At 48.6% G+C, this 136000-nt stretch overlaps 10 protein-coding genes and 1 non-coding gene across 27 annotated transcripts; 6 read left to right on the top strand and 5 right to left on the bottom strand.

The window, feature by feature from the left end:
• Positions 1–8128: 8128 nt before the first annotated feature.
• TRNAL-CAG (transfer RNA leucine (anticodon CAG)) lies at positions 8129–8202 on the top strand. The gene has a single exon. It is a non-coding gene; the product is annotated as a tRNA-Leu (tRNA).
• Positions 8203–24337: 16135 nt separating this feature from the next.
• GNL1 (G protein nucleolar 1) lies at positions 24338–33635 on the bottom strand. Of its 2 annotated transcripts, XM_019717369.3 has the most exons (13): positions 33497–33635; positions 33018–33255; positions 32436–32601; positions 31932–32068; positions 31627–31778; positions 31438–31509; positions 30516–30723; positions 30267–30362; positions 29668–29862; positions 25664–25842; positions 25428–25590; positions 25077–25217; positions 24338–24693 (listed from the first exon to the last, which is right to left on the bottom strand). In XM_019717369.3, exons 2-13 carry the CDS (start codon positions 33088–33090, stop codon positions 24446–24448), a joined length of 1830 nt encoding a protein of 609 aa, XP_019572928.2. In that variant the 5' UTR covers positions 33091–33255; positions 33497–33635; the 3' UTR covers positions 24338–24445. The 2 variants fall into 2 exon arrangements, with proteins under 2 accessions (XP_019572928.2, XP_074188715.2); XM_074332614.2 differs by lacking the exon at positions 33497–33635 and having other exon boundaries at positions 33018–33416.
• Positions 33636–33996: 361 nt separating this feature from the next.
• Positions 33997–39290, top strand: PRR3 (proline rich 3). Of its 4 annotated transcripts, none has more exons than XM_019717371.3 (5): positions 33997–34349; positions 35002–35064; positions 36937–37119; positions 37461–37748; positions 38007–39290. In XM_019717371.3, exons 1-5 carry the CDS (start codon positions 34130–34132, stop codon positions 38111–38113), a joined length of 861 nt encoding a protein of 286 aa, XP_019572930.2. In that variant the 5' UTR covers positions 33997–34129; the 3' UTR covers positions 38114–39290. The 4 variants fall into 4 exon arrangements, with proteins under 4 accessions (XP_019572930.2, XP_019572929.2, XP_074188716.2 ...); XM_074332616.2 differs by having other exon boundaries at positions 34282–34418; positions 38007–38252; XM_019717370.3 differs by lacking the exon at positions 36937–37119 and having other exon boundaries at positions 34130–34349.
• A 10141-nt stretch (positions 39291–49431) lies between these two features.
• ABCF1 (ATP binding cassette subfamily F member 1) lies at positions 49432–61852 on the top strand. The gene is made up of 25 exons (XM_019717403.3): positions 49432–49586; positions 53132–53178; positions 53379–53465; positions 53621–53750; positions 53898–53935; positions 54020–54127; positions 54800–54874; positions 54955–55068; positions 55890–55994; positions 56202–56324; positions 56740–56840; positions 56937–57022; positions 57267–57406; positions 57492–57640; positions 57943–58026; positions 58194–58318; positions 58510–58622; positions 58750–58921; positions 59040–59114; positions 59191–59261; positions 60320–60352; positions 60434–60602; positions 60786–60850; positions 60937–61009; positions 61148–61852. The coding sequence occupies exons 1-25, from the start codon at positions 49514–49516 to the stop codon at positions 61312–61314; spliced, it is 2523 nt and encodes an 840-aa protein (XP_019572962.1). The 5' UTR covers positions 49432–49513; the 3' UTR covers positions 61315–61852.
• A 4704-nt stretch (positions 61853–66556) lies between these two features.
• PPP1R10 (protein phosphatase 1 regulatory subunit 10) lies at positions 66557–83198 on the bottom strand. Of its 3 annotated transcripts, XM_019717389.3 has the most exons (20): positions 83099–83198; positions 82354–82874; positions 76204–76321; positions 75430–75516; positions 75135–75270; positions 74667–74718; positions 72612–72689; positions 72292–72465; positions 72032–72137; positions 71838–71950; positions 70924–71024; positions 70542–70686; positions 70306–70464; positions 69954–70200; positions 69730–69793; positions 69424–69618; positions 69186–69261; positions 68839–68952; positions 68039–68707; positions 66557–67770 (listed from the first exon to the last, which is right to left on the bottom strand). In XM_019717389.3, the coding sequence occupies exons 3-20, from the start codon at positions 76308–76310 to the stop codon at positions 67661–67663; spliced, it is 2733 nt and encodes a 910-aa protein (XP_019572948.2). In that variant the 5' UTR covers positions 76311–76321; positions 82354–82874; positions 83099–83198; the 3' UTR covers positions 66557–67660. The 3 variants fall into 3 exon arrangements, with proteins under 3 accessions (XP_019572948.2, XP_088652032.1, XP_074188714.2); XM_088795906.1 differs by lacking the exons at positions 82354–82874; positions 83099–83198 and adding an exon at positions 80430–80476; XM_074332613.2 differs by lacking the exons at positions 82354–82874; positions 83099–83198 and adding an exon at positions 80231–80374.
• A 490-nt stretch (positions 83199–83688) lies between these two features.
• MRPS18B (mitochondrial ribosomal protein S18B) lies at positions 83689–89908 on the top strand. Of its 2 annotated transcripts, XM_019717364.3 has the most exons (7): positions 83689–83842; positions 85043–85151; positions 85249–85346; positions 85474–85542; positions 87028–87094; positions 88659–88718; positions 89327–89908. In XM_019717364.3, the coding sequence occupies exons 1-7, from the start codon at positions 83765–83767 to the stop codon at positions 89617–89619; spliced, it is 774 nt and encodes a 257-aa protein (XP_019572923.2). In that variant the 5' UTR covers positions 83689–83764; the 3' UTR covers positions 89620–89908. The 2 variants fall into 2 exon arrangements, with proteins under 2 accessions (XP_019572923.2, XP_019572924.2); XM_019717365.3 differs by lacking the exon at positions 85474–85542.
• A 393-nt stretch (positions 89909–90301) lies between these two features.
• Positions 90302–102018, top strand: ATAT1 (alpha tubulin acetyltransferase 1). Of its 8 annotated transcripts, XM_019717360.2 has the most exons (13): positions 90303–90453; positions 90921–90981; positions 91094–91185; positions 91311–91371; positions 91493–91606; positions 91791–91892; positions 96076–96121; positions 96240–96308; positions 98043–98114; positions 98283–98526; positions 101105–101184; positions 101269–101311; positions 101665–102018. In XM_019717360.2, the coding sequence occupies exons 1-13, from the start codon at positions 90347–90349 to the stop codon at positions 101837–101839; spliced, it is 1266 nt and encodes a 421-aa protein (XP_019572919.1). In that variant the 5' UTR covers positions 90303–90346; the 3' UTR covers positions 101840–102018. The 8 variants fall into 8 exon arrangements, with proteins under 8 accessions (XP_019572920.1, XP_019572919.1, XP_074188721.1 ...); XM_074332620.1 differs by lacking the exon at positions 96240–96308; XM_074332621.1 differs by lacking the exon at positions 101269–101311.
• A 239-nt stretch (positions 102019–102257) lies between these two features.
• Positions 102258–105980, top strand: C2H6orf136 (chromosome 2 C6orf136 homolog). Its single transcript, XM_088795905.1, has 6 exons — positions 102258–102464; positions 103812–104213; positions 104500–104588; positions 104769–104969; positions 105543–105612; positions 105689–105980. The coding sequence occupies exons 1-6, from the start codon at positions 102393–102395 to the stop codon at positions 105800–105802; spliced, it is 948 nt and encodes a 315-aa protein (XP_088652031.1). The 5' UTR covers positions 102258–102392; the 3' UTR covers positions 105803–105980.
• Positions 105981–106024: 44 nt separating this feature from the next.
• On the bottom strand, positions 106025–119875 carry DHX16 (DEAH-box helicase 16). Its single transcript, XM_019717358.3, has 20 exons — positions 119451–119875; positions 118023–118270; positions 117764–117926; positions 117403–117459; positions 114444–114698; positions 114082–114285; positions 113813–114004; positions 113063–113173; positions 112780–112895; positions 110981–111191; positions 110764–110862; positions 110502–110654; positions 108980–109120; positions 108632–108794; positions 108415–108533; positions 108232–108299; positions 107406–107568; positions 107153–107314; positions 106743–106916; positions 106025–106244 (listed from the first exon to the last, which is right to left on the bottom strand). The coding sequence occupies exons 1-20, from the start codon at positions 119655–119657 to the stop codon at positions 106116–106118; spliced, it is 3135 nt and encodes a 1044-aa protein (XP_019572917.1). The 5' UTR covers positions 119658–119875; the 3' UTR covers positions 106025–106115.
• A 3023-nt stretch (positions 119876–122898) lies between these two features.
• PPP1R18 (protein phosphatase 1 regulatory subunit 18) lies at positions 122899–132033 on the bottom strand. Of its 2 annotated transcripts, none has more exons than XM_074332631.2 (4): positions 131312–132033; positions 128661–130302; positions 124420–124627; positions 122899–123759 (listed from the first exon to the last, which is right to left on the bottom strand). In XM_074332631.2, the coding sequence occupies exons 2-4, from the start codon at positions 130272–130274 to the stop codon at positions 123740–123742; spliced, it is 1842 nt and encodes a 613-aa protein (XP_074188732.2). In that variant the 5' UTR covers positions 130275–130302; positions 131312–132033; the 3' UTR covers positions 122899–123739. The 2 variants fall into 2 exon arrangements, with proteins under 2 accessions (XP_074188732.2, XP_074188733.2); XM_074332632.2 differs by having other exon boundaries at positions 131340–132033.
• Positions 132034–132228: 195 nt separating this feature from the next.
• Positions 132229–135532, bottom strand: NRM (nurim). Of its 2 annotated transcripts, XM_019717408.3 has the most exons (4): positions 134981–135527; positions 134224–134420; positions 133454–133630; positions 132229–133094 (listed from the first exon to the last, which is right to left on the bottom strand). In XM_019717408.3, the coding sequence occupies exons 1-4, from the start codon at positions 135111–135113 to the stop codon at positions 132813–132815; spliced, it is 789 nt and encodes a 262-aa protein (XP_019572967.1). In that variant the 5' UTR covers positions 135114–135527; the 3' UTR covers positions 132229–132812. The 2 variants fall into 2 exon arrangements, with proteins under 2 accessions (XP_019572967.1, XP_074188734.1); XM_074332633.2 differs by lacking the exon at positions 133454–133630 and having other exon boundaries at positions 134981–135532.
• Between the last annotated feature and the right edge of the window lie 468 nt (positions 135533–136000).

Below are 136000 nucleotides of genomic sequence, written 5' to 3'. Positions count from 1 at the left end.
AGAGAACGATGGGTTCCAGGGCTAACAACAACAACAGTTCAGAGAGGCCAAACACCGTGGAAAAGCAGAGGAAACGAGGCTTTCTTGAGTTTTCTCCGCTATGGATCACACATGCAGCTGTGGCTCGCTCCGAGTCCGCTCTGGCGCCGCCCTGTGGCCGCTGGGGCCGACTGAGTGGCGGTCCCAGCTCCCGCCCAGAGCTCCCCATCTGACCTTGCTCATTCCAAGTCCGGCAATACTGTCACTGAACCCGGCTAACCGGACTTGGGCCAGTGCCCAACGAAGAAGATCCCCCTCCCTTCCCCTCTGGACCTCTGACTGGATTCTCCAGTGGGCCTCTCTGGTGCAGCCTTCCGCCCACCCAGGCCTTTGTGGGTGCTCCATCTCAGGCGTCTGCCCTTGTCTGGGATGACTTTGAGTTTGCTGATGAGTTTTTGGACATGACAGGCAACAATAACAACAACAAATAGGTAAGTTGGATTTCATCAAAATTAAAAATTGCTGTGCAATTTTTTACAATTTTTTGTAAACAGCAAAAAAGCAACCCATGAAATGGGACAAAATATTTGCAAATCATATCTAATAAGGGATTACTATCTGAATATGTAAAAAACGCCAACAATTGAAAAACCGAAAAATCCAATTAAAAAGTGATCAAAGGATTTGAATAGACATTTCTCCAAAAAAGATATACAGATGGCCAATAAGCACATGAAAAAATGTTCAACATTATGCTCATTTGGGAAATGCACATCAAAACCATAATGATATATATATACATATATATATATATATATATATATATATATATATATATATGTATAAACTGTTGGCAAGGATGTGAGGAAATTGGAACATTTGTGCATTGCTTGTGGGAATGTAAAATGGTGCAGCCACTATGGAAAACAGTATGGAGATTCTTCAAAAGATTAAACATAAAATGATCATATGATCTGGCAATTTCATCTCTGGGTATATACTCAAAATATGTGAAAACAGAGACTCAAGTAGATATTTGCACATCCATGTTCACAGCAGCATTATTTACATTAGCCAAAAGGTGGAAGCAGCCCAAGTACCCATCCATGGATGAACAGGAAACAAAATATGGTCTATATACACAATGGACTGTTTTTTCAGCCTTTTAAAAGGAAAGAAATTCTGGCACATGCTGCAACATGGATGAAACTTGAAGACATTTTTCTAAGTGAAATAAACCAGTCACAAAAGGACAAATATTGTATGATACCATTTACATGATGTATCTAAATTAGTCAAATTCATAGTGACAAAAAGTTGAACAGTGGTTGCCAGGGGCTGGTAGGTAGGGAAAAATGGAAAGTTAGTGTTTAATTGCTACAGAGTTCCAACTGGGGAATATGAAAAAGTTCAGAAGATGGGTGATGGTGATGGTTACACAGCAACATGAATGTACTTAATGCCGTAGAGCTCTACACTTAAAAATGGTTCAAATGGTAAATTTTATATTGTGTATATATTACCACAATAAAAGAGACACGTTCCCAAAAACATTAAGGGCAGAAGTAGTCTGAATATTTTAAAATGTTCTTAAATAACATTGTTTCCATGTTAAGTGTCATAAGATACTTACCACTCACCTTGTCTCCACACTCCTTCGTAAACCACAAGAAAAAGTATAACTAACTGCAATGCTTGTGCATGACAACACCTCGGCAAAGGGGTCCCTATTGCTTGCAGCAGTGTAGCAATCTATTCCAACTCCTAGCCTGAAACTTCATTTTCCAGAACCATTTACAGTGCCAGTTGTCTTAGCCTGTATCCTTCAGAGCGCAGAGACTGAGTCAGGATTTAAGATGCTAATAATCATTTGTGAAGCACAAGCCCAGGCCTGAGAAGGTTCATAGGGGAATTCAGTCAAGGGAAAGTGTGACACAATGCAAAGCAATACAGTAATGTGCTGGCCTCTGCATCAAAACAAGCCTTGAGAAGACCAGTGTTTTCTCAGCAGGTCTGTTCATTCTGTATACAGGATTTGGTTGGGAAGGCTGCAGGAAGGACGAGCAGGTTCTGGCAGTCCACACGAGAGAAAGGAGGATTTATCTGCATCGCTCCCTTCTCAATTCTATTTGTATTGTGCCCCTCACCTTTTAGTGGCTGCTCGGGAAGCTTGATTCCTCTCCCAAACCCTCAGCAGGCCATGCAGGAAACCCAACATTGTGACTTGCAACGTGGTGTTTCTTCCATTCTTAAAAGGGAGGTCGATCCGGTGCAGGTCGAGAGAAAGATGGAAGTAACTGAAAGAATCTCAGGATACCAATTTGTGAGCCACCCATAAATAGTAATGTGTGTTAGATTAAGGAAATGCACTTTCCCATAATAACACAGTACTCCTTCACGCAGCCTAAGGATTAAGGTACTTTCAGCCATTTTGTGAATATTTTGAGAAAGTTATAATGTATACTTTCTTTCTTTATAATTTAATGAATCCTGTAAGAGAGACCCAAAATTAAATTTTCTATTGTATTTTCAAGGGACATTCTTCACCCTCATTTTGGACTTTGAATGAGTTATGTGTGTAAAAGATGCTGTAAGAACCTAGAAAATTAATTAGTTCTTAGCTTTGGTTTCATCTCTTTATTTTCTTTATCACTTTATTTACATGAGTTCTGCTCAGATACTTGATTACTATGTATGTTTCTAGAAAACATACCCCAAATTGTACATGGTCTTGAACACAAATAAAGCAAAGCTATCGATGTCATATACATCTTTAAATTTTAATTGTAGAAAATCCATGCCAAAGTCGAAGAACACTGTATTGCAAACTATAGGATGTAAACAATTTGCTTTTCTTTAATAATTTTGCTTGCAAATTACAAGCAGTATTAGACTGGATAATGGCCTCTAATCACATCCTAATCCCCAGAAACGGTGAATTTCCCTTATATGGCAAAAGGGATTTTGCAGATGTGATGAAGTTAAAGATCTTGAGATGGGAGATGAGCCTGGATTTGCTGGGTGGGCCTCATCAGAGAAGGCAGAAGAAGAAAGAGTCAGAAGAGAAGGTAGTGTCGTTGGTGATGGAAGCAGAGATTGAAGTGATGCGCTTTGCAGGTGGAGGAAGGCCTTACAAGCCAAGGAACATAGGCAGACTTTTGGAAGCTGAAAAGGGTTCTCCCTTGGAGTCTCTGGGAGGAGCCAGCCCAGCTGACACCTAGATTTTAGTCCACTAAAATTAATTTTGGACTTCTGGCCTCAGGACTTATAAGAGAGTCAATTTATTTTGTTTTAAACCACCAAATTTGTGGTAATTTGTTACAGCAGCCATAGAAAACTAATACACTCCCTTGGTAAGCTGAAAGATGACCCCCTTCCCCCAAAAAGACAACCACGTCAAATCCCCAGAACCATAACTGTTACTCTATATGACGAAAGAGTGTGTATGACCTTGCATGGCAAAATATGTCATTAAGTCAGGGATCTCGAGAAGAGGAGCCATCCTAGATTATCCGGGTGTGCCCTGAACGCCATCACATGTGTCCTCATAAGAGGGGCAGAGGGAGTTTTGAAGCACAGACACACAGAGGAGAAGGTGATGTTGACACAGAGGCAGAGACTGGATTGATGCAGCCACAAGCCAAGGAATGCTGGCACCACCAGAAGCTAGAAGAGACAAGAATGGATTGTCCCCTAGAGCCTTTCGAGAGAAGGTGCCCCTGCCAACATCTTGATTTTGGACTTCTGACCTCCAGAATTGTGATAGAATAGATTTCTGCTGTTTTAAGTCTTCAAGTTTGTGATATTTTGTTACAGCAACAAAGGAAATTTGTGTAACTACCATAACCTAGTGCTTAAAAGCAATTAATTGGACTGTTCCAGGGCAAAATCAATTCACTCAAATTCGAAAGTTGATATCTGTTTGTGAGAATATCAGTAAATGCAGAAAGAAGTATTTGATTCAAACAACTTACTTGAGTGCAAGAGTATTTTAAAAATATAAATTATTCTCTGTCTTTAGATCACTGTGTAGGATATAACAGGACAGAACACAAAGCCCAGAGTAATAATACATTACTTCAGATATTTGTAAAACATTATAAAAATGAAAAAACTTTGTTTTTTAAAAACAGAAACTTTGCTGTGGTGCCAGGCATTCAATAACTTCCAAAGATTTCACTGACCCACCTACATTGTTATTAGATAGTGTAAGTTTGCTTTATGGTTCAAAAATGCCATTGTAGTAAACAGATCCATTTGTTGCTGAAAACTAGCTTCTAGAATTTGTAGCTGCAGAGAATTTTTTCCAGGAGCCTGCAGTATGTGTTGAAGAAATCAGTTCTCTGATGCCTGATCTGGGACTTCTGTTTCCACTAGAGGGACAGATGACCACACCACTCTCTGCAGAGCTCCAATGCTTCCTGGTCGCCAGTCCCTCCAGGCCACAAGGGAACCCTGACATAAGTCTGAGTTTTTGCGGCTAATATCTGTAAACACTGCTAAATCTGTAACAAAGCCTCCGTTTCCTTCCAGGGTTTGACATGGCTGAATATATGTCAGGATTGTGGATTAGTAACTAGATTATATTTCTCATGAAAAGGCAGACTGCATGCTGGGCCAGGTTGTGAGTTCTGTTAGGAAGCACTATGTTCCTTCTATGCAGGTCCATACTTTGTGCAACTGTACTTGTCCTGTGGGGCTGCTGCCACCAATCGTGGCACAGATGTCAGTGTCACCCACAGTACGGGTGGTGCTCGATGGCTGTTGTGGGTTAGGGATTAGGTGATGCTCTCTAGTTTCTACACAGGAAGACTCATCATCTTCAACTGAGGGGAACAGATGGATCACCACTGGGCCTCCCTTGAACTGCCCTTGACATTGGTTCCTGAATGTCAGCCTACCTGGTACATCAAAGCAGTATCTTCCTGGGATTCTCTCAAGATTGCTCAGAGGTCTGCCTTAATGTGCCATCGATTGTATATCATTGCTGCATTTGTGGCAAGTCTTAGCAGTGAGCATATTACATCCAGCTTATAAAGTCAAATGTAATATTGAGATTTCTATGTACAACTGCTGACGTTTGGGAACTGATCATAATTAAGAGCCTCATCGGGCCAGACTTTTAAGCGTGCTTTGAAATAGATTTTCCATAATCCAAACCATTATCTCAGGGTTGGCCGTGAACTGCCACATCATCTGGCTTTGTGTACTAGCGGGCTCACAAAGGTCCCTGCACAGCCACCCAATCCATAAGGATTCCTCTGAGCAGAGCCAGGTGTGAAGTGTCTGCAGAGGTGATGCTATATGTGACATTCCCCAGGGGTGTGTTTGCTGAGTTATCTGACCCTGAAGTCTGTTTTCTCTTTTAGTGATAAGGAGATTCCGTTTCGACCCCACTGTGGATCCGTGCTTATTTAAGACCCAGCAGATCAGCAGCCCAGTCTGGTCAGCATGGTCCTTCTGCCTGGCACTGCTGGATGAAGCCCATCCAGGAGCAACGGACCCCCTCTCATCTCCACATGTTTTTGATACTGAGCTCTGCAAAGTAGCACGTACAGGGCACAGTTGTCAGTGACTCCAGCCAGCTGGAAAACAGAGGCAAGGTAGGGGAGCCCAGAAGTAGCCAGTGGTTGTTCAGTGAAGGGGCAAATGGGGTGAGGGCATGCCCTTCACCTCTGAGGACACACTGGCAACTCCAGTGGGAGCCGTGAGGGTCTGTGTGCTCCAGTGCAGGCTGCTTCCGGCCTCTCTGTAGCCGCGGTCCCAATTTCTGCTAAAGGATGGGTTTCCTTGACTGGGCCAAAGTCTCTTTGAGCACTATGTTGTCATAGTCTATTACTGTGTCTAGAGACAATTAAAAAATGTTTTTGTATTTAATTTATGGTTGATGCATTATCAATGACTTTTGAAGAATAAATTATAGAAACTTTAAAAATGTCCCCAAACTATTTCTACCCTCCATGCCAGCGGCTAGCATTTGTCTCTTTGCATTTTCCTGTTCTTGTCAGGATGTTTCTGGACCCTTCTTTGGGAATTCTCAACTCTAAGCTTTCAGCTTCTTCTCCACAGGGAATGTAGTCCTGCCCAAGTTTTGTATCTCATATACACTATACACATGCACACACTATCCGGAGACCTCCTTTCTCCAAATTTCTGGGATCACATAGCACACCCCAACAGTTGTTCTTCCAAGTTTTTGAAGTGTGTTATCCCCTCTTGGTTCCCTAAGGAGAGGGATGTAGCAAATGAGCTTGTCCCCTTCAGGCTTCTTTCAGATTCAGGCCCTTTCAGCTTGGCAATGAAAGGACATTACAGGTTAGTGATTAATCGTGGAAGAGCCAAGAGACATTCTCCAAGAACTGGTGGCGAGTGTTTAACAGTAGGACTAACAGGTCAAGTTGAAGAAAGGATCATAAGAAAGGAGGGAGGCCCTGGAGGGTTCCCATGGGAGGATCATTACAAAGTGGCCCAAATGCCTTCAGCTACGCAGAGGTTCTGAGACGGGGGTTATCGCTTGTAATTCAGCTGGTTACAGTAGTCCCCCCCACACCCCTTATCCGTGGTGTCACTTTCCATGGTTTCAGTTACCTGCAGTCAACTCAATCTGAAAATGTTAAATGGAAAGTTCCAGAAATAAAGCAATTTATAAATTTTAAATTGAATGTCGTTCTGAGTAATGTGATGAAATCTCAGGCCACCTCACTCCTTCCTGCCCTGGATGTGACTCATCCCTTTGTCCAGCGTCTCCGCAGTGTAGACACTACCTGCCCTTAGTAGCCGTCTGAGTTATCAGATCAATTGTCATAGTATCGCTGTGCTTGTGTTCAAGACACCCTTATTTTACTTAATCATGGCCTCAAAGCACAAGAATGGAGATGCTGGCAATTCAGATATCCCAAAGAGAAGCCATAAAGCTTCTCAACTAATAGGGTTCGGTACTATCCACCATTACCACGGTCACCTCTAGAACACTTCATACCCATTACAGTCACTCTCCATTTCCCCCAAGATCCTCAGTCCCAAGCAGCCACCAACCTATGTTCCATCTCTACAGACTTTCCTATTCTGGATATTTTATGTAAATTAAATCATACGATATAGAGGCCTTATGTACTGGCTTTTTTCACTTATTATAATCAAGGTTCATCCATGTTGTAGCATATGAGCTTAATTTCTTTCCTTTTTTGCTGACTAATATCCCATTGTATAATAGACCACACTTTGTGTATTCATTTATTATTTGATGAACGTTTGGGTTGTTTCCATTTGGGGCTATTATGAATAGTGCTGCTATAAACATTTGTGTACAAGTTTTTGTGTGGACTTATGTTTTCATTTCCCTTAGTTATACACTTAGAAGTGGAATTGCTGGGTCATATGGTAACTCAATATTTAACCGTTTGAACAACTGCCAGCCTGTTTTCCAAAGGGGCTGCACTATTTTACATTCCCACCAACAGTGTATAAGGGTTCCAATTTCTCCACATTCCACCAACACTGATCTTTTTTATTAGAAATTCTAGTGAGTGGGGAGTAGTGTCTTATTGTAGGGTTGATTTGCATTTCCCTGGTGGATAATGATATTGAACATCTTTTTTATATGATTATTGGACTTTCGTATGTTTTTTTTAGAGAACTTTAAATTAAGATCCTTTGACCATTTTTAATTGGGTTGTCTTCTTATTATTGAGTTACAACCATTCTTTATACTCGTATATTCTAGCTACTAGTCCCTCCCTTACCAGATGCATGATTTGCAAAAAAATTTTTCCATTCTGTAGGTTGCCTTTTTTGCTTTCTTGATGGTGTCCTTAGAAGCACAAAGGTTTTTAATTTTGATAAAATCCAATTTCATTTTTTAATTTTTTTGCTTGTACTTTTACTGTCAGATTTAAGAAACCAATACCTAATCCAAAGTCATAAAGATTTGTACCTATGCATTCTTCTAGGATTTTTATAGTGTTAGCTCTTACATTTAGGTCTTTTGATCCATTTTGAATTGATTTTTATGTGTAGTGTGAAGTAAGGGTCTGACTTCATTTCTTTGCACATGGATATCCAGTTGTCCTAGCAGCATTTAATGAAAAGACTATTATTTCCCCCATTGAATTGTCTTAGCACCCTCTTCAAAAATCAATTGATCAGGAGTGGCCAGTTAGCTCAGTTGATTAGAGCGTGGTGCTCAGAACACCAAGGTTGCGGGTTCAATCCCCACATGGGTCAGTGTGAGCTGCACCCTCCACAACTAGATTGAAACAACTACATGACTTGGAACTGATGGGTCCTGGAAAACACACTTAAAAACAAAATCTAGTCTGGCAGTCTTTACCTTTAAAAAAAAAAATCAATTGATCATAAACGTGAGGGTTATTTTTGGACTCTCAATAATGTTCCTATTTAATTCTTTTAAATACAAAACAATAAATTGAATTGTTTTCTTAATATCATTTCTGGTTTATTTATTGGTACTATATAGAAATACAATAGATTTTTGGAGGTTTGTCTTGTATCCTGCCAATTTTCTGAATTCATTTATTCCAGTCATTTTTTTAGTGTGTTCCTTTGAATTTCTATGCATAAGATCATATCACCTGCACATGAGATAGTATTACTTCTTCTTTTCAAATATAGATGACCTTTATTTTATTTTTGTGCTCATTGTATCTTTTAAAAATGAAAACATATTTCATTTCTATTAAAAGTACCCTGTTATGTGCTGTTTTATGTATGTAATATCATGGCTATCTTGCCAGTTTCACAAAATAAGCTTAAACTCATCATTTTTAATACTACTTCATAGTATTATGTATGCAATTACTCCCCTAGTGATATTTGGGTGGTCTCCTTTATTTATAACTACAGTGAATGTCCTACACATATATTTTTACAAATATATTTTTACACAGTTATCCGAAAGTCTTCTGATTTCACATAACACTAGACTGTGGTGGTTGAACTGATGGTCTGACTAACTAGCTGGATGGACTGACTGACTGACTGACTGACTGACTTAAATCCCATTTCTGTGGTGTGTAATTTAAAAACAATAACTACATTTGGAACTCTGATTTTCCAGGCCCAGCCACACTTAATCTTTCCCAGTCTCAGAGGTTCCCTCTCTGCCTCTAAACTTCTCTGTCCCTGAAACCAACCTTGTACTCTAGTCCAATATGTGATCCAGTTAGTCCTCTAGTCCTAGTTCTACCACTTGCTAGCTATGTAACCTGGAGAAGGTAAGTAAGGGATTTATCTCCATTAGCTTCACATCCAGTTATCAACTCTTCACATTGCTCATGCAGGTTGGATTGAAAACATGTTTGTGTTTCATTTTTCTAGCCACTGTACACACCATCATAGTGGGTTTTTTAATACCTTATCCCTACTTATAGATTTAAGTGAGTGCTTCCCAGGTAGGATAGATTCCTGGGCTCCTCATAGCCTGCAGATCCAGACTGCCTCCCATCTTAGCAATATGCTCCTACCCTTCCAGTCTCCTCATCCTCTCCTACTCATGCCATAATTCTGCCTCTGCACCTCTGCTCATTCTGACCCTCAGACAATTCTCAAGGGTCAGCAATGACCTCTAGTTTCAAATGTAATGGACTTTCCCAACTTCATTTTCCCTCAACCTCTCTAAGGCCTTCTCTAGAGTACAGTCCTCCTTCTTGAACTCTTGCTTTGGCCTGGATGCTATTACACTGTAGGTGGGCTGCCTGGGGGGAGAGAGGCTCAGTTGACTCATTGCCTCTATGATTCACTTCCTCTCCTGCCTGAACAGGCTCTTCTCTTACAGTGATATCATGGCTAATGGAGCACGGGAAGTAGGGGAGAAATGCAGCATTTCGGATTGTGGTTAAAGTCACAATTTCATGACCATTTGGGTTTATCTTAAACATTCGTCTCCAGTATCCCATTGTATCCGGTTGAGAGAAAATTCCAGCTCCCGGCCCGCAAGGACGTGTAGATCTGTCCATGGTTCTGAAAGACTCACACTGGCAGGTTCTACTAATTCCATGAATGGCATTCTTACCGGCAAAAACTGCTCACTAATAAAAACTCTACAGTTGAATTTTTACATTTATTATTTATAAGCTTAGCACGTCTGAGTTATAGAACAACCCAGCAATAAATCAGAAATATAACATATAGAAAGACCCACAAAATATTGTTTTTATATGTCCTATACTGAAATGTACAGAACAAAACTAAAACAGACCACACGATAAAAGAGAAGTTTACTTTCAAATTTTTATCAGAATATAAAGAAAAAAATCCAGTATTATTGTGGAGGAAAGAAAAAACTCTAGATTTCAACTCTATCCCATCCTAACTTGTACACTATAGTTTTTAACCTCTGTAGACATTTTGGTTTTTTCCGTAATTAAGCTTCATTCAGTCTTACACATTTAACCTTCATTTTTAAATATTTTATGTAAGTATAGTTGGTGTACAATATTATTTCGGTTATATTAGTTTCAGGTTATATTAGTTACAATACAGTGACTCGACATTTTTTTACCTTACATTGTGATCACCCCACTAAGTCTAGTCATCATCTGTCACCATGCAAACTTATCACAGTTTATTGACTATATTCCCCTTCCCCTTTTTACCCATCCCCTATTCCCTCCCTTTTGGTAAACATTCCTTTGGTCTCTGTTTCTATGAGTCTGTTTTTATTTTGTTTGGTTTGGTCATTTGTTTTGGTTTTTTAAGGTACCAAATATAAGTGAAACCATACAGAATTTTTCGTTCTCTGTCTGACTTATTTCACTTAGCATAATACCCTCTAGATCCATCCATGTTGTTGCAAATGGCAAGATTTCTTTTATGACTGACTAATATTCCATTGTATAAATGTACCACATCCTCTTTATCCAGTCATCTATCAATGGACACCTAGGTTGCTTCCATATCTTGGCTATTGTAAATAATGCTGCAATGAACATAGGGGTGCATATATCTTTTCGAATTAGTGTTTTCATTTTCTTCGGATAAATACCCAGAAGTGGAATTGCTGAGTTGTATGTTATATCTATTTTTAGTTTTTTGAGGAATCTCCATGTTGTTTTCCATAGGGGTCGCACCAGTTTGCAATCCCACCAACAGTGCACAAGGGTTTCCTTTACTCCACATCCTCCATCAACACATTATTGGTTGACTTTTTGATAATACCCATTCTGAATAGTGTGAAGTGGTATGTCACTGTGGTTTCAATTTTGCATGGCCCCGATGATTAGTGATGTTGAGCATCTTGTCATATGTCTGTTGGTCATCTGTCTGACATCTTTGGAGAAATGTCTTTTCATATCCTCCGCCCATTTTTCAATTGGATTTGTTGTTGTTGTTGTTGCTGTTGTTATTGAGTTGTATGAGTTTCTTATATATTTTGGATATCAACCCCTTATTAGATATACCATTTGCAAATATATTCTCCCATTCAATAGGTTGTCTTTTCTTTTGATTGAAGGTTTCTTTCACTGTGCTGAAGCTCTTTAGTTTCGTGAAGTCTCATTTGTGTTATTTTTGCTTTTGTTTCCCTTGCTCGAGGGGGTGTGTCCAAAAAGATGCTATTTAGACTGATGTCAAATAGTTTACTTCCTATGTTTTTGTCTAGGAGTTTTGTAGTTTCTAGCCTTACATTTGAGCTTTTAACCCATTTTGAGTTTATTTTTGCATATGGTATAAGAGAGTCGTCCAGTTTCTTTTTTTTTTTTTTTTTCCTTTTTTCCCCTTCTTCCGCCTTCCCCTCCCCCCACTCCAGGTCAAGCTGTTGTTTCTCAGTCTAGTTGTGTAGGACACAGCTCCGTGGCCCATGCTGGTATTATGAGGCTTGCGCTCCCCTGGGCTGAGGCAGTCTTTCACCAGTCATCGGTCGGCTACTCACACCAACCTCCGGCTGCTCATGGCAGCCCATCTCCAGGGAGAGATGTTGTTCACAATCTTCACTATAGAGGACTCAGCTCACTGGCCCATGTGGGAATCGAACTGGCGACCGTCTCATTGGGTGCTCCAACCACCTGAGTCACCAAGCCAGTCGAGTGGTCCACTTTCTTTTTCTTTCTTCCTTCCTTCCTTCCTTCCTTCCTTCCTTCCTTCCTTCCTTCCTTCCTTCCTTTCCTTCCTTTCTCTCTCTCTCTCTCTCTCTCTCTCTCTCTCTCTCTCTCTCTCTCTCTCTCTCTGTTTGTTTTTTTCATGTATCTGCCCAGTTTTCCCAACACCACTTGTGACTGTCGTTACTCAATTATGTTTTTACCTCCTTTGTCATAGATTAGTTCACTATTTAAGCAAGGGTTTGTTTCTGGGCTCTCTATTCTGTTCCAGTTATCTATGTCTGTTTTTGTGCCAGTACCATACTGTTTTGATTTCTATAGCTTTGTAGCATAGTTTGAGTTCAGGCAGCGTGTTCCTTTTTTTCTCCAGATTCCTGTGGTTATTCAGGATCTTTTGTGGTTCCATATAAATTTTAGAATTATTTGTTGTAGTTCTGAGAAGAATGACATGGGTATTTTGATAGGAACTGCATTGGATCTATAGATTGCTTTGGGTAGTATGGTCATTTGAACAATATTAATTCTTCCAATCCATGAGCATGGTATATCCTTCCATTTATTTGTGTTCTTTTCAATTTTTTTCTTTGATGTTTTATAGTTTTCAGAATATAGTTCTTTTACCACCTTGGATAAATTTATTCCTAGGTATTTTATTCTTCTGATGCAATTGTAATGGGATTGTTTTCTTAATTACTCCTTCTGATTGTTTGTTATTAGTGTATGGGGGTGTGATGGATCTCTATCTATTAATTTTGTATTCTGCTACTTTTCTGAATTATTTTATTAATTTCCTGGTGGATACCTTAGGGTTTTCTTTTTTATTTGTTTGGAAGATAAGTATATATTAAACTAAATTAAAATTCTCTTACACTGACCAAAAATTGATCACATACACAATGCACACACTCCATAAACATACTTGCAGCTAGAGGGTACCCATGGGCTGGTGGCCAGAGTAATATTTGTTACACTGTCCAATTAATAATACTCAACTTCTTAGTGTTTTTTAATAATTTATTTTTTAATTACAGTTGACATACAATATTATATTAGTTTCAGGGTACAATATAATGATGATTAGATGTTTATATAACTTATGAAGTGATCACCTCGATAAATCTAATACCCAGCTGACACTATAATTATTACAATATTATTGATGATATTCTTTATGCTATATTTTACATCCCCATGACTATTTTGTAACTATCAATTTGTACTTCTATTTTTTTTTAATAGGACTTTATTGGGGAACAGTGTGTACTTCCAGGCCTTTTTTTGTTTTTCATAGTCAAGTTGTTGTCCTTTCAATCTTAGTTGTGGAGGGCGCAGCTCAGCTCCAGGTCCAGTTGCCATTTTCTAGTTGCAGGGGGCACAGCCCACCATCCCTTGCGGGAGTCGAACCGGCAACCTTGTGGTTGAGAGGACGCATTCCAATCAACTGAGCCATCTGGGAGCTCAGCAGCAGCTCAGCTCAAGGTGCCATGTTCAATCTTAGTTGCAGGGTGCGCTGCCCACCATCCCTTGCAGGAGTTGAGGAATCGAACTGGCAACCTTGTGGTTGAGAGGATGCACTCCAGCCAACTGAGCCATCCGGGAGCTCAGCAGCAGCTCAGCGCAAGGTGCCATGTTCAATCTTAGTTGCAGGAGGCAGAGCCCACCATCCTTTGCAGGACTCGAGGGATTGAACTGGCAACCTTGTGGTTGAGAGCCCACTGGTCCATGTGGGAATCGAACCGGCAGCCTTCGGAGTTAGGAGCATGGAACGCTAACGACCTGAGCCACCGGGCCACCCCTCAATTTGTACTTCTTAATCCCTTCCCCTTTTTCACTCAACCCCAACCCTCTCCCGTCTGATAACCATCAAAATGTTATCTGTATCTATGAGTTTCTTTCTATTTTATTTGTTTATTTTGTTCTTTAGATTCTACATACAAGTGAAATCACATTGCATCTGTCTTTCTCTGTCTTACATACTACTCCACTAGGCACAATACCCTCCAGGTCCATCCATACTGCCACAGATTGCAAAAACCCATTCCATGGCCGAGCAATATTCCATCGTATATTCATCCATCGATGGAAACCCCGGCTGCCTCCACATTTTGGCTATTGTAAACAATGCTGCAATGAACATATGGATGCACACATTCCCTTGAAGTAGCATTTTGGGTTTCTTCAGATACATACCCAGAAGTGGGATTACTGTGTCGTTTTTTTCTGTTTTGTTTTTTTTCATTTGTTTGTTTGTTTGTTTGTTTTTCTTTCTCCTTTGTTTTAAAGTCTATTTTGTCTGGTATAAATATTGCTACTCCAGCTTGTTTTGTTGTTTCCATTTTCATGAAATATCTTTTTCCATCCTTTTACTTTCAGTGTGTGTGTGTTTTTTGATCTGAAGTGAGCAGCATATATAAGGCTCTTGTTCTCTTCTCCATTCAGCCACCCTATCTTTTATTTGGAGCATTTAATCCATTTACATTTAAAGTAATTGTTGATAGATATGTAGTTATTGCTACATATCTACATATTGTCTTATTATTCATTTTTTGGATTTTTTTCTTCTTCTTCTTAAAGAAGTCCCTATAAAATTTTTTGTAATACTGGTTTGGTGGTGATGAACTCCTTTAACTTTTTCTTGTCTGGGAAGCTCTTCATCCATCCTTCGATTCTAAATGATAGCTTTGCTGGGTAGAGTAACCTTGGTTGTAGGTCCTAACTTTTCATCATTTTGAATATTTTGTGCCAATGCCTTCTGGCCTGCAAAGTCTCTGTTGAGAAATCAGTTTACAGTCTTATGGGGCTCCCTTGTAGTTAACTAGCTGTTTTTCTCTTGCTGCTTTTAAGATTCTCTCTTTGCCTTTAACCTTTCGCATTTTAATTATGATGTATTTTGGTGTAGGCCTCTTTGGGTTCATCTTGTTTGGGACTCTCTTCACTTCCTGGACTTCTTTTTTATTTTTATTTTTTTAAGATTTTATTGGGGAAGGGGAACAGAACTTCACTGGGGGAACAGTGAGCACTTCCAGGCCCCCTTTCCAAGTCAAGTTTTTGTCCTTTCAATCCTAGCTGTGGAGGATGCCCATTGAGCTTCAAGTTGTTGTCCTTTCAGTCTTAGCTGTGGAGGGCGCAGCCCAGCTCCAGGTCCAGTCGCCGTTTTCTAGTTGCAGGGAGTGCATCCCACCATCCCCTGCGGGAGTCGAACCAGCAACCTTGTGGTTGAGAGGATGCACTCCAACCAACTGGGCCATCCGGGAGCTCAGCGGCAGCTCAACTCAAGGTGTGGTGTTCAATCTTAGTTGCAGGGGGCGCTGCCCACCATTCCTTGAGGGACACGAGGAATTGAACTTGCAACCTGTGGTTGAGAGCCTGTGCTCCAACCAACTGAGCCATCCGGGAGGCAGCTCAGCTCAAGATGCCCTGTTCAATCTTAGTTGCAGGAGGCGGAGCCCACCATCCCTTGCGGGACTCGAGGAGTTGAACCGTCAACCTTGTGGTTGAGAGCCCACCGGCCCACATGGGAATTGAGCCGGCAGCCCCCAGAGCCAGGAGCACGGAGCTCCAACTGCCTGAGCCACCGGGCCAGCCCTGACTTCCTGGACTTTTATGTCTATTTCCTTCACCAGGTTAAGGAAGTTTTGTCATTATTTCTTTAAGTAGGTTTTCAATCCCTTGCTCTCTCTTCTCCTTTTGGTACTCCTATGATGTAAATGTTAGTCCCCTTTATGTTGTCCCAGAGTCCTCTTAACCTATCCTCATTTTATCTCTCTCTCTGTCTCTCTGTCTCTCTGTCTCTCTCTCTCTCTCTCTCTCTCTCTCTCTCTCTCTCTCTCTCTCTCTCTCTTTCTCCTGTTCTGATTGGGTGTTTCATGCTACCTTAACATCTAAATTGCTGGTTCAGGCCTCTGCATTATCTAATTTACTGTTGATTCCCTCTAATGTAGTCTTCATTTCAGTTATTGTATTCTTTGTTTCTCACTGGTTCTTTTCTCCTATGTTATATTTCTATTTTTATGTTTCCTATCCCTTTGTTGAAATTCTCACTTAGACACTGAGCATCCTTATAACCAGTTTTTTTAACTCTGTATCTGACAGACTGTCTGTCTCCATATTTTTTAGCACTTTTTCTGGAGATTTGTTCTGTTCTTTTTTTGGGACATGTTTCTTTGTCTCCCCATTTTGGCTGCCTCCCTGTGTTTTATTCTATGTATTAGTAGAGTTGCAATGTCTCCCAGTCTTAGCAGAGTGGCTTATGTAATAGATGTCCAGTAGGGCCCAGTGGCACAGTCTCCCTGGTCACCTGAGCCACACACTCCAGGTGTGCCCATTGTGTGTGTTGTGTGTGCCCTTCTGTTGCAGTTGAGCATTGGTTGCTGTTTGCACATCAGTAGAAGGGACTGACTCTCGGGCTTTTTGGTTGTGAGGACTAGTTGTGACTACAGTGGAAGAGCTTTTATGCAGGGTCTGACCCTATGGAGCAGGATTTTCTTTAGCAGGGCTCTGGTGCCTGCCCAGTCAGCTCTTTGGGTGTGTTATCCATAGAGGCAGCCGTGTGGTGTTGTAGCTGGAGCCGAAGCTGGCCACCATTCATGCCAGCTCCTGGAAGGGGCCCTGCCTCAGGCCAAGTTCAGTGGCAGCCTGTATCCTACTTGGGGCCACCTGGCATGAGCTGCAAAGCAATCTGAAGATGCCCATCACCTGAGCTGGGCTTGGAAGTGGTTTGAGAGGCCAAGCCATGAACCAAGGCCAGCTGCCATGAGTGCTGGGCTTGGGGCTGCTCAGCAAGAAATATGGGACATGCTGAAGTCAGATGCTGCTTGTTTGGGTTTTGTGAACCTTTGAGAAATGTTAGGAAAGTCCACAACATGAGTCAAGACTGGCTGTTTGTGTGGAAAAGTCACTGGAAACAGCGTGGGTAGGCCCACAAGTTGGATGGGGCAGGGTCTCAGGGAATCACCAGGGTGAGGCAATGAAGACTCAGACAGGAGGCCACCTGCATCTGCATGCGAGGAAGTGGGAGGGCTCAACAAAGAAGCAATAAATTCTTCCAACACTTCTGTCTGGGAGAAAGCTGTCCCTCCATCTCTCACCCTGGAGCCAGACAATTCAGTTTCTCCCCATATGTGTCTGGCACCTTTTGAGCTGCTGCCCCAGTGAGTGACTCTGTCAGTAAGTCCATGCACAGGCCCTTTAAGAGGAACACCCGGGAACCCAGAAGCCCTCCATCTCACTCAACCACATCTCTGCTGTTTTTCACAGCCTGAAGTTGTGGGGACTTCTCTTCCCAGGACTGGAACCCTGGGCTGGGGAGTCTGGTGTTTGGCTGGGATCCCTCACTGCTCCAGAGGGCCTCTGCAGCTGAGCTATCCCTCCTGATTTTTAACCACCACACATGGTTGTGGGACCAACCCGTTCTGTGACTCCACCTCTCCTACCAGTCTCAAGGTGGTTTATTCTGTCTGTCCTTAGTTGTAGGATTTCTGTTCAGCTGGACTTCAGGTGATTCTCTATGATGGTTGTTCTGTAGTTTAGTTGTAATTTTGATGTGGTTGTGAGAGGAGGCAAGTCAGCACTTACCTACTCCTCCATCTTGACTGGAAATCAGGGTGTTCTATATATAGTATCATGTCATCTGCAAACAGTGCTAGTTTTATTTATTTCTTTCCAATTTGGATGCCTTTTATTTCTTTTTCTTGTCTGATTGCTGTGGCTAGGACTTCCAGTACTATATTGAGTAATAGTGGTGAGTGGACATCCTTGCCTTATTCCTGATCTTAGAGAAAAAGCTTTCAGCTTTTCACCATTGAGTATATTAGCTGTGGCCTTGTCATACACAGCTTTTATCAAGTTGAGGTAAGTTCCTTCAATACCCCCTTTGTTGAGAGTTTTTATCATAAATGGACATTGAATTTTGTCAAATGCTTTTTCTGCATCTATTGGGATATCATGATTTTTATCCTTGGTTTTGTTGATGTGATGAATCACATTAATTGTTTTGTGGATGTTTAATCACCCCTTGCATCCCTAGTATAAATCCCAGTTGATTGTGGTGTATAATCCTTTCAATGTACAGTTGAATTATGTTTGCTAGTATTTTGTTGAGAATTTTGGCAATCTATGTTCATCAGGGATATTGGCCTGTAATTCTTTTTATATAATGTCATTTTCTGCTTTTGGTATCAGGATAATGCTGGCCTCATAGAATGAATTCAGAAGCATTCTTTCCTCTTTAATTTTTTGGAATAGTTTGAGAAGGATAGGTACTAATTCTTCTTCAAATGTTTGGTAGAACTCACCATCTTGTGAAGCCACGTGGTCCTGGGCTTTTGTTGGGAATTGTTAAAACACTCAAAGGTTTAAAAAAAAAAATGAAAGTCTCCTCAATTCTATATACTCTGCCCCCTCTATTTATCTTTGCAAACACAGCCAAACTTTTTGAAGATTATAACATTTCCTCCACTGCCTCCACTTTCTTCCTCCAAAATATTCCTCAGTCTTCTGACATCTGGGGTTTCCGACCTGGGCTGTCCAATGAAACTGCTCCCACCAAGATTATGAAAGCTCACTGCTGCCAAACCCAGGTGATACTCTTCATTCTTTATGCCATCATTCCTCAGCAGCATTCCACACTGAACCTTTCCTTCCTTCTTCCCTTAGCTGTCATTGCACCACACTTCACGAGGTCTTATCCTGTCCGCTGGTTCTTCTCTCCCTGCCCTCCTTTTATGTTCTCCACTTTCTTCCTCACTTCTTTTCTCTTCTCATGCTACCCACTTTCTGTGGATAATCTGTTACTCTCCTCCCACCTATAAGTTAATGCCACCTAAATCTATCTGCAGCCACCACCTCTCTTTCCCCAAGCTCCATTTTTATGAAACTTGTTTAAGGAAATGGCCCCACCATTCACCCAGTTGTCAACTAAGAAATATGGACTCTTGACTTGTCCCTCTCCCTCCCACACTCAGCAAAACAACCCCCAAGACCTGTCAACTCTACCTCCTTAGTACCCCCATAAAACTATTTCTCTTCTTTCCATTCACCACTACCTTCATTCTGGTTTCTATTCTTTCCCTGGGATTGCTGCAAAAGCTTCTGACCTCTCCCCTTTCTAAACCTTCTGCATGCTACAAGAGTAATCTAATGCACAAATCTCTTCTTCTTGTCTTAGGTTTAAGGTTCTTCAGTGTTCCTCTGGATAAAGCCTGCATCTTCTGTGTGGCTGACAAGCCTACCCCTCAGCTTCGCCTTTCCCCATGTCTCCCTTGTACCTTCTGCCCCAGCCGCGCCAAAAAGTCAGTCTGCCAAATCTGTCATGTGCTTTTTTTAGTTTTGGGGAAAGACAGGCTCCAGGACACTCCTCTTGGATTCCTTGCAGTCAGAAGTGCTGAGACGAGCTAACGAGAGGGGGAAATCAGAGCCCATGGAGGACAGCTGCTGGAGGAGCTGGTGTCTTAGGATGCCGTCCGGTGTGCGTGGGCTTTGAGCCTTTGTCGAGTCAGACTAGGCCGGGGCAAGGAACACGATGGCAGCACTCACAACCCACTGTCTTTCCGTTCTGCCAGTCTTTTCCTCATACCCTAGATCCTGCATTTTCATAGGGTCAAGAGACCTGGGTTCTATCTTGGCTCAGACTCTGGCCTGCTGGATGTCCTTGGACCAGTCTTAGCCCTAATTTATTTCTTAGGGATGAAGCTTAGGGAATTGCTGTGAACCTCAACCTTCATCTGTAAGCTGGGCAGGATGGTCTCTACTGGTTTCTTGTGAAGGTGGGTAAGCTCACTGCCCGGATGGAAACTTGTAAAGTGTGGCTTGGTTTTTATCCCCGGCTGCCTGGGGTAAGAGGCTGTGTGAGCAGAATCAGAATCTGCCCACTCCCCCAGCCAGTTCTTGCTAAGCAATGTCAGGAGTGACCACGCCCATTACCCTGTTGTTCTGGGCTGGGACATGTTTTTGATTGGAAGAATCTGGCAGGGTCCCAACTGTCCCAGGTTCCCACCTGAGGTGGCACCAGGGTCATCTTGTCCATTGGCTGCCTTGGTGAAAGTTGGTGCCAGCTAGACAGTTCATAGTGCTGACCACCATCCAGAAAGCTCTCCCACGTGGGATGTGATCACTGTTCTGAGCTGTCAAGCGCCTACCTATTCTCTCTAAATTCTGCCCCTCCAGGTGTTTGTACCTCCTCTATTCTTCCTGTGCTCCCAAGAGCCTCGCATAGAGGAGCCGAGGGGTAGGAGGGTGCTGCTGCCTTCGGCAGTGGAGAAAGAAGCAGCCTCACTTCTTTAATCAAAGGTGTATCTCAGTCTTGGAGAAGGGAAGGAGGAATGGAAGGTGAAATTTATCTCTTAGGGATGAAGCTTTCCTTGCATTCTCCACCCACCCCCCAACCTCCTAGGCCTATAGGTGAAGGTGGGGGTCCACGCAGTGCATTAGTAGAATATTCAAATGAGGGCTGGCCAATTACTCTTGAAATTTACTCGCGTTTTTAGCAGAATGGCAGACTCTGAGCTGGTTAATGCCCACAATCCGGTTATGCAGAACATGCTCTCTGAAAATCAGTAAATCATTAGCGGGATTAATCACCCTGAAAGGCTGGGGCTGGGTTTGAGTTTGTTTTTTTTAACACATTTTTTTATCTGGATAGCTGCAAAAATCACTACCACAGGGTGGGGTCAGAGCAGTGAGTGATAATTTTAGTTTTTGTCACCATTGTTAAAAAAGACTGAGCTGCCTTCCTGGGCTGGTGTTTACTTTGTGGCCCAATTGAGAGTGGGGGTGGGCAGCTTGGGTGGATAGGGTGAGAGAAGAGTTCTCAAAAATAAATAAATAAATAAATAAATAAATAAATAAATAAATAAATAAGGGCTGGCCAGGTGGCTCAGGCGGTTAGAGCTCCATGCTCCTAACTCCGAAGGCTGCCAGTTCGATTCCCACATGGGCCAGTGGGCTCTCAACCACAAGGCTGCCAGTTCAATTCCTCGAGTCCCGCAAGGGATAGTGGGCTCTGCCCCCTGCAACTAAGATTGAACACAGCACCTTGAGCTGAGCTGCCGCTGAGCTCCCGGATGGCTCAGTTGGTTGGAGCGCATCCTCTCAACCACAAGGTTGCCGGTTCAACTCCCACAAAGGATGCTGGGCTGTGCCCCCTGCAACTAGAAAACGGCAACTGGACCTGGAGCTGAGCTGCGCCCTCCACAACTAAGATTGAAAGGACAACTTGACTTGGAAAAAAAAAGTCCTGGAAGTACACACTGTTCCCCAATAAAGTCCTGTTCCCATTCCCCAATAAAAATCTTTAGGGAAAAAAAAAGATATCGAAACCGAGGGTCCTTATGACTTTGATTAAATTTAGTTTAATAAATAAATAAATGGAAAAGAAAAAAGAAAGTTGTCATGCGCTTGCTCCTCAAGCTTTGCTGTCCCCTCTGGAATGCTCTTGCCCTCTCAATGCCTGGCTAACTCCTGCTCAGTCTTCAGGCCTCAGCACGGACCTGTTCCTCTAGGCCTCCTCTACTCACCCATACAGGCTTAGCTGTCCCTGTTGGGTGCCCCCATAGCAATTCTTCAGCAGACGACTGATTTTTTTCAGTCATATGTAACTAGCTGCACAAACACAGCGTCCAGCCCCATCCTCCACTCCTTCCTGATCAGCATCCCAAGACCCCTCCCATATAGAGCCAGTGCTATCCCGAGACCCTGTCCCACCCGTCTCATAGCATTTATCATACTTTTGTACTTTTCCATTCTCCAATAAATTGTTAGCTCCACAAAGAACCATTTCTGTATCACTTACCACTTAGCCACTGGCAGATAGTAACTGCTCGACAAATACTCAGTGGGTGAATTAATCCTTGGGGTGATTATAAGTTCTGGCCACCTTAGTTATGACAGTTCAAAGGACATACGTAAATTCTTTTCTAATTTATGTAGAGCTATAGAATTATTGCATTATTGTATTATTAGTGTCTGGCTGTTTCACTCCTTGAGGTCTATGCCTTATTCAATCTTTTTTTTTTTTTTTTTTTTTTTTTTTTTTGTCCCAGAACTCAGCGTGTCTGGCACATATTGTTTCCAACCAATTTTTGTTGTGTATCAATGATAAGAAATAAAGAAACAGAGGTCCAGATACTTGAACTACCCTAGACCACACACAGCTACTTTGTCCCAGGAGCAGGACTAGAACTGTCTGGAAAAAGAGAAGCCTGGAAGGAATCTGCTCAATGTCTAAGAGTAATTCCAGCATAAATAAGATGCACTGGTTTCTCTCCATGAAGAGACTGGCCAAGAGCTGTGGGAACCACCAGAGCCCCAGACCTCCCTGGTCAAGCATCCCCATAGTGGGCGTGACCCAGGCAAGAGTGTGAGGACAGGGGTGCCGGGTAGTTCAGCATGGAGGGGAGTAGGCCCCTGGTTTCCTTTGTCCCTTTTAGTCAGCTTCAACCTCAGCCTCCGGCACTGATGTTGGGGTATTATTTGTGCTCCTCCCAGGTCTGTCTGTTGCCAAAATAGTTCTTTTCCTAGGTTACTTTCCTACGGAGTCAGAGAGGCATTGGCAGGGGACTCATTTAGTCTAGTCCTTCAGAGATGGAGTTGCCTCCTTCCAGGTTTTCAGCATAAAAATGTCCCCTCAGCTTCCCCTCCAGCTCCAGGTCTCCAATCTTCATCCCCACCTGACTCCCCCCATGGCCTCCAATGACACTCGAGATTGCATAAGACAAAATGAGGAGAAATTGTCATTTTTCTCCTTTTCCCACTTTTTAAGATGACTCCAATATCCCCACCCCACCTCCTGCAGCGAAGTCCCCTGAGCGTCCCTGAATGCACGAACCCTTAGAGGAAACTGAGCTGGGACCCCCTTTCTTTCATCAGAAGATCCAGCCCTGAGGCTGAAGAGTCCAAGACAGGAGGCAGGTTTCTCTCTCAACCTGGACTTTTGCTTTTACAGCTCACTTTGGTCAGCCGTGAAGCACACTGACATGCTGGTAGCATTTACACTTTGCACTGGAGTGCAATTCCAGGGCTCATGCCCTCACTGGGACCAATGGAGGGGGGAGCTTGATGGAATGTGTGGCTCCCAACACCTCAGCTTCTTTTGCTCCTGGGTTGACAGGGTCTCTGCTGGCTTTACTGAGCAGTGACCCAGGACCTGAACGTGATGTCTGAGTGAAGAGAAAAAGTCTGGTGCTGCCCCTCCTCCTCACCTTTACACCTAATGGTCAACCAGTCAAGCAACACGTTTTGCTACCACCCAACCCAGACAGCACTGTGGCGGCCAATACAACAAAACCCAATCCTCCCTTTTCTCCAGTAATTAAACCTAGGAGTCTAGCTGCCTGCTTGACAAGGGAGACACACAGCAAAGCCTGAGGTACCCTCACAGGAGAGCTAACCACTGCTGAAACACATGACGTGACAGGGCAGCTCAAGACCCTGCATGGGTCACCGTGGCTCCATCCCCACACCAGGGAAAGCGGGATTCGGGAGGCCGGTTCTGTGCCCTCCCCTCTGAATCCCATATACCCTTAGTGCATATGGCTTTTAAGGAAAGAAACTTAACACTATATTTAAAGGGCTAGTCTGCTCAAATCATAAATGTGCACGTTATTTGTTTGCCAGTAATTAAGACTGTACTTGTTAACATTTAATCAACATTTTCACAAGCATTTAGTCTTAATTATAATATTTTCATCAACAGGAAGTTCTAGAATTATGCTGTATGAGCCCCAAGAATTTGGAAAGCATAAACCCTTCTTAATCCAAAATCTTGGGTGCCTAATAATGGGGTCTTAATCGTGGCCAGGCTGCAAATTTAAGTCAGGCCACATCTGTGGACCTCTATATGCCCAGTGCTTAGCATAGGTCCATACACACAGTCGGCTCTCAATAAATATTTGCTGAATTTTGGGGAAGGAATGAACCTTGTAAAAATCTCATTTGGAGACATCAGCTTGACAACCCATACTGCTTTTTCTCCCAGAAGCTCCTGGTACAGCCCAGGTCTAGCAGCAGGCGGTGCCAGGGCTGCTGCTCCAATCTGAGAGGGAATGGCACAAAGTCCAAAGGGGGCTGGCTGCAGACCAGGCCTCAAGCCTGATGGGCCCTGCCCTCCCCATGCTGATAACAGCATTCCCAAGGTGCAAGTGGCGGAGAAGGCAGAGGAAGCGGTTTCAGGGCCTTAGAACCCACTGAATTAGTTCCTCAGAGAACTTTTCCTTCACAAAGGGAATGCTTGAAAAAAGGGAGAAGAGAAGCCTCCCACAGCTGTCAGTTTGAAGCAGCTGCTCTCACCTCAGTCCATCTGGGGAAGGGGCTACAAAGCAGACAATCTTTATTCACAATCGGGGTGGCAGAGGAGAGATACCCCCAGGTCAGTCCAAAAGCAAAGATACTGGGTGAGGGAGATGGCGCAGGGCAGGGCCTCAGCACTCGTCCTCCCCCAGCAGGGAGTATGGGTTCCTCGAGGCCAGGCTGGACCCTGGAGCTGAGGTTGGGGTGTCCTCATCCCCTTCCCCCTCCTCATCTGCATCCCGGTCCTCCTCTCCCTCCTCCTCACAGGAGCTGCTCAGCTCTTCCTCCTCCTCTTCCTCGTCCTCCTCATCACCTGCTGGCCCCACCCGACCCTGCAAAACCACCAGCTCCGTAGTCTCCGGATGGGACTCCCACGTGCCTAGGGAACCAAAGCAAGAAAAAGAACAGAGGAGGGTTTTGAACAAGGAACTAAAGCCAGAGAAAGATGGGTAAGAGCAAAGACTAAGACTAACAATTTTTACAGCGGTTGGCATTCCTTCATTCGTTTGTCCATTCGTTCATTCAACCTCCCGTGTGCTGGGCACTGAACAGCTCTGCACACATCAACTCCTATCTTTATCACCACCTTGCCAAGGGGCACCTATAAGCTGGTTTTGCAGATCAGGGACCACCTGGGAGACGCTTAGCAACGCAGAGCTGACAGACAGGCACAGAATCCAGGCTTCCCTATCTGTGGCCACATGCTCGCACCCTACGGCCTACACGACAGCAGGGGCTGGGGAAGCATACTGGCTGGCCGACCTTTCTGTTCACTGTAGCCCGGGGGACGAAAGCACAGGGTAAGGCGGCCATCCAGCGCCAGCCGCAGGAGGCTGTTGGCCGCTCTGTACACATCGTTCCGCGCAGCCTTGGCTGTCTTGTAACCACGTTTCTCTGCCCAGGCTGGAGGGAGAAAAGAATAATGGTGAGGAGGCCATTAAGCCCACTCCCCTAATACAGTCCTTCCAGTTTGCCCCAGAACATTCAAGGCCAGAGAGCTTGCTGGTCCTGTGACAGAAATCTAGGGGAGTGGCCAGCTGTTGGGCCAAGGGCAGAACCTCTGAGAAGAGAGGAGAGTAAAGGGCAAAGGGAGGAGCCAGGCACGGAACCCACCTTCGCAGATGTCCCAGGCACACCAGGGGTGTTCTGCCGAGGGGTCCTCAGCCTCAGGGTGGCGCAGGTGGAGCAAGGCCTGCACGGGGATTCGGGATGCCAGGTAGCCCACCGCAGTGTACGGCTCCTGGATCTGGGCGATGGGGTAAATCCCTGCCAGAACCTAAGGGGAGAGAGCGCTCAGTAGCTCCCTCCATGCCCTGCCTTCTCCCTCCCAGGCACCTATGCCCTCATACCTGTAACTGCTTGGGCAGAAGGGAAGGGAATATGAGGCCTGGGCAGTCACAGAGCTTCACGGAGGGCGTGAGAAAGTAAGTCTGAAAGTATCGCGTGTGGCCCGGGGTTCTGGAGACACTTACGACCTTCCGCCCTACCAGCCCATTGATCAGCGAGGACTTCCCCACATTGGGGAAACCTGAGGAAGGCAAGGAAAATTAACATTTGACACATCTTTACTCTGATGGGCAGGACATGCTGCTGTATCTGTAGGTGAAAGGGGAACTAAGGCTCAGAAATTAAGGAAGTGGTTTAACATTGCAAGTTAAAATCAGACTCTGGACTGCCAGGGTTGAATCCTGGCCTCTCCACCTACCAACTTTGTGACGTCAAAGGCAATTGACTTAACTTTCTGAGACTGTTTACTCATTTTACAGTGCAGACACCTCCAAGCTCACGGTCAAGATTAAATGAGAAACGAACAACTGTGTATGTCCGTGCAGCAGAGGACTAAGTACCCAATCCCAGGGAGACACGCATCTCATGACTATCATTTCACAATTATCCTACGTTCTCCAAGGAGAAGACTGGAGCCCTCAGGTCTCCCTGCCACTCTCGTCACGACGCCACCTTCACTCCAGCTGACTTCAGTATCTACACAACCCTGTTCAGCACTCTGGCCTCTCAGTGCCAGGATGTCCCTTCCAAAGGTGGTTTCCTCCACCCCACCTCAGCTACCCTCTCCCGTGGTCATGACCTGGACCGTCACTTCACACATCCAAAATCTCACCTGCAAGCACCCCACTCTCCACCCTGACATCCCATCTTTCCAGATCACTTATTCTGATTCCTCCTTTTCAGGAATTCTTTGACCTTGACTCTAGCACAGAAACACTACTCAATACCCGACTCACGTCCTCACTTCCCTTCTCAGCCAACTTAGATTCCGTGCTCCCACTCTACAGCCAGTCTCTTTCACAGAACTTCAGCACCCCAGTCCCACCTCTCCTGTCCACCTCACGCACCCGGCAAAACCCCAGCCCTGTAAAATGCAGCTGCGCCCATTCAGCACCTGCTCCCGGGCAGCTCACTGTGGCTGGGGAGGGGCAGCCCCACGCTCACTCCATTGCCAACCCACCAAGATATCTCCCTTCCAAAGGGGGGGAGGGGTGGGAGGGAAGGAAGGAGAGGAAGAAAGGGGGAGAGGGAGGAAGGGCGCGAATAACCCTCCTCCGACAACCCCCACCAGCCCCATTTCTCTGCCCCTTTGCAGTGAAACTCCTTCAAAGACTTGCCTGTTTTCAGTCACCACTTATTCATACTGTCTTTTTCATGACTATGAACTGTAACATACACAAAAACGCGTAAAACATAAATGTGCCAGATGAATCCCGTATCACCCACCCATGGGTGCAGTGTGACACATGTCCTCAGAGGCCCCGTTTGTTCCTTCTTGAGCATAACCCTCTTCCTCTGCACATGGGAGCCTTATCCTGAGTTGTAAGGGATTCTGTTGCTTATGTTTCTCTTTAGTTTTATGAGCTGTGTATCCCTGTGAGGACAGAGTCCCAGAGAGCAGTTTCCAGGCTCTGGGCCTCGCATGGGGGAGGAGGGCTGCTGGCTCCGATGTTGGTTGGCCATGGGCTGTAAATGGTTGGCCAATTGGCTGCTGATGTAACTGCCATGATGGCACTGGTTGGTTGGTTGGTTGGCAGGCAGAAAAGCGGATGGAGGATTGCGGATTGGGTGGATCCTACTTCGTGTGTCTCGCCCGGCCGCCAGCAAGAATAGAGTGGTGTGAACCCCCTATCTATGGATCCGTGGGTGTTCCTTTTTGGCCTCACCATAGCCTGCGTTCTTATGTTGGGAGCGGGAGCTGAGACCCCACGTGAGTCCCTGCATGACAATCCCTCAATGGTGCCATTCAATTTTGCAGGTTTTGAACTTTACACAAACGGAACTGTCTGTCTCGTGTCTCATACCACATTATATGAGGTTCGGCCAAATTGTTGTCCGTTCTCTCACTGGCCTACCCTAATTTGGCTTTCTTTCCGCCACTCCACTGAAACCACTCATGTTCACACTGTCAAGTCCACGGAGCGTCTCTGTTCTCTTCTCACTGGACTTGTCATCAACATTTGATACAGCTGAGCCCTCCTTTCCTCTCCAAACACCTTTTCCATTTGATGTCTGGGACACCCTCCGTCTCCTCCTCCTCTTCCCACCTACATCCCACATCGCATGCTTCAGTCCATGACTTCAAATACCATTTATATCCACCAGTGGCTCCCAAATTCAAATCTCCAGTCTTCCTCCCTAAGCTCCAGGCTCCTATACCCACTGCCTATTCAACATCTCCACTGGGGTTTTTTTAATCTCAAGTTTAGTTTCTGAATTCCCTTCCCCTCCCAGCCCCTCCAAATCTGCTCCTCTCCCAATCTTCCTACCTCGGTAATCCCAGCTGCTCATACAAAAACCTAGAAGTCCACTGCAGAGCCTTACTAAGCTCTCTCTGCTTCCTTTCTTGCCCACCCCCCCCCCACCCCCCACATTTATTCTCCACTCAGCAAATAAACTTCTAAATGTGGAAATCAGATCTTCATTCCTCTGCTCAAAACCGACCTCTGGCTTCTCATCGGACTTGGAGTAAATCCCAAACACTTCCCATGACATGGTCCCTGACGACCTTTCTGACCTCCTCCCATGCGCTCTTCAATCCCCCCGTCAGTCTGGCTAGGCCCACAGTCAACAAGCTCCTTCCTACCCCAAGACCTCTCACTGACTGGCCCCTTGGCCTAGAAGGCCCTTTCCCCACATCTCCAAACAGCCACTTCTCCCCATCACCCCAGGCTCCTCTAAGTCTTTCTTGGAGGACGCCTCCTCGTCTACTTGTTCTCTATCCCCTTTCATTGCCCCTAAATAACATGATTTCAAATGATGAATCAATTTACTCACAAGAAGACAAGCTCCGTGAGGGCAGGGACTTCCTGCCACCCTCACAGCAGCACATCCATGCTGTCCCTGGAACAGCACCTGGCACCTGCTGCTCAGTGTTTGGGGGATAAATGACCAAGGGCTGGAGGGGGATCCGAACTCAGGTTGCCGGTGCCACAGACTCTCCCTGTCACACCACCTGAGCACAGTCAAGTTAGTGCACAGGCTGCTGGGAGAGGGCACACAGCCTCCTGGGAGGAGCAGCAGGGTCCGAAGTCAGAGGAAGAAAGCCAGAGGGGAGTGGCTGGAGAGGGAGCAATCGGTCAGTGGTCAGGCAGGTTTTGCCCAAGACAAAAAGGAAACTGAAAGGTAAGTCAGGAGCATTTCCAAGGTACCAACTACTCTGCTCTGCTCTCCCTAATTTCTTCCAGGCTGGGCCTTTTCTGGTTCGGTGACACCTCAGTGCCACAACTTTGCCAAAGTCACTTCTTACCTCCCCCACCCAAATTAAAAGGGGCTCTGGGCCCTAATGAGACCTTCCTTTATCCCACCAAGAGCAGAGACAAATGTCTGCATTAAGGCAAGAGTCGCCTTGACAACAGATTTAAAGGATTCAGACCAAGAAAGAAACTAATACTTGCTAAGCTCCCGCTATGATTTCATGGCCCCTCTGCTATGCACTAATTACTCCAACTTCCAGAGTTAACACATACAAGTCACTTAGACCAGTGCCTGGCACATAGTTAAGTACCACACAAATGTTTAGTTTTAATAGTTACTATTACCATTATCACTACTTGTCAGGCTTTGCTAGGCTCTCTCTTTCCTCTTCCCTTCACTCCTCACATCTGTTCTTTCACTTACGTATCAGTATTCCCAATTTAAAATCCAAAGTACTTAAAACTCAGTGGGTAAATACATGCTCAAAATCAGTATCAACCAAGGAGAGGTGGGATTTAACTCAGGCAGACCATGGTCCTTCCACTACGGTACACGGCCTCCAGAGACCTGGGGCCTAATGACGCCTGATCAGCTCCCTGCTTTTCCAAACACTGGGGCCGCCATGCCACGCATGGCACTGCTCTCTTACCCACACAGCCGATGGTCACCACCCCATCCTTATAGCGCTCCCGGGCTGGGCCGGCTGGCTCCATCGCCGAGTCGGTCTGCTGCTCCACCAGCACTGCGGGCCCATCATCCTCTTCTTCCTCCTCACCAGAGCCATTCCCCCAGGTGGCCCCAGCCATATCCCGGGCAATCTTCTCCCGCCAGCTGCTCAAGTCCACTGCTCAAGGAAGAAGATGAAGAAGGTTCTCCCCAGAGCCACTGTACGTGACGGCACAGACTGTACTGCACAGCTGATGTAACTGGTGCCCTATGGAGTTGGGTAGTGCCAACGTGCACCACAGCTGACTCTCCCCAGCCTTCACTTGACACCACCTTGGAAACACGTGCATTTCTCTGAGTTTTCTGAAAAGTCCTGGAAAGCCTGAAGGCAGCGACCCTGGGGCTCCTGCCGACCTGCTACCTCTCCTGTCCCACCAAGTCGGTCTGCTCCCTCTTCCACCCCTCCCCCAGCCTCTTGCCTGTGCCAGAATAGAGGGGTTGACTTCGGAAAAGGTGAGTAAAACGACTCTGGGCCTTGGGTCTCCCAATGACCTGTCACATCTCCCTCTAAGAGGCACAAACCTTTCCCTGCAGTGATGGCTTCACAGGCTCTCAACAACTGCTCGGGCCCCAAGGCCCGAGTCCATCCTCTCCCCCGCCTCCGACTCTTCTTCAAGACTGCCATCAGAGAGGACAAAAGGGTTAGCACACCCCACCTCTCCCGCCACCCTTAGGTCCAAGATCGGTGCCCCCTTGTCAACAAGCATCTCTGCTCTCCCTTTGTCCCCTGCCACCCCTCTCTCCCATGCTGCCCTCCGCACTGCCACTCACCACTGCTAGAGTCCTGTGGGGTGCGGGGGTCCCGAGGGAAAGAGGTGAAAAGGACGACGTGGAGCTGGGGAAAGTGTTGGTGAAAATAATGCTTCCAGGCGACTGCGAGAGCCGGCGGGGCCAGATCCACCTTGTTCAGGACCAGCACCAGGCCCAGCCCAAGTTCTCCAGTCACGTACTCATAAAGCGCTGGCGGGAAATTCACAACCTGGGACAGGGTTGGCAAGGGAATGAGCAATGGGAGGTCACCTCAGAGTCCTCTGCCTCTAGCTCAGCAGGCACAGCTTGAAGACAAAACCCTGGAGGTAGCAGATTCTGGGGCAAAACAGGTAAATTAGCCGAACTGAGCTAGGAAGACAAAGCAGAGGTAAGTAACACCTGTGCATTTACATAGGCATGTACGTGTGTGGATGCTGTTAAGAATCTCCAACCTACATGTCCCCACAGACCTCCCTTTCTCCCACTGGAGGACAACTGTGAAGTGGCAGAGCAGGGTCACACAACAGCCATCCAGCAGCAGAGTCTGGAGCCTTTACTGCTACCCCAGCGTTCCAGGTCAGTCTTGTGCTGACTAATGGGCAGGGCACGGGAAAGCCCCCAGCTGCTTTCATGGAATGCCCTGGAGCTCCACTCTAGGACCTTCTGTTGGTTTAGCTCTGCTGGGCTGGGAAACAGGATGTGTAGTTTTTCATCAAAAGAATAAAAAAGAGGAGAGTCAGTTGGCCAGGGAAGGAATGACAGTCTGGGACACTGGTGAGTCAAGGACTGAAACCCTGACTGCAGACATCAGCATGGGGTACGAGAGAATGGGAAGGAAGAAGGGTACCTCTTTGTCTCCCAACTGCTGCCTCTGCCCTTGACCCCACAGGAATCTTCCCCCCACTCCCACCTCCGGCTTTCCCAGCCTTATCCCAGTACTCACTGGATGTCGGATATCAGTGATAAGCAGGACAATGTCAGACATCTCTAACACTCGCCACAGCTGCCTCCACGTCTGAAAAGACAAGGTCAGCGGAAGAGAACCTGAGCTCAGAGTCCCTTTCCTGCCTGACCCCAGACCAATCTGACCCTGGGTCACTACGCCCTATTCTTGTCCCCACTCCATTCTCACCTCCAGATTGTGCTCAAAGTAGCTGAGTTTCTCCAAGGTGTAAGCCCCGTGAATCTTCCCAAGATACTCCTGGAAGCTCCGTTCCTCCTGGCTCATTAGTTGCTCCTTGGACATCTCATAGCTCCAAGGAGGACGTCGGGGAAAGTCCAAGACTGGGAAATCAATGAAAAGTCCAAGGAAGTCTGAGGATTGTGTCAGGACTGCAGGGTGCATCCCAGACCCCTCCGTCCTCACAGTCAGCTTTTACTCCTCCACACCCCTTCCCCCAGCCCAGTGCCTATCACCAACAGCTAGCTCTCACCCACCTGAGCCAGGCTGGTAGACCTCCCGGATGTCCAGCTCCAACACTTCAGCACTGACAGGCTGCAGCACTTGCTCCCGGGCTGCTCTCTTTCTCCTCTCCACCTCCTCCCGGCTGTCCCTCTCAAAATGCAGCCGGTATCTAACGGGACAAGGACCACAGCATCCATTACAATCCTGTGGCCACAAAAAGACTCCCCTCTTGGGCAGACAACTTCCCAAAGCTTTCTCTCCAAGGTTGTTTGCCCCTTGAGTAGGCCCTCCCCCAAGCCCCTCTTTCCCGCAATATTCGGCCTTCCCCTAAGTCTTGTCCTTCTAAAAGCGAAGCTCTCTCCAGCCCCTCGGGAAGGGAAGATTGTGGCCGCTCCCTGGAACCCAGCGCCCGCGGAGAACTGTGGCATCCCAGCCACACCACCTCCAGTTTCAAGCCAGCGGCTGCTGGCTAGCCCCCAATGCTCTGACTTTCTGGTAGGCGGGGAAGGCCAGGCCAGTGTCCCCCGCCCACTCACCGATTTGGGTCATAGCCTCGCGGACCCAGCCCCTGGGAAGGCTGCTGGTTGAGCCTACGGATGTGATGGGTCACAGACTCCCCGTCCGAGGTGTCGGTCTGCTCCTCCCGCCGCTCCCGACTCCCGCTGCGGCTGTTGGAACTGGATCGCAGCCCATCTTGAAGCCCTGAGGGGAGGAGCCGGTGACGCCAGTGTTGCCCGGCTCTCAGGGGCCAAAAGACCCCCTCCCCGTTGGATCTGGCTTCCCCTCACCCCACCCCACTTCTTCTGAGGCCCGATTCTCTCAGCCACCCTGCTGAGGACCCTCCTAGATGTGCGTGGGGGCAGTCACTCCTCCTCCAGGGATCTGCAGGGATGTTGCCCGCTCGAGCTGGAGGGATTCCCCTCCCCCAACTCCCCATCCTTCCCCACCCCTTCCATGTAGGGGGGCTGGAGTGAGGGAATCCCCTCTGCGGTCACCCGCGCGCGACGGCTCACGGCCACCACCCCCTCCCACGCCCTCCAGAGGCGCGGCGGGCACACCCCTCCTTTTAGATGTGCGGGAGCCCGAGCCCCGCCCCCTCCTCTCTCTCCCGCACTGACCTCGCTTCCGCTCCCGCTTGTCCTGCAACTGCTTCTTCTTCTGCTTCACGCTGAAGGGCTTCTTCCTCGGCATGGCCCGGACCAGTCACCTGGCCCTCCCTCCGCCGAGCTCCCGCCGCCTCAACTGACTACACCCTCCCCGGGCAGCCCCCGCCGCAAGGGCCCGGGACCCTCGAGGGGGCGGAGCTAGAAGGTGACGTCAACGGGCGGGCCTGGCCGATTTGCCCCAGTAGCTGGGCTGGAAGGAGGAAGGGGGGCGGAAATACAGTCACTTCCCTCCCGGAGCTAGGCGAGATGATGAGGGGTGGGCTCCCCGCATGTGAGAGCCGGGGGCACGGAAAGGGCGCAGCAGCCGTGAGGAAGGAGGCGCGCGTGGGAGGATCGGGCTCGCTTCGTCACGGACGCTACCAACTCACGGTCGATAGAGGGGGGACGCGTGTCACCACCACCTTGCGCGTCTGGCAGAAACTACCACTCACCTGGAGGGGGCGGTGGAGTGGGGGGCGGGTCCTACCACCTGCGGGAAAGAGAGGCGTGGACGCGCCGAAGCTGCTTTGCCAGCCCCGGGGCTTGACCTGGAGTGGAAGCCGAGGCTGCGCGCGGGGGAATGGAGCCCAGTCGCTGTGTTACACTGGGGGCAGGGTCAGAGGTCCTGAGGAGTGGTGGCGGTCTGAAGCGTCCAGGGCACCGCCCTGCTGGGACCCAGATTCCTGGTGGAGGATAAGAAGGAGCAGGTTTACAGATCACAGGGCAAGCGTGGGTGAGGAAGGAAGCCCTGGTGGGACAAGGACTTTGGGGGGAGGTCAGAGGTCACGAAGTTGTGCCTGCTACTGTTACCATAGTAACCGGGAACCGGATGTGGCGATCTTAGCGTGCGACAGCCCTGCTCTCAGACCTTCCCGCCCGAGAGCCTGACAACTCTGTTGCACACTGTGGAGAGCCTGTTGTGGAGTTTTTTTCAGCGAGGGGAGAAGAGAGGAATTTTTGAAAAACATTTATAGAAGCGCAACGAAGGGGAGGTTTGAGATTTACGCCCTCTGGCAGAAACAGAGGGTGGCAGCTTACGTGAAAATGAGCTGCACAAAGGCTCCCTGCAGCCTTCCGGGAGTTAAATGGCGGGAGCTTCAGCCTGGGGTCCACAGCCCCCGCGGAAGCGGAAACAGAATCTCAGCGTGCCCCTTCCTCACTGCCTTCCAAATCCCGCTGCAGCCATTGCCGCAACGACGATGCCGAAACGAAAGAAGCAGAATCAGCAGCAGCAGCCGCCGCCGCAGCAGCTCCCACTGCTAAAGCGGGAAGAGACTGAAGACGAAGAAGATGGGATTTCCATCGGTGAGGAGCCCTGGAGGAGTGTGCACATTTCTGCCAGCTGGTCGGGGCGAGGGGTTAGGGGCTGAAAAGGTGCGAGGAAGTGGGCTCCAACGGAAGGAGGAAGGGCGCGCGCGCTGGGGCAGGGGGTGGAGGGCCTATCCCGGATGGAGCCCTGAAAGAGTTGAACCCTCAACTTCAATCTGGCCCCTAAACCTTTCTAAAGAAGGCAGGGGAGGACAGGATAAAGAGCTCGGCCCTAGAGAGGTTGCAGGTTGCGTGACTAGGATAATTTGTGTCCAGACTTTCACAGGGAAGGTGGAAGTGTATCTTTCTCTAAACTACAGGGGCGGAGGGGAGCTATTTGGCCAGCAATTAGAGAAGGGTTGGATTACCTCTAGATATTTTGGACAGCAACAGTGTCAGGGAAAGAGAAAATCGTAGGTATTCCTCCCGCATTATCCCCCTTGACCGAGTCTCCACTTTTTGCCAATCAATCCTGAACACTTTCGCAGAGGAAAGAGCAGATAGATGGGGTGAAAACCTGTAACACAACTGAGAATATACCTGGCTTTACTGGTTGATTTAAGAAATGAGTAATAGAATAAAAACTTAAGAATAGGATCATCAGTCCTCTAGTCCATTATGATGACCATATTTTCATGTCTACTCTTAGGACCACCCAGCCTTCTGGGCCCTCCCCCCATGGCCAATGGAAAGCCTGGTGACCCCAAGTCAGGTGAGGAGGAAGGGGCCCTGATCTTTTTATTAGGTCCTGGAGAAGGGAGCAAGAGAGGGACTAAAACCCAGGAAGGACTCAAAATCAAAAGATCAGAATTCAGTACCTAAATGAATGAAGAGATGTATATTCACAGATTGGAAAACTCAGTGTTGTAAAAAATGTCAGTTCTTTCCAAATTGATCTGTTGATTCAATGCATTCCCAATTATAATCCCTATTTTGTGTGTGTGTGTGTCTGTGTGGAAATAAACATTCTACATTATTATATGGACATGAAAGGATCAGGGTAAGAGATTGCAAAGGCAGGCTTGAAGTGGGAGGGGTTGCTCTGAATATTAAGACTTTATTGTAAAGCTATAGTGGTTGTGACGGTGTAGTGTTGGCGCAGTGATAGACACATGAGTCAATAGAATAGCATAAAGAGTCCAGTAACAGGCCCACACATATGTGGACACTTCATTTATGATGAAGATGGAACTGAAATAGTGGTCTTTTCAGTAAATAATCCTGGATTAATTGGCTATTCATGGGGGAATGAAATTTGACCTATTCATACCATACGCAAACATCAATTCCAAGTGGATTCTAGATCTGAGTGTAGAGGTAAAGAAATAATTCTAGAAAATAAATATATTTCATGGTCTTAAAGTAGATAAGAGTTCTTAGACAGGAAACACATTAACCATAAAGGAAAAATTTATAAACTGAACTACACTAGAAAATATAAACTTCTATTAATCAAATGACACTATTAAGTAATTAATAGGGAGCCATAGAGTAGAAAATACAACAAATGTAATCAATAAAGAGCTCGTTCTAGAATATATAAAGAAGTTTTCTAGACAACCTGTTAGAAAACTGGGCAAAAGACCAGAATAGCCACCTCATAACAACTGCGACCTAAATTACCCAAAAAACATGAACAAGAACATTAGTTGATAAACAAATGCAAGATAAAAACATACCACTTTGAAATTGAAATGCTTGTGTACTGTTGGTAGGATTGCACGGTGGTACACTATGAAAAACAGTATGAAGGATCCTCAAAAAATTAAAAATAGAATTATCTTATGAGCCAGCAATTCCACTCTTGGGTCTTTATCCAAAAGATTGGAAAGCAGGATCTTGAGATTTTTGCACACCCATGTTCATGACAGCACTATTCACAATAGTCGAGATGGTAGTAACCTGAACGTCTGTTGACAGATGAATAGCTAAGCAAAGTGTATGTTTATGCAGTGGAATATTATTCATCCCTCTAAAGTAAGACAGTCTTGTCACATGCTACAGTGAACCTTGAGGCCATTACGCTAAATAAAATAAGCCAGTCACAAAAAGAAAAGTACTGTATGACTACACTTAAGTGCAGTATCTAAAGTAGTTCAATTCAGACACAAAGTGAAATGGTGGTTGCCAGGGGCTGGGTGGCGGGGGAAGAGGAGTGTTGTCAGTAGCTATAGAGTTGCAGTATTGGAAGATGAGAAAGTTCTCAAGATGTGTTGCACAACAATGTTAATTTACTTAACACTACTGAGATGTCCACTTAAAAATAGTTAAGGTGGTAATTTTCATGTTACATGTTTTACCACAAATTAAAAAAAAACAAAAAACTTCACACTCAAGAGAATGGCAGAAATGGAAAAGATTGATTAATACCAAGTGTTGTCAAGGCAATGGAACAACGAACTGCTGGTGGCGGTATAAGTTGGTACAACCACTTTGGGAAATAACTTTACCTATTAAACTTGAGCATATATATACGCTAGGACCCAATAATACCTCTCCTAGGTATATATACTCAACAAAAATGCATACATATGTGTAACGAAGACATGTACAAAAATGTTTATAGCAGCATTTTTCCTTATAGCCCCAAACTGGAATCCACCCACATGTCCACCATCACTAGAATGGATAAATAAGTTGTTGTGTGTGCATGCAATGGGATACTACACTGCACTGAAAATGAACGAGCTCCTGCTACAGGCAACTTGGATGAATCTCACAAACATGATGTTGAGCGAAAGGATCCAGACACAAAAGAATGCAGACTGTATGATTCCAGTTATGCAAAGTTCAAAACCAGGCAAAAACTAACATGTGGTGCTAGAAGTCAGGACATTGGTTATCTTTGGGGAGGAGGGTGGGTGGTGGGGGAGGAGGGGCACAAGGGGGGGTGACTTCTGAAGTGCTAATAAGGTCCTATCTCTTCACCTGGGTGGTGGAAACACAAGTATGTTTACTTTGGTGATAATTGAGTTGTGCAGTTGAAATTGGTGTATTTTTTTGTATGTATAATGTGCTTCAATAAAAAGTTTTTAAAAAATCAAGGCTTTTTTATCAGGAATAAGCTGGCCATTGATCACCTTTCCATGGCTTTCTCTCTCTCTCTAGCTCTTCACAGAGGTCCTCCAGGATCAAGGGGACCGGTGATTCCACCACTGCTGAGTCTCCCACCTCCTCCCCGGGGCAGAGGCCCGGTTTGGGGAGGCTTAGGCCCCAGGTTTGGCCCATATGGTCGTGGTTGGTGGGGGATCAATGCTGAGCCTCCTGTTCCCGGACCAAGCCATGGTCCTTCCAGGGGAGGCTTTCACAAAGAACAGAGACATCCTCGAAGGCTCAAAAGCTGGTCACTTGTCAAAAATACCTGCCCACCCAAGGATGGACCCCAGGTTAAGGAAGGTGAGGTCCATTTTTTTTATACCTGTATACATTTAATAACCCTGCACTCCCAGAGTGACCCTGACTCTTCTCTTTGGGGCTGTCCTTCTGAAGTAGGAGTAGGCCTGAATGTTTTTTCTCCCCGGAGAAAGACTACCATTCTAAAATATCTGGAAATGGTAGAGAGTAGGAAATCGGACCACCTTCTCTAGCTCTGCTTTCTCTTACATTTGTTTTCTTTCTTACATTTTAAATTGCCCGATTTTCGGTTGTTCACAGACAAATCTGATCGCCCTGTCTGCCGACACTTTGCCAAAAAGGGCCACTGTCGATACGAGGATCTCTGTGCCTTCTACCACCCAGGCGTCAATGGACCTCCTCTGTGAGAATGTGCCTTCCCGTCCAAGCTGGAAGGAGCCCTCTGTGACCTAGCGGCCATGTATTTGCCTGTGGCCCTGTGACAGCTCTGTGAGGCTGTTCCACACACCACCCTCAGTCAGTGACGCCTGCACTGACCCATCACCTCCGCGTTTGGGGTCCAGAGCTGTGTTTCATCACAGGTGCACAGTGTGCTCTTTCTTCTGGTTCAGCCTCCAGGGACTTGCCTTCTGGACCCCATCTTGGCTGCCTTTAGAGGCTTCCCTTGCCAACTGACTGCTGAACAGGAAACCTATTTGGTGCTGTTTCTTGTGCATCTGCCCACCCAGCCCCCAGTATCGCCCTCAATTCCTGAGCCTTGGAGCAGTTTCCCACCATTCCCTTCTAGCTGCTTGTCTGAAGTCCTTTTTATGTGATGCCTCCTACTCCTTATGGTGTCAGCCGCTCTGTAAAACTCACCAGGTTGTGTGACCTGGGGTCCAGTTTGGGTGACGTACAGAGTCGCTCCATGGAGGCCATGCTTCCTTTTTCTCGTAGTTTCTGCATCAGTAGCCTGATCCTTGCCGCTATGGTTTGTGATCACTGTGCTTTGTGAAACTGTGCATCCCCTTATAGCCCTTCTCAGTGTCCGTGGCATTTTTGTGACTTCCCAACAGTAGAATATTTCTGCCAAAATGAGGGAGGCTCTTGGTGCCCTCTAGTTTTTCCCCACCTCCTAACCTGGGAGAATTGTGAAACTTTCCACAAGACTGCCTCCCTGGTCCTCCCCGGTCCTCCCCGGTCCTCCCCATTCCTCGGGGGTTGGATTTTACAGGTTTCACACAGACCTGTGAGATGTCCTCTCAAGCCTCTGACGGGCCTACCCTATCTCCTGTCTCCATTTTCGTTAGACTGCGTCGTTATGAGGCTGCCAGCCTGTTCATGTGAATTCTGTGAATCTCCATCTGGCCTACCTTTGGGTGAAAACTGTACAGTACTGTCACCTTCCAACCTTCTTCCCCTACATCCCTGGCACTGGTTGTTTTCTGTGAAAACTACAGTGAACAGTCTCAGTTTTGAACTGGCCCTGAGGAAATGGGCCAGCAGTTGTGGGCATGAGGGAGGGATGAGAGCCGTTGGAAACTGAAAATTAATTTTTTTTCTTTTTAACATTTTTTATAGTAGTAATAAACGCAGTGGAAACAAGCATTTTCTTTAATCCCTGTGTTCCAGTCACCTCTGGAGGTGCAGATGAGGGTGTTCTTGTAGGGGTCCGGTTATTCATTTAGTTCATGCACAGTGGTGATAGAGAAAGCACAGCTTGAGTTTCTTCCAGTCTGAAGGAACCAGTGGGAGTCCCATTAACCAGACCAGGCTCCGTTTTGTTCAAGGGTAAAGTTGGTAGGAAAAAGGAAAAGCCAGGTGCCCATGGAGTAGTGTTTAAACATTTTGCCTGTGTGTGTAGGTTTGATGTTTGTGGAGTAGTAATGACAAAGCAGCCTCTTGATAAATATTTGTAGAGTGCCTGTGGGCCAGGCACTGTACTCGGCACTGGAGGTGACAGCTGAACCTGATGGAACTACAGGGGGAGACAAGTTCATAAAAAAATCACAAATACGTGTCAAGTTCACATCTGTCAGTGGCGTGGTAGAGAAGTGAGACATGATGAAAGTGGGAGTCTGTACTAAAGGGAATCTTGGGAGATGACAGCTGAAGCAGGCTCTGAAGGACAAACCAGAGGTGAGGTGGTAGTGTGGTCCAGGCAAAGGTGTTTGCTAAGCGGCGGGGACAGCGCAAGGGGAGGCAGAAGACGAGCTAGACCACTCGGCCATGCAGAGCAAAAGGATTTGGGTCTTTTCAGACAGAAGCCTTTGAAGAGTTGCAGGCAGGTCAGTATCACAGATTAGGTTGGTTTTTCAGGAAAATCACAATGAGTGGAGCTGCCCAGGCTTGACGGTGGAGGCTAGAAAATTACTTCAGTAACCCCAGTGAGTCACAATGGTGGCATAGATTTGGGTAGTGGAGTTAGAGAAAAGTGGACTTTTGGAACTAAGGTCAAAAATGAAAGTATTTTAGGATTCAGGGTAGTTCAGCTATCATAGCTGTGCCATTTAAAAAGAAAGGTATTAGAAGAAAACAGGAGAATGCCGCTACTTTTCTTTTGGAGTGGTTGAGTCTGAGCTGCCTTTTTTTTTTTTTTTTTTAAGATTTTTTATTGGGGAAGGGGAATAGGACTTTATTGGGGAACAGTATGTACTTCCAGGACTTTTTTCCAAGTCAAGTTGTTGTCCTTTCAATCTTAGTTGTGGAGGGTGCCATTCAGCTTCAAGTTGTTGTCCGTTCAGTCTTAGTTGTGGAGGGCGCAGCTCAGCTCCAGGTCCAGTTGCCGTTGCTAGTTGCAGGGGGCGCAGCCCACCATCCCTTGCGGGAGTTGAACTGGCAACCTTGTGGTTGAGAGGAGGCGCTCCAACCAACTGAGCTATCCGGGAGCTCAGTGGCAGCTCAGCTCAAGGTGCTCAAGGTGCTGTGTTCAATCTTAGTTGTAGGGGGTGCTGCCCACCATCCCTTGCGGGACTGGAGGAATTGAACTGGCAACCTTGTGGTTGAGAGCCGGGGCTCCAACCAACAAGTGAGCCATCCGGAAGGCAGCTCACCTTAAGGTGCCGTGTTCAATCTTAGTTGCAGGGGGCGCTGCCCACCATCTCTTGCGGGACTCGAGGAATTGAACTGGCAACCTTGTGGTTGAGAGCCCACTCGCCCATGTGGGAATCGAACTGGCAGCCTTCGGAGTTAGGAGCATGGAGCTCTAACCGCCTGAGCCACTGGACCGGCCCTGAGCTGCCTTTTTTAAGACATCCAAGGAGAGATCAGGTAGGTAGTTGGATATACAGGTTTGATATTCAGATTAAACTGGAGACATAAATCTGAGTTACCTGCATATAGGTGGAGGCTGAAGCCATGACCGTGGGTACAATTATTCACCCTGTAAATACCAAACACCTACATGGCTCACTTTACCAGCTTTGAATTCAATTGTAACAGAAACCAAAATTAGTCTTTAAAAGAAGATACAAATTTATTCTCACAAGTCAAGAGGTAGGCAGTCCAAGGCGTGTGTGACAGTCATGCCACTAAAAGACCCTCAGGTACTCAGAACCCCAGCTTCGGTTCCACAGTTCTTGGGGTCAGACCCTCCTATTCACAGTCCAGAGTGGAGCCCTCATTTGCTATTCCATGCTGTAAGCCTCAGGATGGAGGAAGGACAGAACACACCATCTGTCCTGGAGGAAATTCCCCCGAAGCTAACACGCCGCTCTTACATTATATCCCGCTGGCCATAACCCTGTCCTGTGGCTAATACTTAGCTGCCAGTGAGGCTTGGAGAAGTATTCAGGCAGCCCTGTGCTAAGTAAAATGCTGGGCTTTCAGCAGGTGAGAACGGTAGGGTGGACATCCTCTACCAGCCATTCCCTGCTAACATTTGGGGATGCGATAGAAAATGAGAGTAAAAGTGCCAGTGCCCTTCCAGCCAAAGAGCACCAGGAGCACCTACGTCAGAGCCGGGTTTATTAACTGCAGAGGATCTCATTAAGAGGCTTAGCAATGACAGGACTAGGGTTTGTGTTTGGTGGTTTGGCCCTGATTGGAGAGGAGGTTCAAGGAAGCAGGAAGTTTTGGATTGGGTGCTGTCAGGAAGTGGGGGCAATTCTATGCTTGTACATCTGAGCAAATTCATCTAGGAGGGAGGAATGAAACATGGCTAAAGCTGTAACTGGTTTAAAACAAAAGCATCACTCATTGTAGCCAAGAGGGGCATTTAGTGTTTACGGTTTACACAGTGACCTTGTTTTTGTCCATGCTTAGACAAGGTTATCAGCTTTGTCTTCATCACTGTCACAGAATGACCTCGTCTGTCATTGGTATTCCGTGAAGTTTAGGTTCAACCTGACAGCGCCAGGCCAGCTCTTAGCAGCACCAAGGTCTAGCTCCTAGTGTCAGCCAGTTCCCAGTTGTCAGAGGCTGTTTCAAAAGTAAACAAACAAGTAATTACAGATTGTGATTAATAATATAAAGGAAATAAATGGAGTACTACGTAGAGAAGAACAGTTGGGGACTAAAAACATGCTGGTTACAAAAGACCTGTTTGAGGAGTCTACAGCTGAAATCACCTGGGAGCAGAATGTCAAGTGGGAAGAAGAAGGCCCAGCACTTAGCCTTGGGGAAAGCGCACATAAATGACCAAGTTAGGAAAGATAAGGATGGCCTAACCAGGAGACAGGGGGAAGGCCAGAGAGGCAGGGAGAGATCCCAGTATGGGATTTTATGGTTGCTTGCTCTATGGCAGGTCCACGCCAAGTTCTTCATATGTGTTGTCCTAGTTAAGTCTCCCATTCATTCGATGAATACTTTAGTGCCTTCTCTGGGCCAAGTACTGTTTCAGGGGCTGGGAATATAGTGATGAAAAAAGGCAAAATCCTTGCCCATGTGATGATTACAGTCTACTGAGGATGATAGACAATAAATGCATATGTAATATAACTTTAAGTGATAAGTGCTATGAAGAAAAAGTGAAGGAAGAGGCTGGAGAGTGACAAGTCAATATTACAATACATAGGGCTTCTTTGAGGAGGTGATGTGACTAGAGTACAGAATTAAATGAAGCAGCCATGGGACTATCTGGGGGAAAGGCATTGCAGGCATAGGGAACAGCGAGGGCAAGGGCCCTGGGGCAGGAATGGGTTTGAGGTGTGTGAAGTAGGAATGGAAGACCAGTGAGGCCAGATGGAGAGATCAGGAAATCCGACGGACCAGGTTATAAAGAGCCCCGTAAGCCCAGGCAATGCATTTGGATTATATTCTGAGTTTTGAGCAAATGATTTATTCTCTCAAACTACCGTGTTTCCCCAAAAATAAGACCTAACCGGAAAATAAGCCCTAGCATGTTTTTCAGGATGCCATCCCCTGAACATAAGCCCTACTGCGTCTTTTGGAGCAAACCTTAATATAAGACCCAGTCTTATTTTCGGGGAAACACGGTACTGCTGACTGAAGGATAGATTTGAGAATGAGAATAACAGTAGGGAGACCAGTGAGGAGGAGGCTCCTGTGGTCCAGGGTAAGGAGATGGTGGCTTGGTCTCGGTAAAGGTGGAGAGAAGAGCACAGATATTTTAAAGTCTGAGTTGATGGCAACTCATCTTTCTAGTTGCTCGGTTCAGAAAACTTGGAGTCATCCTTATTTTTTTGTTACATCTGATATCCAATTCATTAATGAAACCTACTGGCTCTTTTTTCCCATATACCCAGAAATCAACCCTTGTCACCACCTCCACTACTGCCACCCTCGCCTGCGCCACTGTCACCTCCTAACAGGTCTCCCTGCTTCTGCCATTCTCCCCCCTGCTGCACCCCTCAGTCTACTCTCAGCACAGCTCCCAAAGTCACCCTTTTAAAATGTAGGCCAGGTCAGGTCACTCCTCAGCTCAGAACTTTGTAATGACTTCCATGTTAGTCAAGAACAGAAGCCAGATCCTCCAGACGACCTCAAAGGCCTCCAAGTCCCGACCCTGCTGTCCTTGTGTCTCTCGTGCCACTCCAGCCACACTGGCCTCTCTGTTCCTCATGTATGCCCAGCACACTTCTGCTGTAGGGCATCACCCTTCCTCTTCCTTCTGCCAGGAAGGCTCGTCTCCTGGAAATACATGTGGCCAAAACTTACCTCCCTCAGGGATTTACTTGAATTTCACCTCACTTGAGACTCAGGAACATTCTATTTAGTACTACAACCTGCCCTCCTGATGCATTTCACCTTGATCTATGTTTTCTTTCTCCACAGCATCATCTCCCTGCTAGAGATCAGTGGTATCCAATACAATACTTCATGGTATATATGTACCACATCTTTGTTCGGTGATATCCCAAGGCCCTACAGGAGTGCCTGGCACAGACCATGCACTCAATAAATAATATTTTTTTAATGAATGAATGAAGCAGACATGGCTTACTGATGAGGGGGAACGGATAAGAGGATGATCTTTCAGTTTTGGCCCAAGAATGGAAGGTGGTGTGATTTCTTTTTTCAGATTTAACCATTATTTTTATTTATCTAAATTTATTTTTTCCTCCTGCTTTTACTTTTATTAGCATTTATTTGATGCTAAATTTCCTCCCGGGCTGTAAGTTTTTGTTTCTTCAGTTTCTTCCGGGGGATCTTTTTCTTCCATGCAGCCTCTTCTGGTTTAGGCCAATCTGCTCTTTCTCAGTGAGGATCACCTCAGTGTGGCAGGGAGAGCACATGTGTGGGTTAACCCGCCCACGAGCTCTGTAAGTTGCGCGCTGCATCTTGGGAGCTTTGTTCACCTGGCTGTGCTCACTGACCAGAGAGTCTACGTGTAAACCCTTACGCTCAGCATTCCTCTCTGCGTTTTTAAGCATGTGCAGCAAAAATTCAGCACTCTTTGGGCCACCGACCCTGCGTCCAGCCTCACGTTGGGCCTGCACACACCTACCAACACCATTGTGACGATGAAATGGCACACATTGCTCCTGTAACGTGACGTCCTTCAGATACTTGGTGGCTTCCCAGATATGCAGACCCTTGATGGCCTGGGCAGTTTCATGAGTGTTCTTAAAGTGAATACGAAGATTTGAACCTCTCAATTTACATGATTTTGTGGGGTTCTTGGGTCAAGTGAAAAGCAAACCATTTTCAGAGGTCAGTCACCTCAGGCCACTTATGGGAAGAGCTATTTAAATTTATTTTTAATTAGAATTAACATACAATATAATATTAGTTTCAGGTGTACATCATAGTGAGTCAACATTTATATACCTTACAAAGTGATCACAGCAGTAAGTCTAGTAACCATCTGTCACCATACAGATATTATGATATTGACTATATTGCCTGTGCTGTACATCTTCATGACTAATTTTTATATAAAGATTTTTTTTTAATTGGGGAAGGAGAACAGGACTTTATTGGGGAACGGTGTGTACTTCCAGGATTTATTTTTCCAAGTCAAGTTGCCCTTTCAGTCTTAGTTGTGGAGGGCGCAGCTCAACTCCAGGCCCAGTTGCCATTGCTAGTTGCAGGGGGCGCTGCCCACCATCCCTTGCAGGAGTCGAACCAGCAACCTTGTGGTTGAGAGCCCACGCTCCAACCAACTGAGGCAGCTCAGCTCAAGGAGCCGTGTTCAATCTTAGTTGCCGGGGGCAGAGCCCACCATCCCTTGCGGGACTCGAGGAGTCGAACCAGCAACCTTGTAGTTGAGAGCCCACTGGCCCATGGGGGAATCGAACTGGCAACCTTTTGGCTTTAGGAGCATGGAGCTCCAACCACTTGAGCCACCGGGCCGGCCCTACACATTTTAAGAAAGGAAAATATTAAAATTACGCTGATGGTAACCACTTTGAGCACCTCTTGTAATTGTAGAAGTCAACGTGACTTGTATTCATCTTTTGCTGTCGGTATACGAATATATTGAGTATTACAATTTTAATAATTTTTTTTTCTTAAAATGTGTATACTTTTTTTGTCTCTCTCTCTGTATGTATGTATATATATATATATATATATATATATATATATATATATATATCACATCTTCTTTATCCATTCATCTATAGATGGACACCTAGGTTGCTTCCATATCTTGGCTATTGTAAACAATGCTGCAATTAACTTAGGGATGCACATATCTTTTTTAATTACTGTTTTCATTTTCTTCAGATAAATACCCAGAAGTGGAATCACTGGGTCATATGGTAGTTCTAGTTTTAATTTTTTGTGGCATCTCTACACTGTTTTCCACAGTGGCTGCACCAATTTGTAATCCCACCAATAGTGCACAAGCGTTCCCTTTTCTCCACATCCTCACTAACACTTGTTTGTTAGTTTATTTTGTCTTTTCTTTTTTTCAATTAATTAATTAATTAATTTTTTGAGGAGGGTGCAGCTCACAGTGTCCCATGTGGGTATCGAACCAGCAACCTTAGTGTTATCAGCACCACGCTATAACCAACTGAGCTAACCGGCCACCCTTGTTGAATTTTTTGATGATAGCTATCCTGAAAGGTGTGAGATAATATCTCGTTGTGGTTTTAATTTGCATTTCTATGATGATTATTGATGTTGAGCGTCTTTTCATATGTCTGTTGGCCATCTGTATGTCCCCTTTGCAGAAATGTCTACTCAGGTTTTAGGTATTAATCATTTATTGGATATTTCATTTGCAAATACCTTCTCCCTTTTTGTTTTGTTGATGGTTTCATTCACTGGAAAGGAGCTTTTTAGTTTGATGTAGTCCCATTTGTCTTTGCTTTTGTTTCCCTTACCCGAGGAGACATATCCAAAAATATATCACTAAGAGTGATGTCAGAGAATTTACTGCCTATGTTTTCTTCTCGGACTTTCATGGTTTGAGGTCTTACATTTAAGTCTTTAATCCACTTTGAGTTTATTTTGTATATGGTGTAAGAAAGTGGTTCAGTGTCACGTCCAGTGCAACACAGGCAGTGAGAGAACGAGAAGGGGTGGCGGAGGGTTAAGAAAGAAACAAATCAAGAAAGTTATGAAACATGGGGCCAAGGGTCTCCCAGCCTCAAAGGACTGCGAGCCCCAAATTGGGCCACCTTGTGGCTTTTATTGATATACACACAAGGAAGTAGCATTGTTTTCTCCAGTCTGTGAGTCTCATACATCATACCAGAAAACTGATTCAAATCAATCACCCTTGTCTGCAAACAGCTGGAATAGAAAGTCCCATGATGTCTTAACAATTATGGTATGTGCCTCCCCAGGGACAAATCCTTTATGCTGAAACTTATTGTTAAGAATGGAAGGAGAACTGATGTTATCACATCATTGACTCACTTCCCAAGCAGGTTGTGGGAAGCAATATAGCCACATCGGCAGAAGCTCTCCTTAGCTGGGGGAAGGTGGGGGGCTGTGCCCACCTCTCTCAACCCCATGAGTTCTCCTGGTGGTCCCCACCGGTTCCACCTGGCTTGGGTTGTTCCTCCCGTGAGGAATCTTACCCATCATTGGCTGATCAACCATCCTTTGGGGGCCAAACAAGAGACATGAAGTGTAAGCACAAAGGTGAAGCAAAGGCCCTGAAAGGATCCGTCTCACAGACTCTCCTTTCTTTAGGGACAGGCACGAGGGGACAGACGGTTAGGCTGCTGCGTGACAACAGTTCAGTTTCAATTTTTGGCATGTATGAGTGCAGTTTTTCCAATACCATTTATTGAAGAAACTTCCCCATGGCATATTTTGCCTCCTTTGTTGTAGATTAATTGACCATATAAGTGTGGGTTTACTTCTAGGCTCTCTGTTCTCTTCCTTTGACCTATTTATCTATTTTTATGCCAGTACCATTGTTTTGATTACTATAGCTTGTAGTATAATTTGAAACCAGGTAGGATGATACCTCCAGCTTTGTTCTTCTTTCTCAAGATTGCTTTGACTATTTGGGGGTCTTAATGTGGATAAAGTTTATTCATGTAAACTTTAGGGTTATTTGCTCTATTTTTGTGAAAAATGCCATCCGTGTTTTGACAGGGATTGCATTGAATCTGTAGACTGCTTTAGGTAATATGGACATTTTAATGATATGGATTCTTCCAATTCATGAGCATGGTACATCCTTTCATTTGTTTGTGTCTTTAATTTCTTTCGTCAATGTGGTATAGTTTTCAGAGTACAGGTCTTTTGCCTCCTTGGTTAAATTTATTCCTTGGTTTGTTTGTCTTTTTCCTTTGGTGCAATTGTAAATGGGATTGTTTTCTCAATTTCTCTTTCTGATAGTTTGTTATTATTGTGTAGAAATGTAACTGAGTTTTGTATGTTGGTTTTGTATCCTTAAACTTTGCTGAATCTACATATTCTAATGTTTTTTTGGTGGGTTCTTTAGGGTTTTCTATATGTATAACATCATGTCATTTGCAATAGAGACTGTTCTACTTCTTCCTTTTAGTTTGGATGCCTTTTATTTCTTGTTCTTGCCTAATTGCTCTAGCTTGGTCTTCCAGTACTATGTTGGATAAAAGTGGCAAGAGTGGGCATCCTTGTCTCGTTCCTGTTGTTAGAGAAAAAGCTGTCAGCTTTACCCTGTTGAGTATGATGTAGCTGTGGGCTTGTCCTATGTGGCCTTTATTATGTTGAGGTATATTCCCTCTATAGGTGGTGCAATTTCTTGATGTGGGGAAACCTGGACGAGACAAAGGCTTGAGGAGTGAAAACAAGAGCTCAGTTTTGTACATGTTAATTTGAGATATTTATCAGTGATTTACTTCAGAGAAGATGCCCAATAAGCTATTCGATTCCTGAACCTGACGCTTAGGGCCGAAGTTGAGGGCAACAAGAGACACTGGGGAGCTTCGTCAGTTGTGGATGGTATTTAAAGTCACGAGACATCGACAATAAGTCTAAAGAAGAGTGTCAAGTAATGGGCCCCAAGGCTTTAGACTTTTAGACTTCAGGAGGAGACGCCAGGAAAGGAGGAAAAAGTGAGCAGCCACTGAGATAGAAAGTAAACCTGGAGAAAGCAGTGTCCCTGAAGTACACAAAGGGAGGAGGGAGTGACCATCTGCATCATGTGCTGCTGGGAGCGTGATTAGGATAAGGACAGAGAACTGACCCTAATCAGTTGACCCGTGGCGAGAGTGGATTCAGGCCACCAAGCATGATTGTAGAGGCTTAAAGACAGAATGGGAGCTGACGGGGTTAACAGGGCCTTTGCTCCTATTAAGGGGTAGTGTTAGGAGCGACTCCAAATCTTAATTGTGGGGATGGTGGTGGTTTAATGGATGTATCATATGCAAAACTTACCAAAGTGTACACCTTGCAGTTTGCCTGTCAGTTTATTGTATGTACATTTTATTGTATATTACACCTCAGTAAAGCTTTTACCAAAAAAAACAAAAAAAAACAAGAAGTGACTCCAAGTTCCGCTGCAGTGATTTTTGTTTGGCTAGAGTTCCTCCTCCTTTACAACTCTAAACTCCGGGATTTTGTAACACATCTCAACACTAGACCGACAAGGCTTCTTTCTTAGTAGACGGACTGAGCCTTTCTGCCCGGAACCAGATGCAAGGGGGTGGTCGAAGGTAGCATCCATTTAAAAAAAAGAAAAGGATTACGCCACTCTTTTGTACTAGTCGGAAATTAGTCATGCGGCGTCGCAGAGCCACGAGGGTGGCTTCCCAGGTCACAAAAGCTCTGCCCAGGCGCCTCTGGGAGCGATGCCCACCACGCCCCCGCGGGACCGCAGGCACGCCCCCGAGGTCACGGCGTGGCGCGCACGTGCACCCCCGGGGGCGGGGCCGGGCGCGCCGGCCTGGAGATCCCGCCCCACGCGGAGCCCCACACCGCCGGAAGCGGAAATAGCGCCCGGCGCCGTCAGAATAGCCGAAACTGCCACCGCAATGCCGAAGGGGCCCAAGCAGCAGCCGCCGGAGCCCGAGTGGATCGGGGACGGAGAGAGCACGAGCCCCGCAGGTGAAGCTCGTGGGCAGGGAGGGAACGAGAGAGTAAAGAGAAGAGGAGAGAGAAAAGTGTGCGTGTGTTAGGAAAGGGTCACGAGGCGCGAGACTGGCCGGGCCGTGCGGGGCTACTGCGCATGCGTGCAGTGGGGTGGGCCGAGTTTGCCGCGGCAGCAGTGAGTTTGGGGTGGGGGTGAAAGAAAGGGTGCCGGGGTTTCGCTGAGAGGTTTAAGTGGACTGGGCAGTAGACGTGGAAGAGCGTGTGGTACTGAGGGAGAGATGGGGAGAAATGAGAAAGTCCTCTTTTCTCTTTTGGACCTTTTCCGCACCACACTGTATTCTATGTCCCACAGAAATACTGGGGGTGCCAAAAAAAATGTACGCAAGTGAACAGTTTCCTCAGCGTTGTTCAAGCAGTAGTTCGCCACAGTCAGGTGTCTGGACACTGATGGTAACCACTTTGAGCACCTCTTGTAACTGCAGAAGTCAACGTGACTTACATCTTTTGTTATTGGTATATATTGGGTATTACCATTTTATCACTTTTTTAATTTCTTAAAACGTGTATCCTTTTTTTTTGGCACCCTCTGTATATAAGCTGTGCCTGGACCACCCCGCCCTGCCACCACACACACACACTCACACACACTCTTACGCTCACCTTCAGGAGCCGGTGGTGCCACCTGCTTTTCAAGAGAGGATGATTCCTTCATGGGCTCTTTCTTAAGACACATCTGACTCACCTAGAGCAAGAGTGAAGATGTTGGATGTTGGAATGGGGGGTTAAGGTTTTCTTGAAAACAGCGAATATTTGTTGAGTGCTGTATATACTATGCTTTGGGGAGGGTAGAAAAAAAATAATGAAGACATCCTCCCGGTCTTGAAGACACTTCAAGGGAGAGATAGAATGGACCCAAATAGTTACAGTAGGCACACAGTGACTAATTTTACACGCATTTGTTGGATGCCTGCTGTATATCTCATACTGTGCAGAGGAACTGGGAATATAGTGATAAAAGAGAAGCCTTGCTTTGAAGGGGCACCCAGTCTAGTGGAGGGGACAGAACGTTAATCAGACAGTGGTTGACAGAGTGTGATGAGTATGCTTGAGAATGCTATGGGACTGAGAAGAAAAGAGAGGCATCTATTCAGACAGGTAGGGTAGGAGTGTCGGCACAGCCTCCCAGAAATATATGATAAGCTGAGTTCATTCTTGAAGGATCTGTATGACTTAGCAAGGGGAAGAGCAATTCCAAGCAGAGAATTGTGTCCAAGGCTAGTGATGTAGGTGAGCCCAGCTGGTTCCCACTATTGGATGACTGGTGTTGGGAAAATGTGCAGAAGACAGGTAATGAAAGGCTTTATACGCTATTCCGGGGCATTTAGTTCTAAGAATATTAAGAAGAAGGACCTGTTGAAGTGCATAAAGAATGATATGATCAGTTCACAGTGACAGCACTGGGCAGTGGAGAATGGCTTGAATTGGTGAGGATTGGAGGCAGGGAGACCATTTAGGAGGTTCTCGCAACGATCCAGTTGAGAAGTGGTAAGAGTAAGCCAGGGCGGTGAAGACTAAAGGGTTATTAAGGAAGTGGCATTTACCAGAATTGGAAACTGGCCAATGGAAGGGAGGAGAATTAGGGATGACGCTCACTTAAGTAAGTCAATGGGCAGTAAGTAGACTATTAACTAAAAGCAGTAGGCCTGTATGATGGGGAGTGGGCAGAGAGAAGGGCAGCTTTTCAGTGCTGAGTTGGAGCTTTCTGGGGAATTTCTAAGAGGAAATGGCAAGGAGAGAGCTCTCGACTAAAAGTAAAGACAGGCGAGTGTCGGTGAAGTCTTGGATATGGAGGAGACCTCTGCAGATGGAAGCGTAGTGTGGGCTCCGCTTTTGAGACTCAGTGAAGATGGGACAGAAAACAGTGATTAGGGGAGGAGATTGCAAGGTTGAGGAAAGTGTTTTATTTGGCTTTGAAGTTAGGAGCAGCTTAAGTGATGCACTAAAGGGAACGAGGCATTAGAGGAGGAGCAATGGAAGATACAGCACTGCAGCTGCACTTAGCCTTATCCTGGGCCTTGGTGCTTGGTTACACTTCCTCACAACCCAACCTGCACACAGGCTTTTCCTCTACTTACAGGCAGAAGGATCAGAGTGATGTTTCAGGTACAAAGGGGATTTAAAAGAAGGGCAGATGGTGTGGTTGTGTTAGTCTTTGGAGAGAAACTAGTGTCTGGGATTTGTCACTCCTTAGGGTTGTCAACGTGAGCTGGTCATGTCATTCCTTCTTACGTACTGCAATGGGTCCTCCTTAAAGTCATTAGGGTTAGACTCCTTGGAATATACAGCCTTACATTACTTCTCCTGTACATCTTTTCAGCTCTACCACTCTAGTCACCCAGTAGTGAGATCAGATTCTGAAATGTGTTCTGGACGGAGGACCAAGATTAAGCAAAGACAGACAGAAGCATGCCTGGGACTAAATCAAGGAGCAGTGAGAAGCCAGTGTCCAGAACACAGGTGTGGATGGGGAAACAGATATAGCAGAAAAGGTAGGATAGGGCCCTTTTAGTCTATGCAGCTCTAAATTATAGGGCTTGTCCTCATCAATCTCCGGTTCTTGGCATAGTAGATGCTCAGTAAAACCTTCCTAAATAAGTGATTACTATGGATTAAATGGGATTCTGGTCTAAGAAGTACTTAATGTGGTAGATAGCAGAAAGCAGTTAGGTTTTGTTTGGTTGGCTTTTTTAGAGCTAAATAACTACAGGAGTGCTTTTGGATAGGATGGCATGGTTTGGAGGGGAATATGATAGTGGATAGGTCTGGACATAAGGAGAAATCATGAAGCTGCTCCCAGTTTGACGGTGGGAGGGAGACAGGGAGTTAGACATAGTACCCTGCCTTCCGGGAAACCAGGACTGACAGAAGGGAGGAGCTGGAATATATTCTGTCGAGTGAACTTTTATTACTTCCCACTTTGCTCCCTGGAACCACAAGCTAAAGGTGGCTCTCTAGGATGAAAGACTGACTGTGCTAAGTATAATACAGTGTGATGTGTGCTAGAATGTTGTGCGAGCAGAGCAGGTGGGGCATAGACCCAGATGTTCATTTACTTTCCAAACAGCTCTATTTACATGGCCTGTAGGCTTCACAGGCAACATATCCCAAACTGAATGTATGGTATCTTCGTCCTACCTTCACCCCCATGGGTGGCAGGGTGGGAAGAGGGGACATTCTCTTCCACTATATTTCGAGTTAATAAATGGTACCAATAGTCCAACTCATTTTGCCAACTAAAAACATAGGCATGATCTCTGATACTCTGTCTTACTTCCTTTCCACCTCTACCTTCACCCTCTGAATTCTGCTTTCTCCCTCCCACTGCCACCCTAGACCCAGCCACCACTGTCTGTCCTGTGGGACAATACAAATGTCTAGGGAATGATAGTTGAACTAGAAAAATAGTAAAATAGGGTGGAGGCCACTGAGGGCTTTGCGGGGGGATCAGGCTGCTTTGAAATTTGCAAATAAGCATTCACAATGTCTGCTTAACCTTCTAGACAAAGTGGTGAAGAAAGTGAAGAAGGACAAGAAGACCAAAAAGACGGTGAGAAAATGAGGTTGAGGATGAGAACTGATCGTGCTTCCGAGCAAGACGCAGCCATGTGAGGGAGGTGGGAGGTCCGAGGGGGAGGACAGAGCTTATCAAGAGAGGAAGCAGGGTGAGGATGGGAGGGCAGGTCGGCAGGCAGAGTCGGGGGGTTCTGGTCTCAGCCGTGTTGTTGTACATCTTAACTCTCTCTGTAGTTCTTTGAAGAGCTGGCAGTAGAAGATAAGCAGGCTGGGGAAGAAGACAAGTTTCCCAAGGAGAAGGAGCAGCAGCAGCAGCAGCAGGTCTGAGCGTTGGGCCCACGAGTCCGAGGGGTGCCTTGGGCCCAGCAGCCCCTCTGCAGCCCACACCGGTTCACCCCGCTGATGGAGACTCTTGGAGGCAGAGGTCCCGCAGGGCCCTGGGCTCAGCGTCATTCTCTCATCCTCTTTGCTTTCAGCCGCAGAAAAAGAAACGAGACGCCCGAAAAGGCCGGCGGAAGAAGGATGTGGATGACGAAGGAGATGAGAAAGAGCTCCTGGAGCGTCTTAAGAAGCTCTCGGTGCCGGCCAGTGACGAGGAGGATGAGGGTAAATGACGTGAGGGGAATGGGTGCCTGGAACCCGTGAGCCATGAAGAGTGAAGGCCTTGTTTCTTGATCTTTGGCTTGGTTTAGATTGAGGAGCCAGACGTTGTAATTCTCTTTCCTGCCTCATCTTTTTTCCTTGTCATTTCAGTGCCAGCCCCAGTACCCCGAGGAGGGAAGAAAACCAAGGTAAGCCATCTGCGTGGTAAACGGAAACCTCATGGGCCTAACCTTGACCAGCCCACTGACTTCTCTGGCTCTTTCATTTTCCAGGGTGGTAATGTTTTTGCAGCCCTGATTCAGGACCAGAGTGAGGAAGAGGAGGAGGAAGAAAAACACCCTCCTAAGCCTGCCAAGCCAGAGAAGAATCGGATCAATAAGGTGAGAGTGGTGGCTGTGCTGGGTACTCCCACCCCACGGAGCGCCTTCCCCACCCGTAGTGGGGTAATGCCCTGACTTCCTGCTTTTAAGCTCACTCCTCTAGGCCTGTTTTGCTTATACTGTCAAAATCAGGTTTTTAAAATACTCTCCTCATCACTCGGAAATCTACAGTGATTCTGTTGCTTTCACTTCAGAGTCTAAAACAAAGGCCTCACGTCTTTGCTCTTGCACTTGGGCCCTGTGCATTGTTGCCTGGGACTCTGCCATGCGTGCCTTGCAGACCAGCCTGGTCACATCCAGCATGAGGCAGATGATGTCTGTGTCAAAGCCTTTTTTTCTCTATGCTCCGTCCTCCGTCTTCCCTAGAAGGCCTTCCCCAAACCCATGTCCATTACCTCTTCTCAAGATTCGCCCTCTTGAGGAAGCCCTCCAGCGCTGCTGCCACCCACCCATGTAGCTCACTTGCCTGACTCATAGGCCCTTAGCTTTGTGAATATTCTGTAACGTTCTCTTCACTAGTCTCAAACTGGAGTGTAGGGTTTTTTTGGCTCTCATTTTCTTCCTAGCACCATTCAGTACAGTTAACTCCTCGTCCTGGACTCTCTGGAAATGCCTGTAAAGCAACAAGATAGCAAATTAATTTGTGTGTGTATATATGTGTGTCTTCTCCAGGCTGTATCTGAAGAACCACAGCCGGGGCTCAAGGGCAAAAAGGAAAAGGAAGAGAAGTCAAAGGGGAAGGCCAAGGTGAGGGAGTAATTGGCAGGAGGAGGTGCTGGGTCTCAGAGATTTGGGCGTTTCATCGGACGTGCTGTCTTTTCCGTTAGCCTCAAAATAAATTTGCCACTCTGGACAATGAAGAGCAAGAGGATGAAGAGGAAATGACACAAGAAAAGGAACCACCCAAGCAAGGGAAGGAGAAGGCCAGGAAGGCAGAGCAGGTGCATATTTTGCTGTTGGGGATGGGGGGTCAGGGTCTCAGGGTGCTGATACTGTCCAGAGCAGCAGTCGGCAAACTTCTGTAAAGGAGTTGGCGCATAGTGAATGTTTTTGGCTTTGCAGGGCATATACGGTCTCTGATGCATATTTGTCTTCCTTTTTTTTTTAAACAACTCTTTGAAAATGTAAAACTGTTCTTAGCTCCCGGGCCATATAAAAACGGATGCCGGGTCAGATTGGGCCCATGGGCCAGTTTTCAGAGTTGAAAGGACCTGGCTTTGCCACTTACTAGCTGTGTGGCCTTGAGTAGTACATCCTCTACCTCCTTGATTCTCAGTTTTCTCTTCTGTATGACATGAGGGAGTCCAGTAGTTTCTGAGGTACTCTATACATCTAGTACTTTCCCATCCTGTTGTTCTGGATTTCTCAGTGGCTGTGTTAGGGCTTCAGACCTTTTCTTTGCATGTTACTGTGTAAGCTACAGAAACACTGGCTACATGAGGAGAAGGACCCATTACGTTGATTCTGTCCTCAGTTACATTGCGTTAGTAGTTCTGTTTACAGGTAACACACACATACATCATAGATACACTTCATACACACAGAACTCCTGCCATCTGTCTTGTACCATGATTCCTGGTGGCAGAAATGGATAAAGGACTGCAAGGAAACCAGGGGTGGGTATGAGAATGAGAAGATTCACCAGATACATGTCAGGACTCTAGGAGAGAAGGGAAGAGCTGCCTGGAACTAGGGGTGGATCACATGAACTCCAGGTTCTAGAAGGGGGCCTTCACTTTTTACCGTCCCCTCGTTCTCACAGGGGTCAGAGGAGGAAGGAGAAGAGGAGCAAGACGCAGGGGAGTCTAAGGCCAATGATCCCTACGCTCACCTTAGCAAAAAGGAGAAGAAAAAGCTGAAGAAACAGGTAAGACCTTGGGTTCTTAGTGGTCAAAAGAGGAGAAATTGATTTATTTTTATGCTTCAACTATGGGACATGCGAGTTGGTGGACAAGAAGGAGAGCTTGAGTGCTACTTGAAATAAATAGAGTACGGACAGAATGGTGTTCTGTGAACCTTGTCTCGGTGTCCGATGACAGGAAACTGGCAGACAGTAGTTCTCCTTCCTTCTCAGATGGAGTATGAGCGCCAGGTGGCTTCATTAAAAGCAGCCAGTGCTGCGGAGAATGACTTCTCTGTGTCACAAGCGGAGGTGTCCTCCCGCCAGGCCATGTTAGAAAATGCCTCTGACATCAAGGTAGGTCTGAGGGGATTTCTCCCACCCAGCCGCCCAGGGAAGAGCCCGTTCTCTCACCTTTCCCTCAGTGGTCATGGCGACCAATAAGGGGGCTTTGACCACCGACAAGAAAGCTTGGAGGTGTTTTCCATGCCTTGAGTTCTGCCAACTTAAGCGAGAAGATAGAAAAAGCAAAAGTATAGGGGTCCACCCTGGAGGGAAATTGGGTGGGACAGGCTGGACTGGCTTGGATTTGGGAGATCCCATTGGGTAGTGGACAGGGACGTGGACCGGCCTGGTAAGAGCAGGGCACAGTGCCAGCAGGCTTGGCTTGTCAGGCTTCCTGGCAGGGAGAAAGCTGCAGCTCTGTCTGAAAGGGAGAGTTCTCACATTCCCATCCCTCCCTTTGCCATGTTTGCTTCCCTGACGACTGCAGCTAGAGAAGTTCAGCATCTCGGCTCACGGCAAGGAGTTATTTGTCAACGCGGACCTGTACATTGTGGCCGGCCGCCGCTATGGGCTAGTGGGACCCAATGGGTGAGGAGTGGGGGGCTGGAGGTATGGGGGTAGGGTGGAAGGAAAAGGAGAGCCTCCACAGTGGTGACCTGGCCCTGGCGGCTGTCTCATTCCTAGCAAGGGCAAGACTACGCTCCTCAAGCACATTGCCAACCGGGCGCTGAGCATCCCCCCCAACATCGACGTGTTGCTGTGTGAGCAGGGTGAGGCCAGTGGGGGAAGGTGAGGGCAGGGCCAGTGGGGAACCCACCGGGAAGAGCAGAAACTGCTTGTGGTGTTGGGACAGTTACTGGGGACTGGGAAGTGAATGCCAAAGGAGAGCGAGGAAAGAGTGGACTGCAGGATGTTTTCTTTGGGCAGGGCCAGGCAAGGCAGAATGGAGCTGTGGGAAGGGGGACTAGGTTCTTAGCCCTCGAGTGGCCTGACTGTTGTCGCCCTGCTCCCCAGAGGTGGTAGCAGATGAAACGCCAGCAGTGCAGGCTGTTCTTCGAGCCGACACCAAGCGAGTAAAGCTGCTGGAAGAGGAGCGACAACTCCAAGGACAGCTGGAGCAGGGGGATGACACAGCCGCCGAGAGGCTAGAGAAGGTAGAGGAGATGGCTCAGGGGACACGGGCTAGACTTGGGGCTTCCTGTGACCTCCGGACACGTTTCCTCTTCTCGCTCCTCTCAGGTGTATGAGGAATTGCGGGCAATCGGGGCGGCCGCTGCAGAGGCCAAAGCCCGGCGGATCTTGGCTGGTCTGGGCTTCGACCCTGAGATGCAGAACCGGCCCACACAGAAGTTCTCGGGGGGCTGGCGCATGCGTGTGTCCCTGGCCAGGTGGGCCGCCCACCTCACCACCCTCCCAGCCCAAACCACCCGGTCCCTTTTGCTCATTCTTCTGAGGCCAGCAGGGAGGTTCAAGGCCAACTTGTCTCCCTTCCTGTCTGTGTTGTCAGGCTTCAGGTCTTTTCTGCATTTCTCTCCCCTCCTGGTGTATATCCTCACCGACGTCTCACAGGAACTTCCCTAAGGGATTGGGAAGTGTTCATGGTCTCAGGCTGCACCCCCGGGGCTACTCAGGTTCTCTGAGCAGGGACCTGCCTCCCTCTGACCCTGCACTTTGCTGCCCAACCCTCTAGAGCGCTGTTCATGGAGCCCACGCTGCTGATGTTGGATGAGCCCACTAACCACCTGGACCTCAATGCTGTCATCTGGCTCAATAAGTGAGTGGCCCTGGATTAGTCTGCATCACTGGTCCTGTTCACTCTGCCCTGGACAACTCTCAATCTGGCCGTCCCTCTTTGCCTCCCTGCCCCCGTAGTCTGTCCTTCCCCTGATGTAGCCCTAACTTGACCGATGTGACATTTCCACACTCTTCTCTAAAATCCAGTTATCTCCAGGGCTGGCGGAAGACGTTGCTCATCGTGTCCCATGACCAGGGCTTCCTGGACGACGTCTGCACCGATATCATCCATCTTGATGCCCAGCGGCTCCATTACTATCGGGGCAATTACAGTGAGGAGGACTGCTCGTGGGTGGAGGAGAGATGGGGCCCCGAGGAGAGGCCTGGGAGGGGTGTAGGGACGTGGTGATAAGCTGGATCTTTCTGGAATCAGACAGTGATGCCCGCCCCATCCCCCCAGTCCTGATTACCCCTCTCTGCAGGGGAGAGGGCACCCAGTGATGCCCGTCCTCTTCTGCCCCAGTGACCTTCAAGAAGATGTACCAGCAGAAGCAGAAAGAACTGCTGAAGCAGTATGAGAAGCAGGAGAAAAAGCTGAAGGAGCTGAAGGCGGGCGGCAAGTCCACCAAGCAGGCGGTGAGCACTCGGGGGCTTCCTGTGACGAGGTGGTCTTCTCAGCAGGACGAGCTGGCCGGCGGCACCGGCCTGCATTTCAGGGGCTGCTGCGAAGGTATGCGTTTCTGCCTTTCCCCTTTCTCTGCAGGAAAAGCAAACAAAGGAAGCCCTGACTCGGAAGCAGCAGAAGTGCCGCCGGAAGAACCAGGACGAGGAGTCCCAGGAGGCCCCTGAGCTGCTGAAGCGGCCCCGGGAGTACACTGTGCGCTTCACGTTCCCCAACCCGCCGCCGCTCAGCCCGCCTGTGCTGGGCCTGCACGGTGAGCACGGCGCCAGCAGGGCACCTGCTCCTGTTCCGCCAGGCCAGGATAGTGGGGGAGCGGGGACCTTCGCGTAGCCCGGAAAAGAAAGGAAACGGCCGCTTTTTCTGGTGCTCAGGTGTGACGTTTGGCTATGAGGGGCAGAAACCACTCTTTAAGAATCTGGATTTTGGCATCGACATGGACTCAAGAAGTGAGTTGGTGTCGGGTGGTGCAGGAGCACAGGAGAGTCTGGGGACCTCTGTGACCCCCTGTCTTGCTACCTGCAGTCTGTATCGTGGGCCCTAACGGCGTGGGGAAAAGCACCCTGCTCCTGCTGCTGACAGGCAAGCTGACGCCGGTGAGTCCTGAGCCACCCGGGAGGACAGACTGCGATGTGTGGGAAGTGGAAATGCGGAGGGGGGGGGCAACACCGGACCCTCCACAGGGGGGCGCTAAAGACAGAACACGCGGAGAGCTCGTTTCCCTGAGGTGCTACAGAGCAGGTTAGATTGGGTCAGTGAGGAGAGCTAGAAAGGGGGGTCACACTGCTGGAACCCCCATGGGTGTTTTGGTTATACAAGTACATGTTCATTGTAGAATAATTTGAAATTGCATAAGCCAAATAAAAATCCAGAGATACCGGAACTGATTTTGCTGGATCGCTTTCACCTTTTTTCCTTTGCAAATGTGCATATCCTTTTTTTAAACAAAAATGGCCATCACATGAATTTTTCTGTAGTCAGCTTTTTCCAGATAATACATATATCATACATTTTCCATGACAGTAATTATATGTGTACATTTATTTATATAGATTTCACATAATTTGATGTTAGTCATTTAGATTATTTCTGATGTTTCACTAAAAGACACTACTGTAGTAAATATCGTACATCTTTTATGAATTTACTCTTCTCTTAGGATAAATTCCCTAGAATTGCTTTTAAGGTTTTGGCAGTATATCGCCATATAGTGCTTTAGATAGGTCGTAGCCATCTGTACTCCCTCCAGGAAAGTGTTGAGAGGGCCCTTTTCCTCACACCCACAGAGCAGATCTTTAGAAAGACGCTCTTAGATCCTCCTGCCAACTGTCCCGAATCCCCATCTGAGGTGGGGCCTGAGAATGTGTGGTTCATGGGTCTCGCTGGGTGGGAAGGGTGTTCTTGGTCATGGTCAGCCTCCCCTGATTCTGGATCTGTGCTTCTGTGCCCCCCGCTGTATTCTTCTCTTACACCTTGTGCCCCGTACTCTGACTTCCCAGTGTGCCCTTATCACACGGGGAAGAACGTCCTGTTCCCTTGCGCACTCACCTGCCTCAGCCGCATTCTGCTATTCATCTCCCCCTCAGAGAAGCTGGGGTGTGGACCTGCGGCACCTTTCCCTTCCTCTCCCTGACCACCTGCTCTTTCCTTGCAGACTCGTGGGGAAATGAGAAAGAACCACCGGCTGGTGAGTTGGCTTTGGGAATTGGGGAACAAGAGTGGGCAGAGGGAGTATGACTCACCAACCACCTCCGTCTCCCCCGGGCAGAAAATCGGCTTCTTCAACCAGCAGTACGCAGAGCAGCTGCGCATGGAGGAGACGCCCACCGAGTACCTGCAGCAGGCCTTCAACCTGCCCTACCAGGACGCCCGGAAGTGCCTGGGCCGCTTCGGCCTGGAGAGCCATGCCCACACCATCCAGATCTGCAAGCTCTCCGGTACACTGCGGGCTGGGGAAGCTGTCCTGCTCCTCAGTGTTCATCTCTGCAGACCACCTGGCGGCGGGAAGGAAGGGAGCCAGGGCGTGGGGGGCCTCGTGCGCATGCGCACACAGCCAGGGTTCGCCTGCAGAGATGTCAGGCGGCCACAGGTGTGATGGACCTCCTTGTCCTCTGCCACAGGTGGGCAGAAAGCCCGAGTTGTGTTTGCAGAGCTGGCCTGTCGGGAGCCCGATGTCCTCATCTTGGTGAGAGAGCTGGGCCACAGGAGGGGGTGAGTTACAGGCAGGTAGGAGTGGTCGTGCTTAGTCACGAAATGCCACCGTCTCCACAGGACGAGCCCACCAATAACTTGGACATCGAGTCGATCGATGCCCTGGGGGAGGCCATCAACGAGTACAAGGGCGGTGAGTCAGCTCAGCACGCGCCCCTCCTCTTTCCCTCTGGGCCAGGCCGCAGTGTCCTGCGGCTGGGCCGCCCTTGGTTCACGTTCTGATTTCTTCCTCCCTTCTGTCCACCTTCATTCTCGCCATCTTTCTGCAAAGCTGTGATCGTCGTCAGCCATGATGCCCGGCTCATCACAGAAACCAATTGCCAGCTGTGGGTGGTAGAGGAGCAGAGTGTGAGCCAAATCGACGGTGACTTCGAGGACTACAAGCGGGAGGTGTTGGAGGCCCTGGGGGAGGTCATGGTCAGCCGCCCCCGAGAGTGATCTTCCCTCCCAGAAGTCTCCCGCAAGACCAGCTCGCGTCCCTGTTGTCCCGTCTCCACCCGGCAGCCTGCGTCTGTCTGCAGCTCACCAGCACAGGGAGGCAGGGGTGCCTGATGTGACTAGGAGACCACTTTGACTGTTGCCTTTCCTCTGAGAGACTTTTCTGCTCCCTTTTGTTCAGCTGGCCTTGTGTATGACATCCCTCTGTGTAGACAGAGGTGACCTTCCTTATTGTGGGGTTCCATCCAGCCAGACGTTCGTGGCCAGTTGTCTGCAGCCTCTGGTCCATCTTAAAGCTTCGGGCGTGGTGGCCCCCGGTCTCTGGTGCTGCTGTTTTTTGGTAGATTTCATGCTGACTTCATGATGCAAACAGCTGGTGAGCTCAGAGCCGGAGAAGGGGTCTGAGGCCGGTGCTGCTCCTGGGACTTGGTGTCTGCAGTCTCTGGGTTGGGTGGGGACTTGGAGGCAGGAAAGCATTGCTGCTGAACTTGAATCTCCCTTTACAAGGAGAAGAAATAAAGGAAAGGAGTTGCTGCTGCCTTGTCACTGTTTGGAGATTCATGGGAGCTGAAACTGTTCTGTCATGATTTGCTTTGTTCAGTTTTCTAGCAGCATTTGGTATCCTTCCCCACTGATACCAATGGCTCTAACTGGCAGTCTTACTGTGCTTTAGATGGTGCTTACTGTCTGAGGAGCCTCCCCTCCCCCAGCCCTTCAGACAAGAAGAGAAAGGGATTCAGCCCTTCGTCTGGGACACTGGTCTCTCTCTGTCCCAAGTTCTGCCCTGTGGTCCGAGACCAGAGTGCGGATCCTCTCAAAAGTTACCAAGTCAGCTGACATGTACAGTACTGTGGGGTGTACAAGAAGGGAAAAGACAAGTCTGCATCCGTGAGTAGTGAGAGAATACTTAGGAAATAAGACACGAGCATCCTGTGTGATAGGATTAATTGCCAGTGTGTGGTTCCCTAGGTTCTAAGTGGCCAAGTGCTATAGAAAGGGAAGGTTACCTGGAGCCTGGTTGTTTGGCAGGATCACTTGAGGGGGGGGCCTTGAAAGAGAATAAGGATTTGAATAATGAGAGAACAGCCATATTTGGAACCTAGCAAAAGAGCAGCTCTAAGGTTTAGAAGAAAAAACTGGGAGTTAGAATGTGGCTAGTGTGGCCACTATTAGTGTTAGATTGGAGGGGTGGATTTGGAAAGTAAAATACAAGTGGCAAGTGGTGATTTTAGGTAGTGATGGGTGAGGTACACTATGGGACTTACAAGGGGGACCACCTAACTTCTGTGGGGATGAGGTAGTAAGTCCTAAACTAGAGCAAGGGATGTAAAGACCCAGGTGGAGTTGGAGACAGAAGACAATGACCAGGTATGTCCAGTTCCAGGGGGAATATGAAGAGCTGAGTGGTTAAGACTGACTTTGGAAATATAATTTGGGGAAATTATTTTCTGGCCAAGTGAATAACACTGGACCTCAAGTATAAGGTTTATACTGGAAGTGAAGGTTTGGTATGGAGATAGTTGTAGAGGTGCCATAGGTGACATCTCCAAATTGGAGAGAAAGCACCCCCCTTAACATAATTTGAGGGGAAAAAATCATTGCCTTGTGCCAAGCCCCGAGTAAGACATTACGTATAATTTCCACAATTCTGTGAAGTATCAGAACAGTGGGAGCCAGGCTTCAAGTTCACTTACTAACGGTGTGACCTTGGACAAGCTACTTAGCCTCTTGGTGCCTGATTCCTCATCTGTAAAATGAAGGTGACAAAAAGTACCTACCTCACAAGTTTATTAAAGCACTTTACAATGATTTGTAAAGTGCTTTCAATTTTTTTATTTTGTTACATGTATTTCATGTTACACACCACACTTAAAATTTTCAACTCACTGCTCTAGATGAAATTATACATAAAATATTTAGGAATGTTATTTATAAAATGAACACCAAAAATTTGCATTTCAAGTTTTTTATCACTAATTTCATTGCAGGTTCTTCAGATGCTCCAAGATAACTTCTGTCCATGGGCAGAAGTTTTATTTCCATCAACATGCTTAGTATGTAATGGAATTAATAATGAACCTAAATGAGGGCAAAAGGATGCCCCTCCAAAAAACAGCAACATGGGCGTGAGACACATAAGAAAACATTTTACCATGTACAATGCACTCCCATATATGATGTGCACCCACGTTTTTGGCCCCAACTTTTCAGGGGAAAAAATCTTTCGTTTTAATTTTTTTAATTCAAATTTTTAATTGTTTACATTTAGGTACTTGTTTTTTGTGTTATAAAGAAATTTAAGCATTTGCTTCTTAATGTTAACATATTACAAGAAATTTTATGTAACAAATAATTACAAAACACAAGAACAAATACAAGGTACAAGAAATTTTATGTACTGGTAACATATTTATGATATTTACACATCATAGAAGACCAAGAACTCTGTCCTTGCAAGTTCGTTGCAAGTTCCTCCTTAAGTTCAACAAAGCCGATTATCATATTCCAGGATATTTTGCATATGGATATCGTTATTGATTTCTGGAGTTACACTTTTAATTCATAAGTATAAATAAAAGAAAAACATTTATATAGATACAGAACTAGTACTACCCATGTATAATGCCCATCCTTATTTTTTCAAATTTGGGCAAAAAAATGTACATTATACACTGCAAAATACGGTAACATATTTACATGGTATGGTAGTATGTAGGTAACCCAAAGCCTGAAAAATGGAACTTCATTAACAGAATAAGTATTTTTATTCGTGAACTAGATTTTAGTACCTAAAAATACTGCATTGAAGATAAGCAGCATAGAAATGTTTCCATTTTAAAGTAGTGATTCTTCTGCACACCTTCCTAATGAGGAAACGACACACCCTCTGTCACCCAGACTGTAGTGGGCTGTTCCTGGGATGATGGCCCTTGTTTATCTGACTCTTGTGTCCTGGGCATTCTCCCTAATCTGTAGAATGGACAAGACGATCACAGCAAAGTCCTAGAGGGGTGTGAGCCAGGATAGGCCTGTTAGGAGTGCACAAGAAGCGTTTTAGGGAAGACTTGTCAGTGGAAAACAGGACAGCCCTGTGGCCATACAGAGGTCAGGAGGCTGGGAATGTAAAATAAGCCCTAATGCATCTTTTGGAGCAAAAATCAATATAAGAGCGAGTCTTACTTTCAGGGACATACTGTAGGACTTAATTTATATTACGAGCATCCTGAAAAATCATGCTAGGGCTTATTTTCCGGTTAGGTCTTATTTTCGGGGAAATATGGTAGAAGCAGGGATAGGAGCTGAGTGGTGCCTTTGGAGCACCAGTGCTAGGAGGGAAGGCAGGGTGGAGGTGGGGGATAGGGGTCACTTTTAGATGGACTGATTAGGGGAGCCTTCTTGGAGGAAGTAACATTAAAGCCAAGGCCTGAAGGTGGCGAAGGAACCAAGCAGATGACAGAGAACGTATAAAGTTGAAATGATATTTTGTGTGGGGGTGGAGGGTGGGAATGGAAGCAGAGAAGAACAGACCGACTGAAACAGTGGGGGGGGAGGGGAGAAGGCTGCAGAAGAGCCTGTGGGGGCTTCATGAAGCAACAGAAATCGGTCAGTGAATATGGTGAAACGGATGAGGTTGCTCACCCTCTTTCTCCTGCCCCACCAACCAAAAATTTTAAGGTAACAGGTTACTTTGGATTTTTATGGAGCATTTGAAAGAAAAATGGCTGAACTCATTTTTAACTTAAAATAGAAAAAACTTGAAGCTCTCTTTAACGGTTCTTGTGGCCTGTTGTGGGAGACAGAGGGAAGGAGGTTTGAAAAGCAGGCAATAGATGGAACCAGGAGGAAAGAAACACTGTTTTTTCACTTGAGCTGATACTTCACTGGTATTTCCCCTCTAACCTTGGCCTTGACATTGCACCTCTTCTCAGGTCCTCTCCTAAGTGCACAGAGCTACAGCAGGCTGACTGAAGAACCTCCTGAGACTAGGCAAGGGACGACAAAATCAGCCCCATTGGACTTACTAAATGTAAAGGAGACCTGTGAAATTTAGGAAGTTGCCCTCATGTGGCCAATCCTAGAAATAATAGCCAAGAAACGTGTTAGGGCAGTGACATCAGCGTTTTCCAGATCCGCAACAGGGAACTTGTTAGAAATGCACAATCTTGGGATCCATCGCAGACCTCCTGAATCGGGAAATTGGCTGGATCTGACCCGCAATCTGTCTTTTAACAGGCCCTTCAGATGACTCTGATGAACCCTGAGAGGTTGAATGCCATTCTTCTCGACCCACACAATATACCCATCCTCCCTCTGCCCCCAAAATGTAATATACTCCTGACTTCTAGTTTCAAGAACTTCCTATTTAAATTCTACCCCTCCATGTTCTATTCTCCAACACCTCCTGTCTTCCCAGGAATCTTACTCCATCAACTAGGCCCTCAATTTAATACCTGTCCTTAAGAACTAAAAACAGGGGTGGGCAGGTGGCTGTTTGTTAGAGCCTGCGCTCTGGGCTACAAGGTTGCCGGTTCGACTCCCACAGGGAGTCAACTCCTGCAACTAAGACTGAACAACAGCAACTGGACTTGGAGCTGAGCTGCGCCCTCCACAACTAAGACTGAAAGGACAGCTTGATTTAGAGCTGATGGGTCCTGGGAAAAACATACTGTTCCCCAATAAAGTCCTGTTCCCCTTCCCCAATAAAAATATAAATCTTTAAAAAAAAACAACACTAAAAACCACCTTACCTGGACCCTCTATCTCCTAGCCACAGGCCTTTTCCTCTGACTCTGCAGAGCTGTTTGGGGAGAGCAGTCTGCACTCTTTTTTCTTGCTTCCTACTTTCTCCCCTGGCACTGCCCTTAAGAGGAGCCCACCTGCGTTTCCCTGCTCTTGGACTTTCCCTTCAGCCCTCTCCCTGCTCTTCTCACACCCACACCCACGGAAACACCTTCCCTAAGCAACTCGACAGGTCAGGTAGGTCCTACTGAATCGCTCTGCCCTCATGCCATGGCTGCAGCTCTGTGGACCTGCATGGTACTCCAAGGCCCCCGGGCTTGCTTAAGGAATCCGACCCATGGGACTTGTGTACCCACCTCACCTTCTCTCAGTACCAACACTGACTTGAAGGTACAAGTTAGCTCCACTCAAGGACTGAAAAACACTCCACGAAGGTTTGTATTAATGTACCTAAAACAGCTGATTATGGCCGAGTTGTTAACAAGTCCAAACACACCAGGGGTTAAATAAGCTGCTTCTCTTTCCACTGTTTATTATTAATGTACAAAATATACAAAACCAAAAGAAAAAATACTCATCCTCAAATCCATTGTGGCTCTAACCCAAGACCCTGCACAAAACCCACCAATCCTGTTTTCACAGAAAACAACTGATGCCCAGACAGGTGAAGGACAGGGCTGGGAAAGGGCCAGTCACCTTGTTGAACCCACCCAGGAAGGCACCTGGTGGGATTCACAGGTGGCTGACAGCAAGGGAGCTGGAGGCCTCACACCGACAGGGTCCCAAGTGGGCGGAGGAGGCACACTAACCCCAAAGGCAGTGCATGTAGTGACGTCAGGCCCAGCAAGCTGGGCTTCAGCTGAAGGGCTGGTCTCACTCAAGTTTCCAGAATGAGCTGTTTGCAAGGGTGGACCAGCGCACCGGCCTCACCCACGCCAGCTAAAACCTTCATTGGATGCAAATGTGAACTTGCCATCACTGAGCCCAGCACAGCCATGACGCAGACTCAGGTATTCCCAGAAGGTTGCAAAGTCTTACTTGCAAAAGAACTCAGAATGTGTAAAGCCTGTGTCGGGGAAGGGGTGGGGTCATGTTCCAGAACTCAGACCAGCCTGATTGAGCCCTTTCAGTGCAGTGGGATACACAATACCCCTTTTACCCTCTCCCCACCCCATGAGGAATAATGAACTTGGCTGGGACGATTTCATAAGTGCAGCTGATCCCATGTCAGTTCTGTGTATGTGGAGGGCCCGCAATAGGAGGCGGAGGTGTTCTCCAGGATAACCAGCTTTAGGTTCTCAGGCATTAAGGGGAATACTGGAAAGGGCTTGGGGTTACAGGGCAAATCTCCTCAAAAAGTGAAGCCAACTGGGTCTCCTCTTCGGCAGTCCAGGGTACAGACGTGTGCAGTCTCTGTCCTCCCAGACTGGAGGAAAGTATGTACAGCAATGCGCACCAGTGAGCAGGAGCCCCCGGAACCCAAGCAGGTGGGAAGGGGGCCAGCTCCTCCTCGGCTGGGGAAGGGAATGGGCCTCACAGAAGCCATAACGATGGAAGGAGCAAGGCTGCAGTCCACAGGGGTGTGGGTGGGGCAGGCAGCTGGTCCCTAGGGCAGAGGGGGCCCATTGACACCCGGGTGGTAGAAGGCACAGTTGTTCTCATAGCGGCAGTTGCCCTTCATCATGAAGTGTCGGCAAACAGGGCGGTTCGACATGTCTGTGGAAAAGAGGGTGGAATGGTCAGACAGGAAGTGGCTAAGAGGTCAATGCCAGCCTCACCCATTCCCAAGTCCATGGCAGCCTGAGAACTGTCTTTCAGAGAGACATAGTCTTAGGGATTTGGGGAAAGAGCAAAGGGTAGGAACAGCCATGCATGCTGTGAACAGGTCACCTCATGTTCTGCCTGGCATAGCGAGTGGTAGTGACACTCCCCAGAAACGCGTATGGGACAACACAAGCCATGTGGGGGCAGGGACCATCCTCACCTCCTGCATGGCTATGGCCTCCATCGTGCCCTCGGTGGCCCCCTCCTCCGTGGCCAGGGCCGTCATGGCCACGGTGTTCATGAGGCGGCGGCCCTCGATGGTCATGGCCTCGGTGACCAGGGACGTCATGAGGCCGGTGGCCATGGGGGCCCCCATGTCCAGGACCTTCATGGGGGCGATGTCCACTGCCTCCACCCATGCCACTGCTGGGGCCTTCGTGAGGACGATGGCCACTGCCACCACCCATGCCACCACCAGGACCTTCGTGGGGACGATGGCCCCCTCCCATGCTACCGCCAGGGCCTTCATGGGGGCGATGCCCACTGCCGCTGCTCATGCCCCCACCAGGGCCGTCGTGGGGACGATGCCCACCACCTCCAACCATGCCCCCACCAGGGCCCCCTCGTCCATTCGGGGGTCCTCCTCCAGTGCGACCTCCTCTGGCCCCTCGAAATGGAGGAGGAGGAGGTGGAGGTTCGTTTCCTCCTCGGCTACCACGACCTCTATGGTATGGTCCAGGACCTGGTCCTGGGCCCCCCCTCATCGGGCCACCCCGCATGGGATCACCAGGGCCATCCCAGAAAGGATCACCCCCCCGGGGAGGGGGTGGGGGACCCAGGAGGCGTGGACCCACTGGCCCACCGGGGCCCCCAGGGCCTCCATGGGGACCTGTTGGGAAAAAAAGGGAGACAGTATTAGCTACCTGCTACACTCAGGAGCTGCCATCTCCCACCCTAAACCACCTCCTATCTTTTGGTCACTCCTATATTATTACCAGGCCAACTTCACTCACCACCTACCTGGCATAGGTCCCCCAGGGCCAGGGGGGAAGTGCTGCATGCCCTTGGGGCCCCCAGGGCCTCCTGGTGGGAAACCATTGGCTATTGGACCAGGGCCTAAGAGCCCATGTGGCACTGTTAATGAAAACAGAAGTCAGTCAGCAACAGGATTCTAGAAGAGTGACCTGCCTTCTCACATAGGTATGCCCAACTGACCCTCGAAGACCATCCTGGCAGAGCAATGCTCTCTCGGTCTAGCCAAGTCTGGCCCTCCCACGTCTGGCCACTGAGCGGCAGTACGCCTGCTTTCCCCAACTCCACTGCAGGCGCCCCCCAGCCCCCACCCCTGGGCTGGCCCTGATGTTTACCTAGCATCTGCTTGATCTTGTCTGAATAGTCTGGTTGCTTCAGCAGCTCCTCTGAGGGATGACTATTTGGGCTACCCTGTGAGGCAAGGTCAACGGGGGGCCAGGTCAACAGAGAGTAAGGGTAACCAGCAGCAGAGAAAGGGAGAGCCATAGGGGAGGTAACTGGGAAGATGAGGGCAACTGGGGTCAAGAGAAGTGAAGCCCCTGAGAAAGGGGAAAGAGGAAAGAGGGCTCGTACCATGATGGAGGTGAGGATCTCCTGGACATTGATGCCGCCTCCTCCAGGACCCTGGGGGCTCTTCCCAGCACCCATGCTGCCCATAAGATTGGCCAGAACAGGAGGCAACTTGGAGCCACCTGTCCCATCAGGTGAGCCACCGGCCTCTCCAGGCTCCAGGGTCTCAACATACGGGGTCTCATCCATGGAACACTCCTGAAAGCAGAACAGACAAAGAGGACTGACTACAGCATGGAGTGAGTCTCACATGAAAGCTGCACCCACATTGGTCACCCGGGCCCCGATCACCACATCACACTCACGCACCTCATCTAGGGGGATGAGCTTCGGGGGTATAGGTTCGTAGGGCTCAGGATCAGGCTCGTGAGGACTACCAGCAATGCCCAGGTGATAAAAAACAGAACAAGAGTCAAATGATTTATTCAGGCCCTCAAATTTCTTCTAACCCCCACCCTCTAATTACCCGAGGGCGTGCTGCCCTCAGGGGTCCTAGTACTCAGCACCCCAGGGCATGGACCTGTTCTGCTCACCTTTCCTTGTTCAGGAAGAGCTCCTGAAGGATTCCTTTCTCCCGCTCCGCCTGGATGTATCGCTCCTGGCTGTTGCTTCCAGGGCTGACAAGAGGAGAGGGCAGAACCAGGGGCCGGGGGCACACCCAGGGCACCTTCTCCTCCATGTTGTCATGGCTTAGACGCCGGGCCGTCTCGAATGCATGTCGGTCTGACAGGATCTCTCGCTTAGCTGCCTCCCCAAAGTCCTTGATCTTATTCACATTTACTGCCGGCAAGGAGGAAGCAAAGCAAGAGGGAACAACGTAAGCACTACCATGTCATTTTTACATACTCTACACCCACATATTATATAGGAAACTTGACCTCTAACCTCGTTCAGTTTCATCCAGTTCAAAATAGAAATACTCTCTCAGTTTGCCCTCCTCAGGCCACGTCACGGTTTTCCTCTTCCTGCCTTTCCGGGTCAGCTGGCTGGGATCCCCAGGACTCTCCACTGGCTTAGTATCCAGAGCTCCTGGCTCCAGAGAGGCTGTAAGGAGGAGACATTTCAGACCCAGGTCCTTCCTTTCAGAAAACCCCCAAACCTGAACCAGTTTCTATCCTTACCTGTATCCATGAGCTCTGGGACTTCCACAGGGGGAACTGGGGTCCCTGGACGTTCTGTGTCCATAACCTCAGGAGGTGCTGGCTCTGGGGAAGAAGGTTTGGCTGTGCTTGGTTCTGTGCTTGTTTTCCCTTCAAATGGGCTTGGCTATTGTGAAAGAAAAGATGTTAATGAGCTGACAGGAAAGCCAAGGCCAAGGCAAGGCAATCAGTCCAGCGTCCTAGGCAGCGTCCCCCAATAGTTACTAACAATGAAGCTGTGTCTCTGACGCTGCCCCACCACCCCTGTCTACACCTGAGGCAAACTCCTCTTGTCCTCCCCAAGCAGGCCCCACCGCCGGGCCTTTCCTCCAACTTCATGATGCCGACTGCTCAGGGCCCATACCTTGGCAGCTGTAGGTGACAGCACCTTCTTCTTCTTCTTAATTTTGATGCCTGGAACAGGGGCTGAATTGAGCGCATCCAGAAAGCCCAGGCCCTCCATAGCTACAAAAGGAAAAAGCGTAAAATGGAATCATCAGACCGCCTTCACAACCCTAGTCCTATAAATAAAGTCTGGGCAGAAAAAAGGGTCAATGGAGACCCTGCTTCAACGGAGGAGACAATAAGTGCAAGGTGAGCAGGAAGCATATGCAGGATGATTTACACAAGAAATTCTGGATAGTGTTTTCTTTCTATTAAAGGCAGACAGGCAAACCGTGGCTTTGGATATGAATCAGAGCTCAGGTAAGTGACAAAGCCAGCCGCTGTGGACATGACAGATGACGCTGCCAGCCAGGAGCGCCCTAACCAGTCACTGAAGAACACACCTCCCAGTTCATCTCTAAAATTACTCCTAAGTAATCCTAGGAAAGGAGAGTTTCAGAGGTGCAAAAATTAACTCTTTTGCTGCGTTAACTGATTTCAAGTTTTTTCCCCCAAAATGTGTCAGAAATCAAAAAACAAAAAATTGATATTTTGACTATTTTATGCATTTAATAACAATTTGAGCTGCTTTGTTTATAAATGACATTATTTTTATGTATAAAAACTTCCTACTGTTATTCATTCTTGAAAAACACAAAAATATAGAAAATGTACATCTGCTTTCCTACACTTCCTTTCTGGAAGTTTCACACACAGTCAGCAGATGGAAATATTCATTTGGATACACACCTGACTGTGGAGGCAAAAGGGTTAAGACACCAAGAAATCAAAGGAAAACGGAGGAAGACCATGGAGAGAAGGAATGTTCCCACACACTCATTCCCATGAGGATTTTGCTCCCAATCAAAGCACATTCCCGCACTTCAGACTCACGTTGTGGCGGGATGATCTTCACTTTGATCTCTTTGGTGGCGTTAGGTGTTGTGTTGAGGGGCTTGTACTTCTTCTCTGCAGGGGGCACCACATCTCCTGGAGCAGCTGCTGAGCTGTTAGAAGAGGAACTGTCAGCACTGCCCACTCACTCTTCCTCCTGTCCTCAGACCAGCCCATGGAAACCCAGCACGCACCTCTGCCGCTTGAGGGGGATGGGCTTAAGGTTGTACTTGTCAGAAACCACCACAGCACTGGCGTTCTTCTTCACAGGCACCAGAGACGGGGTCTCCAGCTCTAGTCCTAGGGAAGAGACACGGTATGGGGCTCCACTCACACCCACCCTCCTGGCTGTTCCTCTCTGGTCACCTAGCCTTGTATAACCTCCCGCCCAGTCTTCCCTCTTTTACCATCCAGCTATTCCACCACAAGGCCCTGGGCCGGCCAACAGCCTTACCAGTGGAACGGAACTTGGCGTGACTGGGTGCTGTGGTTCGAAGAGACTTGGGCTTCTCCTTTTTCTTCTCCGGGGCCTCCTCAGCCCGGGGCTCAGCCTTCACTTCAGTTAAAGGTCGCTCAGGAGGGGTGGTTCGACCCTTTCCCTCTTCCTTTCGTTTTTTCTTATCTTTCTCTGTTGTGGAAAAAAAAAGCAGAATAAGATTTCATTTAGACAAAAGACTGCCCGTCAGAGTGAAGCAGGCTGACGGCACTGAAGGCCACATTTTTTTGCCCCAGCGGGAAAGAAAGTAATCCAAGGGCTGGGACTTGGGAGCTTACCAGCAGGCTGGGTACTGCTCTGGGAGCGGATGACAGCCATCCAGTCGCTGACGAGGACTGAGGCCAATTTCCGGAGTTCTGCAGGTGAGAGAAAAGGGAAATCCCCATATAATTTAAAGTATTATTCTCCCAGGAACAGAAAATAGAGATGTTTGAACATTACGGAGCATGCTGTAAATCTACATCTGTAGCTTCATATACATCTCACGTCATTGTTACAACAACCCAAAGATTTTAATCTTCCTTCGCAGACACACAAGCAGAGATGAGAGTTACCAAAGCTAGAAGGGGCAGAACGAACCCATCACCTCTGCTTTCCCCTAACCACATGTTAAAAGAACAGAAACTAAAATCAGATTTTAAAAGAAACTTTATTATTCTGTGTTGTCCTAAAGGCAAATTTAATGCAAGTTTCAAGGAAGCAGATTTAGAGCCATCTTAAAATAGATTTCCTGGGCACTTTTTTCCCTAGAATACTACTGGGGATGGCTTTAAAAAACTCAATTAAATGTAGAAAAAATGAAAAGAGAGCTTAAAAACAGACTAAGTTAGGGTAGCAGAGTTTATCGAGAGAAAAAAGAGATCAGAGAATTTAAAAGTAAAGAGTAAAATTTGTTTCTAAATGTATGAAGAAAAGTAACTTTGTAGTTCTTTCCTTTTGTACTTGGCAAATGACATCTCTTACCTTTGGCGCCTCTCACCACTTACAGACTCATTTAATAACAGATTGTTGTAAAACATGAAAACCTAACTTTTCAAAAGTCACACCAACTGGCAATTTCTGTAACTAAGGCAACATGAACCCCAATGTATCCCCAATGCAGGGATACCCTAAAACCTTTTTGGAGCAATAGATACTATGGTCTAGTGAGACTTTACTACAGTCAATAAGGAATACACAAATTTCAGCATCTAAAGGAAGTACAGAATAATAATTAAATCTATATTCATAGAAGGCAGCATAACTGAGCCAGCTGGAAAACAGGAAACAATCAACCTGACAGTGAAGAAACAAAAGATGGGCAATGATTTAATGTGCTCTTCTGTGCTACATGTTATATTATATTAAAGATACGCTGACATGTCGCAAAAATAGTAAAGTGCTCTGTATCAAAAAGGACCTAAAAACTTGGTATTAATACAACGAAGGAATGAGAAGTTCGAGAATGTTTTTCACTTAAACAATACTGTGAGTTAAGTCCTGTCTCTCAGGAAGTGTTCCCATTGTTTTCTCCTACAGCTAATGGACCTTCAGATAGGCTCACCCAGGCCTAGATGCGCCCTCACACCAAACAGTCAAAGCCTCTTTCCCACAGGACCTAGCACACCTGAAGTCTGACGAGGGGACCAAGCTCTGCTGCAAGACTGTCCACCTGCTGGACACCAGTGTCTTGTTCTCCTAATTTGTGTCTTGGCTGCAAAACCTTTGGATATTCAGCCTTGGGTACAAACCCTTTTCTGCTCTAAAGTAAAGGATGTCATTTCAGGAGCCAGGCTCTACCTTCAAGGCAGAACTGTCTGGCCTTCGCCAGGAGGTCCGAAACCCTTCATTCTAGAAAAGGAAAGAATCTGTTGCCATCAAAGCTATGATACACTCCAGGAGTCGAACTCTGCCCAGGACCTTCAGGAAGGCATCTATTAGTAGGACTAGTACCTTCTGTTATTAGCAGAGTAGACAGCGAAGGTCCCAGAATATGCGGTGTTTATTCAGAAAAAAGGAAGTCAGTGATGAGGAGAAACTCGAGGATGACACTCTTTCCCCCAAAGAATTTTAAGTGTCTGACTTTTATACCAAGAGATCTTAAGAATCAGCTTCTAGTTAAGTATGGGACCTTGTCTTACACTCATTAGGAGAGAAAGGACAAATCCCATTCGGAATTAAGAGTAGCAGAGAGGGGACAGGATAGAGGAACTACATTTTTAAAAGAAAAAGAAAAGCAAGGAGAGGTAGGAAGAGAAAGGAAGGTACAATCCAAGGATGGGGAGAGAAACAAAGGGAACTAAGTGGAAGTGATTGAGGCAGGCCCAGGACAGAGAGGAAGGACTGGCCCCTACCTTCATCCTCACTCGACTTGCTCAGTTGCTTCACCAGTTTGGCTGTGTTGTTCTAGGAGAGACAATGAGCAGCAGAAAGGTCAATGCCAGAAGGACAAGAAGTCCACTCGGAGCTCACAACCCCCCAAACTCACTCACGGTCTCTTAATAGTCCTTTAACAGCAACTAACACTAAGTACAAACTTTGTAGATATAGTCTTACTTAATCTTTAGAACAATCCAGTTAGGTAGGTACAATTATTCCCATTTTATAGATGAAAAAAACTGCAGCTCAGATATACGAAGTGCCTCAAACTACATACCTAATAAAGGAGATAGATTTGTACCAAGTCTTCTTATTCCAAATTCCTATTTTTCCTACCATACTCCCTCACAGGCTAAGATTACAGCCCCATCAGTCAACGTGAGTTTTTCATCTGTTACACTAAACCAAAAAGGACGCACTTGGATGGTAAAGACTGAAGGTACCTGCTTGAGATGGTCCACAGTGAGTGGTAGATGCTGCAGGGTCAGGAGAATTTGCTGCAAAAGGGGAATGTTGTTGGTTGTCTTTGAATACGTCAACCAATTGTTAAGAAGTTTGTAGCCACCAACGTCAATAAACCTGTAGGCAGGCAGGAGGAGAATCTGTAATGTCCTCCTATGTTTTAGAAATACCATATCCCACTCTCAGTTCCCCAACAACAACCCAGGAACCCCCTGCCTCACCTTCCCCACCTTCTAACTATGTCTTCCCATCCCAGCCACCCGGATTCCCACTTACTTGACCAATATTTCTGGTGAACGGGTCTGCAGGAGAATGTTCAAGTAAGTGCATCGACTCACCATCTTTCGTGCTTCCTTCATCAGACTGTAGAAGAGAGGTTAGGTTAGAACAGAGCAGCCAGATTGCCTCTTTCAGCAGCAGAGTCTCCATCTGTAGGAGTGCCTGGAAATCCCTGATGACTTGGGACTTTGCTCCACAGTAGGAGGGTCACCTGGGCCTCCAGGAGGATGGGATGGAATCAGAGTGAAATGGAAACCCAAAGGAAGACGGAGAACTGAGGAGACACTGAAGTCTCTGATCTGGGGAGGTGAGCATCACTGCTTCGAATACACAGGACACATTTGATTCTGATTCCAGGTGAGAAGCCCTAGCCCTCAACAACCAACCCTTAGTACCCTGTTCAGGACTGGCTTAGTCATTTGCTTCCCCTGGAAAACTTCAGCATCCTGGAAGGAAAATGAGTTTCGGTATGTCGAACGTGACCCAAAACACAACAAAGAATGCTGTCACCTGACTCCCCGCTTCCTTCCTTCCTAAAGGTGAAAGCCCTTGAGACTGTGGCTATCCAAATATCTATATCCATTATGGCCAGGAACCAAGGGATCATCTTTTCCTACCACTTATTCTAAAATTATGGGATTTGAATCCTATTCCTTTACTGATTTTCCCCTCCCTCTCCAGGAACACTCGGTCCTGTCTGCCTTGATTACAGCCATATCACAACATATAACATCCTCTTCTCACAAGGAATCCAAAAAAGGGTGGACTCACCTGAAGATCTTGGAAATCCCATCCACACTCTTGACTTCCCCATCTCGGTTAAGGAAGCTATCCAGGCCCTTGAGAAGCTCTTTGGGGTCTATGGGACCTGAACCCATGATCGAGGTTTCTAAGATGAAAGGACAAAACAAACCCATAGAATAAATGGGTGGCAAGGAGAGTCCCAGTATGCCTTCTAATAAATTCTACTTCTACATTTGACAAAATATAGTGACTAATTATTCAATCTATATTCAACTACACTCACCATTTTCAAGAAAAACCAACACAGACCATTGTCACCACTGAGAAAATAGCCCTGGCCAGTTAAGCATGGTGTTCCTCATGACTGAAGAGAAAGACAATTCAGCTGGAGGACTGGAGCAGCACCTCTCTCCCGCTCCCAATTACAACCTTCCTAGGACAGCTGAACCTCCTTAGATTGTATTAGAATTAAGATTTACACTCCTGTAAGAAAATGCTCAACTCTCCAAGGCATTTTTGCTTATTGTTAAGTCCTGTCTCTTCCTTGCTGGTAAATATCGTTTGAAAAATAAAACAAAACTGTAACTTGTAAGACCTGGGCCAATCTTGGGTGCTTGGGCTAAATGTCTTCTAAGATTAGTCATTCCTTTTTATCTTAGCCCATTAAGAGTCTTAATTACAAGTGGCAGAATATGTGCTGCCTACACCAGTAGACAATTAACTAAAGTGACAGGTGACAGAGAAGAAACAAAATTTGAAAAAAGAATCTCTCCCCAGGGGAGGTGTGGGTAGCTCCTAGAAACGGAGACAAATTGGTGCAAAGAAGTCAAGCAGGTCCTTCTAAGCCTTGAACAGAAATGCCACTCACTAACTAAACACTGCGTAAGTTTTTATTGTTTCAAAGTTAAGGGCAAGATTGGTTTGTGGTTTCAAAAGCAAGGACGCAAATTTGGCCCCCTAATCCCGCGCGCCCCCCAAATCATATCACCATCCCAGATCCCCAAGAAAGGCCTGAAATTAGAAACCATGGAGCCAAAAAGAATAAAGCTAGAAGCTGGAAAAATGTCATTAAATTTTAAGTAGCTACTTTAGACAAGGTTAGAAAAGGAGTTAATTAAAAGTTAAACTGCTGTTATGGGACAGTGTGAAGCAATTTCTAGGCCAGAACCCAAGTTCCGGAAATGTAATCAAGAATCAACATAGTTCTGATTGGTATTTTTATCCACCATGCCTCTAAACACCGGCTTCTGAGAACCAAGAGAGAATTCCACCTCAGTAGTATCTGCATTTGGAAAATAAGGTTACCCCTGGGGAGGTAGGAAGGGGGCAAGGAGAAAACCTCTTGCACCCTGCTTCTAGTAGCTAACAGACACTAGACCAGCAGAAGAGGGGAAAATCAGCGTTTTACAAAGGTGACTATATTTTGTGCAGAAAAGAGAACATGTTTTTTATAAGAAATTAATTCTATTTGTTCTCAAACCAAGAAACGAACAACCGTTAACAATTTCAACCTTTTAGTCCTCCCAACAAAAAGGTCAGTTAATTTCTAAATCATTAGGTCCTAACAACTCAGGCAAGAAAAGGCAGAAGCAGGAAGGAGGCTTGTTCTTGAAGCTGAATAAAGGGAGATGAGCTAAGAAATGCAGAGAAGTGCGCAAATCTGGCTTAACTGTGCGGTGACCGCTGCCCTGGAAGAGCCCCAAGGACAGGTAGAACCTGAAGTCCGAGGGAAAAACACTGCAGACCGAATACCAGGCAAGATTAGAAGCCCCTAGGGCCAAATCCACTGAACTGGTGATTGTTACACAGAAATAGACACAGGGATAAAGGAATTTTTCCCATGTAGTAAGACACTATAATATATAAACGCTATAAAGATAGAGACAATAAAGATATAAAGAACAGATTTCCCATCTATTGAAGACTGAAAAATGAACGAATCCAAATACATATCAGCAAACAAGGTAATATACAACTTGACAAAAAGCCTTCCATTAAACTAACATCACTTCAAACCAGCCCCCCTAAATACAGCTGACTCCACTGATTTAAACCCAGAGTTGAATATACATCACTTTGGAGAACTCCTATTTATATACCCAACTACCAGCTAAGTCAACAGGCCTGCCACCCCTACTTCCTTCAGAAACTCAAATTATCACGAGCTCTAATGTTCCTTCATTTAAGAGGGTGGGGGAGAGACAAATTAGTATAAAGCTAAATTCTGTCTAGTGCCTTCTGCTGGGAATGGGACCAGGGACTTGTTCATTCCCATTCATAACAAGCCAGAATAGTCAAGAGAAGCTACGAGACAAAGCAGTAATGTTCTTCATTTTCCACTATTCTTTTCCTATTTATATTTTGAAAATAAAAACTAAATTTATCTCATGAGCACCAGTCATGTGATTAAAATGTTAAGTGGGTTTTCTCATGATGGCTTTCCTACAGGCAGATTAGCTTTGACTCATTTTAAATTAAGGTCCCCAAGTGTCTTGACAACCTGATTTCCTTCCTTCGAAATTTGTACATTTCAAAAGAAGTCCCAAGGCACTCAAGTGGAAAGGAATGAGCCTAAATCCTTGGCACAGGCCTCCAGGAGAGAAGGCAAGTGAGTTAACCAGGAAGAACCAGTGGCCAAGTGTCAGAACATCACCTAGTCACACATGGTGCCTGGACTGGAAGCCTGAGAAAGCTTTCTGGAGCCAAAAACAATCCAGGGCACGATATATTTTAATTTCCTTGAATGTAGAACATACAGGAGAGACAGGAGAAAGCCCTGGAATGACTCCACCATGTCCTGCGCTGGGTGTTCCTCACAGAGGATGCTGCAGGCAGACCCGCCCTAGTGGCTGACACAGGCACTGGCCAGTTTTCTCCTATTCTTTCCAGAGATCAAATTTTAAAGTCCACAAGCGGCACTGACTCCTGCCTCCAAAACGAATTTTACTTGAGGGTTGTTCAATTAAATAGGGTGAAAAATATTTAGCTTGGCTCAACTTATTCCATACTTATCACCAATAAAAAACTAGATTGGTTCAGGACAAAAATTCTATACCAAGTCAGAGCCCTTTTTAAAATACTCCTCTAATAAAGGAGGAAGGAGTCAGTTTCCCTTTAACTTGGAGACCTCAGCACTTGTGGAAATGAAAATGTTTCGTACCCAACTCCTTCCATTCCGCTTCCTTTCCTGTGTTTCAGGCATTTCCTCATACGACTCAATAGCAGACTGAATTATGTCTCAGGTTGTACCTCTCTTCTAAGTAGTAAGCCCCTATCCCTCAATCATTTTTAAAACTTGGTACATGATCTCCCCAAAAGCTTATTTGTAAAACTAAAGCCCCCGCTCCCTCCAACCCCATCCCAATAGGAAAGGATCCCAGAATAGAACTCTGGCTGAAAACTACAAGATCAGGTTCTCCGAGGTTTTCTGGATGTATTTGGTTTCCCTAGAAGACCTTTTTTTTCCCATCTCCCATGTTATGGAAGATCTTCTTTATTAATCCCCTGCTCACTAGAGATCAGGAACCCCAGTGGGCAGAATGTTCAGCTCCCAAGGAAGGTATGCTGCAGAGGCACAGGGCAAACTGCTTAAAAGATAAAAAAAACTTGTCATCAGTAGACATGTAGAAGTGTCCCTCCCATCCAATCCAGATTAATAATTTGAGAATCCATACCCAGTAGAAAATTAGCCCTGAAGTCTCACCCAAGTCACCACAGGGCAGCTGTACAAAAAGACTCCTCCATTCTGCCTAGAACCTCCACGCTTCAAAGCAGGACTTTAAAAAAATGAAAACTATGTGGAAAGTCAGACAGATTTGACTTTGAAAAAGTTGGAGGAAAGAAAGGGACAGGATACCCAATTCCACTCAGGTAGGGCATGGCTTTCAAACATGCACCAATTGCCATCACTCCATGAATTGAGAAATGAAGACATTCTCCCATTAATGTTTTTAAGGAATTCCTTTTGGAAGGAAAAAGAAATTCAAAAAAAGGTGGCTCTTGGGAAAAAAGAAATGAAGGTTGTGAAATGTAATACCAGAAAGGTTTTGCTTACCAGAAACCGTAGCTTGATTCCCCCTGCCTTGAGTTTACAACTGCAGCCTCCTTTCCTAAAGATTCACTTCTCATCCTAGCACCAATGTACAGGAGCTAAGCAACTGGAGAACGTGATACAGCACTGAACACAACGAGTTTACCCCCAAACCTTAAGGCGGGAATAAGGGTGACTTAGAAGAAATTCTTCAAATACCCACCTTCCCCCGCCCCATACAAGGTGACCAAATGCAGGCGGCCCAAGGACTGGTTCCTGAGCAGAAATGGCACATTTCAGTGTCATTAGGCCCCATTTGTCTCAAATTACCTTCACAAGCCCTTGTCTTTCCCCAGTATCCCCCAACACACATATATACACACAAGCTCACACATACTCCCCCCAAAAGCTTCCCGTCTTAAAGGTATAGTTGGTTTAACTGGTTTTCGACCCCTAGCAACTGAAGCAGGGAAAACTTCCAAGCAAGCAGTTGTGATGAGTGGAAGGTGAAAATAAAAGCAACAGGCTGTTAAATATAAAAACTAGAGCTGCCCAAGGAGATGTACAGTTTGAAGACCTAATTCTTGTAAGCTTTTTTCCTTTTAAAATAAAGGCTATAAAAGATAAAATTCTAAAGAAAATAAGGAAAATGTCTTTTCCTGGCTGCGTGCATAGGAGTCCAGGAGGCATTTGCTCAGGGGTGGAGTTTCAAAGAGGGTGGAGAGACAAGAAAGCTGATTACATCACCTCTCAGTGCTGCTCCTCCCCCTTGACCAAGTTTCTAGGGCGGCCCTATGCTCCGGACGGCAAAAGAAGAAAAACAAAGAAGCAGGGACGCCATTTTGTAATGGAGAAAACTTTAAAAAGCTATTCCAGCTCTGCCGGTAGCTAATTACATGAAAAAACACCCTTAGTTTAAATAAAAAAAACCAAACAAAAAAAACGAAAACCAGTCCCCCATCCTTAAGTCTCTGAGCTATTTTGAGTAAGAGCGTTGTGAAAATAAAAGCAATTAAAATATTAAAAATAACAATTTTCTGCGGGGAAGAATTGAATTTGCAATTAAGGTTCAACCTACCATCGACCACCCCCATCCTCCCTATAAAGGCAAAGGGGGAGGACTTGGACCCCTCTCAACAAATAGGGTTGAGATACGACAAGAGAAAAATGGGAGACACAACCTGCAAAACCGCTTGGAAGACAAAGGACAAGGAAAGTCGCCATATTGAAGCAGGGAAGAAAAAAAATTCCTTTTAACGACACAAATCTTTTAAAGCTACATTCAATTGCACTAAATGGCTTTTAAATTATACTCCTGAATTTCACATTTCCCAACCTTTCCACCCTCTACTTAACTGAATTCCACCCCCCTCAAAAAGTATCAAGTTAAAATGTTATTAATCTCTTGCTTTTAAATAACCTATGCAAACTGCAACAATTACAAAACATTTACTTCCCCAACTATTATCTTGTATGTACTGGCACTAGGGTTATATTTTGCCCTGAATTAAGTGTCTTGCAATCTTTATTCCTAGATTGCCGCCTATTTTAACCACACAAATATACCCCAAGCACATTACATAAAAATTGAGAGGATTTAACAATCATCTTAAAAGTCATAGCCAGCTATTTCTCTCTGCCCATCTCCTTACCCTGCAATCTTTATGTACAGATTGCTCATTAATCTGGCAAATTGAAAGGCGCCCTGCTTGTCTCACACACAAAGAAGTGGGACTTCTGGGCCATGAGATCCACCGTCTTTTGTATGTGAGCTCATTAACCCTTTTGAAGACTGCTAAACGGGAGGAAAGTAACCAGTCCTCCTTATAAAAAGCAAACACTATGGCTTTGGCAGTCTGGAAATTGGCTGGATTACCAAGGGTTAACCATCAAAATCCTCACTTTCTGGCTCTCCCTCCACCCTCTCCTTGCCTTCAGCAGGCAGGGGAGAGGTAGGTGGTAGGAGAGAACAAGACTGTTTAGACCCAAAGGCCCTTTTTAATGGAGATTAAGTGACCGGCTTGGTCCTTTCTCCAGTTCTCTATTTTGTTCTATGGTCTCATTTCTTCCTCTCATTATTTTTGGTTTAACAAAGGGAAACGTTGATTTCTTGTTGCAAGGCTCGTTTTTGAAAATTCGACACTTACTATCCAATTTTTTTGCGACGTCAGCACCTCGGGCTCAGGGGGGAGGGGGTTAAAATTTGAGGAAAAAAAATAAACCAACCAACCAGGACCCAAAACTCTTATTTGAGGGGCCTCATTGGATCAAAAAGTCTCTTAAAAAAATAAAGGCCAACTCAGTATTCATTCCCCCCCCACCCAACTCCATTTAGGGAGGGGGGGGTCGCAGAAAAAAAGTTCTAAGTGGATTCAAAAAAGTAAACGCTGGATAAGTGAGTTTGGGTGGGTTTGGGAAGGGAGGGTGGTTGATTATTTTTGAAGTTATGTGGTGACGGTCCTTCGGCCACAGATTTCAAGTCCCAAGCAGCGTGGGCTGGTGGGGTGGGCAAGATAGGTGGGAAGGGGCAGAAGACACAAGTGGTTGGGCTGGTGGCTGCTGTTTTCCCTTTCCCCCCTCTCAGGATCCTTTCAAGGGCTTAGATGTTGCTGCGGCTTGTTTCTTTTTTCCTCGTGGCCGGCCTGTCTTTCTCCGAGAAAACTCAAACCTGGGATAAAAGGAACACAAGGGAGAAAGATGTAATCAATACGGGTTGCTTTTAAACATCCCAAAACTACCATCTTTGTTGTCCCAAACACCTCCACGTCCAATGCCGAACACAGCCGCTTTATATAAGTCATGGCTCCCAAATAAACCCATGCCTAACCCGTTTTCCAGTCCAAACCTCTCAATAAAATTTTACCCTCTAACCGACAAATTACCGAAACTTACCTCTAAACGAACCCCAGAATGGCGGATGCCCGGTCGGGTGGAGTATTTTATACCGGGACGCCGCCCAACGCGCCCAAACGTGCTAGTGTAATTCCCTTGTCGCGAGACATTGTGCGCGAGGCGTGAATTTATTGGTCAACCCGAAAGACAACTCGCTAGCTGATTGGCTATCCTACCTTCGCCTTCGCTCAGCCCACCCTCCCCTCCCGCCACCCCTGGGACCTTTTTCCACCTCCTTCTTGGGGGAAGGTGTGGGGGCCGCGTGCGCATGACCTGACAGCCTAGCACCGCCTTTTACTCTGTTTCCGCCACTTCCGTCTCAAGAACATTTCTCTGCTTGGGTTGGTAGAACCAGGTCTGCGCATGCGCAGTAGTAGGATTTCGTTCAAAATCGCCTTCAAAATTTTTCAAAAGGCAAACTCTAAGTATGAGATTTAAGGATCGTAGTGACTGGTTCAGCAAAGATTCAATTTTCAGGCCGAATTTGATTGTGACGCAGTTGAAATTGGCTTCCCCACATGACCCCCCTCCCTTCTCGCTTCCGTCTTGACGCAAGTGCGTGGCTGCCTCCCGCATTGTAGGCTCCTCCTTGGTCCTACCCTAGTCAGTTTCTTGGAGCATGCGCAGTCACCTTTCCGGTCATTCCACCTTCGGACGTACGTCAAGATGGCGGCCTCCGTAATGAATACGCTGCTGAGGCGCCTTCCTAGCGTTTGGTCCTTCAGAGTTGCCTACGGAGTTCAGGTAACTCCTTGGAGCACATTTTGTACAACCCTAATTTAGTTATGTGTTTTTCAGCTTGTCGCTCCACTCCTGGAAATCCAGGAGCAGAGACTTTCTTAAGGGTTTTTTTCTCGGGTTTCTAGGCAACACTTCGTTACCACCAGTCACCCTTTCCCTTCACCTTCCTCAAATCTCCGTGCAATTTTAAAATCCCGAGCCGAGGGCAAAGAGACAGGGTTAGAGTCATCCTCTTCCCAATTTATCATGTTGGCTAAATAACTAAGTGAAAGAGTGGAACCCCCTCTCCCTCGGTCATGCAGAGCCAACTCTTAACTATGCAGGTGGTGTCTAAATCTGTGATGCCCTGCAGTGTCCTTGAGCTCAGGGACACTATTTTCTACCAGCCCTACTATCCCAGTAAAGCCGGGATACATTCTCTCGACCTGATACAGGTTACTCAGCCGTCTATGTCACTAAGTCACTTTATTGTGAGAGAATACATGAGAATTTAACTCAGCCCTTTGGACTGAGGTTTCCCTTCAGCCTCGTGTACTCACCACCCTGGAGGTTCTTGGTAGGGCAGGGCAGGTTCTTGGTGGGGCAGGGTGAGATAGGAAGGATTGCCCAGCTCCACTCCCTAAAGTGGGACTGAAGAGTGGTGATGGGTCACCACGGCTTTAATGACAGGTCTGGTAGCTTTAAAGCTAGCGTTAGGACTCAGCTTGTTCTTCCCTATGGAATGTTGACCTTCAACTTTGTATAAAACTGGGCAGCTCTGATTCTGGATTGGATTGAGTTGGAGACTCACCTCTCCTATGTATGCCCTCCCTGCCACACACTTCCAAGAAGCGAAACATCCTCTCTTTTTCTTTCTTCACCCTTTTCCCTCCACTGGACTCAATTTGTCTCCAAAAGCATGACTATCTTACATATGCCATGTTTTTAAGTTGTCCTGTCAAGTAAGATTGCATCTCGGTCACCTATCCTAGTTATTTTCTAACATTAAGTTCTCTTTCAGCATCTAGTTTGAGATAGAATGGTTGTTGTTGATCTCACAACAAAAATGGCCCAACAAAAATGCTACCTTCCATATATATTCCTGCTATATTCCATTAACACTATGGGTGTGCATGCCCCTCCTCCCTGAAGTGTCAGCAGCAAAACAACAGAACAGGGTCCCTTCCTTGAATTCATCTTTTAATTTTTGCCCTACTTTTACAGGTTCCCTTCCAGACTCTTTGCACTGAAGCCTCCCCTGAGGAAAATTCTTTACCCCTGGTTCCCATTTCCCCTTATAAAAATGAACCTTGGAAATATCTGGACTCAGAAGGTACCTCTTAAGTGGTGAAGGGGAGGGTCATGTGGGGTCTGAAATAAATGGGCAGAGATACCTGCTGCATTCTTACCTGTGTGGTCCTTAATTTCAGAATACCAGACCCGCTATGGTTCTCGCCCCATCTGGGCTGACTACCGTCGGAACCACAAAGGTGGAATACCCCCACAGCGGACTCGAAAGACATGTATTGTGAGTTTCTGAGGGTGTCACATGGATGGGGTGTAAAGTCGGGGTGGAGACCATAGTGACAGTGGCAGCAGCACTTTTTCTGACAGGGCTTGGAACATCTTCACCTGCCAGTTTCTTCTCTCTGCAGCGTAAAAATAAAGTTGCTGGGAATCCCTGCCCTATCTGCCGGGATCACAAGCTGCACATCGACTTTAGGGTAAGGAGAATCTTTTTTCCAGGAAAAGGATTTAAAGCTTCTTTGTAATGTTATACAGATTTCCAGGGGTGCCCCACTCTTCATATCCCGGCACCCCGACAAACCATTTTGTATTGGCTTTCTGGCACTATAAAAACTCCCTCCCTCCAGCCTTTTGCCTTCTATGGATTATAGTGAAAAACTTCATCCCTTGCCTGTGAAATTTATAGTCTAAATTGGGAGGCAAAAAAATCCCATTTCTGATGGGACAGCAATGCCCAAATTTTATTTATATCCATCACAATTATTAGCAAGTAGGTTGGGTTAGTTTTTTCCTGAAGTTTTCTTTATTTCCTTGTCATGTAGATGTTTGGTGGCATTCTGAGACTTGCAGCTGGAGGGCAGATACATGAAGCACTGTATAGAGTCTAGTTATTTTTTCAAAAAGCCTTCATTGTGAGAAGGACAAGACTTGCTCCTTAAAAAATTCAAAAACTTTTTAAAACTGAGCTTGCAGTGAAGGTATTAGATCAGAAGCTAAATGGCTGGTCATCAGTGAAGCTGGAGGGCATTTATATAGCAGTCAGCAGAGGAGGGTGTCTGACTATTCTCAGGCCCCGTCTGACACAAGTTGTGGAGGAGTCCAGTGGCTGACTTCTCAATTTCAGCTGTGTACGATTGCTTAATAAAAAGGGATTCTAACCAATTTTTTTTTCTTTTTAAATTTTTATTGGGGAATATTGGGGAACAGTATGTTTTTCCCGGACCCATCAGCCCCAGTCATGTCGTTGTTTTTCAATCTAATTGTGGAGGGCACAGCTCACTGGCCCACGTGGGGATCGAACTGGCAACATTGGTGTTGTGAACGCTGTGCTCTAATCAACTGAGCCACCCGGCCGCTCCAATTGTAATCAATTTTATACAGTTTATAATCACATAACAAGGGAGAGAGAAAGATTACAAATTTCATAGTGCAGATGATTCTGCCTGCCATTCCACTCCATAAGTATACCTGCTTTTTCCTTGGGTCTCATTACTTGTGGTTAATTTGCAGTTGTAGAATCAGTCTATATAATTAAAACTAAAATTGATCTGAGTAAATATATATTTTATACACAGCATGCTGTTACATACCTTAATCATTCATACACGCACATTATAACATATACTACATTTTCTGGGTGATTTCAGGGATTGCCACCTGATAGTCCCCAGTTTTTTTGCATGAGGGCTGATTTTAGAACCTTACCCCTGCAGAAGAGAATTCTGAATGTAAGATGCGCATGTGAAATGGTTGAAAGGCAGGAAAGGGGAAATATTTGCTGGAGTTTTCAAGAATGTGTTCAGTAAAGCGATGGGGCCAAAACTGGGACATGAAGGAGGGTAGCATCTGGAGAGACGAGTTAAGGTCGTCTGTGGGGTGTGTAGGAATTGTGCATATTCAGTCTCTAAAGGTCTTGGTGCTTTCCCCTCTCTCTCTCATTTCTCCACCACTTTCCCACACAGAACGTGAAGCTCTTGGAACAGTTTGTCTGCGCCCACACGGGTATCATCTTCCATGCGCCATACACAGGTTAGCCCATCACTCCTGTCACCATCAGAATAGTTTTTCCTGAGAGCACTTCTCGTTTATTCAGTCAGATGATAGGTATTTGTTTGGTGGCTCCCATTACAGCATAAAACGTGTGTTTGAACCTTTTGGAAATCTTGGCTTAATGGAGATACTGACATACTAAAACTGTTACATATAGACAGAATTTACATGCCAGTGTCATTGTAAGCAAACGATCTAAATGTAGCTCTTAAAAATAAATAGTGATGCTTATTTCTTTAGGGTCTCTTCAGTCTTACAAAAAGCTTTCTCAGAAATTGAGTATCCTATAAGGTCTTTTATACCATTGACAGTTAATTGTAAGCTTAACAGTTCAAGATTAATCTATTCCTAACCATGGCCACATGCCAAATTTGGCTCACCACTGTGTCTGTTTTCATATTGTTTACAATTGCTTTCAGGCTACAACGGCAGAGTTGAGTACTGAGACAGAGACTCTAGAACCCACCAGGCCTAAAATACATGGCCCTATACGGAAAAATTTTGCCAACCCCTGCCCTAAAGCAAGATGAATTTGTAAAGAATAATCTGGACTTACCGTTTTGGGGATGGCAGCATGATTAGTGGAGTTCGGTTTGTCAGGGAATTTTAAAGCGGAGTTTTGAACGCCTGTCAAACTGTAAAAAACAGAAAAAACTATTTTGGTACTCTCTGAGGTTGGCTTCCCCAGACCTGCAGTATTTTTTTTTTTTTTTTAAAGATTTTATTTGGGAAGGGGAACAGGACTTTATTGGGGAACAGTGTGTACTTCCAGGACTTTTTTCCAAGTCAAGTTGTTCTTTCAATCTTAGTTGTGGAGGGTGCCATTCAGCTTCAAGTTGTTGTCCTTTCAATCTTAGTTGTGGAGGGCACAGCTCAGCTCCAGGTCCAGTTACCGTTGCTAGTTGCAGGGGGCACAGCCCACCATCCCTTGCGGGAGTCGAACCGGCAACATTATGGTTGAGAGGACGCGCTCCAACCAACTGAGCCATCTGGGAGCTCAGCGGCAGCTCAGCTCAAGGTGCCGTGTTCAATCTTAGTTGCAGGGGGCAGAGCCTACCATCCCTTGCGGGACTCGAGGAATTGAACTGGCAACCTTGTGGTTGAGAGCCCACTGGCCCATGTAGGAATCGGACTGGCAGCCTTTGGAGTTAGGAGCACGGAGGTCTAACCGCCTGGGCCACCAGGCCATCCCCAGTATTTTCTTTATTGAATTTTTCTCTTTGAATTGTCCTACCCAACCCTTTAACTAAGCACACTTGCCCTTTGACTTGTGTTCTGCTCCCTGCCTTGGAGCCTTTCCAATTAAATGGCTTTTCTATAGTGGCTAGACTCTCCTACGTTTTTATCCCAGCTCAGAGAGAGAGAGGATTCTTCTCATTGGGCAGATGGAGGGACAGGCGCATGGAGGAGTCAGGAGAATAGGGTCATTAGATAGAGCCAGGTCTTCCAAATCCAGCCCTCCATCACCATGGAGAAGAGGTTTTATTCCTTATTTATGCCTTATAGAGTGAGCACTCACTGAGTTACCTTTTTCTTCCCACAGGAGTCTGTATGAAGCAGCACAAGAAGTTGACCCAGGCTATCCAGAAAGCCAGGGATCGCGGTGAGTGTGAGAAGGGGCACCGGACAGTTTTGGTAGGCTTCAGGAAGGGGATTGAGGGCTGGATGGGTATAAATGTTCCCACCAATCTGAGAAGCTAGCACCCAACATGCTCATCCCAAGAATCTCTTTCATCACTCCACTGTCCCTTGTTCCCTCTCCCGAGTCTCTTACCTTGTCATTGTCCTGTCCCCGTGTTCTTCCTTTCCTTCCCCCCCCCCCTTATAACTATTGGTCTCAATGCTATAGCTAGATCATAGGAGGATCTTTGATCTTTGATAATTTTGATAGTATAAATTTCTGGCCCTGGGCTCCATGATACCTTTGCACAAATTAGGAAAAGGTGCCCCTCCATTAGGGCAGATGCTGCTGCATAGGTCTGGTGCAGGGCTGCACAGCTTGGTAGGCAAGAGCCCAGGCAGTGTGTCAGCCCATGCTTGTCCCCTTGGCCAGTTGGCCTTTGTACATGTACAACATGCACAAATGTACCCAGTGGCTCCCACTGGTCCCTTCTTCCCTTTATAGCTTATTTTCATTACTGTCTCTCTTAATCTGAACTGCCCCACCTTGCTCCCTTCCCTTACTTTCTCTCTCTCTCTTTAATCCCCTAGGTCTCCTCCGTTACCACATTCCCCAGGTTGAACCTCGGGATCTTGACTTCAGTAATTCTCATGGAGCTGTGAGTGTTACTCCGCCAGCCCCCACTCTGGTTTCAGGGGACCCCTGGTACCCATGGTACAACTGGAAGCAGCCGTCAGAGAGAGAGCTGTCCCGCCTTCGCCGGCTCTATCAAGGCCATCTCCGAGAAGAGAGTGGCCCTGCCCCTGAGTCACTGCCTGAGGTGCCACTCACAGGCCGAGCTGAAGCCGCCGCTGAGCAGGCGGGCCCTCAGAGTGCTCTGTAGGAGCTGTGGGCAGGGAAGGCCGCCTGAGGTCTCAGGAGCTAACACCTAGGAATTACATGATGGGATTTCCCGGGAAGAATTGTGTCTGTTTTGTGGCCAGTGGCTGGTCCAGGGCCAGAGAAAGGAAATGACTGTTGAAGAAGGGGATAAATACATCTGAGGCTGAGGGAGGGCACTACGGACATCTGGGAAACCCTAACCCAATAGTGTAAAAAGATGGGCTCAACATTTTGTTGGTGTTTCAGACTTGTGCCAACTCGGCTTTTCCACAATAAAGCTGTATCTCCTATCTCGGCTGAGTTTCAGATGAATGCCATGCCTGTGGGGGGAATGCGTGCTGCTGTGTGGAGAGGAGTGGTCGGGTTTGAGCCAGCCCAACCAGTGACTCGAGGGACCAGCAGCCACCCGGAAAGGGCAGCTGCAGCCTTCTGTCTGGCCACCTTCGTGAGGCCCTGGTCCCCGAGGCAGTGTTCCCACCAGGCCCAGCTATTCAGCAGGGGCTAAAGGGCCGGAGAATAAGACACTCGGCCGAAGAAGACTGCATCGCTACGGCCCCCACCGCCTTGGCAGTGGTGAAGAGGAGCGTCGCGAAGCCGACGGCGCTGCCGGAGGGAAGGAGAAGCTGCGCCCCTCCCAGCGCAACCGGGAAATAGACTTCAAAGGGCGGGGCGGCGAGGGAGGGGCGGAAGTGACGTTGTGTGGGGTGGGGCCCCGTGCACAATGGGCCATGGAGTTCCCGTTCGACGTGGATGCGCTGCTCCCGGAGCGGATCACGGTGCTGGACCAGCACCTGCGGCCCCCGGCCCGCCGACCCGGAACCACAACGCCAGCCCGGTGACATCTCAAACCCGCCCCAAGGCCCTTCTCTCCCGGGTCTTCTAGAAACCTGATCCAGGCACCACGCCCCCTTCTCACTGATGAGTGACCACTCCTTTTGATGTCCTGGCTCACCCCGTTGGCGACCTTTGACTCTAGACTTAATGGGGTTGATCCGCTTGGATCTATGACTTTTTACCTCTTGGCCAAATACGTGATCCCAACCAAAGGATATGGTTGGCCCGCCCTTCCTGCCTCCCCACAGTAACCTCAAGGGAGGAGGGAGTGTACCACTTTGAAAGGAGGTGTGGCAAAAGTTTGGGTTCCATAGGGGTGGGGTGGAAAAATCAGATTGGAAGACTCCAAGGTAAAGTCAGCGTCTTAAGTGCTGAACTTGGGTTGGGGTTGTGGTCCAGTTTCCCTGGGAGTGATTGTTTAGAACCCTCTCATTCAGTGATTTTTCTGTTTATCTCCTCCCTCTCTAGTGTTGATTTGCAGCAGCAAATTATGACCATTGTAGATGAACTGGGCAAGGCTTCTGCCAAGGTATTGGGTAGTCTTTAGATGGGGCAAAGGGGAGGCTTCTCTGGGGATGGAGATAAGGGAGACCTGGATCCTTCGGAAGGAACTTGCCGAAAGTCTGTCATCTCCCTGGCAGGCCCAGCATCTTCCTGCCCCCATCACCAGTGCATCCAGGATGCAGAGTAACCGCCATGTCATGTATGTGCTGAAAGACACTTCAGCTCGACCGTGAGTGCCAGATGCTCTTCCACCTTGTGTTTAATTCCTTCCTCCCACAGCCCCTCTCCCTTTTCTGACTCGACCTCTTTCACATAACTGCTACTAGCTTGTTCATTATTTTCCCCATTCTATAGGGCTGGAAAAGGAGCCATTATTGGCTTCCTCAAAGTTGGATACAAGAAACTCTTTGTACTGGTGAGTTTATTGGAAGCTGAGAGTTCACATGTTTTGATTCCTAAAGACAAAAGTGCTGGAGTTTGGGAGGTGGCAACGATGTCTTGGTTCTAAAAGATATTTATTGTTCTTTTCCTCTTAGGATGATCGTGAGGCTCACAATGAGGTGGAACCACTTTGCATCCTGGACTTTTATATACATGAGTCACTTCAACGCCATGGCCACGGGCGTGAACTCTTCCAGTATATGTTGCAGGTATCACTTATCTCTTCACCAGTCTCTCCAAAATGGAGATCAAGGCCCCTTTGCCCAGAGCCCTGCCTCCCACCGTCCCATCCCCCACGTCCCCATATCCTCCTGTTCCCTTCCCAGGCTCCTGAGTGCTGTTGGCATGTTCTCCCCTCACCTCCTCCTATCCTGAGTCTCCTGTTCCCTGCAGAAGGAGCGAGTTGAACCACACCAACTGGCCATTGACCGACCCTCACAGAAGTTGCTGAAGTTCCTAAATAAACACTACAACCTGGAGACCACAGTCCCACAGGTTAGAGGTTTCACAAGCTAGATCCCCGCTGAGCATTCACATCGAATTTACTTATTATTTGGGGGCAGAAAAGTGGCACCTTCCAAGCACTCCTTATTCCTCATTATATGGGATTCATTTTACACAACTAAGCTTTTTTTTTTTTTTTTTAACCATGTCTCATTCTGCAGCTCTCATCTATTTTGACTCTTCATCATGGCTGTTTTGTATACCTAATAATATGTTTGTGCCCTAAACATAGCCAGCTCATTTCTCCTCCTTGCTTTCACATAAGCCATTACTTATTCAATCAACATTTATTCAGGGCCCAGAATAATACACATTCCCTGTCCTCAGGGAGTTTTGGTCTATAATGGGGAAGGTGATTGGTTTATAAGTAAATGCAATGTAATGTTACTGATGCTATCCATTCATTCAACAAATATTTATTGAGCACCTGGCACTGTTCTGGGCGCTAGGAATACTTTACACAATGAAACAGATAAAAGTCCCTGCCCCTGTGGAGCTTATATTTCAGTTGAGGAGACAGACGACATAATAAACAAGTATATACTATGATTGATTATAAGCGTTCTGGACAAATGAGAGCCAGCAGAGGGCTTGGGAGTGCCATGGGTGGGGATGGCAGTGTGGGATTGCAAGCTTAAATGGGATAAGCAGGGAAGCCTCACTAAGGAAGTGTCATCTGGGTAATAAGTTAAAGGAGGTGAGAATAAGAGCCAAGAGATGTCTGGAGGGAGAGCATCCCAGGCAGAAGCAATGGCTAGTGTAGAGGCCGTGAAGTAGGCTTATGCCTGGAAGAGTGAATTGGCTGGTGTGACTCGAGTACCATGAGTGACGGGTGTGTGGGCGATGAGATCAGCTGTAACGTGGGAGGAAGGACATTTCGGGCCTTAAAGGCTATTTCAAAGGCTTTGGGTTTTACTCTTAAGTGAAAAAAGGAGAACCATTGTAGAGATTTGAGCAGAGATGATAGGATCTGACTTACTTTTAACTAGATCACTTTAACTGTTAAGAATAAGCAGAAAGAGACCGAGGGCAGAAGAAAGTAGACCAGTTAGGAAGCAACAATCCTGATGAAAAATGGTGGTGGCTCAGACCAAGGTGATTCCAGTAGAGATGGTAAGGAGTGGTCAAATTTTAAATATTGTGAAGCTAAAGGAAATAAGATTTCCTGTTAAATTCTCTAAAGAAAGAGGGATAGAGTGAAGGATGATTCCCCAAGCTGTTGGCTTGAGAAGTTGGAAGGATGGAGTTGCATTAGCTGAGACAACGACGAGGGTTGATGGAGCAGCTTTGGGAGAAGTAGAGGGACTCCATTTTGAATATGTTAATTGCAGATGTCTGTGATAAAGTCCAGGTTGAGTGGATAGTTAGGTATTTCCCTAGAGGTCAAAGATAAGGTTTGGGGTGGAGCGTTTTCAGTATACACAGGAGACTGAAAGCAGTGAGACAGGATAAGATCATCAAGGAGTGCTAGAGAAAGTCCCAGGACTTATGCTTTTGGGCATTCATTTAAGAAATCAGGGAGAAGAGGACAAAGTAGCAAGTATGACCAAGGAGTAATAGTGAAGTAGATGAAAACTTACAAGCAGGGTGACCTGGAAGGCCAGTGAGGAAATTGTTTCCAGGAGAAAGGGATGGCTTACTGAGTCACCTGCTGCTGATCAGTGAGATAAGAAGAGGTCTGAGAAGTGACCGATGGATTTAGCTGCTTGAGGCCACTGGTGAGCTATTTTGGTGCAGTGGTGGGGGGGAGGAGAAGCTAGGAACTGGAGCGAGCAAGACTAGGCCACTCTTCTAAATGCTGCTTTAAGGTGAACAGAGAAATAGAGCAATAACTAGAGAGGGAAGCATATCAAGAGATGGTTGATTTTTTTCAGTTGGAAGAATTAACCACAAAGGAATGATTCAGTAGAAGGGAAATTTGATGATGTCAGAGAACATGGGGAAAATTGCTAAAGCAATGTCATTGGGTGGGAAGGGTTGGGGATTCAGTTACCAAGTTAGCCTTGGATAGGAACATGGACAGTTCATCCATGGGAAAGTGATTTGATTGACACGCTTAGAGAGGGCATAGGACATGGTGGAGAGCACTACCTTGGGCTTGAGGTTGGGTAAGGAAAGGCTTGGCTGACATTTCATCTTGAAAGGTGAGTGTTTGTCAGGGGGACGGAAGTGGATGGGCTAAGTGCTTTTCATGTTGAAGAACCAGAATGAGCAAAGTCAGAGACATTTTAAGCTACCTGTCAGGACACTGCAGGCAGTTTGGTGTGGCTGGAGTACTGGGCCTGTGCTTGCTGTGGGGAAGATGAGGGCGGGCTGGCAGACATTACGGCAGGGTCAAGGCAGGAGATAGGCAGGGTCTACTCGGAGTGTCTTCCACATGTGTTTTTCCCATTAAGAGGCAGCAGAGAGCAGTGGAAGGAGCACAGTATTTGGCAACAAACACATTACCCAGGTACCGTGTAAGACCAGAGCAATATCAAGTATAAATAATAATGGCTAATGTTTCACGAGCTCTGTGTGGTATCTGCATGCATCATCTCAGTTGATCCTTGTACTTCTCTTTGAGGTAGGTGCTATTATTGGCTCCAGTTCACACTGCTAATTGGTAGAGCTCAAATTTGAACCCATGGCCCACTCTTAATGACCGCACTGAACTCCTGGCTGAAATGCTGCAGCTAGAATCAAGCGTCTGGGGCTTGAGGCCCAGCTCTGCCACTTGTTGCTACTCGGCTTTGAGCAAGCCATGGCCCCAAGCCTTTTTCACTCTTCTTTAAAATAGTGCCTCCAAGGATTGTTGTGAAGGCCAACTTGAATGCTGTAATATAGTTTGTGGTCACATTTGCCAGTTTGTGATAATATAATGAAATCACTCTGCAGTGATGAGTTAGTCGTTCTCGGAGTGCTGCCCTGTCCTCCGGCACGTCTTCCCTCGACAACCCCACCCATTCGAACCCTACTGAAATCTTAGTTTTTCTCAGTATTTCTGTACTCAAACCATTTGGCCTTGCTAATGAGTTTCGTTTTGAAGGTTTTCTTTGGGCAGTTTTGGATGCCTTCCTTGACATTTTGTGCACTGTGTCTTCATTAGCCTGGGTCCTGGGAGAAACTAAAAGTAGGGTCTGGGTTTTTTGTTTTTAAGATAATATTCACTATTTTAACTGTTTAAAATAACACAATTCAGTGGTTTTTAGTATATTCACAATGTTGTGCAATTACCACCATTGTCTAATTCCAGAACATTTCCATCATCCAAAAAGAAACATGGTATTCAGTTCACCAGTCACATCCCATTCCCATTCTCCCAGCCTGTTAACCAATAATCTACTCTCTGGAATTGCTTATTCTGGACATTTTATATAAATGGAATTATGCAATGTGTGGCTTTTGTGTTTAGCTTTCACTTAGCATAACATTTGAGGGGTTTCATCCATATTGTCGTATGTGTCAGTACTTCATTCCTTTTTATGCCTGAAGAACATGTATGGGTACACCACATTTTGTTTATCCGTTTATCAGCTGATTGATATTTGGTGGTTTTTACTTTTTGTCTATTATGAATAGTACTGCTATAAATTTTTGTGTATAAGATTTTGTTTGCACTTGTATTTTTAATTCTCTTGGGTATGTACCTAAGAGTGGAATTGCTGTCATGTGGTGATTCTGTGTCTGTTTTTCCAATGACTGTAACATTTTACATCTCCACCAGCAATGGTTGAGTGTTTCAGTTTCTCCCCAGCCTCACCAACATTTATTTCCCTTTTTAAAAAAATAATAATTCTCTTAATGGGTATGAAATGATATCTCTTTGTGGTTTTGATTTGCATCTCCCTAATGACTAATAATATTGAGTACTTTTCATTGGTCTGTATATCTCTCCTTAGGCCTCTGCTACACCATTTTTTATTACTGTGGCTTTGTAGTATTGAGATCAGGAAGTGTGAATCTTCCAACTTTGTTCTCCTTTTTCAAGATTGTTTTGGCTATTCAAAGTCGTTTGCAATTCCATATCAACTTTGGGTACAGCTTATCAGGGTCTGAGTGACTGAGTCTGTTCAGAACAGGCAGGCTGGCTTTTGTTGCTCCCGCTGGTTATTCCAGCACAGGGTTCTATACCCACGTGTGTGCTGAGTGACTGAATGGACAACTGTAACATTTGGCTCGTTTTGTCTTGTAGGTGAACAACTTTGTGATCTTCGAAGGCTTCTTTGCCCACCAGCATCGTAAGTGTTCTCACCTTGAGTGTGCTGGTCAGCTAGTTGGGGTGAGGGAAAGGAGAGAGCTGGATGCTTGGTCCCACTGGCCCCGCACTGAGGGACACCACCGCTTCCTTCCTCACAGGGCCCCCCGCTCCCTCTCTGAGGGCGACTCGACACTCTCGCGCTGCTGTGCTTGATCCTTCTCCCGCTGGTAAAGCTGCACTGGTGGGCCCATAGGGCAGTGATGGCGCCTTACTCTGAGGCCACACAGGGCACCGTGTCATCTGTGGGCAGGGTAGAAAAATTCTAAAGCAACCTAGTGTCCAGCAGTGCTTACCCATTTGCCTCTGCCCTCATGGGAGCTCAGTGCATTTGAACTTGTTGAGACTTAACGAAGCAAGCTCATTGGGAGCCTGTTTAACGATGGATGTTGATGGAGTCTCTTGCTGCTTTGGGTCCATACACATAGGCCAGAGTCACGTTCCTTTGTAAACCCCTCATGTCTGTCAGTCAGTGAGGGTCAGGCACATGCAGTCAGCCCTTCCATTTCCAGTCACAGAATAGTGACATGAATGGACCCAAGTTTAAATACTAGATTTAGACGAGAATGCTCAGAATTTATAACATTACCAACCAAATAATGAAATTGATCTGGAGGCAGCAGACCTCGGAGGTACTGAAATGCTGCCCATGTGTCCTCCTCCATCCTCACCACGCGCTCCCTGCCAGTCTGAGCCCCACTCCCGCCTCACTGCCTCCCAAGGTAGAGAAGCACAGCCATCTGCTGGCTGCCCAGTACACACTCACACAGAAGGGCCCCGCCTGCCTCATGGCCAGGAAAGCGGGCAGCCACCACCCCAAAGACAGTCCAGGGCCAGTTATTAGCTTCAGCCAGTGTCAGGCACTGAGGCAATTCACGTCTGTGACAGTTGGTTTCCCAGGCTGCCCCATCTGGCTCCTGCTGATGTAGGGCTGTAGGGATGAGAGCCAGTAAGGAGTGTGAGGATGCACGTCCACAGTGGCGGGACTGTGGATAAAGCTTCCATGGGTTTCCTGAGATGTCTCTCATTTGCCACCCATGATGGAGAACTTCTTGAGAGGGAAAAGGAGGGAGCAAGTAGAGAAGTGAGGGGGCGGGAGGCAGAGCTTTGGATAATAAGTTAGCCTCCCATTTACTCTGCTGACTATTTTATTTACTTTTTTACACTATTTATTTTGACACTCAATATTATTTTGTATTAATTTCAGGTGTACAGCATACTGGTTAAACACTTACGTAATTTAAGAAGTGATCCCCCTGACTAGTCTAGTGCCCATCTGACACCATACATATTTATCACCATATTATTGAGTATATCCCCTATGCTGTACTTTACCCATTTACTCTGGTAATTCCCTTGCACATGTCTATGTTTTATCCTCATCCTTTTTTTTTTTCTAATAAAACTTCAATCTTTTTCCATCTTTGCACCTGAAGGAGAGGTTCTGCCCACCCCAACCTCTCCTGACCTCTCCACAGAATTCCTGATTAACCAAGGGCTTTGTCCATCTCATCTCGAGGGACCTGGGGTCCTCGTTGGCCCCAGCTGGGACCATTGCACGGCCCCAGAATCCCAGGGGCCTGGCAACACCCGCTGCCAGTAAGAGCTCAGCTCCCTTGGCCACCCTTGTCCTGTGCCTCCCAGGCCCCCGAGTCTCCTCCTGGATCTTTCCCTCCTCCTTCTGGCTCGCCTCAGAAGTGCTCCAGCATCACTCCCGACCCTGATTCCTTTTCGGTGTGATGGTATTACCACAGAGCTACTGCTTCTGTGATGGAGTTAAGCTCTCCTCCTTCCCCAGAAGGAACTGTGGTGTCAGGGAGCAGAGGTTTGGGGCCGGGGCCAGGGGGAGGGGTGCAGAATGTGTCTCCTGATGCTTATCTTGCCTGTGTCTTCTCCACCACCAGCTCCAGCGAGGAAGCTACCACCCAAGAGAGCAGAGGGAGACATTAAACCATACTCCTCTAGTGACCGAGAATGTAAGACTGCGGTAGGGCGTCTGGGCTTGGGGGCCTTAACTCAAACAAACGATTCATTCAGTCTAAAGGTTGCAGTTTCTTTTTTCTACCCTAATTTTTGCTGTCATGACTCTTTTCACTCTCCTTTTTTCCTTTGTCTGTCTTGCTCTTTATTGTCCCTCTCCTCAGTTCTGAAGGTAGCTGTGGAGCCTCCTTGGCCCCTCAACAGGGCCCCTCGCCGAGCTACACCTCCAGTCCACCCACCCCCCCGCTCCAGCAGCCTGGGAAACTCTCCAGAACGGGGTCCCCTCCGCCCCTTTGTGCCAGAGCAGGAGCTGCTGCGTTCCCTGCGCCTCTGCCCCCCACACCCTACCGCCCGCCTCCTGCTGGCTACCGACCCCGGGGGCAGCCCAGCCCAGCGTCGCCGCACCAGGTAATAGGACTTGGAAGCTAGGGAGCCTCAAGAGTGTGTTAGAAATAGCAGAGGGACGTTTGAATCCATCAGAGACGTGAACCAATAGGACAGGTGGGTTGGGAGGGTCCTGAAACCTTTGGAGAATATATTGGAGAATACTTGAGGGAGTGCTCTGGGAATAAATGACAGTGAGGAAGCAGAACAGGACTTGATATGGAGTCTAGGGACCCTAGTTTTATAGTGAGAATTGGAAGGGTAGGAAGAATCCAGATCCATGGGTGGGGGGAACTGAGCCTCTAAGTTGGGGGAAATTGTGGTACAATACTTGCTGGGAATGTCTCTGACAATTTGGGAAGCCACTGGCCCCATGTCAGTGCCTTGTGTGGCAGGAGTCCATCAAGCAGGCGGAGTGGGCATCTCCTGTATTTCTCTCCTTAGCTTTCTCTTCACCTCTGACTTTTGTTTTTCTCTCTTCCCCCCTTTTCCCTCTCCCTGCCTCCTATCCATAACATCCTTCCACAGCTCCCTTCCCCGCTCTGATGACAGTCGATACTGAGAGATAGTTAACCCCCGCCCCTTCCTGGGAAACCCTGGGTGGGCAGAGACCCCTCCCCCTGAGAACCCCAGACCCATTCTTCCATTGCATTCCCCAGGATCTAGTGGAACCTGACAGCACATAGGATTCCCTTTTGCCCTTTTTGGACAACTAGGTCATCAGGGTCCCAGATGGCCTACTACTTTGTGGCTTTTCTTGCCATAGAAAAGCATCCCTTCTCTCCTAACTTGGTCTCTGAACAGTCCCAGACAGCGTGAATCGCTGCCAGATCCCATGGTGGGGTGGGTTATACTAAGTATCCAGAGAAGCACACACTGGCTTGCTGGCAGACTCTGGAACACCATGGAAGGTCCAAGGGCCTCCTCTGCCAGGGAAGCCTCTCAAGGAGTCTTGTCCGAGGAGTAAATCCCATATTCACTCTGCAGTGTCTACTAGTGGCCCTAAGACGGCTTTGTGCTACCTGCCACACTTACCTTTCAGCCTGCTGACGCCAGCCAATGAGCTCTGCTTCAGAGCGGTCAGTTAGGTAGGACAGGGACTTACCAGCTCCATAAAGGGATCCACTCAACATTGCCAAGCTCTTCATTACATGTTTTGTGTATATGTCAGGGAACCCGAGCTGATGTCTGCTTTGGGGGTCTAAAGACACTACCACTTCCCCCAGACCCAGATTCTGTGAGGGAGTCATTTTCTTGGCAGTAGATCCCAGCAAGCACCCTGGGATCACAGCCATGTTTCAGAAGATAAGCATGAGTCTCAAGGATCTGTTAGCTCCCAGAACTGCTCGCGTCCATTCCCCCCCAGCAGTTAGATGCTGATATATTCCTGTCTTGTGAGATTGTCTTGAGATGATGGGAAACCCTTCTCTGACCTTCCTTTCTTCTTTTCTCCATACCAAGAACCTTTTTCCCTGCTCCATACCCGGGGTATAAAACATCCTTCCCCCTCCCTACCCTCTGAATATGTGGTAGATCAGGTACCCCCACTGTGTTTCCCCAAATCCTTGGGAGCAGGATCTCCCTTTCTCCAGACTCATTCCCCCTTTCTTTTCCCTCTTAGTGTTGTCTGAATAAAGTATGAATTCCTTTGTGTTTTTTAAATGGACATTTTCAATGAAAAAAACACCCAAAAAAAACAACTTAAGGTCTCAGCCTCATTTGTGTGTCACCACTTGTTGTCCTGGGATCTAGGGATGTCTGTCCCTCTCCTCTTCCTCACTGCTGAGATCTGCAGATCTTCCAGCAAGGAGTCCTAGAGCTCTCCTTGCAGGATCTGGTGTCTGTCTGCCCATCCCCACTTCATTGCTGGATCTTCTCCTCCGGATTCTGCCTCCTCTCATGGCACTGGATCCTCTGTGTAGGCTTCTGAATTTACTTCTCCATTCCCTCCAGAAACCTCCAGCTCTCCCCAATGACTTCTACCCTTTACCCCAGGCCAGCCCTTGCCGAGATGTGAAGATTTACCAAAATCCCTGGGATCCACTATGTCCTGATAACAATCCCCCAATTGTTCCCTGGATTCCTCTTCCCACTGATTTCTTGCCCTTCCTCCACACACAAACCCTTGGACCTCTCTCAAGACAATCCCTTACCTCTGTTGAGGGCCCAACATAGTCTGTCACATATCTTCAAAGGTTCCCTTCCTTTTCCTCCTAAATTCAACTTGACTACTCCCTACAATTAAAGTAACTGTTTTCCAAACCAGACATCAGGGCACCTGGTCCAACAAATTCGTGTAGCCTATATGTGAGTCTGTTTTTATGAGATGATTCGCATCACATTAAGCTTTACTTTTAATACATTACCCCAACTAGAAATAATAAAGCAACAAATCAGGATTGTTCCAGAAAATCTTTGGGGGTATAAAATGAGCTCCCTCCCCTTTTCTGGGGCACAGCTTAGATTAAAACCCCACAGAAAGGATAACTACATTTCTCTGTGTTCCTGTGCTGTTCCTTTTATCCCTCTCCTCCGGTTCCTCCATATCCACTCATTTTTCATCCTATAGCCTCTTCCCCATCATCTCCCATTTCTTCTACAGGGGGACTTCCCCAGGGCTGGTAGCCCAAAGCTGCAGCTACAGCCGCCATGGGGGGTTGAATTCCTCATCCTCCAATACAGGTAAGTATTCATCCCTCAAATCAAGTAGGCCATATTCTCTACTTAACTCCAGCCTTCCCATGCACATGCCTGGTATTTCCCCAGGCAACCAGGAATGGAAGCAGGGGAAACAGGAAACAGAGAAGAGGTGAGGCCCCGCCCATCCCCTACCAGCCGCCCACCACCTCTGTCTGTCTCCTTTCCTAACATCACTCTCAGCTCCTTCCTCTGAAATCTTATTTTCCAAACTGGACGCCAGCTCCTCTCCCAAATTCTTCTACCTAATATCTACAAGCCTCTTTCCACACTGGTTCAATTCTGGTACTTCCTTCAGCACTGTCTGAGGAGTTTCAAGTTTGGACATAGTGCTAATGGTTCCAGTCTCATACCCTATCATGTGTCCTTCGCTATGTAAGAGCCAGACAGACCTGGAAGAGTGTGCTCTTACTTCTCACTTCAGTACCTCTATAACCCACTCTCCATCTCCCTCCTACCTACCAGGTCTGCCAGTGAGGAGCAGGTCTTGTCACAGGATGGGTATGGGGAGGAACCCATGCACACAGTTCCTCCACAGGCACAGGCCCCGCCAGCCCAGTACTGGACAGTGGCTGGGGACATGTTGAACGCCAGGTTCATTCGAAACTTGCAGGAACGTCGCAGCACCAGGCCTTGGTGACAGCAACCCCCGTCACACCTTCAAAGTCAGTATTATTTATCACTCTACAGGAGCTAGCCAAAGCCCACCCTCATAATAGATGTATTTATTCATTCATTCAACAGGTTTTCTTATCAGTGCTAAATCATTTGTATCTTATTTTTAACCAGAGCAATAAAGTATGTATTTTTCTCACGAGAGCTCCTGAGAAACTTAACTGTTGTTATTTCAATCGCCCCCCACTCTCCTTGCCCCAGTTCAGCCCCATCCTCGCCCAGCTTTTTGCGCAGGCACCCGGGGTGCGCCCGCAGAGTTCGCGGCCGCTAACTTACTGCGCAAGCGCTCTAGGCAGCCTCCGGGCTGGGGAGCGCAGGCGCAGTTAACTGCAGACCCGGCGCCTCAGCGCCTCCCTGGAACCGGCCGCAGTGCGCAAGCGCGCAACATCTCCGTTTCCCTCCCCTCAGTCCCTCACACCCCCCCTTTCCCCTTCAAGAAGCCGGCTCTGGGGCGCGTTCACCCCGTGAGGAGGCCGAAGGCCGCACTCAGGAGGCGCTCTCTCTGCTCCCGGAAGATCATGTACCAGCCCAGCAGGGGGGCGGCCCGGCGTCTCGGCCCCTGCCTCCGGGCCTACCAAGCTCGCCCCCAGGTGAGAGCAGGGGGAGGGAGGCGAGGGGGTGGGGAGAGACCCTCCTCGGAGCCGGTGCGTGGGGCGGAGCGTGCTCCCCGTTCCGCGCAGGCGCGGTGATGTCCCACCGCCCCCTCCCACCTGTGCCAGGTGGCGCGCTGAAGGGCCCGGGGTCGCGGGGACCAAGGGGGCGGCGCCGTCAGCCCTGGCGCTCACTGGTGGCCTTTCTCCCGGGTCTGGGGTGGGCAGGCGGGGTTGGAGGTCCGGCAGCGGGGCGCTCCGCACTTCGCTCGCGACTCCGCGGTTACCTGTGCCTGGAGGTGATTTGAAGGGCAGGGGGTGGAGAGGTTCGCAGCCTGGCCGTGGCGCCACCCTGGAGTTCCCTGGTCCCGACTACACAGACCTGCGGGCGCGCTGTGCAGCCCGCGCATCTTGAACCCGGATAGCGGTCCTGGCAGGAAGGCCGGCCCGGGTGGACCCGGTTCGGGCCCCTGCGCCCTGGCTGGCAAGATGGCCACGCCCCCGGCGGAGTCGGCGCCTCGGGGACACCGTCCGGGACAGAGGTACCCACGCGGCCTGCTCGCCTTCCCAGGAGTAACACCCCTGGGGGTTCCTGGGGAAGCGGAGGGACTCGGGTCAGGCCTGACTTTGGGTGACCTCCTCTTCATCGCCGTTTCAACGTCGGTAAACCAGGGGGAGTGAGGTCCAGCCTTTGACAGTCTCGGGCTTGTGTCGGTGGGACCCGAAATGATAATAGCTCACATTTATTTATATATTACTTTATAGGTCACAAAGTTTTATTACATTTATTATCTTACATAGTCCTCATAATAACTCAGTGTGGCTTTGTCATCCTCATTTATAAGAGAACATTTGTAGGGAACGGAGGCATAGGGAATGAGTGCCTAAGGATACATGATACAATCGGTACTCAAAGAAATGTCTCCTATTCCAGTTGAATGTTTTTTTTCCCTCTATACAACATCTGCCTCACACACTTAATTGTGGAGTTGTGTTACCGGCCCCATCATTTCATCCACAGTGCAATAAAATTTGTTTTTCATTCATTTGTTCATTCTTCAAACATGTACATGATTCTTGCTATAAGACTGGTGGAACTGTCCCCAGACAGTATTGGAATCTTAAACAAATGAAAAAGTATTTGCTAATGTTTTGGGGAGGTGCTTGTCATAGGAAACTGTTTCCTCCTGGAGATGGTGATGAATCCATCCCATTTTCCTCTAGTAATTCCATCTCTTCTGTCCGGAGGAGCAGATGGGATTGGAAGCGTCTTAGGAGCACAGTTTGGATGAAGGGGCATTCGGTCACCAGATCCTTACCTTTTTCCCTTTTGTTCTTCCTCCTTAGGACCAGCTTTCTCCATGGGCTCTGCCATTCCCACCCCTGTGGCCCCACTCCACGACTACTACTTCTCCAACTTCTCCTCCTCTTTGGTCTCCCCCACCCACACCCCCTCACACCCCGCTGCTTCCCAGGGCTCTCCCACTACCTCTTCCTCAGGTCCCAGCCCTCAGCTCACCATGGGTGGTTCTCCCTCCAGGAAAGGGGGAAGAGGGACCAGGACCTGAGTTGCATAGCGGCTGCCTGGATGGGCTCAGGAGCCTATTTGAGGGACCTCCCTGCCCCTACCCGGGAGCTCTGATACTTTTCCAAGCCCCTGGGACTTCCCGCCCTTCCCCTGCCACTCCATCAGGAGATCCCAGTATGGAGGAGCACCTGGCTGTCATGCATGAGAGACTGAGACAAGAGGTAAGTCAGTCCGAAAGTGGTCTTGATCCACATTGGGAAGGAACCTAGGTAATACTTGGGAATAGAGGGTTAGTCAACTAGATTCTTTCTTGGAACCACAAGGCAAGCATAGAAATATGTTACAGACATTTCCCAAGGAAAAGTCTCCTCAGTTTGGATTAAGGGAAGTTAAACGGCACGGAGATGATCTTTCACTCGGGGCAATAAGGAAGCACCAAATATAGGAAACTGAGAAATAGGATCATCTTTTCTTTCCCACCGGGCTGACACCTTCTTCTTCACCTAGCTCCCCAATCTCTTCCTTCACTCCCATGACTACACTCTCTACTCATCGGATGTGGAATTCATCAATGAGATCCTGAACATACGTACCAAGTGAGAATCCAGGCGTGGGTGGGCACTGGGGAGGAAAAGGGCCCAGTGTATATACTTGACCTTTTTCACGTACTAGAGAAGGTCTTAGGCTGCTTCTCTACAACTATTCCCCATTCCTCATATAGTGGCCAGTTTGGTTTTCTGATTCTGCCATGAGATTTCTTTCCCATCCCATCACAGGGGCCGGACATGGTATATTCTGTCACTGACCCTCTGCCGCTTCCTGGCCTGGAACTATTTTGCACAACTTCAATTGGAGATTCTACAGCTAACTCGCCACCCTGAGAACTGGACCCTGCAAGCTCGCTGGCGGCTCGTCGGGCTGCCCATCCACACGCTCTTTCTGCGTTTCTACAAGCGTGACAAGGAAGAGCTTTACCAGTAAGAAGGGAAGAAGGACCCACACTACAGTCAGTTTCCTAATCATACCCTTTTAGGATTGATGGTCTGGTCTCGCAGACAGTCCTTCACCTGCCTGACTGGACTGCAGGCTCCTTGTTCTAGTCTACTCAATGTCATAAAAATAGGGGCTGGGAGTGTATTGGGAAAGCTCTGAACTCAGCTTTTCTTCATGTATGTTACCTGGCACATTGTAAGTATTTATTTATTGAACAGGTGAAAATTCCTGTCTCATAGTTGAGCCTCACCACTTTAGGTAAAGCACCTGGGAAATGTCTGGCCAAGTAGAATCCCAAGAAATTGTTAGGCTCACCCCACACCAGCAGTTCACAAACTTTGCTGCACAGTGGAATCACCTAAGGATCTTTTAAAAATATCGATATCAGACTTTCTGATTTAATTGGGACAGGGTGCAGCCTGGGTATCAGGATTTTTCGAAGTTCCCCAGATGATCTAATATGTAGCAAAGTTAAGGAACTACTAGTTTAAGCAAATGCTTGAGTTAAACTGTGAGACCAGTCACCTTCTCCCCCGGTAAGCCTCTTCCTTCACCAGGACCTATGACGCCTATTCCACCTTCCACCTGAATTCCAGTGGCCTCATTTGTCGCCATCACCTAGACAAAGTGAGTCCTAGGGCTGGGTGGGGCGGGGCAAGGGGTAGCACATCCTGCTAACTGGCAGTGACCTTTCTCTCTGCAGCTGATGCCTTCACACTCACCCCCAACGCCTGTGAAGAAACTGCTTGTGGGAGCCCTGGTGACTCTCGGGCTGTCAGAGCCAGAGCCCAACTTACACCTGTGTCCCAAGGCCTGATCAGGAACTAGGTGGGGGCAGCACTGAAGACTGCTACGCACAAGAGGAGGAAGTGGAAGCGGCCAAGAATCTCGGGCCAGCTTCCTCCCCTCTTCTCTCTCCTTCCTTTCTATTTCATGCTGTGGAAAGCTGCTGTGTAATTAAACTTGTAAATAATAAAGTCTAAGTGAAAACCTAAGATCAAATTTCTGTGTCTCTCTGGATTCCAAAAGTTGCCACCCCTTTATTCCAAAAATATTTTTATTAATAGATACTAAATAATGTACAGAAGGAAAAGGAGCTGGTGTCGGGTTCTGGCTATGGCCCCTTCTCTTCACCCTAGCTCTTCTCGTGTCTTGCCTGTTTTTTTGGGCATTTTCTTAGCATGGGGATCTTCTAGCTCCTTGGCCTTATAATAGTGGGGAGCCACCTCCAGAAGCCAACTGCTCTCAATCTCTAGTACCTAGAAGGGTAGGAAAAAAATCAGTAGGGTTCCCGTCTTTCCAGCCTGGATTCTAGTGTGCGTGTGATCAAAATGTTCTCCTTTTCCCCTTTGACTACAGGGCTAGGGAGAAGGTGCAGGGCTCTCACAGTATGTACCCCAGGGCTGTCATACCTCTACATGTTATGCAGGGTCCCAAGTAGGCTATCCCTAAAAAAAGCTGAACGTAAAGACTAGAGTACACTTAGGACAGAGACCATATCTGCTGTTCAGCTTTATCACCCCAGCACCTCAAACACCAAGACAGTAGGCATTCAAATAATTAACTGAATATACAATCCTCAGATGTTAGGAGATGCAGAAGACAAGTGTTAGAATGTCTTTCTGTTTTATCCTACCTTAAGCCAATGTGTTTTCCTGTTTCTCTGCCAGTTGCAGCAACGTGAACCCGAGGCTTTTAGCTTGCCAGGATACCACCCGTCCCTACACCACCTGCCTGGGCAGGGGATGGCCCCTCACCTGTCTCATGAACTCCTTGGTGGTCAAGACAAGTTCATGGTATAGCAGCCAGCGTGGCTGTTCCTCAAAGAGGGAGGAGTTGGGATGAATGAATACTGTCTGCTGCTGTTTCACTGTGCGATAGCCGCTCCGAGTCAGCCGTGCTGTGTGGTAGAAGTAGCCAGCAGTGATGGCCTAAGGAGCAGGCAGGAAAGACAGTCAATGGGAAACCAGACAGCCAGGGGCCCTTAGCACTCGCTACCCTTCCTTTAGTTCAGACTTCTGGAAAACGAAAGGCGAGGAATGAAGCACCCACAGTGGTCTGGGAAGAAGGCACAGTCTCAGGCTGGGGGGGTTGCCTCAGGCCCCAGACAGACATGTGCTCCTTGGGAGACACTGGGTGGGCAGCACTGGATTAAAGAAACACTGACCTTGCGTACACGGATATAGTCCCCCTGGCAGGAACTGAGACCAACTTCCACGCGTTCCAAGAGCCCCTCCAGCTGTTCCCGCACATCACGGGCTCGGCGCATTGATCTGAACTGGACAAAGTTCTCATAGCACCACTGGGAAGAGTAACCACTCTCAGCCCACTGTGAAGAGGGTTAGGGGCGGGCGGTTAGTATACTGCAGGACCAGAGTCCCCCATGTCTCCCTCATTCCCACTCACCCAAGCCCAGTGACCTGTGTATAAACGTTTAGCAGAACCAAGTGGTCCCCACCAGGGAGGAAGAAGTTGACACGGGCATTGTCGGCATGGACGACCTTGTCCTTGGGTCGGTAGAAGATGGAGTTGTTGACAGACAGCATGGCAGCCACTGTAAGGATCTCCTCTGAACAGCTGTACCTGGGGCAGGAAGGGAAAAAGTCTGAGAGTTCAAAGGAAGAAACAGAACAGACACACGCTGGGGGAAAAGTGATGGCTTTTTGACATGTGGACTGCTGATTAGGGCAATGGCCACAGATCAGAGTAGATAGACTTGGCAGCGGCAGCAGTACAGGGGTCCAGGAGGCGGGAGCCACAGAGGACAGTTACAGAGCAGGGACATTCGCAGAAGAAAGGACGAGGCTGCCTCTGAGGGTTCTGCAGGAGGCAGGTTTGCATCGCAGGCATCAGGAAACGCAGCCCCTCCTCTAAGTTCACGTAATGATCTCTGACCACAACCACAGCTACATCTAAATGTTCCAGTCTGAAACCTTAGGGACAAGGAAGTCCCATAGCAGCCCTTGCTGAGCATTCCTCACAGATGGAAAGTCTTCCACTTCCGTTCATGCCCCCAAATTTTCCATGTTTGTCAATCTTACCCATTTGATTTCATGATCAAGGACAGCAGGGTGTCTTACCCTCGTGGACCTCAAAGGGCGCAGCGAGAGTTCTCTAATAACTTGTTGCTTGTTAAAGAATAACATGGTAGAGACAAAAAGAGCAAGATAACAAGGATGGCCCCAGACACAAGAGGGGGCAGAGCCAGTTTGTGGGCTAGGGGCCGGGCAGGAATTGGGGGCTTACTTCTCAGAAGCCAAGATCATTTTAGATAGCATGGGGTCCACCGGCAGCTCTGCCATCTTTCGACCAGACTAAGGAGAGGAGAGGACGGAGTTGATGACAGCCATCCCTCAGATGTCCCTCCACCACTCGAGGGGTCTCCCTAACCCCTCCAACTTGCCCCAGCCCACTGCCCTCCCACCTCACCGTGGTGAGTTCCCCAAGGTGGTTGAGGGCTCCCAGGGCATACAGCTGCTCCAAAGCCAGCAGTAGGGTCTCGTACGGTGGAGGGTCCAGGAAATCAAAGTGCATGAGGTCATGGATCCCTGCAGGGAGATGTGAGGGGTCCCACACAGTCCCTTCACAAGGACCAGTGACTACAGCCCCACCTCCCTCCTCTCAGAAGGACCGGGGACCCCATCACCTAAGCTCTTGAGCAGCAACACGACATTGCCCAGGCTGGTCCTCTGGATCTCTGGAACCGTGGTTTCCTCCAGCTCATGCTGATAGGCCCAGGCCGTATACAGGCGGAAGCACTTCCCTGCAGCCACCCGGCCTGCCCGACCTGCTCGCTGATTGGCTGACGCCTGGAAAGAAAGGAGGAAGGCTGACAACTGGGCAAGGAAAAAGAGAAAAGGTAGTATTTCTTAGGCAAGAAATCTGGAGGATGTGGCCTGCTTTCTCCCCATCCTCTAAGCAGCCCCACAGGCCTTCTGAGCCGGACCTTCCTGTGGGCCCGCTCCAACTCGCGCCCCCCCAGAGCCCAGCGGACCTTGCTGCAGGGTGTGACCGTGAGCGACTCCATGCCCGTGCGGGGGTTGTAGCTCTTCTGCTTACAGAACCCTGGATCCAGCACATAAATTATGCCCTCGATGGTAAGCGAAGTCTCGGCAATGTTTGTTGCCACAACCACCTGAGTGAGAAAACATGGGGTCACTCAGAGACCCCACCCACTGAGTTACCTGGAAAAAGTAATCCTGGAAGATTCAGAGTAGAGGAGTGGGGGCAGATACGGGGCAGGAACAGAGGGATTAGTGTCCAAAGTCAAGTGGGGGACAAGGCCAGGAGACGGGCGAGGGAGAGGTGAGGGTCAGCAGGGCACAGTGTGGAAAGGAAATGGAGAAGAGGACTCACGGCTTTTCTCTGATGGGAGATGGGGTGTCCAGTTCCTGCCCCTAACTGTCCCACCAGCACTTTCATATTCACCCTCACACATTACTGCCTGCGACAGCCTCCTAATGAGTCTCCCTGCTTCTACTCCTAGGCCCAGATACTTGGCATCTAGATGGTTCTTTTAAAATGTACACCTGTCATATCACTCCTCCATCCTCCAACGGCTTCCCATCCTACCTGAGAATTACATCCAAGCCCCTTTGGGCGTTGAGTCCTCTGGCCCCTCTTCCTGCCGGACCTCACCTCCCCGTACCCGTGCTCCACTGCCACTTGCTGGCCAGGCACAGCACACCCCTCAGTCCCCACTCCTGTGTGACAGCTGCCACTCTGCGAGGAGCATCCCTCCCGGATAGCAGCCTGGCTCCCGCCCTCACCCAGTTCAGGCCTTGGCTTCATTCTCACGTGATCGGAGAAGGAAAGGCCTTCCCTTCCCTACATGCCAAGGTAAAGGCCTTCCTGCCATTTCTCAGCCTCCCCACCGAGAGTCAGACTCCATCTCTCTTTACGGCATTGGTCAGAAATTGACATTATGTATTTAATGTCCATTGTCTCCTAATTTACACTAGACTGTAAGCTCTATGAGGCTGGGGATTTTGTTTTGTTCATCACTGTATCCCCACCCCCTAGAAGTGTACCTGGTAGGTAGGAGGAACACGTTAAATATTTGTTGAATGAAAATACATTTTTGCTCAAAATCCTTTGATTGCCATTTAATTACCTGAAGCCCCAACTCTTGCACTTGCCGTCAAAGGCCCTGCCCAGTCTCAGCCCAAAGCTGGCTTCAGCCTGCCTGCCACTACTTTCCCACATGAACCTTCCATTCAACCTGCCACTCTGGCCTCACGCACATCTTAGGCCTTCCTCCGCCACTTTTCTTAAAGGCGCAGATCAACCCCACCTGCCAGCTCACCATGGGCTCCCCTTCTCTGCATCCCCACAGGGTTACTTCCGGGTCACGCATCTGGCTACCTCATCCTCTCTCTGGGGGAGAGGGACTGACTGCTGCTCAGCCCGGCGGCTGCAGCAGTGCCTAGGGTACACTTTGCGCAGGGCAGGCACGCTCTCTCTTCCCTGCGGGTTGTGTGAACTACAGGGTGAGGAGTGTACTTTTTCCAGCTTACCTTCCGGGCTCCAGGGGGCGTGGGCTGGAAGATCCGAGCCTGCATGTCAGAAGGCAGGTTGGCGTAAATGGGCAGCACCAGGAGCTCCCTGATCTTAGAGCCCAGGCGACGGCAGCGATCCTGGAGCATCTCGCAGGCAGCCTCAATCTCCTCCTGCACGTGGGGTGCGGAGAGCAGCATGGGCCCGAGGCACAGAAGGCTGCCCCGCCAGCCCCACCTTCCCCTGGGCACCACATCACCCTCCTCGCCCCCCATCACTCACCTGTCCTGTCAGAAACACCAGGATATCCCCAGGTGGCTGGGTGACGTGGATCTGTAGCACAGACACTACACAGGCTTCCAGGTAGTCAGCCTCTGGAGCCTGCAGAAGGGGACGAGAGGGGTACCAAGAAGGTCACTTGCTCAGGCCAGCCTCTTGCTCTCCTTCCTCAGCTTCATTTCATGCTGCACCCCTAAGCCCACCCTCCCTGAGAGGGCACCTTGGTATAGAAGATGTCAACTGGAAACCTGCGTCCAGGGATTCGGAATACAGGGGCGTCATCAAAGAAGGTGGAAAAGCGGGCTGTGTCCAGAGTCGCTGAAGCCACCAGGACCTTGAGCTCAGGTCGGAAGCGAGCGACGTCTTTGATCAATCCAAAGAGAATGTCTGTGTGGAGGGTCCGTTCATGGGCCTCATCCACCATTACCACCCTGGGGAAGGGACAGGGAGCAGTGAGTGAGGAGAGCTGGGCAGTACAGGAAAAGACACTAGGGTCCCCTGGATGAGCGGACCGATGGAGGCAAAGAACCCAAGGGTGAACGCGGGAGGCAGGGGCTCCGGGAGAAGCCAATCACCCCAGTTAAGTAGACCAACAGAACGCTGGAGAACACCAGGGCCCATGGTCTGCGGCCTATCTCAGCTTGGGCAGACAACAGCAGCCAAGATCTGGAGGCTGGAAGTTGAGGCCAGGACAAGTCAAACACCCCCTCTGGGTCAGAGTCAAGAGTCCGTTAGAGGCAGCAGAAGGAAGAGCTCTGTTTTAAAGAGGAAAATGTGAGGGAAAGGACTATTTCAATAAGGCTGGATGAGCCAGGCTGACAGGGAGGAACAGATGGACCTCTGCCGTCATGTCTGAGCACCCCAGAAGCACCCAGGCTGCTCGGGGATGCTGCACCCCCTGCTGGCCCTCCTGCCCCTTCTGGAGAGAGGGCCGGGTGAGCCTCTCTATCCCAACCTTGGAGGACTCTGCAGGCTTCTCGGTCTCCTCCTAGCTCAGCCATGTGTGCCACCTTCTTTCTCCTTGCTCTAGTCTTTGGATTTCTGCATGGCAGCCAAGCCTGCAGGAGCTCACCCTGCACCTGAACCCTTTGTGCTTAAACCTGACCATGATGGGGAAGTCCCCAGGCGACTCAGGCTGGGGTTGATGGGAAAGTCCCACGCCCCGAACACTCGCACTGGCTAGCCTTCCACAGGTTCTCAGAGATTTCTGGACGGGATGTGAAAGATCAAATCATATTTGTCCTACTGCTGCACTGTGATCTCCTAGGACCAGAAATTCACAGCCCCATAGGAGCTGAAAAGGCACATACTGCTCAGCTGACCTGACCCCACCCGCACCACGCATGACGCCTTCTCCCCTCAACACATGCTCATTACCAACCCCTGCTTGGTCAGTGCCAGCAGTGAGGACTCACTAGTCACAGACCAAGCCACCAGGGTCCAGACACGACAGCCCCTGCCATCTCTGCCCCTCTATGGCTTCTTGGTAGTGAGCTGAAATTCGTCCCCCCGTTACCTCCCTCATGGTTCCTAGCTGTGCTCTCTGGGGCACATAAAACAAGTCTCATCCGTTTTTCCATGTAACAGCGCTTTACATATCTAGAGGGAAGCAGGATGTCTCCCCTGAGGTCCTCCCCTCTAAGCTGAACATTCTAAGTTTCTTCAAGTGGTCTTCACATGGCTTGTCAAGTCCCCCCCACAGCACCCCACCACCCTGGTTGTTTTCTAAACTCTGGACACAATTGGAAAGGGAGGGAGGGGCTTTATCTGCAGTATCTTCTACCCTCCAGTCCCATCTCTATGGTACCTGGAAGTCAGCTCTAGGGCTGCCAGAACCATAAAGACTCAAGAACCAGTGGATTAATCAGAAGACAGTGGCCAAACTGACTGGGTGGGAAGAAAGCAGAGGAAGGCCAAAGATTAAAGAAGACACAAGAAGGCACTAGAGGAGGAGGGCAGCAAACCGGGGGGAAGAGAAGTTGGGTGGTTCTCCTCTGGGAGACGGGACCTTGTGCACACCTGTAACTTGCAAGGTCAGGCTCAGAGAGGAACTCTCGGAGAAGCATGCCGTCTGTCATGTAGCGGAGGACGGTTCGCTCTGAGGTGCAGTCCTCAAAGCGGATGCTGTAGCCAACCTGTCAAGGGCATCATCAGTGACGCACAGTGGGCTGGTGCTCCCTGAGAGTGCAGGGCTGGGGACGAGGGGCCAATGCCCGGCCTGTGGTGTGGGGCCCTGAGGGCAGTGTGGCTGAATCCCAGACCCTTGGGGCTCCCCTCGCCCCTCAGTCCCCACAGATCTCACCTCATTGCCGAGCTTCACACCCATCTCCCGGGCCACTCGGGCAGCCACACTCATGGCTGCCACTCTCCTGGGCTGAGTGCAGGCAATTTTCATACCCTTCTTTGTATAACCCTGAAATAACAAGGAGAAAGAAGAGATTTTCCCTTTGCTAAATATGGCCCTGGGGCCCAGGACAATTCAGACAAAGAAGGGGGAAAGGAGGGAATAGACAGAAGCTGAAACCCAGACCAGGGCAAATGGGATGGCAGACCCGGGGCCCTCAAAGGGGTGCTCACCTGGTCCTGACAGTCCTAGGCCTTTGGGGAGTCAAGTTCAGGGCACAGCTAGGTTTTAGTTTGGAAAGGACAGACCAGGTGGGGCAGACCCAGAAGCAATGGGGAACAAAGTAAGGTAAAAAAGCAAGAAAACAAGTCCTTTTACTCCTTGCTTTTGGACCCTGGAGAGGAGCAGAGACCAAGCTGGATTGGACTATGGGGTCCACGTTCACACCACACCCCCACCATCTATCTGACCACAATTCCTTTCCAATGTAAACATATTGAACGGCTACCAGGCAGGGACATCGTGGCAGGAAGTGAAAATAGAAACATGAAAAGGATATGGTCCATATTCTCAAGAACCTCACCATTTAGTGGAAAAGACGAAATGACTAAAATGAAGGTGAGTGACTACTGAAACCACCTAAAACGAGCTGACAGGACTGCTCATCCATGGGTGGTACCCGGCAACCCGGAGGGTGGGGGGCCGCACCTCCTCAAAGAGATACTGTGGGATCTGGGTGGTCTTCCCTGATCCTGTCTCGCCCTCAATGATGAGGACCTGGTGATTAGCGATCGCAGCCAGGAGCTCCTCGCGAAAAGGGAACACGGGGAGGCTGCGGCGGACGGCCTGGATGGACTCCTTCTGCTGGGCCTGGTTGGGGACGGGGGGAGCTGACGGCTCCTAAGAACAAAGAGGAGCATGAGTGTCAGGGCCAGCTGCCCATCCCCCTCAGAATGTCCCAGCACTCTCCCTCTCACCTCGTCGCCCTGGAGCTGAGTGGCCCGGACAAACTCGATGGTCTCCTCCTCCTCCAGCACCAGCTGATACTTGGGCTCCTGGGAGGCGGCATCTCGGGCCCCAAACTTCAGGGATGCAGCCCCCAGCCGGGCCTCCTCCCAGCGCCGCTGCTCCTCCCCAGGAGCACCTGATTCCTCCTCCACTAGATCCATAGCTCGCGCTGGCTATGGAGAGAAGGGCATGTGAGCACAGAGGCTGCCCTGTCTGCCTAGTCCCCTTGCCCACTGGGAAAGGGGACAAGGAAGGGGCCAGCCACGGCACCGACAACTTCCCTCCCCTCAGCTTGGGGACCAGAGCTGAAGCAGACACCCCTCTGCCTCACCTGTCCTCGGGTCTCCTCTGGCATGTGGTAGCGATTGGTGGCCTCCAGCTTCTCCTGCTCCCCGGCTGCCCGGTACTCGCGGGCCAGATCCCGCACTCGCCGCTTGTACTTGAGCTCCCGCCGCTCATGGCGGCTCAGCTCCACATCCCCAAACAGGAACTCCTCATCTGCCAGCTCGGCCTCCAGGTCCTCAAGCTTCTCCCGCTCCCGCTTAGCCAGGTACTCTCGGCGGGATTTCTTCCGCAGCTCAGGGACCTGGGTCAGCACGGGCAGTCAGATCCTCATCTTGCTGAGACAGCAGCCCCTTCCCCTACCTACCCGTAAGAGTGATAAACTCCCTGACAGGCCAGCACGAGAGCCTGAAGACATGACCTCTTGCCTCCTCTCGACCACACCTCACTGACGCTGGGCCCCAGCCGGGCCCCTCTGAAGGCACACGGGACCCCACACTACCTTCCAGCAGCAGGGTCCATGGGAAGGTTCTTCAAAGCAGCTTCACCAACTTTGTCAGTATAATACATTAGGGCAATTATTTGGATATTTTACATTTTAATCTTACTATTTTATTCAACTTAGTGAAAAGGGGGAAACAAAAGGGCTGATACCAGCATTTAGAAGCACAGGTCTTAAACTGAAAACATCCGAGACCACAGGAAACCACTGGAGGTGCCAGCAGTAGCTAAGTTTCAGCCTGTTAGATGCTCCCTGGTCTTAAACTGAATGACTATAGCTTGGGGAAGAGGAAAAATAAGTTATAAACAAAAGGCTGGCAGAACAGCATCAGAGGATTTCTGTGAGGCAAGATGTAATCGGGGATGCTGAGTCTCTGGGACTAAGCCCCTCCGTGTGCCATGTGTCTTCCACACGTTTCCCTTGATACACCCTTTTCAGGACACACTGCAGATGACCGAAGACTGGCTACATCCTTAAGGCCTTTCTCGGCTCTCACCACAACTCTTCCCTTTGGGGCTCCAATTCTATTTAAGTGCTTGGCTTTTCCTAATTGTTCTGCACTTGATCTTAGCCAAAAGGCCGAGAAGCGATCTGATTGTTCTGTAAGGACTTAAAATGGAGTTTACGCTCACGACCTAATCTGAGTATCAAATATTCCTTCAGCCTGCGGGGTTAGGCAGATGGATGTCTTTTTTAAAAATGGGCAGAAAAATCATAGCAATTGCACATCAAAAAGAATACTGATATGCAATTGTAAAATACTGAAAAATAAAAAATTCACGAGTACCATGTGACACACATACAAAGAATGGGGGGAAAAAAACCTGTCACCAGTGAGGTGACTTCTACACCTAAATTCTTACTCTGAAAATTAGTAATTCAAAGGAAGCAAACATTTGCCCTGCCTGCTAAGGAGGAATTGTAGCACATTTCTAGTTGCTGAGGAAAAGCTCTTTTTTATATCAAAAAGCTAGTTAATAAACATAGAAGGAATGTCAGAACCCCCCAAAATCACCATTTTGCAATCCCCAATGAAATAACTGATTTTGCAAAGGCTCAGCAGAGCTTGCTAAAACCATTAGATGACAGGCTGTTGGCAGAAAGGAAATCTGCAGCAGCAGGCACACAACTGGACAGCATGTCCCCTGATGGGTCACCACGAGAAGCGCACATCACCACCAGGAAGTGTTGCTGCCACAACTATTTATTCTGAGTCTGCACAAACTTTAGACTCAATCTCCACTTTAAAGGAACAACAGGGCACAGAAGAACTTAACACCACAAGATAAGGGTCAGGTAAGTCCAGAACGTAGGACATGGTACAGAGGAGACAGGAAGAGAGAGAAAATGAAACAAACTTAAGAGCCCTAACAACCAAATGCAATGCATGAGCCCTTACTGGATTCTAGTTTGGAAAGAGCAGTTATTAAAGACATTTTGGGGGGAGCTGGGGGAACTTGATTGTAGACAGATTCTTGGTTGATACATGAGAATTACTGTTCATCTTCTTGGGTGTGACAATGGCACAATGGTTTTAGGGGAGAATGTCTTTATTCTTAAGAGGTACACGACGGTGGGATAAAATGCCATGATGTCTAAAACTCTTTTTAAATGGTTCAAATGAAAAATAAGCCCACATTTACATAGACATTGCAAATATAGCACATGCCATTTTTGAATCCAAATAGCCTGCACGAGGTTTCATTATACTATTCATTCAATTCCTATTTGTTTGAAAGTTTTCATAGTTGAAAAAGAAAAAAGTTAAATTCAGGCAAATAAAAAAACACTATGCCTGTGCTGAGAGGTGTCTCAGAGGTTTCTGACTACAGTCGTTTTGTGGGGTGGTACATAAGACGGACTGGTCAGGAGAGACCAGAGGGCCACTAGGCCATTCTTAGGACACCAAGAGTCTCAAAGCGCTTCTGAAAAATCTAAGTGTGACCTTACTTGGGAAGACTAGGCCTTTGGAGAATTGCCTACCCTACCTAGACACATCAGAACAGGTCCAGCTCGCCAATTACAAGGGCTCTGCTCCTGTGCAGTGACAAGACCCACCCAGGAAACCAGAGGGAGATCACAAGGCCACATGGGGATGGAGGGACTGGGTGGTAGGAAGGCACTAGGACATGGTGGGCCCCCAAGCTGAACAGTCAGCATAAACCTGGGCAGTGGGACAGCAGCCCTGCCCTTGCGTGCCAGCCAACCCCTTGACTGTCCAGCTAATTTTGATTACATCTGGTTAAGTCTCACATTTCTCTCACTAACATACAGTATGATTTGATCCAAAAGAGTCAAGGAGGGTTTGTGAGTAGCTTCCTTCCCCTATAACTTCAGTCCATCTTCAGCAGGCTCCTGTCCACCCAGCCCCTCCGCCAGAGACCTGACGCCCCTACAGCTCCCCCACCACACTTCCTTTGTATCCTTTCTCCCTCCCTCTAACCATGCCACCAGAAAGTCTTTCCTTTTGTTTTCTGCTCTTGGCTTCCTGGGCACTGGGACTCACCATGGCTTTCCGGTCTTCCTCAGCCATCTTGAGGCGCTTCTGAGCCTCTTCATAAGCCTAGAAGAAAGCAAGAGAGGAGGGATGTGAGGCCAAAGCACCCACAGCTAGAGCCATTCCCCCTCTAGAATTATAAGGATCATTCGCATGTCCCCTAGCACAAAGAAATGTCCCTTCTCGGTGAGGAATCTCTCTGGCAGAGGGCTGCCCTAGCCAGAGGACCCAGAGGGGTTCTCTCACCAGAGGTGAGCATACCACTGGAGGCATCCCCTATTTCCCCAGAGATCACTACCTCTGCGTCGCGCCCACCCTGTTTGACCCAGGGATCATCCTGGGGATGACAGAATGCACTGCTCCTATGCACCTTCTTGTCTGACCGCTCCAGGACATTGCGAGTCCGGTCCTTGTCCCGCTGCCGAACCCGCTCGGCGAAGGCATCACGTTCCTCCAGGTCCTGAAGGCGCTCTCGTTCTGTCCGCTCCCACTCATCCTCGGATTCCGGCTTCTCCGTCTGCTGTTTGCTCTCCCTGCAGCCCAGAGGGAGGATTAAATAAGGGCATCCAGAAGGTTTATCATCCTGTCATCCACCTGCCCCATCCTCTCTCACCCTGCTTCTGACTTACCCTCTGTTCCTCTTCCCTTTCTCAGAAACCTCTTCCTCCTCTTCTTCCTCCTCCTCCTGGCGTTTCTTCCGGAGGTGTTTCCGTTTTTTACGCTTCTTCTGGAGACTACTCCCAGCCCTATCCACAGTCTCCTCGCTGCTCTCCTCACTGTCTTCCAGCAACTTATAAGATCGGTTCTTCTCTAGCAGGGCTCGAGCCTCCCGCTCGGCTGCCCGAGCTGGCTTTTCTACCACTGCCTTCCGTGGTACCTGTCAACAGAGAAGATAAGGGGAGGGGAGCAACTCTAGATCTCTTCATGACTACTTTGCCCTGTTCCCAATTTAAGGAATGACTTGATCTAAAATGAGCCTTCCTTCACTCTTCCCAATGGCTTCACACCATGTTCAATAGCCTAAAAGGGGCCTCTAAGCTTCTGAACTTCCTTTCAGTTATTCATTTAACAAACACTTATTGAAGCCTGTCCCAGGCACCAGGTACTTGCTAGGAACTAGGGATACAGAAATAAATGAAAGAGAAAAATCCCTGCCCTCATGGAGTTTACATTTTCAAACCCAATTCTCAATTGCTTAGCGTGTGCTCTTCCCAGTGATTAAGTCAGAACTACAAAAAGACTGACTGACACACTAGAAGGACTGCTCTGCAGAGGCCTGTCACAGGCCTGGCACTGTACCAGACTCCAGGATACCCTGGTGACAGATTAACATAAAGTCCTCACCCTCATATCACTTACATTCGAACCCCATGTCTTGCCAAGCACCATATGGGACAGCCACCCCAAGCTACGTGCCATTCTCTGAACATGTTGAACACTTTCACTCCTACTATAAACTTTCTGAGCACCTGTCCTGTAAGGCACTCTATTAGGTGGCAGGAGCACCAAGACGAAATACAGTCCTGTCCTCCAGGAGCTCACTTCTTCCCCCTTCTCCACCTGACAATTCCAGGGACTCCTAGGACGTGCTTTTCCTGATCACTACCCCCACCTACCATGCTCCTACAACACTTCCATCTACAGCCTCAGTATTCAAAGAGTGGTCCTTGGACCATCAGCATCAGCTGGAAACGTGTTAGATTCGTTAGAAATGCAGAAACTAAGATCCACTCCCAGACCTACAAAATCGGAATCCGTACTTGAACAAGGGCCCTGGATGAATCGTATACATGCTGAAGTTCGAGAAACACTGCTCTATAACACTTAACCGAACACATTTAAGCCCTCCTCGGTCTTCTCCACTGAGCTGGACGTCCAGCACGTAGCGCAGTACCCGCGCGACAACGGACAGAGAACAAATGCTGTGAACTGAGCCTATGACTTAATTCCCGGATGGACCGTTAGCCCAGCTTCACCTGGAAAAATAACCTAGAGCCCTTCCCCTGCTCCACCCCCTCTCCCGCCGCTCCCACGGCGGACGCCTCCCTTCCAGACACCTTGCTCCAGAGTCTCAGGGCGAAGTCCCGGGCCGGCCCGCTGAGGTCCAGGGTATCTGTGTCTCGCAGGCGCTGCACGAACTCCTCCGCTGAGCCGCAGCGCTGCGCGGTGCCGATCAGGAACTGGGCCACGTGCCGCTCGCTTAGCCCCAGCACCGAGTGCAGCTCGTCCTGCACCCAGCGCTCCAGCCCCGCCGGCGTCGCCATGGCGACCCGCGCTCCCGGTTTCCGGCCCTGAAGGGTCGCGAGCAGCCGCGCCGTCTGCCGGGCGGGTCGGAGACCCGAAGGCCCGGGCTGCAGCCTCAGCTCCGCAGAGCAGCCACCTTAAGACGTTAGGGTTCGGTTTCCGACAGCCCAAAGCAGCCTTCCCCGGCCGGGGAGGCCGGAAACGGCCGCACTTTTCCGACGTAAGCACTACGGTGGCCGAGCGAGTTCAAACCTCGCGAAACCTTATCTGTGGCTCGGAGGAAATAATTTCACTTCCGCCCTACCGTATTTCTGTGTCGCCCCTGCTAGTCAGCCTCTGGGTGCTTCACTCATTCGTTCCCAATGCTGAGCGCCTAATGTGTGCTAGACACAATTTTAGTCGCTGGGGATATAACAAAGAACAAAACAAAAATCCCTTACCAAATTTACATTTGACGGGGAGGAGGGAAGATAAGATACATAATAAATAAACCATGTAAGTTCTATGGAGCCAAAATTAATGCAAGATGTATGTATGGGGGTTCTATTTCAAGTCAGAAGATCAAATCCATGCTCGTTAAAGATAAGCCCATACTGATTCGGAGTAACCTTTGCTAGGAGCCGCACGTGCAGCGAGAGATTGAATGCAGGTTAGGCAGAAGTGAGGACCTCCAGGCAGGAAGAAAGTTGGGATCTGGGGGGAAAAAAGAACGTGCTTTTCTGGATGCTGTCTCAGAAAGTAATTTTAAAAGATCTCTCCAAACTAAGATATGTTCAAATTGTGTTCTGCATTTTTGCTAATAGTGTGAGAAATTCACTGGTGACTGCTTATTTCAAAATAAGTGAAAAAACCTGTTGGTTGTTAGATGGGAGAGGGGAGGAGATAGGGGAGAAGGTGAAGGGATTAGAAAGAACAAATTAGTAGACACAATATAGTCATGGAGTATGAAATACAGAATGGGGAATATAATCAACAATGTTGTAAAGATTATGTAAGGTGCCAGGTGGGCACTGGACTTATCAAGGGGATCACTTCTGTGGGGACAGAGCCCTGGAGAGCAGTTTCCAGGCTCTTGGCCTCGTGTGGAAAGGTGCTGGCTCAGGTAGTAAATGGCCATCAGCTGTGACTAGTTGGCCGTCAGCTATAACCAGTTAGCCATTGGCCACTGATATAACTGCCGTGGCTAAGCTAACAAGCGCAGATTGCAGTTAGCAAGAGGTTGGTTGACAGAGAAGCAGACGGCAGGTTGCAGATCATGTGGCTCCTGCTTCCTGTGTCTCCAACTGAGCTGCCAGTGAGAATACAGTGGTATGACTCCCCTATCTATGGCTCCGTTGGTGTTCCTTTTTGGCCTCACCATGTCCTGCATTCTCATACAGGGAGCGGGAACTGAGACCCCACATGACACCCTGCATGACAACTTCATAGACTGTGTATGTAGATGCCCGACCACTGTGTTGTACACATGAAGCTGAAGTAGACTAATATTGTATGTCAACTATAAGGAAAAAAATACATATATTATACTCCACGGGAGGTGGAGTATAACATAAGATAGTCAATGGTATAAAATGTCAGAGGGGTAGTAGCTTGGGGGATGGGGGTTATCACTTTGTGAGAGGTGTAAATGTCTAACTACTATGTTGCTCTGTACACCTGAAACTAATAAAAACTAATTAAAATAATAAAATAAAAATAAGCGAAACTTGTTACTTGACTCTGTTTCATACTTTTATGATTAATTGGACTTATGCTGTTGTGGAAACAAGAAACATTGTTGTTCCAATTAACAGCCACAGGTAACTCCTTACTTCTTGGATGCATTGTTTTCTGTTTCTGAGATGGACCGTAGGCACCCCTGGCATATCTGATCTTCCTGCCTCTACTTCCTGGGGTCACAACAGATTAGGATTTTTACCTAATTAGCTATTAATGTAAGCATTGTTTCCTTCCATACGCATACTCTCTGAACCAGCTCATTCTTTTGACTCCTTGCTTGTTCCTCTGCTAGTAAATTAAATACTGTTGGCATATGTTTAAAACCAATTTGTCTAATACACTTTGTTTTTAGTAAGGAGGAGTCTCCTCTGACTGGGGCTGAGAGAAGCATACTGTAGTCATAGGACTGTAACTACTCAACCATGTCTTTACTAGCCTGCAGAACTAAAAAACTGACTTGCTTAGTAAAATATAGATCCTTCACATTTGTAGAAGATACAAATTCTTTGAAGTGGGAAAATCTCCCAGTATCAATTTTACTTAAGCAACAAAGCCATGAAATAGCAATGGCTCTTAAACCTTTAAGAATATAAAACCTATTGTCTATCAGAGGAGACCCTTTCCCAGGAAACTGCACTTCTGTACATACACTGTAGTTCGCAACAAGAGATTTATTATTTAATGGTCCAGAATCCTGGAGTAAACGCCCCTGGATGAGCCAATATCATACACTACCTGTCTGCTTGCACTGCAGTAAGCTTCTGAATACTGGAATCCTTCAATTCTGCTTCCAATATTTTATCTCTTTTCATCTATTCACTTATTTGTTCAATCATTCATTCTAGACATCTTCTCTCTTTTTTGTCTACTAGGTGCCAGGCGTGGGGATAAACCCAACCAACATAGTCTGCTCTCATAGCACTTGCAGTCTAGTGGATACTTCAACTGCTCTTCCTCAAATAAGTCCTTTGAGAAACCAGTGCAGGGCTCTCTTAAAGCCCTTTCTACATGTCAATGCTGATTTCCTGGTTCAACCCCATTATTTTTTCCACACACAGCCATGGCCACTTCCTCTTCCTGGCCAATAGGAAGATGGCAGGCTGGGAATGAGGCACAGCCTCCCCATACATACACCTTTTTCTTTTCTAGAGACAGGCCTGCTGGGTGGTTCAGGCGATTGGAGCGCCCTGCTCCTAACGCCGAAGGCAGCTGGTTCCATTCCCACATAGGCCAGTGAGCTGCGCCCTCTACAGCTAAGATTGTGAACAACAGCTCTTCCTGGAGCTGGGCTACCTTGAGCAGCAGGAGGTTGGCTGCGCTGCTGCTGCTGCTGCTGCTGCTGGGGGTGGGGTGGGGGGTGTGCCACCGGGCACATAGCAGCAGACCAACTGCCTCAGCCAGGGGCAGTTGCATGCAAGCAAGGCTCCTAATACCAGCATGGGCCAGGGAGCTGTGTCCTACACAACTAGACTGAGAAACAACGGCTTGAACCGGAGTGGGGGGCAGAAGAAAGTGGGGGGAAGGAGAAACAGCGGGCAAGTCTCTAAGGCTACATTTTATTATGGAAAATTGTTTTTGTCTTAAAAAAACACAACAACAGGCAATTGACAAGGAAGAATGAGGGAAAATTGAGGTGCCTTATTAGTCACCCTGCACCCTTGCAATTCAATTCATTTGTGAACTGAATAGAAGGAACAGAATTAAATAACCAGATGGGGTACAGAGTTAATATTCCCAACCTTCCCTCTTGGGGGAAAACTGAGGCACAGTAATACTGAGCAAAAGTGGAGGAAGCCACATCGCCAGGTCACTCCCAATGAGACGACTGCAAGGGATAGGGGACAGGACTCCATATGGACTTAGCAAGGCAAATAGAAACCTAGCTTGTAAACCTGGGACTTTGGGGGCTGGGGGGCTGGGAGCTGTAAACAAAGGGGCAGTGACCTAAGGAGCAGCAGGGAGAGGAGCCTGTAGGAGGAGTGGGGGCCAGGCCTCCCAGGGACAGGAGTGCTTAAATCTTGAGAGCCCTGGGGTGGGGGTGATTCAAGGAAGGCTGTAGGGAGAGTGTACTGGGCCCAAGGAGGTGGAGGGGGTGCTCCATCTGCACCTCAGGAAGCTCTGTGCTCCCTGGGACTTGGAGCTCACTCTTGGCTCACCTAGGATGCTTGAGCATGCCTGATGCATTCACACCAGGGACCTTGAGTGAGGGTGGATTTAGGCAGTTGAGTCTGCCCCCAGAAATAGGATGAGGAAAGCAAGTTGGAAGATGTTGATTGAGTTTCCCTGCCAGGCTCATTTTCAGGGTTGTCTGTTCTGAACCGTCTGGGCTCCAGGATCTTCAGTTCTGGGAAGGAGGGAGGTATATGCCTGGGTTGGAAGGGGGTCACCTCCGGCAGGACTCATCTGTGGGAAAGGAGACAATAATGATAGAGAATGAGTGAGGTCCTCTGCTCCCTGCCTCCCCACCCCACTCGCGGAACTGAAGGCCAGTTGGCATAAGGAAGTCTTATAACATCTTCCACATCTTGAGTGCCTGTTACTACCAGTAATGGCAGCCATACTCATATAGCTCATATTCTGTGCCAGGCATTTTTAAAATTCATTTACTCTCACAATAAACCCTAAATGGATTAAATAATTTGATGTCCAGCCATTCCTCTAGGTGCTTCACAAAAATTAGTTAACGCTCTCAACAACTCCAGGAGGTAGTTATCATTAACCCAGTTTCATAAATAACAAACTGAAGCCAAAGGTCAGTTTATTTCCCTGAGGTCACAATCATTAAGAGAAGATAGAATTCAAACTCAGCCTGTCTGACCCAAACCGTGTTTTTAAGCACACTAGAGAGTTCAGAAAGAGCCCTGGTTTGGAAATCTGGAGACCTGATGTGTACTTTGCTTCCCAGGACGTCAGTTTCCCCATCTGTTAAAGGAAAGGGTTAAACTAAAGTTCCTGGCAAGCCCCTTCCAAGTGCCAACATTAAATTCTCCCCTTTTCTCCGGGACCGCAGTGCCAGCTCTGAACACCAGGGGGCGCGCTCGCGCCGGCGGAGCTTCGGCTCACCCACGATCAGGGCCTTGGTGCGCAGCCCGCCCTGGAGCTCGCGCTGCAGTAGCAGCTCTTCCTCATCCTCTTCGTCGTCGGGTTGGGCCACTGAGGAACTGGGGACACTGGGGGTCTCAGGCTCCGGGCCCAGCTCCTCCAGCACCGAGCTCTCGGAGGGGTATTGATACGTAGTCTCTAGGGCTGTCTCGCTGAAGGAGATCTTGAGCTGCGGATGGGAGGGTGGGAGACAAAGGGGGTTGGAGGTGAGAAGTCAGCTCGAGAAAGCCCTCGCAGCAGGTGCCAGGTAAGGTGTCAGGCTGGTTTGGGCATCCCGCTGATTTTGCCCTCTCTGGGATTCACTTTTCCTTTCCATGCTGGCCTTCCAATCCCAGGTTTCCCCTCTTCAATTACATTGTTTCAAAAAACATCAGACTTTGGCCTGCGCTTTGGCGGCAGAAATGAGTAATACAGGACCAAGGTTCCTCCTATTCTTTAGAGTAGGGGAGGCAGAAGGGTAGGTAGAAATTAAATACATGGAAATAAGTCCTGTGATCAGAACTGAGTCTTTGGGCGCCCTGGGGCAATCAGGAAGGCTTCCCAGAGGAGGTGACGTTTGAGTTGGCTGGGCAGGAGAAACTGCCCAAGCAAAAGCAAGGACAAGCATGTTAATTTCCATACCCTCAGCCCCTTGCTGTTCTTGAGAGACCCTGGACACACACCACCTCCTGCTCCTCTCACTCCTTTCCTACAGCTGGAATAGACCCACAGCAAAAGGGTCTAGAGTCTGGGAGGGGAAAGGAGACGAATGGAAAGGCCCAGAGGAAATGAAGATTGTCCCCCAACAGGTAGGGGAAAAAATCAGCCCTTGAGTCCCTGAAAGGTGAAGCTGGGGGAGGTGACAGGGTCAGAGAGGAAAGTCCACGCAAACAGGGTGGAGGTGGAGAGTGAACCAGGAGGGACACGCAGAGATAGAGGCAAAATGCCAGAGGGGATAGAAAATCTTTCGTAAGCGGCCGTCCCAAGAGCAGGCAGTGAGAACCCAGCTGTTCTCACTGCCTTCCTACCCTTCCCCTTTGCCCTCTTAAGCAGCTCAGGGGGAAGGGGCAGGGTGGGATTAACTCTGGGAGCCAAAGCGATTAAGGAGACAAACGTTCCATGTGAAGTACTTGGAAAGGGCCAGATGATCTTCTCAAGCCTTCCCTGGCGTCTGTTTGAGAAACCTGGGGCTGGAGCCCCACATCCCTGAGTCTCTGCATGGACTGGGATATGAGAAGCCTGGAGGGTGTCTGAACAGGCAGTTGCTAACACAGGGGTCCCCACAGGAAGATGGAACTCAGGGATGTATCACTCCTTGGCTCCAAACCCTGCCAATTCTCCCATCTCACTGGGGGCAAAAGCCAGAGCCTGACCAAGGCCTACCGAGTGCTGCCCACATGCCACACCCCCTCCCCTCCTGTGCGGCCTCCTCCACCCCAGCCACACAGGCCCACCTGGGGGCACTCCCACCCCAGGACCTTTGCACTGGCTGTTCCCTCTTCCTGGAACACTCTTTCCCCAAATAGCCCCATGGCTCCCTCTCTCCCAATCACCCTATTATAAAGTTGTCATATTCATTCCCCCTCTTCCTGGCCCTCTAGCTTCCACTTATCCCTGTTCTATTTGCTTTCCCATAACCACCTCCTAAACTACCAGAGAACTTACTTATTACCCTTGTGTCTGCTGTCAATAGAAGGATGGCAGTCGCTATACTGGGTAAGGAAGGGTTCATCCAGAATTCAGATGAGGTCCCAACAGAGGACCAATGCTGGGGGAGCAATGTGAGGGGCGCCAAGCCTGTATACAGTCAACCCCAGTCTGTCTGAAACTGCTGATAGAATTGAGTGACAGCAACCAGACCCCTTACATCCCAACTTCTCAAAAGGGACAACGTCTGGTTCTGTTACTGGCAGATTTACCTAAACTTCTGGCAACCCATTTGTTTTCTTTTCATATCCCCTCTCGGGGATATGAAAGCTCCATAGTTTATTAGCCACTCTGAAAAAGGATTCATTTTATTTGCTCTCAGTCCATGTTTGACTTTCCCCTCACCCTGCTCCTCTCCTCAGCAGCCCCCACCCCCCACCCCCAGCTTCTGACTGGGCTTCCTAGGAATGCAGCCTGCATAGATGTGGGGGGAGTACGCAGGGGGTGACTCACTGGCTCCTCTCTCATCAGCTATATAAGGTCACAAGGGGGCAGGAGAGGGGAGGGGCCAGTGTATCAGCCAGAGGGGACTCTGGGGAAGGGCATGAGCTACAGCCCAGCCTCTGGGCTCCGTGGCAGGGCTGGGATTTCTCTGGATACTCTGATGGAATCGCCTGCAAACAGGAGTTATTTAGGGAAGGCTGGTGTGGAGGGGGTGTCCTCCTATCCCTGAGCCAGCGGGTTGGGGCAGAACAGGGACAGCATGCCAGCCCCTCATGAGGTGGTGCTGAGAGAGCAGTGGTCTGAGGGGGGGGGGGGGGCGGTGTCTGGGTCTAGAGAACTCTGTGCTGCTGCCTCCCCAACCCCCACCCCCACAGTGGCTGCTTCCTTCTTCTCTCACCACATCCTGAGCACAGTTCTGGCAGGCCAGGGCCCAGTGTTCCCCACTCAGCACCACCAGCCTTCCGGCCCCCACCCCAGGCTTCCTGTTTGGGCGATCTGCTTCCGGCTCCCTAGCTCCCCAGCTCCCTGACCTAGGTATGGTCACCATCACAGGTCCTGCCCTGCACCCGCATGGCTCCCGGGCTTTTGGTCCCAAACTTCATGCCTCCCTTTGCTCTTTCCTCCCCAAAAGTACAAGCCAACTTAGTAGGAAGTGATTTTTCTGAACACTTCACCCTGGCAGTTCCTGACCTACTTCCTTGCATCAGCCCAATCTGAAGGGGAAAGGGTTAGTAGTAGACACAGGGCTCAGGATGGACTCAGGCATCTTGGCTTGGGGAGGGGAGCTTAAGCTTCTTGTGATGAATTGGGGGATCAAATGACCCTCCCCTCCCCCCCCCCAAGCTTAACCTAGGTTTTTGGTTCCTGTGATTTCCCACTAACACTAAAAACAAAAACCTTATCTGAGGACATAACACATGGGATGAAGACTGTAGAGTGGGAAGGGCTTCCCAGCCTCTAGGGAGACATATTAGGTTCAGGGACCTCTCAGAGATTTTCAAGCTGATAATTGATTGGTGTGAAAGGAAGGGACTAGGAAAGGGGTTGGGCCAGGGCTAGGGGAGAAGTCGGCCTGGCAGCTCCCACTTTCCTGCATGGCCTGATTCAGTTCAACCTCTGACCCTCTGCTGGCTTCAGCCCCCACCCTTGTCCTCAACTCCTATTGTACTCCCTGCTCTCAGCAGTGCCTCCAAAGTCACTTCTCTCTTTTTCTACCCCAAGGGGAGGGAGAGGCCAGGGTGGCAGGAAGAGGGGAAAACCGAGTGCAGAGCCAGTTCTGAGGAGGGAGGGGAAGCCCAGGGAGGAAGGCAGGAAGGGAGGGCAGGGGGTATTTTGGAAGAGGAGAAGGCTTTTCTTGTCCCAAGAGAGAAGGGAGCACTGTCTGAGGCAGTGGCCCAGCTGGGGGTGTGCAACTCCGAGGTCACCCACTTCAAATGGCTTCTGTGTGCATCTCTCCCATGGGGCAGACCTGCTCTGTGGACAGCCCTGCTCTATTCCCCATCCCCCTTCCATCCTAGGATGTCCCCACTCAGCTCTGCCCCCTGTTCCTTGGGACTGTGAGAACTTCCTCCACTCACTTCTTCCCCCCATTTTTCCCTAGAACCCCAAAGCCCCCTCTTCCGCCTCCCCAGGCTTCCTGCTCCAACATTCTCTCCTTGGAAGGCGGTAAAGGCTTTCACCCTGGTGACCCTGCCTTCATAGATTCAAGGCTTGGCTTGTCTCCCACCAGATGGGCTGGGTTGGGTCACAGACTCAGAGGAAAGGAAGGAAAGAAATGGGGGGGGCGCGGGGGGGCACTCAGAGCCTGAGGGAGTGGAGGGTAAGCAGCCTGAGCACACCCTGAGAGAGACACACCCAGGAACAGCACTAGGTTGCCGGCAGGATCCTTGGGGCTTGGAAATGAATGGAAAAGGAGGGCTACAAGAAGGAAGGGTGTGTGTGCAGAGGAGGAAGGGTGGCAGCAGGAATCAACAAGAATAGAGGAAGACCAGAATACAGGGGTATAAAAAAGACGGAGTCCAGAGGGAACAGACGAGTGGGCTTCTAAGGAGTCTGGCTTGGCTGCTCCCTACCTGTTTGTGGTGCCTTTCAGGGGACCCCTTGACAAGGCAGCTGCGGCTGAGGCGGAGGTAGCCCCCCAGAACCAAGATCTCCTCAGCAGTCGGATACCGCTTCTTCCCAGCCCCAGGGACTGCAGCGTCAGCTGTGGCTGCCGTGGCAGGGGCTGCAGGGGGCACGGACCTCCTGGGGTTGACTGTGAAGGTGTGTCCACTGCGGCGGGGGGCCCCCACCCCTGGCCCTGCCTTCACCCCATAAAACAGGCGGCTCATGAGGGGATCCCCAGGGGACTGGGGGGCAGGTGGGGCTGGGGGTGGGGGAGACAGAGGGGCTGTGGGTGGGGGCCAGAGTTCCACTGCTTCCTCTTCCTGCTGTCTAGAGCCTCCAGTCCCAGCGTCCTCTGGTGGAAGGGGGGAGGGCACAGAGCAGAGGTTCTGCAGGGTTCTCAGAGACCTGCCCGGAGCCTCCGCCTCCTCCTTTTCAGCCTCCCCTTCTCCAGCCTTTGCACCAAGAGGCCTCAGGTGCTTCTCAGCAGACTCTGGAGGGTTTGGCCTCTGAGTTTGAGTCTCTGTGTCCCTGGGTGTCCATTCCCGAACCTTCCCAGAGTGCATGGTCCATGTCCACCCTTCTGCCAGCCTCAAGCCCCTCTCACCATCCTCCATGGTGCTGGGCCTCTGCTCTGCGGCCTGCACTCCTCCAGAGCTGGTATCTGGAGTGTCCCTTGTCAGCGTCTCTGACAGCCCTGTACTCTCTTCTGGGGCCATCCTTGGAACTGGCCTCTCTTTCCTCCCACATTCTTCTGAGCAGTCTTTTCTTTCTTCTCCTGAGCTCAGCTTCCATTCTGATGTCTCCGGTTGTATCGAACTTTGTTCCTGAGACTCTCTGGAGTCAGGCCTCCATTTATGGGCCTCTGTCAGGCCCAACTTCTGGTTGTCAGACTCTGCTGGGCTCAGTCTACTTTCCACCACCTCTTTTCTCCTGGGGCTTTGTTCTCGAGGCTCTGCCAGTCCCAGATTCCGCTCTGGCGTTTCTCCGGGGCTCAGCCTCCATTTCCGTGCTTCTGACAGCATGGAGATCCTGTCTCCAGCCTCTCCTGGGCTCTGCTTCCACTCCTGAGCTTCTGAAGGCCTGGGGCTGGGTTCTTGGGTTCCCCCTACCCCCAGCCTCCTCTCTCTGGCTTCCCTGGGACTGAGCCGCTCTTCCCTCGACTCTCTTCCCTTGGGGCTTGGATCCCGCATGTTCCCAGGACTGGTTCTCCACTCCCGGGCCTCTAAGGGCCCAGGCCTTCTCTCTGCAAGCTCTTCACTCCGCTGCTGCTGCTGCTGCTGCTGCTGCTGCTGCTGCCGCTCCTGCCGAATGAATCGGTTCTGGTGCACTGGCCCGATGGCCTCCAGCAGGACGGCAGACTTGTCTGGGTCTGGAGGTCCAGCCTCTGCAGTCCCAGAGGCAGGACTCGATTCCCCAGAAGACAGACCAAGCTTGGCCCGGCGGCGTTCCAGGAGCCCCCGCTTCCAGGCTGGCATCTGGGATAGGCGCTCCCGCTCAGCCTTCTCCCTGCCCCGAACTGCTGCCTCCTCCTGCCGGCGCCGGGCTAGCAGCTGTAGTTTCCAGTCCGGGATGGTGGCCATGGTCTCTTGGAGGTGATGGTGGGGAGCACTGGGGGCAGAGAACAGGAAGAAGAGGCTCCAGACAGATTCAGGGGGTAAGACTGGGGGTGGGGGGGGAGGAAGTGAAGGGGGGAAGTGGGACACAGAGAAGGACAGGGGAGCTGAGAGTGAGGACAGAGGGAAAGAAGGAGAAGAGGCAAGAGAGAGAAAGGGGAAAACCAAGAAAAAGCTATGGGCCAAATTGATGGGGGCGGGGAGGGGGTGAAGCAGAGGAAGAGTGGAGATTCGGGGCAAAGGGTCAGGAATCAGATTTGGCAGTACACGGTTAATGGGTGTCAGAGACAGTCCCAGGGATGTAAGAAGAGAGAAGGGCGAAAAGAGAAGTTGGTGTGAGGGAGAAGAGAGAAGAGAGGCAGCGGGTGAGGCGGGACAGGTTCAAGCGAGGTGGCCTCACCGCTACCCTGGGGGCAGTGAGAGTGGGGAGGGAGGTCAGGGAATCCCGTCGGTGAGGGGGCAACCGGACCCGAGTGGGTGTCGGGGAGGTGAGGAGGGACGGTGAGTGGGGAGGTCTAGGGGAGCAGGGGAAACGGGGTTCAGAGGGGAAAAGGAGCTCCGCGGGTGCACCCTCGCGCGTCTTGGCGCGGACCCCCGAAATCCGGGCTCCCCTTCCAGTTGGGCTTGGGCTCCGCCTCCCGGCTCCCCCACTTCTCCGCCCCAGGGCGGGCCAGGGGAAATACCCTCCCCCGGGGACTTTCTGAACCCGGGCGCCTGGTCTGCCAGCGCGTTCCCAGAACCCTAACGTCCACCCCCACCCCGGCGCGTCACCACTGCCTGCCTCTCCCACCGGCTGTGCCCCGGACCCAGGAGAGCGTAGGACCAGCTCAACGCCTCTTCTCTCCTGAGCCTTCGCGTCCTGAGCCAGGGTCTCGGCTCTCATGGAACCATGACATTGCCAGCCATCCTGCCCAGCTCTAGTCGCATGGACAGACAATCTCAGCACAAAGAGGAATCAGCCCAAGGTCCGGACCAGGGACCGGAGCGGAGAGACAGCCCCTCACCAAGTCCGAAGCGCCTCTGTCAACTCACACGCCGCGGGGATCCCAGGGGAGGGGGTGCGGAGAAGCCTGGCGTCCGGAGGGAGGCGAGAGGAAGAGGAGGAGAGAGGGATCGAGGGAGATCCGGAGACAGGAGGGAGGGGAAGAGGGGGAGGAGGAGGAGTGAAAGAGGGAGCCGAGGAGGAGGGACGGAGACAGAAATCTGGGGGCCGGGCGGGGGGCGGTGACCGCTTTGTCTGAGGACAATGGGGAGAGGGAAGGGGGCGCGGGGCGGAGCCCGAGGAGGGGGTGGGGCCTCGCTCCCACCGGCCCTGCGCGGGACTCGGATCCCGGCTCCCCTTTTCCCGCCACCACCCGTGGTTCTCAGCTCTCGGCCCCCAGGGTCCCTCACCCCGCTTCCGCCCGGTAGCCCTGGAGAACCCAGGTGTCCAGACACCCACCCCCAGCCCGCCGACCCAGGGCGGCGGCCCGTGACTCAGGCCCCTCGAGGGACTTGGGGAGGAAGCAGCAGCTGCTCGGAGCCGGGCCCGCCCTTCCCATCTCTTGCCGCTCCTCCCCACACTTTGGCCTCCTGGGCCCGCCTTTGTTGCTGCGGGGTCCCGGGCCGCCGCCAGGCAGTGGGGCGCCGGTGGGGAGGAGAGGCGCTCGGAGGCCAACAGCTTTGGAAGCTCGTTTTCCTCCCGGAGACGCTGCCCCCTCTTTTATGCTTTCGTCTCCCATGGGTCCCAAGGTCTGCTTCGGGGAAATTGGGGAATGTGGAGGAAGCGGGGCTAGGATGCTCCGGGAAGATGGGGGTGGGTCCACGGGAGTGGCCGCCGCCCTTGGCCGCCCAGACTAGGCTTTGACGCTCCCAGGCTCAGGGCTCGCTTCCTTCCCAAACTCAGCCCTGCAAGTTTGAGACTGACAAAATGCGCACTATATGTAGAAAAACCAAGCTGAAATTTATTTTCCTCCATTGCGTGTTCCTCGGGAGAACAGGGGGGCCCTTAGTCACCCGAATTATGAGCAGGAGAGTCCTCCCAAGTAGGTTCAAGCACAGAACCCTGGGGCGGGGCCTAAGGAGGTGGAGAGGCCAGCCAGTGGGGATCTAGAGGGACAGCCGCTATTCAAACGTGCAGCTCCTAGGAGGGGAACTGAGACTTGGAGATGATCCCTGAGGTGCAGAGGCAGTACCTGTGCCAGAGGAGTACCTGTGCCAGTCAGGCGGGACTTTTCTCCTTTTGAGGTTGGTGAGGGGGGTGTCAAGCCCCCCCTCAATCTGTGAGGAGACCAGTAAGTTCCCCACCCTTCTTCCTTGACGGTGAGAAGGGCACCTTGGAGTCCAGTGGCTGAGACTCAGAATTTAAGGTATGGAGATGGACCCAGGGAGGGGAGTGGACAGGACAGGTCCTCCTTCAGTCCACAGATTTAAGCCTCTAGTCTAAAGCAGCCAGGGCCTGGATATCAAGGAATTTGAATTCTGAGGGGGGGAGGAAGTACATGTCTTGGAACCAGAATTAGCTCCTCATTTGGCCTCCCCATCCTGGGGCCGGGAGAGCAGGTGGAGCTTTCTTTGCAGCTGGGCCCGGAGGTAGCGGAGGTCTTGCTGGTCAAGTCCGTGAGCTAGGCCCAGGTACAGAGTAAGGAGGAGAGCCAGAAGGAGGCGGTCAGTGCCGAGGGTGGGCACCACCCATAGCACTGTCAGCAGCTCCACACAAACTGGATGGCGCAGGTGGGAGAAGAGTCTCAGAGCCCGGGGAGACTTGAGGGCCAGAGGCTCGCCCAGCCCCAGCACATGGTAGTACACCTAGGAGAGAGAGAACAGCTTAGAAACGGAGTCAAGCTCTTTTTGAAACTTAGCTACCTTTTCCTCCCCTTCCAGGCACCCTCCTGCTATAACTCAGGCCCAGGGACCACTCTTCTGAGTCCTGTGCCCCTGACCCTCATCTCTGGGCCACGAACTTTCCCCAGGCCCAGGAGGCCCATGGTTTTTAGCCTTTGAGGGAGGGCTGAGGGGAGACTATCTTATAAGAAAGGGAGGTAAGGGAGCTGAAAGCAAGAGGAAGGTAGAACAGCATGAGAGGAAGAGAGGAGGAAAATCCTTGGAAAGGAAAGAGGCATTCTAGAAAGGATCAGAGGTCTCAAGTTGGGATCTGGCAACCTCACCTGTTTGAGGCCCATGAGCTCGGCGTAGTCAAAGACGAGAAGGATGCTGAAGATGAGGAGCCAGGAAATGACGTGGAGCACGAAGCACAGGAGGGGCACCCAGGTGGCCCATGGCTCAGCCCGAGCTGCCCACAACACGGGGCCTCTGGGAACAGGCTCCCAGTATCGCATCACCAGCTGGGGAAGGATGAGGGGCTAGGTGTCCCAGCAGCCCATCCTTGAGAGACCAGGACTCAGAAGCTGCCCCACCCCAGGCTGGCCTGCTGCTCTCCCCACCTTGACTATGAACATCACCAAGAAACAGTCACCATGTGGAGGGTGCTGGGTGGGGCCCCAAGTTTGTAAGATGACCTGTCTCTACCAGAAGGACTTACAGAACCAGATGGGGGTGACCAGAGAGGTGCACAAAATAGCCTATGCCAAGCACCCACTGAGAAGACAGATGAGTGCCCACTGGGAAGAGTTCTCCTGGTTCAAAAGAAAGGGTAGGGCTGAAGAGGAGTTAAGGAGAGGATCTTAAACTCAGACAAAGTTGCAGAGGTGAGAATGCACATGGTACAGTTGGGGAATGAGAAGCAGTACATCCTTGTTGATTAAAAAAATAGAGTATGTGCTGTGGAGGAATGGAAGCTGAGATTAGTCCTGAATACTCTCAGTTCTCCTTCAAAATGTTTCCACATTTTATCAGAGGCCAAAAGTCCTCGTCCCTACCATTTAGGTCATCATTCCCAGACTGTTTCCCTTGAGGACTCAGTGCCAGGGCCTCATACCTGCAAGGCCAGGGCAGTACATGCCACGTACAGTGACCTCTGAAGGACCCCAAAGTACCGGGACATCCACACCTTCACTGTCTCAGTCGCCATGAGGCTGTGCTGCCCCACAAATAGTAGCAGGAGCCCCAGATCCCAAGCCAGGGCGGCAAGAATGCTTCTGTCCTGCAAGGCAGCCAGCCATCCCTGGCGGGCATCTAGGGGGAGTTGGAGAAAGAGACAAAAGAACAAGATGGTGGGAAACACCCCTTACCTTCACCTCTTCTTGGGGCCCCAGGCTAGGTCCCTTAATGCTTTCAAGAGCCCTAATGTTTCCTCTTTAGGCTTTGCCCACCTCACTTTCCCATTCCCCGTTCCTTCCCTCTTTCCCGGGCCTCCTTCAGAGCTGGGGAAGATGATTCTGCTGGGTAGTCACAAAGGCATGCAAGAAGCCACCCTTGGATTGCCCCTTATTTCGCTTCTCCAAAGCGCCTTTTTTTTGGCATTCTCTTCTCCATAGTCTTCTCTACAAAGCACTTTCCTTAGCATGCTCTGCTTATCGCCCTTTCCCTCCGCCTCAGTCCTCACTCTCCCGCCTCTCCAAACCGCTAATCCCTGAGTTCCTAATTTAGCCCGCAGGCCTCTCCTGTAGCTTCTCCTAGGCTTTCTTGGTTACAGTTCCTTCTCCCGGACTTCCCCTGTCATTCGTCTACAAGCCCCGCCCCCGCCCCCCTCCCCTCCGGCCCCACCTCCCTCATCCTCCAGCCCTCCCGCTCACCCGGACCACCAGACTCCGGCATCCCTCCAAGAAGTGGCCGAAGGGAGGTAAAACGCACGAACTCCACTCCGGTGCCAAAGGCCAAGATGAAAGACGCGAGAGCGGCAGGGACCAGGAACAGAGCAGAGGCCATGGCGAGAAACTGAGGGGTGGGGAAGGGGGCGGGCTTGGGGTTCCCGCGGCCGCAGGCCCCGCCTCCCGTCTGGGATCCAGCCCAGGAGGGCGGGGTCCTGCGTGCTCACGCCCAGGCTACCCGCCCGCTGCGGGCTGCTTCTGCCACCCGCGGCAGGGCCGAGGCCCGGGTGCCTGTCCCCAGCCTGCCCTCTCCGCGTCACAGAGGGAATGTTAGAATCCCAAGTGAGAGGGGAAAGGACATTGGCTCTGCAGCCACTCACGTGGATTGAATCCCACCTCGGCTGGTTTTCCCATCTAAAATGAAGACAGTTCCTCTCTTGCTGGGTTCTTGGAAACAGCAGCAGAAACCCCCTTTCTTTAACAGCCCCGGCTGGGAAACATAGCCAGAGTCAGAGGTTCTAAAGCCTCAGGGAACACATAATGAACGGCGAGACAACGGCTGAGAACCCAAAGCTCTGAGTCACTTATTACATCTTGTTAGATTGAGAAATGAGCGAGTGTTTTACCACAAAATAATGCTTATTCTGTAACTTATGAAAATGTTGGGTTATTGTTTCTCCACTTGCTAAGAAGGGCAGAGAACTTCTCTGTAACACTAAAAGATTTGTTCTAATAATGCCAAAGGCTGTTGATTTGTAACCATGAGAATAAAAATGTGAAAATATTTGTGGGAGAAAGCTTTACGTATTACAGTTGTAAGCCCTGGCAGTAGGCTACTTTTACCCAAGCTTGTAATTATCTATGACTTTATTCTGCAACCTCATCAGGTGGATTCCCCTTACTACTCAGAAACCACTAAGATCTTCTGAGTTAACACATTTTCCCTACAGACCTGTTTGTAATACAAACATTCATATCCACAAAGCAAAGTAAAAGTAAGGTTTT

The sequence above is a fragment of the Rhinolophus sinicus genome, chromosome 2, assembly GCF_057876585.1.
Source record: "Rhinolophus sinicus isolate RSI-liver-muscle chromosome 2, RSI-T2T, whole genome shotgun sequence".
In the NCBI taxonomy this organism is placed as follows: domain Eukaryota; kingdom Metazoa; phylum Chordata; class Mammalia; order Chiroptera; family Rhinolophidae; genus Rhinolophus; species Rhinolophus sinicus.
The sequence above is the reverse complement of the archived record's forward strand: the minus strand, read 5'-3'. Positions and strand labels throughout refer to the sequence as shown.

Excerpts from the sequence above, each read along its gene's own strand:
- PRR3 (XM_019717371.3), top strand. The coding sequence starts at position 34,130 with ATGGCGGGAGCTTCAGCCTGGGGTCCACAGCCCCCGCGGAAGCGGAAA. Across the intron at positions 34,350-35,001 it reads AGAAGATGGGATTTCCATCG|GACCACCCAGCCTTCTGGGC; the intron begins GTGAGGAGCCCT and ends GTCTACTCTTAG. Across the intron at positions 35,065-36,936 it reads GCCTGGTGACCCCAAGTCAG|CCCCAAACTGGAATCCACCC; the intron begins GTGAGGAGGAAG and ends TTTTCCTTATAG.
- GNL1 (XM_019717369.3), bottom strand. The coding sequence starts at position 33,090 with ATGCCGAGGAAGAAGCCCTTCAGCGTGAAGCAGAAGAAGAAGCAGTTG. Across the intron at positions 32,069-32,435 it reads CGAGGCTATGACCCAAATCG|ATACCGGCTGCATTTTGAGA; the intron begins GTGAGTGGGCGG and ends TTGTCCCGTTAG. Across the intron at positions 29,863-30,266 it reads AGCCATCACTGCAGGGAAAG|TGGACTTGAGCAGCTGGCGG; the intron begins GTTTGTGCCTCT and ends TTCCTTGAGCAG.
- NRM (XM_019717408.3), bottom strand. The coding sequence starts at position 135,113 with ATGGCCTCTGCTCTGTTCCTGGTCCCTGCCGCTCTCGCGTCTTTCATC. Across the intron at positions 134,421-134,980 it reads GCCGGAGTCTGGTGGTCCGG|ATGCCCGCCAGGGATGGCTG; the intron begins GTGAGCGGGAGG and ends AACTCCCCCTAG. Across the intron at positions 133,631-134,223 it reads GTACTGCCCTGGCCTTGCAG|CTGGTGATGCGATACTGGGA; the intron begins GTATGAGGCCCT and ends ATCCTTCCCCAG.
- ATAT1 (XM_074332617.1), top strand. The coding sequence starts at position 90,347 with ATGGAGTTCCCGTTCGACGTGGATGCGCTGCTCCCGGAGCGGATCACG. Across the intron at positions 90,454-90,920 it reads GGAACCACAACGCCAGCCCG|TGTTGATTTGCAGCAGCAAA; the intron begins GTGACATCTCAA and ends CTCCCTCTCTAG. Across the intron at positions 90,982-91,093 it reads TGGGCAAGGCTTCTGCCAAG|GCCCAGCATCTTCCTGCCCC; the intron begins GTATTGGGTAGT and ends TCTCCCTGGCAG.
- C2H6orf136 (XM_088795905.1), top strand. The coding sequence starts at position 102,393 with ATGTACCAGCCCAGCAGGGGGGCGGCCCGGCGTCTCGGCCCCTGCCTC. Across the intron at positions 104,970-105,542 it reads GACAAGGAAGAGCTTTACCA|GACCTATGACGCCTATTCCA; the intron begins GTAAGAAGGGAA and ends TTCCTTCACCAG. Across the intron at positions 105,613-105,688 it reads GTCGCCATCACCTAGACAAA|CTGATGCCTTCACACTCACC; the intron begins GTGAGTCCTAGG and ends TTCTCTCTGCAG.
- ABCF1 (XM_019717403.3), top strand. The coding sequence starts at position 49,514 with ATGCCGAAGGGGCCCAAGCAGCAGCCGCCGGAGCCCGAGTGGATCGGG. Across the intron at positions 55,995-56,201 it reads AGAAAAAGCTGAAGAAACAG|ATGGAGTATGAGCGCCAGGT; the intron begins GTAAGACCTTGG and ends CTTCCTTCTCAG. Across the intron at positions 59,262-60,319 it reads TGACAGGCAAGCTGACGCCG|ACTCGTGGGGAAATGAGAAA; the intron begins GTGAGTCCTGAG and ends CTTTCCTTGCAG.
- PPP1R18 (XM_074332631.2), bottom strand. The coding sequence starts at position 130,274 with ATGGCCACCATCCCGGACTGGAAACTACAGCTGCTAGCCCGGCGCCGG. Across the intron at positions 124,628-128,660 it reads CTGAAAGGCACCACAAACAG|CTCAAGATCTCCTTCAGCGA; the intron begins GTAGGGAGCAGC and ends TCCCATCCGCAG. Across the intron at positions 123,760-124,419 it reads CACCAAGGCCCTGATCGTGG|ATGAGTCCTGCCGGAGGTGA; the intron begins GTGAGCCGAAGC and ends CCTTTCCCACAG.
- PPP1R10 (XM_019717389.3), bottom strand. The coding sequence starts at position 76,310 with ATGGGTTCAGGTCCCATAGACCCCAAAGAGCTTCTCAAGGGCCTGGAT. Across the intron at positions 75,517-76,203 it reads GGGATTTCCAAGATCTTCAG|TCTGATGAAGGAAGCACGAA; the intron begins GTGAGTCCACCC and ends TCTCTTCTACAG. Across the intron at positions 70,201-70,305 it reads ACTGGATGAAACTGAACGAG|TAAATGTGAATAAGATCAAG; the intron begins GTTAGAGGTCAA and ends CCTTGCCGGCAG.
- DHX16 (XM_019717358.3), bottom strand. The coding sequence starts at position 119,657 with ATGGCGACGCCGGCGGGGCTGGAGCGCTGGGTGCAGGACGAGCTGCAC. Across the intron at positions 108,300-108,414 it reads ACCTTGGGGAACTCACCACG|TCTGGTCGAAAGATGGCAGA; the intron begins GTGAGGTGGGAG and ends TCCTCTCCTTAG. Across the intron at positions 107,569-108,231 it reads ATGATCTTGGCTTCTGAGAA|GTACAGCTGTTCAGAGGAGA; the intron begins GTAAGCCCCCAA and ends TTCCTGCCCCAG.
- MRPS18B (XM_019717364.3), top strand. The coding sequence starts at position 83,765 with ATGGCGGCCTCCGTAATGAATACGCTGCTGAGGCGCCTTCCTAGCGTT. Across the intron at positions 87,095-88,658 it reads CTTCCATGCGCCATACACAG|GAGTCTGTATGAAGCAGCAC; the intron begins GTTAGCCCATCA and ends TTCTTCCCACAG. Across the intron at positions 88,719-89,326 it reads CCAGAAAGCCAGGGATCGCG|GTCTCCTCCGTTACCACATT; the intron begins GTGAGTGTGAGA and ends TTAATCCCCTAG.